Consider the following 111,065-nt stretch of genomic DNA (forward strand, 5'->3'; position numbering starts at 1 on the left):
TGAGTGTATTACAATCATTGAATTTTGCTAATTCTGCAACCGCTGTTTCATACCTTCCGACTCCAACGAGTGTTACGCACGCATATGAGTGTATTACAATCATTGAATTTTGCTAATTCTGCAACCGCTGTTTCATACCTTCCGACTCCAACGAGTGTTACGTGCGATCATGTGAGTGTATGACAGTCATTGAATTTTGCTAATTCTGCAACCGCTGTTTCATACCTTCCGACTCCAACGAGTGTTACGCACTATCATGTGAGCGTATTACAATCATTGAATTTTGCTAATTCTGCAACCACTGTTTCATACCTTCCGACTGCAACGAGTGATAAACACGATCATGTGAGTGTATTACAATCATTGAATTTTGCTAATTCTGCAACCGTTGTTTCATGCCTTCCAACTCCAACGAGTGTTACGCACGATCATGGGAGTGTATTACAATAATTGAATTGTTATTTGTTTTGTATTGTATTAATCTATGTACATATCAAATTTCATTAAAATTGGTCCAGCAGTTTTGGAGATAATAGACTAAGTCTGCAAATTTTCTTAATTTCTCACACCAGTTAAATATTCTTCATATAACTCCTGTCAATCATTTAAATAAACTGCTATTTTAAATATGCTATAGAAGTGTGAATACTTTATTATCATTCATTATATTTGATAAAAGTCAGTTCTGATGAATATTTTGGTAATTTTGAAATGATGCTTTAATTAATAGCATAAAAAAAATTTATTTGTTTAAATCTACTGCTAAAATTTTGTATTTGTTTCTACATGATAATAAGAATTATAATTTTTAAAAACCAAATTTCCTTTAAGCTGTTATGAATGCTTTACTAAATAAACGGTTTAAATACCGTATATTTTTGTTTAATTACCAAAATTATGGTTTTTTGTTGGCAGAACTGTTTTTACAGTAGAAGTATGTTAATTTTAATTGACAGATTTTTTTCTCCTTAAAAAAAGTCGGAAAGATTTGAATAAGGAAGCAAGAATTCAAATTGAAGTAGTGCAAATGAAAATGTTCATCTTTAGGACAGTTCTCGTCAATGATTTCTAAAATCCATGGGATCCTTTTCGCAAAATTTTGAAAAGATGTTATAATGTTTAATTATAACTTTTCTTTGGAAGCTGAATTTCTTCTTTGATATCTCAAGGATTTAAATTTAATATTTCAAATGGCATTTTGCAATGCGATTATCGAAAAATAAAATTGTTTTATAAAATAACTTGTAAGCAAATAGAGAAATGGAAAGATGATGTCTATCGAGAATCGTAGTTTTCTGTTTTTTTAGCGATTACATATCGTGAACGAAAAACGGAATTGATTTTGTTTTATGTTTCTAGGAGATACTATTCAAACATTAAAATCAAAAGAACATTAATTTGGAGAACTATAATACGAGGAAAAAGTATATGTTTATATAATCTTTCTTTTATTTACTTTGAGCAAGAACTATTACAAAAAAAATCATTTCTTAGAAATTTATAATTTTTTTAGGATTTTATAAAAAACCTTTTTTTTCATATTTTTAGAATTGAAAATAAAGCTTTTTTCTTTCATGGAATGATATAAGAAGTATCTTAACAGGATTTAAAAGAAATTCTTTTCGAAATAAACTACACCAGTTTTCCTCTAATTTTGAAATATATATTTCTTATTTTACTATATGGCAAATACAAAATATGGCTGTCAAACTTCAGATTACCTAAATATATTTAAAAAAAAATTGCGTTGTTAATTGATGACTTATGTGATTTATTTATTCAAAAGTAGTGAAACCTTAAATTAGGTAGAAAAAAATACTGTAATTGATGTATTAGTAAATCACTTTATAAAACCGCCACATTTTGCAATCATTTTTTTAAAACACCCTCTTCATCTTTTTCAATAAATTAAAATTCACCAATATATAAGAGTTATTAATTGCTGTGAAACATTATAATGCTTGAAGAATGACTCATAATACAGAAAAAGTACTTTTTTTTATAGGGTATAAAAAGTACAGTTCTTACCAGTGAAGGAACGCTTAAGCTGCGTATGTCTTTTAAAAATTCATAATAATTTCAAAATTCGTAATTTCAGTTAAATGACAGTGTCAACATATTTGTTACTAATTGAAAATTACGTAAAAAATAGTAGAGAACTTACGTAATATTGTTTTAAAGTTTTGGAGGTTCAAATAATAAGCAGTAAGAAGATCAAGTGAAGGAACAGTTCTTACCAGTGAATGAACACAAAATTTCCCTGTAAAGGAACACTTAGTTTTGGTTATATTTTAGTGCTCTTTATGAATTTATAAGTCATATGAATATCTAAAAACAAGCCTATTGCTGAAATTATAACATACAAATACTTCGAAAATGTTAACTTTTTTTTGTAATCATGAATTGAAAAGTAAAGTGTCAACATATTAACATATACTGTTCATTCACTGGGAAATCTATGCCCAGTAAAGGAACATGCCTGTTCCCGCACTGTTTAGAAGTTGTTTTTTGTATTTTTAGCATACTTTTGATGCATAACATCACTAAGGGTACAAGAAAATTAAAGTTTTTCTTTTATTTTCATTAACTTCGAAAAAACCCAGTAAAGCAGCACTTGTTCCTTCACTGGTGTTTCATCGTTTGGTAATCCAGTAAATAAACACCCCTTATCTCAGTACTTGCTTATGCTATGATGCTTAAAATAAATGAAACGTAAATTCAATAACTATATTTTGAGTTATCTTTTTCACAGTGAGAAAAATAAAACTACTGCATACAATTAATGCCACTTAAAACAGATAAGCACAAGCACTCACCTTATAATTTTATCAAAGAAACAAGGTGTTGCACAGATAAAAACAAATTCAATTTTTTTCTTCCAGAGAGCACTATGTGACCAGGTAATCCAGTACATTGTTAAATGACTTCCGATTGTTTGGTAGTAAGCTATTGTTACTAATCAATCTAAAGAAAAACTTTCATAATCGTATTTTTAAGTAATATATATGAAACGTTCCTTCACTGGGTCGTGTTCCTTCACTGGTTGGCTTTCTCTATTAAGGAGAATAAAATTTTGATGATGAGATTAAGAAGTAAAAGAAAGATTAGCGTAAAATAAATCAAACATATAAAATAAATCCTGATTAATTTTCGGGACTGATCCAATAACCGATAAAACTGTTTTGTGAATCACAAAACTATTTCTGATATTTCGAAATAAGCTTCACCTGACCAAAAGTACTTTTGTACTCAGATGTGAAAGTTTACGAATCAACTCTTCAAGTCCTTTTTCTCAGTGTTCTTTAATCGTGATGTTGATATTTTTAAACGGCTGTGAGGTCCTTAAATATTGTTTGTTTATAGCAAATAATTTTAGTTCCGGAGCTTATGAAGAGGAATCATTCACCATATTTTTCGGACAACCCTTTCGGACTTTCGCTCAACTGAAAAATTGAAAAAGGAACACAATTAATGAAGTTGGAGACATTGAACATAAACTATCCAGAGGATGAATAACAGGAAATATGTCCCAAAGTTCGGACTATTCCAGGATCCAATTTCTTGCGTTTATGGTAACCCGTGCGGAGATCACAATAAGACTTTGAAAAATAATAAACAGATAAACATTTCTTTTTGATATTTTTCAATTTCCATATAAAACTAGCAACTTACCGTTCTAATATTAAATTAGATAATTTGGAAAATCTTAATTTATTTTTCTTCCACGCTGTTCATCAGAAACTCTATCAGCATAAATAACTCTTTTCGAAACATAAAATGCTATTATTATAGCAGTTTTGAGTAGTAAAGATAGAATTCCGTAAGCTAATTTCAGATATAGCATAAACTGTCATTGAGGAGAAAAGCATACTTTTTAAAAAATAAAAATCGTGGCATTTTTTTTTAATGTTTGAAAACTACTTCTGCACCACCATGCTTGGACTCATATATCTGTGCAAAAACTGAGATTTGTTTTCGGTTCTATTAATTTTTTTCTATCTGGAAAAGTGGGAAAAATCTTGCCAAACATGCTATTTTCTAAAAGTTAATTTTTCTTTATATTTTACATTATTTGTCGGTTTTTAAAGGCAGGAAATTATTGTCAAACGTATACACATCATATCCAGTAGAGGACTGAATCAAAGTTGAATTACTCCGAAAGTAGGGCAATAAATAAATAAATGAAACAGTGTGTTTATTGCAAAAGCTGTAAAAACCTCATACAGAAATTTCTTTGCAAAAATTGTAAGCAGATAGTACTGCAAATTTAAGTTTATATAAGTTCAAGCTTTAAAACGTGAAAAGAAGTTAAACAACTTCTTTTCACGTTTTAAAGCGTAGTTTATGGGGCGTATAAACGTAGTTTATGGGGAGGAAACAACACAGGTTAGATTACAACTATACGGCTTTTATATTCTTTTCAAGAATTTTGCATCTAGTATAGCTCCATCTTTTTGCATTTTTTGTAACTATATTTCAAAATTCCTCCATAGAAAAATTTACAGCTTTCACACTCGACATACCTTGTGTTTCATTCCTCTATCACGTTTGCTTCCGAAATTTTTTATTTTGAAATCAGTCAGTCCTCAGTCGGTATAATTTAAAATTAAAACACGTGAGCTGTGCTTATCTTATTCTCCTTCACAAAAAGTTCTGAAGAACATATTTAAACCTGGACAATCTAACCTACTTCACTCCTCTTTCAATGCACCTATCAAGAAATGTGGGTATAGACATTGTTATTGTGTTTCTTGCACCACAAAAGACATGGACAAAAGTTGGAGTTTTAAAAAAATTGTAGAAGTATTACATTGCAAAAAGGAATGCTTAGCAAAAAGATTAAACTATTCATGCGTGATTTCATCAGTAGACAAAGTGTAAAGTAGTAGATTTTATATTTTTTCCTGCATCATTTTTATACTTTACCCTGATGAATATGATCCAGAGTAGCGTCGATACTCAGAACGTATTTTAATACAAATTATGAATATCAATTTTCAAATCCGATCTATTAATTTCTGAATGTATTTTAAGGCATACCTATTCGATATGCTTCGAAGAAATCTCCACTTGATGCAATCAATACCAGTACTCTACTATAAAAGTTTCAGAAACTACTTTTCAGGTCCTTTTTCGGAATGTTTTTTTGTAAAAATCCGGACTACTTTAATGATTTATCAGGAGGATTGCTCTTTTAGAAGGTGTTGTTTTTACCAAAGAAAAAAACTATTTTCAGAGCACTTTTTGTATTCTGTTTGAAGAAAGCATATAAAAGTGCTTTAGACGTATTAACTGTTTTTTACGAGACAGAAATTCACTCATTACGGAATATGTAAGTGCAAAATTTGTTAGTTTAAATTTTGAGAGAAACAATATCAAGAATGCAAGTTTGAGATTGAGGTAAATTTGACATTAATATAGCAACATAATACGTTAAGGTTTGCGTAGTGCTGTATCAATATCATCTGATGAAACACTTCAAACACTTCCATTGAGTTTATATGAACATTTTTCGTGTTTATGATAGTGCTTACTAGCAATATGCACATACATACACCGAAAAGCCATTACATTATGACCACCCTTCATCTATAACAATGGGCTCGCCCAGGTTTTCGTGGTTTCTAGCCCAGGAACAATGTTTTCATGGGGCACATTAGGACCCATAGTCCTCATAGAACAATCCCTGACGTCAGTAAGCTTTTTGAACATAGTTGCAGACCAGGTTCACCCATTCATGGCAAACAGTTTTTCCTCCGAGTGATGGTGTTTGCCAACAGGATAATGCACCATGTCATAAGGGTCGAATCGTTATGGATTGCTTCGAGGAACATTTCAGTGACTTTCATGTCATATCTTGGCCCCCAAATACAGCTGACCTTAATCCAAGAGAGCATTTGTGGTCCTACTTGGAAAACCAAATTCGTGCTGCCACGCTACCCCCTCACAATGTGAGGGAATTGCAGGACCAGTTGGTGAGCGCTTGGTACCAGATACCTCAGACAACCTATCAGCACCTTGTGGAATCAATGCCATGGCGGGTGCTAACAGTTTTGAGGGCAGAAGGTGGTCCTACATGTTATTAGCAGGGTGGTCATAATGTAATGGCTCTTCAGTGTATATCTCATAAATTTTAATAAGGCTAAACACCTAATAAGATTTATATTTAATTCAGAAAATTTGAAATTTTTTTCAAATAAAACTAGCTAAGAGCAAGAAAATACATATTTTATTACGCAAGCATAATTCTTGAAAGCATAATAATTGAAATCATCAAATTGAGAAATTAAAACACTTTGTCATTTTTATTTCTAAATTAAAACTTTAAAGTCGCATCAAAATAAATTAAAGTGATGTCTTAAACAATGAGCACACAACATAAAAGTAAGTAATAAATTCCAAACAATACAATTCTTAATTATTCATACAAATAGGAATGTAATTTATTTACAAAAATTAATATTCAAATGAATTCTATTTAAATGGGTTTTAAGCATTTTTATATCACAGTCAAAACATAGTTTTGCATATTAGTTTAGCTTTTTGACTATTTCAACCAATAATTAGTTATCTATAAATTTGTTCCAAAAGAACAAATTTAGAACAGCACTTATTAACAATAATTAATAGTAAAAATATTCTAAATTAGTAATCTAAAACTTTGAAAGTAATAAGTACATAAATATTAATAGTTTTATTAATAGTTTTGTCATTCCAATTCACGCACATAAATACATACCTAGTTACATTTGATGGTTAAAGCCATCAGTAATGTTGTTAATATAAATTAATGCTTTTTAGAAAGATTTTAATTGTATTTTACGTCTTCGCTAAATAATTTTAATACTTTACGTTATTAGAAAAAAATTAGTTTAGCGAAAATGCAATGAGTTTTATTTAAAACGCATGCACACATACAAGCATATTGTCATACACATTGAAACTCTGTTAAATTTATGTAATAAAATACAATAATTAATAGTTTATTGTTAACTTTGAAATATTTAGCATATTTTAAATCACAAAAAAGTTAATGTTCGTAAATATTTAAAAATAATCTCATGCAGCAGTGTAAATAATGGAATATTATTTTTAAATTCGATCAAATTTCTGAATTCTAAATTTTTATGTGAATGCAAAACAACAAGATTGGCATCAGATTTTCAAAAGTAGTTAGCAAGCCTATTAAAGTTGTGCCATATAAGTAAGAAAAATCAGCAAGCTTATGAAGCATGAATAGATAGTTTGCAATAATTTAAATAAAAAGAAAATACTTGAGTATAAAAAAAATAAGTTAAGTAAAAAAAATGCCGGATCACCTCTTAATGATAATTTTATTTGACTTTTAAAATAATACGACTTATACATTTGATGTTTAAGTATTAGGTATATAAAAATTATTTCCATGCATTGTGGTGAATAAAAATGAGTTATGATAATGAAGTTTACAAGGAAAAAATATGACACTAAATTTTTTATATAAAGTAGAAAATGTGCATTGGTGCTATTTCTTAGTTTTTAGTGCAATCAGTTAAAAAGAACTGTTTACTATTTCTCTAGTTTTTTCACTTGCCTGTCAGAAGACTAACTATTTTTCATGTAGCAAACGCGTTTTTATAATTAGAAAATAATTAAAATGAAACATCACTATATAAACTATTAATGCATTATAATAAAAATATTCATCTTTTTAAACTACGATTATGACTCTCTTAATTTGAATTTTTTTATATTTTAACTCTCAAAATAAATAAAAATTGGTTACGGTACAAGCAAATACCTTTATGTTGTATAATGAGACATTAATAGAATAAAATAAGCAATTTTCAACATTCTAAACTAAGGCAAAGATGAAATGCTTGTTTTTAATTTGAATTTTACTTATATATTAATATTCAAATTATGTAAAAAATAATCATTATTTAAGTAATTGCATTCGAATAGTATAAAAATATCAATTATTAATGGAATTTAAACTATATTTTGCTCTTTAAACTAAGGCTACGATGAAATGTTTGTTTATATTTCGGATAGAACGTGTATGTTAACAATCAAAACAAATAAAAAAGTAGGCAAATACATTCAAATGGCATAATAAAATATAAATCATGAATTTAACGTACCAAACACTTCTTGGCTTTTCAAACTATGACTGCTATGAAATGCTTGCTTTTAGTTTGAATCTTATTTTTAATATAAATAAGATTCATATTACGTATTATGTTAAAATTATAACATAATATGCAATAACATATAACATATTAGAATTATTACGTATTATGTTAAAATTCAAATTAAAAACAATTATTATGCAGGCAAATATTATCCACTTGTGTATTTAAATACAATTTAACTCGTCAATTTCGTCAAACTTGACTTTCTGAATTATGGTTACTTCTGTGATTTAGAAATTCACCCCCAGAGGAGCGAATTTGAGTGTTCTGTTGTGCTCTCAAGTTATCTGTCAAGGAACTTCTGTTCGATACCAAAGCAGAGCTAACTTTAGCTATCATACATCCCATTCGTACCATTTCACGTCGAATGTTACTGTTTAACCATCCATAAAGTATGGGATTGGTTATTGATGACGTCATTGCTGTCATGTGACAAATTGCAAACGATAAATACAAATCTTTTGGCTCCAATATATTTGGATGGAATTCCACCAGCAAGTTTAACCCGTTCCATGGAAGCCAGCTAACAGTAAACACAACTGAAATTAACAGTAGCACCATTGTAGCTCGAGTATTTCGCCTCAGATCTCTTTGGAATCTCTCATTGTGCACGCTAGCGTTATCAATACTCGATGCATCACTATCCGTTTTAATAATCTTTTTATTCAAATGAGTCCGTATGTGGACATGCGTTATCAAAAGAGCTATTGACGGAATAACGAATTGGAAAACTAACGTCAAAAGAGTATACACTCCTTTAAAAGTTGAACTTGGCCATAATTCAACGCACTTATAATACAGATGCAATCCCGGAAGTCCGACAGGCACAGTATTCTGAAATATGCAAATAGGTATCGAGAGAAGCAAAGCTGTAATCCATATAAGAGAAGCACTCATAAACATTTCACGTTTATTGCCTTTCGGAAATTGTTGGTTTAAATTAATTATTGTGTTATACCGGTCAACAGCTATTGCTAATACTGTTGCTGCAGATACAAATATGGTGGACGCTTGTACGAACGGAACCATCTTACAAAGAAAAGCTCCCAAGATCCAGCTTCTTCTTATTATCACCATCAGTGTGAAAGGCATGCAGAATACGCATAAAATGATGTCTGATATATTGAGATTAATAACCAATATATTACGAGATGACCTGAAAAAAAAAGCAAAGCATTATTTTTTCTTTAAAAAAGGATTATTTAAGAAGTTAAAAAAAAGGATATAATAAACAAAAGAGATTTAAGAGCCAACAAAAAATATCATAGGAACTGCTTTTAAAAATTCATTTCGAATTGAAGCTCCATGCTTTTCTCATGAAATTCTGAACTACTGTAGTCAAGGTACGTCTGAATTGTGGGATTCTCTTTAAACATAAGTATTAAAATCGCTCGAAACATACACGCTATGAAAAAATTGATATATAAATATTTCTTTCAAAATTACATTTTGATTTACGTACTTTGTATTTCAATTATAATTATAAAAAGATCATTCGAATAGAATATCAAATTGCTGCATATAGAAATAATAATAAAAACACAAGGAGGATACAAATACTTAGATTAAATCTATGATCAACGTCCGTTATTGTAAGTAGCACAAAAGTGGGCTACTTTGATAACTTATAGATTTCACATTTGCAAATTTAGGAATTATTAGACATGATAGTAATAGAATTTAAGCACGTCGTCTTAGAAAAAATGATCAGGGTTTGTATGGTGCGTAGAAATTTTTGGAAATGGTTGTTATTTTCTAATAAAAAAGATTCAATTTCTTATTAGCTTTCGCTTTTAAATTAAAACTGTAATGCGTATAATTTTGTAATTAGATATATTTATTTGGAAATAGTGGTGAATATAAATTTATTTCCTTAATTGTTCTGTTGGTTTTTAAATTTTAAGGACCATATGAGCCCTAACCAGACTCTCTGCTTTTTGTTGCCAACGAAAGGAACATTTTCATTGGTATGAACATACAAGGACATATCAGCGTTTTTCTATTATATTGATAAGAAGCACTCGTATTATAACTAATATGATGGCATTTATAACCAAGTAATGAGAAGATCATTTGATAAAATTTTATTTATCAGTACCATATTTCATGCTCTTTTTATTATCTTCCTTTTCTGCTTCGCTTAAAAACATCTATGTAGTCTTACAAAAACATTTTTATTTATATATGAGTTTACTTGAGCTACTTTAAGAATATACAGTTAGAACTTTAAAAAAGATTATAAAAGTTTAAAGAAAGTACATTTCTCTAATCTAATATGTTTCGCCTTTTTCTTTCTTTTTTCCTGAAATATTTTAAGGCGACAAGATGTATTGATATTGGTTTTTTAAGAACTTGGATTTTTATCTTTCATAACTTTTTACATCTTTGAAAGTGTTGTCTTTTTTTCCGTTCTTTTTCTTCTGTATGTCAAATAATGTAAGTCTGAGCTTTTGTTTGGTTGGGTGGTGAAATAAATTTAAAAGAACCATGATATTAGAAATTCATTAAATTTTCTTTAACAATCATTGATTATGTATATATTTTTATAGGGCATAATTTATAGTTTGATGAGCTGAGTAGGTGAATTTTTTGAGGAAATTTTAATACCTTTTCGCAAATTAGCTTTAAATTTACGTGGTGACAAAAAGAAGTGCATAGCAATTGTAAACAAATGGCAGATGGGAACTGGTGACGTCAGTTCGAGAATGATCACACGAATCTTCGTTTTAATGGAAAACGAAAGAAAACTATTTTTTTTATTCAGACTAACTTAGTAGTTGGCACTCTTAAAAAGTAATAAAATTTTATCTTGAGTTTTTGAATGCTTTTGAATACATTAAGAATTTAAAAAAAATTATCTGTACTTGTCCATTTTCCATGAACTGGTAATGAAAATGTATTTATGCGAGATTTCATTGCTTTATTTGCCTTTACTTCCTGTCTGAAAGATTCCAATTTTAATTTTCTCCTATAACTGTCATTGAAAAGCCGACACAATTTTGGGCATACTACTACTGTTGCTCAACTCCATAAAGCCTTGTAATTTTGAACCCAATCCAGAAGACAAGGGAACTTCTGAATCAAGTATTGGGAGAAATTTGTCTACACGGTGGACATTTTTTGTTGTTGATAAAACTAACCCGCATTTGAGTTACATGGAGAGGAAAACGACGAAAACTTCCCACGCTTAACCTGATGGCAAGTAGACTCAAACCCATGATCCGTCTACCACTGAGGATATTTTTACGTCTGCACTGTGGTCGGTGCGAGCCGGGTGCACTATTCTCATCGACCGGCTATATCTGGGATTCGACCTCGGTTCACCCCATTGAAAGGCGAACGCTCTATCCCCCTTTGAGCCACTGCATCTCTGCAAGCTCCCAATTTTATTTTATTTTATCACTATCATTGACTAGCCGACCCAATTTTTTCGGTTTATGACTGCTTATGTTCAACTCCGCAGCCTTGTAATTTGAACCAAATTCAGAAGACAAAGGAACTCCAGGATCAAGTATTGCGAGAAAGTATGCTTTTGTGGAGGACATTTTGATAGAACTAACACCCTTTTGCGTTACATGGAGAGAAAAATTACGAAAACCTCCCATGGTTAGCACGACGGCAAGGGGCCTCCACCCCATGATCCATCTACCACTGAAGATATTTTGCGTTAGCATCGGTGCGAGCCGGGTGCGGAGTTTGTATCGACCTGTCAGATTATTGGAAAGCGAACTCTCTATCCCTTGAGCCATCACGGTTCGCAATTTTCCAATTGAGAAAATTCTTTAAATTGCTATAATTCCAACTGTTCGTGTCATAACGGTTGTGAAGAGTGGCTAATTTAAATTTGTCCGCTAACTTGTTCGTTACAAATGCACTTGAAACCTTCTTCCGTTCCTACATTACTAGTTCAAAGATGGACACTGAGTGCTTTAATTCCAATGAGATCTTTAAAACTTAAATACTTGTTAAAATAAATTAGGGTTAAATGAGACAAAAATAAATGTTTTCTCTGAGAAATTTCATTTTTTTTTCTCAAAGATTTCGCTTTTCCAAAAAAATGTAAAAATCGTGACAAATTTCTAAACATAATATTAAAGTTTTTTTTTAAGAACTACGTAACATTCATTGTGTAAATAGTGATAAAGTTAATAATTTTACGGGTTACACTAATAGGGTACGATTTCAAAGTAAATATTTGATATGTGGTTAATAGTTCCTATATTTTAAAAAGCTGATTATTTTCAGGATGCAGCATTAAAGTGCTTCATCCTAACCATGCACGAGAATCATTCTCACCAACTTCACAATTTTTTCAGGAGAAGCTGTTTTTCCAACTATGATTGCAACGACTAACAACTCCAAACTTCTGAAAGAAATACAAAAGGACTTTTTTATATAAATGCAGAAAACAGTAATGGTTTTTGCAAGGTCAAGAAGTCAGACTGGGGAGAAATCTTCTTTTATATATATATATATATATATATATATATATATATATATATATATATATATATATATATATATATATATATATATATATATATAATATATAGAATATTGGTTAATTCTTCGCAGAAGATAAAATTTAGAAAACCCCATACGTCTTCTCAGCAAAAATGCTCTTAAGAATGAAATCATTTTTAAGTAATAAGCAAATTAAATTTCGATTTACAAATCAATCTCAATCTTAAAAACATAACGTAACTAGAAAACCCTATTAAGAGCTAAAACATCGTAGGGTCATATTGTTTTAAGTTTATGATTCTAATGAAGCAAAATTATTTAATACAGACTTAAAGTAAAATACATGGAGATTATTTAGGGTTTTACACATTAAAAGAATCGAACATTTTCAAGATGACAATATCAAATTGTTACAATATGATCCAATTTTTCGGATTTATGTTATTCGATACATGATTATTCGATACAGTTTAAAATTAAAATATGGGACGACTAAGCATGAGTTGATATCTTTGGAAGAATGTAATATTTTAAGGACATAGCATAAAAGTAATTCATACTAAAACACTGTAAGAATATATTGTTTCAGTTTCATGAATTTATGGAGTAAAAATACTCGGTTGAGTGTAAAAGTTGATGTTTGATTATTAGTTTGAAGTTTAGGCTTATCTTTATGCAATTACTTGCACTTAAAAGGTTTTTTGTACTATAACGACTAGCAACATTTTATTTAGATAACAGAATGTAAACTACGATGTATCAAAACCTTCCGGAACTAGCTCATTTAAAATTATACTTCAATTAAAAAATAATATTTTTTTTTACGTATTAAGTAAAGGGACGACATAAATTCTTCTAACATAAATGTATTTGCACTTAAGCCAAATTGTTATTTCGATAGTAGGTATCATAAGGTAGCAGGAGTTAATGATCTGTTAGTTTAAACTACCCACGCCAAATAGAGTGGGATATGCGAGTAGATAATAACGGGAGTCATTAGCCGCTCTCATAGGTAGGCGTATATAACTAGCGTATAGTGAAATATTGAGTATAGCGAAATATTGAGTATAGTTAGCGCTATTAGCTCGTGAAATGAAACTAACGAACTCTTGCATCAGCCACAATGACACCTCAAATTAAGATATTATTGAAAAATGTAACTTCCAAAAATTTACTTTGTTAATACTTAAGATAAGTTTAACTGAGACCAGACAACTTACCGTTTTTTTTTGTACTAGCCAGAATGACATTATGAACAAAAATATAATTAAAGAAATTAACTTCTAAAATGTTAGCTTGTTAAAACTTGAAGTCATGTCAACTAAACCAGTCTACTTACAGTATTTTAGTATTAGCCAGAATGACATTTTAAACTAAGTATCATTAAACTAAAATATTATTAAAAAAATTAACTTCTGAAATTCTAGCTTGCTAAAAATTAGGTCAACTAAAACCAGGCAACTTACCGTATTTTAGTATTAGTCAGAATGATACTAACAAACTAAAATATTTTTGAAAATATTAACTTCCGAAATGTTAGTTTGTTAAAACTTAAAATTTGTTCAACTAAAACCAGGCATTTTACAGAATTTTTGTATTAGCCGGAATGACATTACAAACTAAAATATTATTAAAAAATCAACTTTTAAAATGTTAGTTTGTTAATACTCGCGATTACGTCAACTGAGACCAGTCGATTTATCGTATTTTTGTATTAGCCAAAATGACTCTACAAATTAAAATATAATTGAAAAAATTAGCTTCTAGAATGTTAGCGTATTAAAACTTAAATTAGGTCAACGAAAACCAGGCAACTTACCGTATTTTAGCATTAGTCAGGATGATACTACGAACTAAAATATAACTGCAAAAATTAACTTTTAAAATGTTAATTTGTTAATACTTGCAATTACGTCAACTGAGACCAGTCGACTTATCGTATTTTCGTATTAGCCAGAATGACTCTAGTACAAACTAAAATATTCTTGAACAAATTAACTTCTGAAATGTTAGCTTGTTAAGATCTAGAATTGCTTCAACTGAGACCAGGCAACTTACCTTATTTTTGTATTAGCCAGAATGACACAACAAACTAAAACATTGCTGAAAAGTCCGATTGCCATGAGTGTTGTATAGCTAGCTATGATGGCTGTTTCAATATTATATCCAAAAATTTTGTCATTTGAAAAATGCTCTTCCAGAACATCCAAGGCTTGAAGCAAACTGAAGTTGAAAGATAAATTATAGTTTGCATCTGTATTATTTATTGGAAAATGAACTGGCATGTTGTGCGTAGATGACTAGCAGCAGGACTTAAAAAATGCCTTGGAAACATGTAGATCCATGTTACTAGAGGAAATAAACCTACAAGAAATAAGCAAACATTGAGAAAATTTGGTGATTCAAGTGTTATTGGGAAAGCCTAAATGGTTAGTATCAAAAGCTCAAATAAAAATACTGAAATTAAAATCCAATAAAACGTAATTTTATTGGATGATTTTACTACATTAGGGAGAGCAGCAGGCCCTTTATCGCCTATAATTCAGGGTTACAGTATCCGGTGTATTTTAAGGCTATTTAACTCAACGAGTTCATTGAATTAAATAGTAAAAAGACATTACATGTAGTTACAAAATAATAAACATATGTGGTTGGAAGATAGATAGTAAACATATAGTTTGAGACATAAGAATAAAAAATGTTAACATTAGAGTAAAAGTCGTTATAAGACGCTTATTACTTTGTCGACATTATACTAACTTAATTTAAATCTAAATAAGTTGTAAAATAAACTTCATCTCGCAGTTTTAATTAAATGCTGACACTAACGTATGCGCAGTGCATGAACAAATAGTAACAAGTCAAACGAAGTCAAGTCAGGACCGCAAAAAAAAAAAGAGTTCTTTCGAAATATAACAACTATAACGACTTTTTTTAAACAATATATCTATAAATAACTAAAACAAATTTAAACTTCAAACTCACCAGGATTATTTAATCAGATTATAAAATCAATCCAATTTACTTAGTCAATTTTGATGCATAGGAGGTAAATAAACCCATTGAAACATTAAATAATTAAATCAAATTGGAAAAGCGCACAAGCCAGCTGAAACCAAATTTGCTTTACATAAAATGGAAATGAGACATTAAAATCTTTATAATTAAAATAAAAATGAAAATGTAAATGCGTGTTTGCAGAACCGTACTTCATCAGGGGACACACTGCCCATAAACACACGGGAGCCTTTCTGTTGCTAGTAGATTTAACCAGTGCCCCGAGGCCCCTTAATGAAAAAACAAAACAAAAAATAAAAAAATAACTTTCACCACAATTGAAAAACACTATTAAATTGAAAAGGAATCACACCTAAAAAGTACAAAATTTAAACCATCAAATGAAACGCCTCCTTCAAATCACAATATAAATAAATGCAAGTAACGTAACAGTCACAGTTAATTTAAGTAATAATATAAAAATATTCCGAATCAGTAAAGGAAAAAATCAAGTGCTGACACCTGTGTTGGAATTCCTAAACATCTAAACATCAAAACACCTAAACATCAGGATTATTTAATATCACTAATATTTTATTAAATGCAGCAAATTTGAGCTCAGACAGAAGTTATGTTACTTGCTATTTTTTTTTATTGGAAACAAAATTATCCATTTGGAAAGATCTCCTTGCACAATAAGCTGTAGTAAACAATTTTAAACTTTCTAACCGAAAGTAAGAAAGAACTCGAGATTTGCTACTGTTTACATTTGTATTGAAAACACCATCCATAGAATGTTTCAAGCAGAGCTTAATTATGGCATGGACAGAAAATACACTTCTCCATGGCTCGACAGCATAAGGGTTAGCAAACTTTTATGCGTAAAATTTTAAACTGTAATTTCTTAGTTTGAAATTTAATTAGTTAATTTGTTTATAGTCAGTGTGCCATCATTTAAGCGGTTGCTTTCTGAAATTAGTACTTTACCTGGTCGTGGAAGTTAAATTAATCATGATTTATTAAAGTAATTCTTTTATAAAAAGAAGATAAATTTATTTATTTATTTATTTATCATCAGTGTGCCATCATTTAAGCGGTTGCTTTCTGAAATTAGTACCTTATCTGGTCGTGGAAGTTAAATTAATCATGATTTATTAAAGTAATTCTTTTATAAAAAGAATATAAATATTTTTTATTAATAAACGTTTTATTAATAAAATATTAACTTATATTAAAAACAATTAACTTTTATTGTTATTTTTTTATTAATATAATAATTAATTATAATAATTATACAGTTTATAAAAAAATATTTTTTTGTTGTAACTTTTAAAGGGTGAAAACCTTGATAATTGAAAAGCAACAACGGGGGTTGGTTAGTAAGAAGCGGGATTTTACAATATTACCGAAAAATTATTTGATAATAATAAATTTTTATAATTCGAATTAACATTTTCAACTTACATTGAAATAAATAATATACAAATAATCATTAAATAGCATTAAAGAATTTAAAACTGCTTATGAAAAAAATTCCATTAAACTGCATATAATTAAGAGTGACGTGAATGAATTCGTTTAAAAATTCATAAATAAAAGTCGTAGTAAAAGTGAAAGTCTTTTCCATGATTCTTACATAACACTAATTAGCACATCGCAGACGGAAACCTTCCAACTTAGCGATCGAATTTTGTTTACTTAATTAAACACCCTTTTATTAAAACTACATGCCATTGTGTAAAATAAACTGACATTCTGAGACAGGCAATACAAGAGTTAGGAAAATAAAAGAAATTTACATAAGTTAATTTAAATAACAAAGTCTTATAACAACGTAATTAACGTAATCATTCTTTTCAACTTCAAACATGATTAAGCTAAGCCAGATAAATTTTACGATATAAGAGTTCATATTGAGTATATATATATATATATATATATATATATATATATATATATATATATATATACTATATATATATATATATATATATATATATATATATATATATATATATATATACTATATATATATATATATATATATATATATATATATATATATATATATATATATATATATATATATATATATATATATATATATATATATATATATATATATATATATATATATATATATATATATATATATATATATATATATATATATATATATATATATATATATATATATATATATATATATATATATATATATATATATATATATATATATATATATATATATATATATATATATATATATATATATATATATATATATATATATATATATATATATATATATATATATATATATATATATATACTGTTTCTTAAGATAGAGAAATCCAAAGATCAAGAAAAAATTATCGCAGAGTAATGAAGTTTCGGCAATGCGTTTGTTTATCTGAGTAATATATTTAATTGATTAAAGTTTTAAGATCACTGGTTAAAGCAATTAAGAGAAAAAACATTTCAAATGTGAAATCCTGGTGTATTAATAACCGTTATAACCAGCAGAACTTTGAATACAAGAATGCAAACGCTCATGCATTGTGTCTTACAGATGCCGTATGTCATTTTTAGGGATTGAGATCCATGCCTGTTGCACTTAGTCAGTTAATACGGGGATAGTTAATGCTGGTTGTAGATGACTCTGAAGTTGTAGTGCAATGATGTCTCATACGTGCTTGATAGTGGAAAAATCTAGTGATTTATCAGGCCAAGACAATAAGTCGACATTCTGTAGAGTATGTTGCGTTCCAACAGTAGTATAAGGGTGAGCATTATCCTGGTAGAAAATACCCATTTGAATGCTGCTCATGAATGGCTACAAAACAGGTTGAATCACCAGGGTGACGTGCAAATTGACCAGGGTGACGTTGTCCCCACACCACAACTCCAGCTGTAGGTCCAGTGTGTCTAGGCCGGAGACTGGTCAGTAGCAAGTCCTCACCTCACCTCCTTTTTATCAATATACGGCTATCACTGGTTCCTAGGCAGAACCAACTTTCAACGAAAAACACTATAGTCTCTGTTCTCCATAAAACACTCTGTCCTCCAATGAGCTCTAACTTGACGTCACTCACGTAGTAAATGACAGTGGTTTAGAGTGAAAGGAATGCAAGCAAGAGAGCATCTCACTGGAAGTCTAACTTGAGTAGCTGGTTGAGCCTAACTTGAAGTAGCTGGTTTGTAACAGTTCGTTCTGTCACTGCAGTGCCAGCAGCAATTCGAATATCTGATGCAGACGCAGCACAGGACGTCACAGCCATAGTCCGTACACGGCGTATGGTTGAAGTGCCACGTAGCCACACAGAGCTTGGTCTTCTTGAAGCAGTACCTTCCATTGACCACTGGTGTCAACAATCATGCATAGTGGATGCATTTCTTCCCAGTCTTTCTGCAATACCACAGATAAAAAATACACCTTCTCGCAGCCCTATTACACGACCACTTTCGAAGTCAGTGAACTGTTGATAATGGTTTCTTCGTCTAGTTAAAGACATTCTTTACGTAGAAGCAACTCACTATGTCAAAATTTAACGAAAAATATCGCTTACGAACTGTAAAAAGCGTATTTAAAGCAACTCTGATTTGTATGTTCACTGTGGTGCTGCTAGCATCAAACTTACACGCCAAGCACGACACTTGAACAGACGTCATCTTTTAGATGTATAAACTGGCCTACCAAATTTAGTTTAATTAGCACAACTCCTTCTTGGCGACGGGATTTTTTTCCATCAGTGTATATTAAGAGGAATTCGCCATTAAAGAGAATGTTTAACATTATTTGTTGTACGACTTCAGTCAGTATGTGCGAATGAGAATTTATCTTTTTTTTAATTTGAGGAATAAATAAAAAATTTTTTTGATTTGCTGTTTTATTTAGTACTAGTCTGATTTAAATGAATACATAAAAGATTTGTTCATTTTTTCATATTTAGCCTTGATTTATCTGAAAATTATCAAAGATTTTATTTAAAATTTCATGGCATTTATTGCCTGGCAAAACAAATATATCAAAGTGATAAATTTTGCAACCGAGAAATTTGCTTAATGAACATCAGACGTTTCATTTCATCAGAAACATTTTTAAAATACTTTCTGTCACAGGCTCTTCCCCAGATACAATATTTTATTCGAATGAGTTTCATCATAATGAAATGAAAGGCATCAGAAAAAAATTATCTGTAATTAGGCCTTTTCTTTAATGTCAAATAATTCCTAGTTTATGGATGCGACACATGATAAAGCGTAGTTCACCGTACAAAAGAATTAATTAATTCTATCTCAACGAAATAAAATGCATTAAAAATGTCAAACTGAGGCAGTCTCTTTAATCTCAAATTATTAGTTTAATATAAAGAGTAGAACGATAGTGGTGTTAGTTTCGCTAATTCAGTTGCATAGTTTTTTAATCGTAAAAAGAAAATTTCCTATTTATATTAGCTTAGTTTTCTCAGTTTTATTAACTTCATCACGTTGGGTTTTTAAATCTCAATTGATTCTTTTATATCGATTTAATTCTTAACTGCAACTGAGACGAATTTTCCTCACTTCAGCATTTCTTTTTGGCAACACTTGATGGAACGGAAACTTGACTTTTCGTTTCTAATTTTTTAAGCTGTAAGACTTCCATCTCCTCGCTGTGTGTCTGGAATTTCACTTTATTTTATTAACAATTAATTGTAATAACAAGAATGTAAAGTCCTATTTTTATCTTCATCTTTTATTTTTCGATTAGAAAAGCCTAATGATTATTGGAGACAGCAATTTGTTCTTTTTTGGCGAAGATTCATAGCCAAAGAAGCACGTGCAAAGATAACCGTAGTCATTTTACGCTTGAACATTAATTCCTATCTTGGTGAAGTGTATAAAAGTGAAAAAACGCATATATGGAATCAAATTTTTAAAGCTGGCTGACTGGAAAAGACACGAGAAACTTTATCCTATCATCTCGCTCGTGATTTAGTGGCATGCACGCAGGAATTCCTAGCATCCTCCATATCTAATCAACGAACTTTCATTAACAGGTAAACAAAAACAAAATAAAGCTTTAGATTATTTTGTTTAATTCTGTGAAGGCGTAATAGTCTTTCTTTAACATTAGTACGGATCTTGCATCTTTTATGAAACGAAAGATAGTCGTAAAATGTTTATTTAACCGTAAATGTTTATTTAACCGTAAAATGCTTATATAACCGTAAATCTTTATTTAACCGTAAAATGTTTATTTAACTATAAATGCTTATTTAACCGTAAAATGTTTATTCAGTCATAAAATGTTTATTTAAAATCATCACCCTTTTTGTGAGATGAATCTATAAAAATTTATCTTTTTCTTCAAAATATATGAAAACCACTATCGTATACATAATATATTCATACAGTTTTATTTTAATGATTTTACTTCATTAATTATTCCCTCGAATCTTTATTTTTTAAAATTTCAATATGGATTCGGTGAATTATAGCCCTCATTTAAGATTTTAAAGAAGCAATAGAATTCTATCATAAGCAAATGAAAAGCAAGGTTAAAAATGTCCATAATTTTTTTTCATATCAAATACTTTGCAGTGTTTAAAAAAGATAAAAAGTAATTCAAATTTAAGAAATAATGGAAAACTCTGGTAGCAAAATATAACGTATTAGTAAAGAAAGTCTGTATTAGAGAAATTTTTTTTCGCCTCAAATACTTTACGGTGCATGAAATAAATAAGAAAGTTCAATTTAGAATTAAAACAATAAACGGAAATCTATCGGAACTAAAGGAAAAGTAGTAAAAAGCATAATTTTTATCTGTTTATTTATTTTTTGTAACCGTCATTGAACTGCCGACCAAACATTTAGTTTACGACTACTGATGTTTTACTCCGTCTCCTTGTAATTTTGAATCCAAAACAGAAGACAAGAGAACTTCTGCATCAAGTATTGGGAGAAATTTCCCTTCATGGAGGACTTTTTGATAGAACTAATCCTCATTTGCGTTACATGGAGAGGGAAACCACTAAAACCTCACTCTGTTAGTCTGACGCAACGTTACTCCAACCCATGATCCGTCTATCACATTTGAAGATAAACACTATATCTCCCGAGTCATCATGTCTCAAAAAACATAGTTTATAATAAAACGTTTTTTTTTTCTTCTTTTAAATACTTTACAGAAGAATTCAAATCTAAAAGAATTAATAGTGTTCAAAGGCAACTGTATTGAGTGAAGTTAAATATATCTGATGCCTCTCCTGTTATCCAAAATACTAAATAGAGTATAAGAAATATAAAAAAGCTTTACTTCAGATTGAAAAGAAGTAATTTTAAATATTCAAAGCATACTGTTCTTTAAATTGTTTTTTTAAGCATACTCTTTTTACTTTGGTAAAACTCACCTAAAATGACCAATGAATATTAACTTATAATCATGCACTTCAAATTAATATTATCATATATTCCTGAACCGATAGATATTAAGGTTTGTTACAGAATGCATGCATTGGCCAAATAAATAGTTGTGTCCAGGCAACAATTGGTAAATTGCTTAACTAAGCTTTTAAAGAATTCAAACAATCCAGGATTTAATGTTTGTCATAATATCCATTTGTATTTAAAAAATCAGTTTTGGGATAAAACATAATATTACTAGAATAATTAAATTACAAATGCATATAGCATACTAAATTAAACATAACAAGCATTTCTTACATATAAAATTCGTTATGCAGACAGCAAAAATATATAAGGTTATATTATTTATGTGAAAAGTAAATGCCATTATAACGACTATGAAATATAAATTGGAATTTTTTCTGCATTCATTTCGGATTACTTAGTCCATCTTAAATTGAGGACATTTTGATTTCACTTTTTATTTATTTCTAATTTGGCTTTAGATGGCTTGCAACAATACTTTAACTAACCACAGGTGACAGTTTTTCATCGAGCTGCTACTTGATTATTGTTTTCAGATTGGTACTTTTTCCATTAGATGACAGCACAATACACGTAAATATGTATTGCTTAAATGGTTGCTTGACCAATTATGGATTCTTAAATAATTTGAAAATTAAACTTATATTATTTTGAAACCAACCCTTCATATATTAATCATATTTTTATTATACTCTACCAGTCATTGTTAATTGCTTAAGCCATATAAAATGCAACATAACCGAATGTCATAGAATGGTAGATTTTGTCTCCCAACTTCTACAGAACATAAATATTAGGAAGTCTTTCAACATAATAAATCGTATATTTGGGCAATTGTATCATTGTCAATTTCTTGAGCCTTGTCTTATTTTTAAGAGTGAACCTAGTCAATTTAAAGAAAACAAAACTTTCAGACTGCTTGGACAAAAATTTAGGGACGAACAAGAATTTAACCGATAGCACTGCCGAAAATGTCAATTGTTATTTTAGACACCATACAATTGTTTCAGAGGCATTGCCCAAGATTTTCTATAATTTTACTGTTTGTAAAATTTTATAGATATTTTCGATTTGATTTTAATTAATTTCATGATACCAGATGAGATAAGATGTCTTTATCTAATGGATTAAATTCCAATGAAGCCATACGTACAGTCCGCAAAAAAAAAAACGAATCACCCTGAATAACTTTCGTTCTAATGATCGGATTTTCACGAACTAAGTGTCAATCTTAATGGTTCCTGGGGGTGACCTCAAATATGTTAATTAATTAGTGCTAACTATTAATTAAGTTACGAAATCAGACACAAAAGCGTACTTTCTCTGAATAAACATATAATTTTTTTTACATATTTGGAATCTAGACACTTGAATTAGGGGGGGTAGACAAAATTTTAAAAAAATTGGGTGGTAAATTGGGCCGCAATAAAGGTTTATATATTTGGCGATAGTCCAGAAAACCGCCAAAAAAAGTCGCCTGCTCAAATAAATATTTTAAGATAACCCATTGACTAATTCAAAAGAGGAGTGCTTAATTTTACTAGGTTGCTACGCAACCACGCTCTGATAGTAAAAAAATTGAAATAATGTTCAGTGATTGCTCGGAGAGGTTTAATTTATTGTTAATAGAAAATATCTCGAAGTTTCTAGGCAATAAACAATTTTTTAGGGGATTTCTGCCCAAAAACCAAAAAAAATTTATTTTAATCTCCTTTGAAAAGTAAATTTGAATCGATTAATAAATTATTTATGATAGTTTTTAGAATTTAAATACATGAACTTTTCATCTGATTTTATTTAGATTACACTGTTTCTACTATATTTATTTTTTATTACGAGGATTTTATACTAAACTCAAATGAACATAACTTATTATAGCTATATACAAAATTTTAGGGATAATCATTTTTACAGCTTTAATCGAGTCTTCTAGGCAAGAAAGTTTGAAGGAAAAAAAAGTACTTGAAAAATAAAATGTAGATTGTATAATGATTCTAATGCACATTCACAAGGTTTTCTATAATTTACAATATTTTTTTCTCTATAACTCAAGGAATTGCTGAATGTTTAGTGGCATTTTAAAAAGATTGAAATATGTTATGTTTAGGAATAAGATATTGAAATAATATGTTGCATATTGTAGGATTCATTGTTTAAAAAATCGCTTCATTCTACTAGATATTTTGGTTACATCGTTTTCTTTGGATAAAGATGATTAGCAAATAGCATCCTCATGTTTCGATACATTCTGAAACTTATACGTTCGCAAATTCATCATAAAATGTCGCACAGCATATTCTTCAATTACGATAAGCTACATTTACCACCAAATACTGCTACTAAGGTTATTTTTGTTTTCTTATATATATATACTGATGCTCTCTTTTTAAACAGAGCTCGTAAGATCTATAAGATACTGAAATGGGGGCACAAAAATTTAAAAGATAAAATATTTAATTTCATTAACTCAAAATTTCTGGTGTCAAAATGTTAATTTTTAAGTTAAATATAATTTTTACAATATTGATGTTCTTACGTTTTTAAAGACCACATGAATCCTGATAAAATATTAAAATGCATATGTTTACTTTAACGAGTGTAAAATCCTTATCAAAATAATGATCAAGACCCAAATGTAAAACAGTATAATTGACGATAAAAACTCAACTGGCTTCAAGACATATGAAGAGGGAAGTAAAAGTCGACATGCTTCGAGCGCTCAAATATAATCGCCCATTCTCAAGACTTGTCAGACTTGGATAACTTGTGACTTTTATTGTTGGACGCTCAAAACATGTCTATTTTTATTATCATCTATTATTTTTTTAAATCAATGAAGTTTTTATATTTTCGATTCAGTTTCTTGGGATTATCCATTTAGTTACACAACATATTAAATTATTTCACTCGATATTAAAATACGTTTTACATATGTTACAGGCACAGGTTCTTAGATTGAAAAAATAATAATTCAATTTGTAAAAAAATCAATGCAGTAAAAAAAATTTTTTTTTTTTTTTTTTTTTTTGCTGCAAGCCTTAACATTTTAATTTAAGGTCATAAAAAAATTCCGTTTACAATTGAAATTTCAAAAGTCGAATGGGAAAATGGAATATCCCCTAGTACCAGGAATCGAAATTAAATAGTTACAAGGACAACTTTTTTAAACAAGTTAGCGTTTCCGTCCTACTAGAAGTTGTTTGAAAAGGTATTTTTTATATATCGATTCCAAAGTTTATTCTACATATATTTCAGGATAACTTTCGGAGTATTTCGATCGAGTTTATTTTTACACCCTTATTTGCTTAAAATTATTAAATACTTTACTTAAAATAAATTATTCAAGCTACATTATTTAATGCATTTATAGTATAATAATAAACGGAGCTTCCAACGCATATCCTTAACCTTAATACCGCTATCATTAAATAAATGGAATAAGCTTAGATAAATAATAAAAGTTAATTTTTCCCTTGTTTTCCTTTTCAAGGAATAATATGCTTCGATCAAACAGATTTCATTCTGGAAATAGCGAAATTATAGAGTAGGTCCCTTGGTGCAATATTATTCTTATCCTCTTTTGACGAAAGATAGGAAAAATTAGTTTTCACAGTTTCTGTAAAAAGTATGTAAGCCTACTTGCCACGTTTTTTTAAAAATTTTTTTTATTAAAATAAGTTTGGAAATTGTGTATTTTTTATAGCATTTTTTTTTTAAAAATCAGATGACTCTAAAATTGGCACAGCTTCGGAATCAATTTTCAATTTTTCAATTTTTGGTATTTCCTGCTTAACAAAATAAGGCATTTTCCTGATGACAAATTATACTAAAATAATATCTTGGAAATCATGCTAAAGTAAAAAATTAAACAAAATAGTTTAGTATATTATCAGAAAAAAAATCTACTTGGTATCATAAAGAGTAAAAGATATAATGAAATAATTAGTGAATCACACGTGGTCAGATAATTAAAAATTTAATTATTATTTATTAAACTAAGATAGTAGGACGACATTTAAGATACTGAGATATTTTAAGACACTAAAAAAATTGGCCACGTATTCCACAGCTTTTTATGTTCGGTATCTTTATCCTCTTTGACTTATAAAACATCAACACTATTTTAGATAATCTAAGTTGAAGTCACAATAAACAAAAAAAAAAAAAAAGACAATCAATAATTTATATTCTTTTTTCAAAAAAAATAGTATGCTAAGTAAATAATCAGCTGTTTTGCATTAAATAATTTTAAACAGCTGAATGTTTTTAATTTCTTAACAAGGTTTTTTTCTTAGCTAGCAGACAATAATTCTTTAAAAAAAAACTTGACTATAATTTAAAAAGGAAACCTAAATTAAAGAAAATCTAAATTAAAGTTCTAAAAAAATTTATTAGTATATTAATGAAGAAATAATAAACGTAAAATGGTAAAGAATAAGATTTTTAAAATGTTAAAATTTAATTAAATAGTTGGCAAAATAGTTCTGCGTCACACTTCCGGAAATTTCTTTTAAGATTAGGATGATATAGGGTAAACCAACAAATGAAGGAGCATTTCATAGATATTTCTTGGAAATAAGATTTTGAACGTTTTAATTTAGATTGATTGGTAACAGTAGCTTACTACCTAACAATAGGAAGTCATCTAACAATGCATTTAGTTACCTGGTCTTTGAGTTTTCTGGAAAAAGTTTTGAATTTGTTAGTATCTGTTCAACGCCTTGTTTCTTTGACAAAATTATAAGGTCAGTGTTTGTTGTTATCCGTTTAAACTACAATTAATTGCATATAATAATGCTTTTTTTCTCATTGTGAAAAAAAGAATTCAAAATATGGTCATTGAAGTTACGTTTTATTTATTTTAAGCATCATAACATAAGCAAGTACTGCGATTAGGGGGTGTTTATTAACTGGATAACCGAACGATGAAAAACCAATGAATAAACAAGTGTTCCTTTACTGGGATTTTTTCAAGTTGATGAAAATAAAAGAAAAATTTTAATTTTCTTGTACCTTTTGTCATATTATAAATCAAAATTATGTTAAAAATAAAAAAACAACAACTTCTAACCAGTGAAGGAACAGGCATGTTCCTTCACTGAGAATAGATTTCCCAGTGAATGAATAGTATGTGTGAAATATGATTTTACATGGATAATTAGTAGTTCAGCGACATAGAGGACTCCTAAAATTCAGTTAAATGCTGTGTGAATAGTTACTATAACAATTTCATTTAAATATGCAAATTTAATTGCTAAATTTATTTAAAGAATTATAATAATAATTAATTTATTATTTATCTTTATAAATGTAGTGATTAGTTATTACATCATACCTTAGACACCTTAATAAACTACTATGTTTATTAACTAAATATAATAATAAAAGCTTGAATGGAAAATTTCTTTGCAGGATTTTGTGCCAATAATTAGCTAAATTATTATCTTATTGCCGTTCTTAATGTCCTAACTGGAACTGGTAGGAAAAATCCATTTAAAGACAATTATCTAGGTGAAAAATGGGTGAAGTTTTTTTAAGGTGACATCCACCGATAACTCAGTGCAATGCGAAGATAATTTCAAAAGGCAAAACTTCCCTTAGAGAATAATATTCGAAATACTGGTTTCAAGAACTTCAGAAGAATCTTTAGGAGGGAAGTAGCCCTATCATCCTTTTATAAAGTAATTGCATTTACAATGCGAATGAAACAAGAGTTGAATACTGCCCTTAAACGGGAAAAATCTTCGGCCTTAAAAATTATAAGGATTTATATTCTAAAGTACCTAGGAAAGAAAAAGTACCTCCATTGGTAGATTTTCCTTACAGAAGAATTCGTTGAGATATTACAGAATCAGTCCCTGCTACATATTTCATTGGAAAAAGCTATTCATGAAATGAAACGATGACCGCAGCAACATTTTACAAATATATTGCAAATGTTTCTACCCATGGCTAATTAAAAATGCAATCAAATTGCTTTTGCAAATGGATTTTGCTTCTTCTGGATAGGTATAAATCTCATATCAATTTGAAACTGAGCAAGTTTTGTTCCTCAAAACAAATTTTCTGGTCTAGTTTTCTACCTAATTCATGGAAATCTCTCGTTAGATCTTGAAAACAAAAGAATTGTAAAACAATATGTCTAGAAAATTTTACATCCATTTTTAAATAAGATTTGAGGCATCAACTGATGAAGTTAAAATGCTTTTATGAAATGCGATATTTTTCCATTCGATGTGGAAAACGTTGACTGTAACAAATGCATGCAAAACAGACACAAAGAGTTAATGAGCAAGACAAGTTATCAACAAAACACATGCTTCGAGAGTAACGATGCGCTATTTCTTCAGAAGCTTGAGAAGGAAATCTCGCAAGTTATGTTGCAAATTTTTAAAGGAACATTGACAGAAAAGTTTAATCTCCCAAATATCCAATAGCCTGTGCTTTTCTCAATATTGAAGAATTTATTTCAAAAAGAACAATTGCATAATCAAATTTTGGCTCTGAAGCTGAGACAACTAACATTAATAATGAAAGTATCTTGAAAACTGATTTTGAGATAAGTCCTCTTGAGGCATTGTTAGTTGCAAAAACAATTGGTTTCATAAGTAACTACTAGATATAAGTCAATGAGAGATGGGTTTTACTCAAACTTCGAAACTCCTTTTTCTCATTTATTATCCAGTGAGGAATTCTGGAAATGGAACAGGAAAATCAAAAGAAATTTCGAAGATACATTTACATTGGCCAAAAATTTGGAAAAAAGAGGAAGGTTAAATCAAAAGAAAAAGAAATAAATTACTCATGACGAAGAGAAAAAAAATACTTAAAAAGATTAAAAAAAAGGCTTAAAAAATATGGGGAAAAGAGTAAACGAAAAAATGATCGAATTATAATAATAATAAAAACATCATCGGATTACACAATGATAAACATTCATAATTTAGAACGGACTATTAAACTGTGAGAAAAAAATGAATTTTTTTTTTTTAAATTATGTATTCAAACATATTTTACTTTCCATTCCATGACTGAAAAAAAAGTAATATTTTCCACATTAACTATGGTTATATGTCGTAATTCCAAGAAAAATCTTGTTTTTAGACATTTGTGTGGCCTATGGATTCCTAACGAGCATCAAACATTCTCAAAATTAAGTGTTCATTCACTGGAAAATTTAGTGTTTATTCACTGGTAAGAACTGTTCCTTCACTTGGTCATCTTACTACTTATTTTTTAACCCACCAAAAGCTTAAAGCACTATTATGTAAGTTATCTAACTTTTTTTTACATAATTTGCATTTAATAACAAATATGTCGGCACCATCATTTAGCTAAAATTAAAAATTTTGAAATTTTTATGAATTTTTTTTTAAAGGCAAGCTAAACTTAAGTGTTCCTTCATTGTTTAGTTCACCCTATAAGATGTTGAGAAATTTGCGATGTTGTGAGAGATGTTTAAAAATGTTGACTACGTATTTTTATTAATATTTATAAAATATATATTCAAGAAATTGATAAATATATTATTCCAAATCTATGCATACGTATGTATATTATTGAAATTGTATCAGTTATTGAAAAAGAAAATAAAAAAAATAAAAAATAATCGCATTAAATAAGCACAATCTGGTGTATTCTATCAGAAGCACGCTTTTTTAAAACTAGACATTTGTTGAATAAAGTGTTTTTTATTCAAAGTTCTTTACTAAATTGCAAATAAATTACTAAATGACTAAAAAAGAAACATCGTATTTTATAGTGTGAAAGAAATAAAAATAAAAAGATTAGCAAACGATTATTAGCGAAAAAAATATGAATGAAATTTTACGCTACGCGCGCGAAGTCAAGTTCCTCCCAAGTTTATCACATTTTAATATTAATCGCCCCAATTAGTTATTTCTTTATTGTCGCCAAATTATTTTTTTAAAAATAATTAATTTTAATTTTTCTCAGCTTCTAATAAATAAAAATAGTTGAAACTTTAGATTTTTCAATTGAAAAATATGTAGATTAATATGGTATAAAAAAATTCATACCTTATAATTCAATATTTTTTCATCCTCACTTTAATTAAATAATAAAAAATAATAAATAATTATTAAAAATTATTTTTTGCATGAAATTATCTTTGGGTAAATGAGTTTTATGAGTGGGTGCAAATTGTTTTTGAATTGCTTCATTAGTTTTGAAAATATGACTGAAAACGCAAAAAGCGAAATTAACATTACGGGGTCCGAACTTTGAATCGCTCTCCTGACCAAACTACGGGGACCACATTTCCCAGATTGCGGCTACCCCCTATATTTTGAAGATAAGAAATCCAAATATGTAAAAAAAAATACATGTTTATTCAGAGAAAGTACGTTTTTGTGTCTGATTTCGTAACTTAATTAATAGTTAGCACTAATTAATTAGCATATTTGAGGTCACCCCCAGGAACCATTAAAATTGACACTTAGTTCGTAAAAATCCGATCATTAGAACGAAAGTTATTCAGGGTGATTCGTTTTTTTTTTTGCGGACTGTACATACGAATGCACGAGCCATAATATTGCGCGGAATTCATTTTTGTTAAATGCTTTTGATATGTCTCCTACATAAATAATTTAAAAACTCTATTGCTTTAACACTCAGTTCTCCCGAGTTCAGACCACTGGCAATCGGTTTGTAATAGCTCGGATATGGTGGACAAGGTAATGCATACATTAAAAAACACATAACATTTTAAAATATATAAGTGTAGAGTTTCTGCAATATTTAAAGAGACATTATATTAAGGAGAAATAGGGTTCAGAACACAAATAGCGGGATACTACGGTAAAAAAAAAGACATTGTGAAAAGAAATTGAAATGTTACAGAAAAAAATGGCGCGAAAAAATTTTAATTCTGTTTTGATTTAATTTTATCAACAAATTTAAACTTTTTGCCTTGATTTGCTTATTATGTAAATATTAAGTATCTACAAACAATAAATAAATGTTTGTAATGATAATTTACTTTTACTTAGAAAATTGTAGAGATCAAAAGCACCGAAAAATAGCATCGAGAATCACAAACTATTTTATCCAGAAAATTATTAGTAATTACTACACTGAAATATCATTAGACTATATAATTATTTGAATTAAATGCAATATAAATGGAACATCATTGTAAAGAAAATGTACATCACTGAATAATATTATTTAATCTATCTCCATGCCTGATTTGTTTCAGACATTTGGAAATCATTGCATCTTTTTGTTTTTGGATTAACAATTTCCTAACCGCTTCTAAACTATCTAAACTTCTCTATTTTAGCGTAATTAATGCTAAAAGACAGTCTAAAAATAAGTTGATTATTGATGGAAACTGCGGCATTAATCGAGTGAATATAATCATCATCTATGCCATAAGTCTATTATCAGATAATGGCTTAGAGTCGATTGAAGATAAGCTGTATAATAGTAAACATGATCCATCATTATATGCTGAGTCTGTAACTTTTATATAAGATAAGATAATGACTGATTAAGGTTTCATATATTGAAAGGAAGAGTAATCTCTTAGTTCTGTAAGAAGGCACTATCCAAAACAAGCTACACATTTCTGTATTTGACATTTAATTTTAAATGATAGAAATAATGCATGAATGATTTTGTAAATGACAAACTATGAAAAAAGTTAACAAAATAAATGATTTTTCTGAGGAACAAAAGATTTTTTAAAATCTTTTTAAAAAAGACACTTAAATCTTCCATTACGCAGACATAATTTAATGAGTGTTTTGTTGTTGAATATTTGCAGCATATATTGCGTGATATGTAAGGTTATTTATAGGTTTTCAGGTTTTTATTATATGTTTTAAACTTGAAGGCCTTAGAATAATTATGCTACAAAATTTTTTTTTTTAAATTCAAAAAAGTGAGATATGGAAAAAAAAGCTAGACAAGACTTTTTGTTTCACAAATATAAATTCTTACACAGGCTATTTTTAATTTTGCAGATAAAACTTTCATTTAACACTGTAAGCTCCGTTGGGGTTTTTTGATCATTTTTTGAGATTTCATATATTATTTTTGAAGATACACTTGAGTTCCAAAGATCTTTTTTTCTTTACTTTTCCCAAATTGCTTCAACGTTTACTTTATCAAAATTTCATGCCTTTCTGTTGATTAGTAAAATAAACAGTTATGGAAGTACCTAAAACAACCAAAAGGGATCATTTTGATCCTCATAAGAATAGCATTCATTTTTGAAATGTTTGTTTTTGATATTGTAGAACAGAAAATATTATGAAGATGAATTGTAAAACAGAAATTAGGGTTCACCGTGTTGAAAAATGTCACGCGCAACAGTTCTTGTGAAATTATGTTGCATCTTAGATTCAATTACCGAAGTAGCTTAGTTTACTAAGCTGATTCGTTCCTATTGAATTATAATTTCGCTTTTACGCCGGAAGGAAACAATGTAAATGCTGATTATAAGTGATTATATTTGTTATAATCCTGGAAAAGATTGTATTGCACTTGGGAACAGTTATTGTCATGTAAATAATAATAAAATTTATGGTTGGTTGGTTCTAATACCACTTCCCACACGGGCAAGCCTGCTTGATGAAACCGAGCAAATTTTAAGGCAGAGTGTGCGATTCTTGTTTTTCAATGGCGCCATCTTTGGCCAAGAATTCGACTTCTGCCACATCATACGTCACACCTGTTTATAATGCGGACCCATTCATACATCTATTCATTCATCCACAGATCGTAATTTTGACCTAAATCAGAGAACGATCGATACCCAATCCAGTACCCCCAGGGGTATTGATTTGTTATGGGAACATGGAGGACTTAGCGACTCGACAGAATTTTAACGTGCATCAGTTACCAACTACACGGAGAGTCTTCGGCCGGCGAGGCTAGAATCCATGAACTCTCGGGCATGGGCCCAGCTCCCTACCAACCAGGCTATCCGGGCTCGGAAATTTATTGTAAGACGTTTGAACCACATAACTTTGAAATAAACTGATATAAAGTAAAAAAAAATATTTTTTTTTCTGAATTGCTATTTTTATTTGCATTAGTAGAAGAACTGGCAAATGAATTACGACCTTGGAAAAGTATAGTGCCATAATCATGTAACCACTCTTAAACTCTCGGTGCCGTAAAATTAGTGTCTTTTGCCTCAGAAAAACTTGTGGAATGACTTTTTTGCAAAAAAAAAAACCTTACATTGCAGGGATACTAAGTTTGAAAAAAGGAAAATGTCCGCCGAATTTCAACGTCACTTCTTCGTCATGGCATTCATCTTATGAGCTACAAAATGAATACTAATTACTTACTATGTAGGTGCAGAAGAAAAAGAATACTTTAATTCTAAATAGTATTCACGCGGAAGTGTTTACAAACGATAGCACAGATTAAAAACCAAGCAATGTCCCTTGCTACAATTGTACGATATGCGACGTAGGGATACAGGACTAGATGCTAAGGAATTATGCTACAATAGGGGAAACTTCAGGTGTCATTTCTTTACAATGTTTCTGATATTTCGGTCCTCATTGTTTGAATCATTGCGAATCTTTTCCTGTGCTTGTTGAAGAACTACAAGTTAGTTCTTTGCGCATCAGATTGCTCCTAATTAATAAAATTTTGCAGCACAACCCCCTTTTTACACCCTTTTAACATCACAAGGCATAGAATGAAACGAATGCTGTCTGTGAGAAATGCTGGAAAATAGTTTGTCGATGTTTTGTTGTAACGTCACGCGGATATACTGTATACGATTACTCTAACTAGTTATGGAACTTAACATTTTAAAACATGTTTGGTGCTAATGTATATTATTTATATCCCTTTTATTTGCTTATTTTATTTATTTGTTTATTACTTATGCTCAGGTGAAATAATGATCTGCAATACAATATTACATTATAATGTAATATTGCCATTCCGTTATAAAAAATTTAGATGTCTAAAAACACTTACACATCTTTTTTTCCTCTATATTCATCATTATAAAATCATTTAATTTGAAAAAAACATCCAATTCTTATGGGGGTCAAATTGATCCCAAATGGCGGTTTCAGGTAAGTCCGAAATCCTGCTGTTCTTGCTTTAATTAACTTCTAATGTACCAAATTTATTATAATATGCCTTTCTTCCTAGAATTTATAGCCTTCAAATTCTGATACATAATTATCGTGCCTGTTGAAACTATTAGCTTCATTATTTTGTCAGGATAAAGCCCCTTAAACATTATATCATAGCTAAAGAAATTTTTTGTGAGATAAAGTTTTAAAAGAATGACATCAGACAGACAAATAACTTTATAATGATGCAAAATTGCTTTAAGTACCTTAATTCTGACTAACAAGTGTATTTTTAGAAAACACAGAAAAAAAATGAATATAAACGGAACAAAATAGCGGCAACATAATTTGTTGAGATTTTTTTAAAGAACATAGCATTTCGTTTAAAAAAAAACTAATATTGGATAAATTCACATTAAAAAAAAAAAAAGGTCTTAGATTTTTTGTTAATTACACTTATGAGAACGAAATTTAATCTCTTCTTTGTCAAATAAAACAATGAAAGGGTATTTTTCTGTTCTTTCAGTTATTTGTTTAAATGTGTTGAACCCCGAAGCATTCTGAAATATTTCTCATTCCATTTTGACTTAGAATTCACACAATATTTAAGTTATAGAAATGAATTTTATCAGATTCTATTAAGTAAATGTTGCTTTCAATTTGAAATAGAATGAGGTAAGTACTTAAATTGAAAAGATTTATGTAGTACAAAATAAATATAAATTAAGAATTTAGAAGGCATATATGGACTAATTATTAAAATGAAATTAGTTTCTAATTTTACCATGCATCTAACGCAAAAAGGATCGTAAGACGAATGCGAACTATGCTTAACAGACCGAAAATGAATGAAAACGATACGTTATAAAATCAATTAGTACATCAATTAGTAGCTTAATTCTGACTTTTAAGGAATTTTATAGAATTAAAAGCTTACCTACATACTTTAATGGCAAATTTTTGGTTCTGTTGATGAATATCAGCTTAGAAAACAAAAGCAAACGTTCGTCAGTTTATTTTGGATTAGAAACAAACACGCGCCAAAGAAACACGAAAGCATAGGTGTTTTAAAGAGTGGAAATAATTCTTACTGTTAGCAGGAAAACATTTAAACATTATATTATAAGTTTTTTTGCATTTTACGAAACTTATTAATAGTTATGTCTATCAATCGTTTTATTTTACTATAGGTATTTGAAGCACAAAATGAAATGTTTTATTTATTTTATTTTACAACAGGTGTTGTGCAAGCGACCCAAGTCTACGTTTACGACTATCAAGACTCAACTCCGTAATGTTGTAAATTGAAACCCAGCCCTGAATACAATGGAACACCTGCATCAAGCATAGGAGAAAACTAGCTTTCCTGGAGGAACCTTTGAGGGATCTAACCCCTATTTGCATTAGGTGTAGAGAAAAACCACTAAAAGCTCTGACGGTTGGCCCTATGGAAAGGGGATTTCAAGCCCTAAATTATCTACAGCTGATGATATTTTACGTTAGCGCTAAGATCGGTGCGAGCCGGGAGCAGAATTCGTATCAACCACCCACGGCTGAGATTCGAACCTGGTTCACCACTGTTTACTGCAAAAAACATTTTTTACATTTACGGTTTTGAAACAATTTACAACTAGTATGTTTAAATAACCATGAATACGAAATTTTACGGTGTTTAAAGTATTTACAACTAGCATGGAAATACCAGACTTAACTGCCAGACTTGCGTTAAATCGCTTTATGGTTCTGCCATGAATGATAGAGCAGAATTCGTGTCAACCACCCACGGCTGAGATTCGAACCTGGTTCACCACTGTTTCCTGCAAAGAAAATTTTTTACATTTACGGTTTTGAAACAATTTACAACTAGTATGTTTTAATAGCCATGAATACAAAATTTCACCGTTTTTTAAGTATTTACAACTAGCATGGAAATACCAGACTTAACTGCCAGACTTGTGTTAAATCACTTTATGGTTCTGCCATGAATGATAGTGTCGTATTCTAATAATCCAGGGAAATTTACAGAAATTGGAGAGTGCAGATGCTTCAGGAGTGGAGAAAATATTGTGGTGTCAACGATAGGACTTGTACCCTCGATCTGTCGGTCATGAGAATTGACAGATTAGCTGTCTCGGCTATAATATGTACCTAGGTGCAATGAACTAAGTGGCTTCATAAGCTGGTGCCGTAAAATTCTAGTTGTTTAACCGCATTAGGTGAAAGCAGTTAATAAATAGTTTTTCTCGAAATTAACAGTTTGAACACCATCTTATTTGGCTGTTTTAATTGACATGGTGAAAAGCAATAGATTAAGATGGCTTGGCTATATCTGGAGAGATCCAGAAAACAATGCAGTGCGAATCGCCACCTTTAAAAATCCTTCTGGATTTTGAGCCAGAGGAAGACCTCCAACTAGATGGCTGGATGACACTACTAGAGATCTCAAAGTAATAAAGATTAACAACTGGAAAAAAGTCGCCATGGATAGGAGGCGTTGGAGGCTACGCGTGGTTGAGGCGGCCAAGGCCTGTAAGGGGCAGTCGTGTTGAAGAAGAAGAAGAAAATAAAAATTACATGAATTGTTGAATAATAATTCTTTTTTTCGAAAAATTTCTAACAGTGTAACGTTATTCTGAACATCCAAACTCTAGATTTTTTAATAAAGACAGAAATTACAATAAAAAAAAAATAGCGTTCAACTATAATACTAAGCAAACGACTCACTCTGTCGAAGCTCTTAGAAGGAACAATTTAAATTTATTATCGAAAAAGAGTTTCTTTAAAAAATAAAAAAAATAAAATCAGTTCTATCAATAAATGTCATCCGGGATGCTTCCTCTTAATGAAAGAGCTTGTTCATTTTTTAGTAGTCTATGCCATTTAATTAAAATGTAACTTTCGCTTAAGCTATTATCATAATATCTTTTGTTTATTTTTTAAATGGAGCAATGACGTCAAATTAACTCTAAATTAAAAAATATGACCTTCAAAAGTTAGAAACATAAGAAAATTCTTTGACTTTTATCTCTTACTTGTTTTTATACGAGTAAAATTTAATTTTCCCAATCCAAGAAGATTGTTATTGCGTTAGTAAAGATTTATGAAAATATGTTTAGATATTCATGTGTTTTTTTATTTATTTGCTCTCAATATTGATGTTTAGGGACATAAAAAGAATTTTTTTAAAACTAAAACTCTTCAATGATGGAATCATGTAATAAAAAGATTGAATATTTCATGAACTGCATAAATTTGTTTTTGTTTGATTTATTTGCACTGAATATTGGTGTTTAGGGACATAAAATATTACTTTCTTAACTAAAATTCATCAACGAGGGAATCATATGATAAAAAGATCGAATATTTTATGAATTGCACTTTTAGAATTTCCATTCGAAAATTAAGGTAAAATAACGGGTAGCAGTCCGTCCCTTCAATTATTCGTAAAAATTCCAAAAAAAAGAAAATTACCTTTAAGGTTTTTAAACCGTTTACAACTAGCGTAATGAGAAAACCATGAATTCAAAACTATATTGTTTTTAAACCATTTACTACTAGAATAGTTTCAAAACCATGAAAAGAAAATTGAACTGGACATTGGAGCTAGTTGCTGGATGAGTTGCGTTTCATCAAATGAACAGACGAATGTTGTTGAATCGTTTTATCTGGTTGTTTAACCTATATATGGGAAATACTAGTTTTTTTTATGTAAAGCAGCTCTATGGTGCTGCTATTTGTGCGTGAATGAATGCATCGTATTATAATAATCCAAAGTCACAAATAGGGGGGGGGGGTGCAGCAGAACACTGGAAACTCTTCACGCTTTGATTGTTATGGAGGAAATATTATGGTGTCAACGATAGGATTCTTACCCCAGTTCTGTCGATTGACAGATTGGCCCTCTCGGGTATAATATATACGCAGCTGCCAGGAAATAGGTGGCTTTATTAGGTGCGCCAAATCCGTGAGATAGCATTCTGTTTTTTTTTTTTAACCCTATTAGGTGAAATCAATTAATAAACGGCTTTTCTCGCAATTAACAGTTGGAATATACAATCTTATTTACGGGTATTTGACTGTTTTGTTTTAATATGGTAAAATCATAGTTAAAGAAAATTGTAATTTAACCATTTTTCGGAGAAATTTTTGAAAGTGCGAATTTTAAATAATGACATCATGAAATTTTTAATGAGATTAGAGAAAGAATAAATGATACGGTACAAGAAAAATAAATTATACGGTATTTAAACATGACTATTTAATCATGAACATGATTTGTTATAGTCTCATTTACTGCTAGCATGAGTGATAAGCACAAAACCAAAATTGGGCGCTAACAATCATAGTGCAACATTTTTGGTTAGGTCCGATTACTTAACAGAATTATATGAACGTTTTTGTCTGTAAATATTACGTTTATTACATAATGAAATTATATATTAACAAACTTCTGCTACAACAATTCTGCATATGTGATTGATTCTTATAAGAAATTCAAGAGCATCAGCGAAAGAAAGACGATCAAATGACGTTTTTTTCTCTGTAAACAAACAAGGGAAAGCAATCACAGAAATGAAAGCTGTTTCGCAATCTAATTCTTCTCTTGAGACTGGAAAAATATTCTCGAATTGTTGCCAAATGACATTTATATTCAAAAAAATGCGCGCTTCTCTAATTTCATCCCATTTAAGGGCATTTCAAAAAGAGCTGAAATAAAATATTTTACTCTCTTCAACAGCGAATGTAAAAATCTTTATGATTTTTTATTCCTATGAATTACAATGGGTTTTAAAACAAAAAATAAAAATTTTGAATAGACAGTTTGCAAGTAATAAAATATTATTATTCCCTCCATTAAGGAATATGCACAATTTAAAATAGATTTCAATGATAAATGACATCGCAGCCATAGATTTTATTTTATAATAAAATATTGCCTACATTTTTGCGAAGCCTATTGGGTGATTGTAACTAGTCTTTTGATGAAACGGAATATTAATAGTTATCTTAAACATTGGAACATGACTATTTTTTAAATAAATAAATATTCTCTCGAGTTAAAACGTAACAGACTGATAAAACTCAATTTAATTGTTTCTGCTACATTGAATTTTGTTCGAGTCTTTGTTTTTCATCGAATATATATGTAATAAATGGTAGATTATTTTTCTAAAAAGCATAGTTTTTTTCTTCTAAAAGAATTCAAGTTATGTAACATTTATGATCTTGTTTACAATACAGTTATTCATTTTGCATGTATTTTATTTTGGGGCTGTCAATTAAAGATGTCACACTTTTTTTTCAATATTTTTTTACATTCCTTCCTTCTGTCGCACTTCACCTTACCCAATGGTAGGATAAACTACATTATTGTTGTAGTTACCTACAACTATTTTATTACAAATGTAGTAAACTACAACAACTACTATTTTTTTCAAATGTAGTAAACTGCAACTATTATTACTTGTTATAAATGTTGTAAACTACATTTACTAATACTTATTAATACATTTACTAATGTTTATTAATACAAATACAGTTATTCATTTTGCATATATTTTATTTTGGGGGTGTCAATTAAAGATGTCACACTTTTTTTTTTCAATATTTTTTTACATTCCTTCCTTCTGTCGCACTTCACCTTACCCAATGGTAGGATAAACTACATTATTTTTGTAGTTACCTACAACTATTTTATTACAAATGTAGTGTCAGGGTCACGTGATATAATAACACGCATTTTCTGATGTTGCGAGCTAAAAGCTTGATATTATAGATATGATCATTTTTTTTTTGTTTTGGTTTTTGGACGATGGATGAAAAAGAATAATAAAATGGTGAATTAGTTTTTGTAGAATTTTGCGTTATTTCTTTTGTAAAAGGTTACGACTGACAAATGTGCGGGGAAACCCCAATGGATTTCGAAATAAAAGATTGGTAGTTGTTTGTTCTATGAATTTCAAGTTGTTTGATGGAAGATAGTGAGTTATTTAGATTGTCTTGAAATTGGTTTAGGAAGTGGCATTTTTTTTTGTAAGAAGGTGCAGTTTAGAAAGTAGTAGGTGAAAAATGGCATTTTTAGGAAGAGCTTTAAAAGTAGATTTGAAGTGTTTGGCGGAAGAGTTAGGAGAAACGGCAACGGAAGACATGAGAGTTACCGAATTAAAGAAGATTATATTGGCAAGTACGGAGTACGAAGAGGAGTTTGTGAAGGAATTATTAAAAAGAATAGTTAGTGGAAGAGAAGAAATAAAGCGCCAACAAAAAGAAGATGAAATTAGGCGACAAGAATATGAAATTAAGCAACAGGAAAGGGAAGACGAATTAAAGCGGCGAGAACAGGAAAGGGAAGATGAATTAAAGAGGCGAGAACAGGAAAGGGAAGGTGAATTAAAGCGGCGAGAACAGGAAAGGGAAGATGAATTAAAGCGGCAAGAAAAGGAATATGAATTGGAGAGGTTGAAGATAGAAGCTTCATTGGTACATACTGGTACTATAGGAGAGACGAGCAGCTCTCGAAATGAAGAAACAAGAGAACATGTACCTGGTGGATTGCAAAAATTAATGCGTACTTTTGATCCAAAAGAAGGTGATATAAGTTTTTATCTAATATTGTTTGAAAGACAAGCACGAAGAGTCCATATAAAAGAAGAAGATTGGGTAACGCATCTTGTTGGATTATTGCCTCTAGAAATGGCGAATTTAATTGCAAGGGAGCCTGAAGAAAAAGCAAATGATTATAAACATGTAAAATGTATGTTATTGAAAAGGTTTAAATTGAGCCCAGAAGCATTTAAAATAAAGTTTAAGAGACATTGTAAAGCGGCTGAGAGCACTTGGCGAGATTTTGGATTTGAATTGGCGAACTATTTTAACGAATGGGTTTCGGGACTAAAAATTAATGATTTCGACAGCCTGAAACAACTTGTCATTGTCGAACAGATAAAAGAACGAGTACCTGGAGACATACAAAATCATTTTATTGATGAGTGGAGTAGAATTTGCTCAGTTGACACACTTGCTGAGAAGCTAGATGAGTACGAGAATGCAAGGAAATATAACCAAACTACTAAATTCATTGCTTCTCAACCATATAGGAACTTATACCGGGAAAAACCAAACATGGTTAGTAGAAGATATCATACATTTGGTGAAGGATATAAACATGAGCATAACAACCATGGCAGAATTGATAAGCGGAGTTCTTCCCAAAATCCAGTCACATGTTTTAATTGTGGACGAGTAGGACACTTGGCACGATTTTGTCGAGATAATAAAGAGAGGAGAAGAAACATTGAAGGCAAAGTGGCCGAGGTTCAAGTATCGGAAGGGCAAGTATCCGAAGTTAAGGTACTCAGAAATGGAAATATCGAAAGCAAAGTAGTCACTGCAAGATTTAACGGTGAAGTCATGATAGGAAACAAAAAATGTAAAGGCGTTCAACCAAAAATAGCTGCCCTTAAGAAAGTTAGAATTTCATATAATGGAAATGAATACGAAGCTGTAGTAGATTCTGGTGCACAAATAAGTGTATTTAAAAACGATATAGTGGGTAAGGAAGTGGATTACAAAGGGCATATAATATTACAACCTGCGTTTGGCGAAAGTCTAAAAGCTGAATTAAAAGAAGTGGAAATCGCTTTGGTAACGGAAGGATATATTACGCCTATAATTAAAACGATGATAGCAGCCGTCAATGGGTTAAATGCTGACATTTTGTTGGATGCTGAAACTTATGAGGCATTATTAGAACAAAAAAGAGTATACAATCCCAGTTTTACTGCTGCTATGAAGCTAAGATCAGATTCCCGAAAGGAGCAGTTATATATGAGTGCAAGTGACGGAGAAGAGCCGCAGGAGCCAACAGTAGGTGAATGCGGTGATAAAAAGAATGGAAATGAAACCGAACGATTCAAGATACAACAACAAAGTTGCGATACTCTCCAAGAAGCATGGAAATTGGGGAAGCAAAATAAAGGAGGGTATGTGATACAAAATAATATACTATGCCATGAAGAGCTGTTGGACGGGAATAGAATACAACAATTAGTAATTCCCGAAATTAGAAAAGGTAAAATACTAGAAATTGCCCACGAGTCAGTATTCGGAGCACATCTAGGAGCTCGTAAAACAATTCAAAGAATTAAATTTTCCTTTTATTGGCCAGGGATGGTCAAGGAAATTAAAGCTTATTGTAGCTCATGTCATGGGTGCCAAGGTAGAAGAGTTGTTCGTTCAGTAGACAAAATTCCGATAACACCTGTGTCACGTCCTGAACTTCCATTCCAAGTGGTGAACGTAGATCTAATTGGTCCTCTAGATCCAGTATCAGCACAAGGACATAAATATATCCTTTGTTTGATGGACCAACATTCAAGATGGCCTGAAGCAGTCCCGCTCAAATCGTTAACGGCAAGGAATACATGTGAAGCACTGCTCGAAATATTCTGTAGGACAGGAATTCCAGAAGTAATCGTGGTGGATAATGCGACAAATTTTACGGCAAGTTTAACGCAAGAGTTTTTGAAGGTTTTAGGAGCTTGTCCGCGATTTTCAACGCCATACCATCCGGAAGGGAACGGATTGATTGAAAGATGGAACCAAACTTTCAAAAATATGCTACATCACATTATTAGAGAAGTAGGAAGAAATTGGCATCGACACATACCATTTGTACTATGGGCTTATCGAGAAGTTCCAAATGCAACTACAGGAGTACCACCTTTTCTGCTAATGTACGGGAGAGAACCGAAAGGCCCGTTATCTATATTGAAGTCAATTTGGGCCGGAGATATGTTTTTACCTTTGAATATGAAAGGATCAGCGGAGGAATATTTAAAAGAGTTAAAAGGAAAATTAGAAATAGCAACCGAAAAGGCAAGGTTAACAAGTGATGTGCAACAAAGTAATTATGCCAAATATTACAATAGAAGGAAAAAATACCGGGAATTTGCGCCAGGAGATCAAGTACTTGTGCTAATGCATGATTCATCCAATTCATTATATGCCAGATGGATAGGTCCAGTAAAGGTAATTAGAAGAGTGAAACCGAATTCGTATTATTTGCAAATGCCTGAAGGAAATTTAAGATTATTGCATGTTAACAAAATGAGAGAATACAAAGCGAGAATTCAAACAGTTGGAGTTGTCTATGATATTGATGATGAATTTGGTGAAATATACGAAACACCAACTCTTCCTACAGATGTGGAAAGCTATGAAGCATTGAAAGGATTAAATTTGGATTACTTACCCAAAATGCAACAAAATCAATTGAAAGATCTTTTACATAGACGCAAAACGTTGTTTTCGGGGAAGATAAGGATAGCTAAAGTTGGGAAACATGCGATAAAGCTGAAAGCTGAGGAGGATACGATGAAACCAAAAACGTATAAGATACCAGAAAACTTAAAGGGGAAAGTGGATGCACAGATCAATGAATTGCTAGCGTTAGGACTGATTGAACCGGTGGTAAGTGAGATAGCACACCCGGTAGTATGTGTTCATAAGAAAGACGGAACAATCAGGTTATGCATTGATTTCAGAAGTTTGAATGCTCTTACCGTTCCGGATGCATATCCAATGCAAAATATGATGGAGTTGAATTTCTTAGTAGGAAAGAAGAAATTCATTACTGTGCTAGATATGTTGAAGGGATATTGGGCTATACCGATGGAGAACGGCAGCAAACACCTCACAGCATTCCGAACTCACCAAGGCCAGTACCAATGGAATGTATTACCCTTTGGATTAAGAAATGCTGCTGCAACCTACCAAAGAGCTATGTCTAAAGTGGTTCAGTCCATGTCTGATTTCACTTGTGCTTATATCGATGATTTAGCAGTATTTTCTGATACGTGGGAGGAACATTTGATTCAACTTGAAGAAGTTTTTAAGAGATTGGAATATTTTAATTTCTCCGTGAACTTGAGAAAGTGCGAATTTGCTAGACAAAAGGTTAAATACTTAGGACATATTATTGGTTCAGGTAAACATGCTCCTGACAAAGAACGAATAAGAGTAATACAGAAATTAGAGGCACCCAAAACCAAAAAACAACTGAGAAGTGCTTTGGGATTATGCAACTTTTACAGGCAGTATATTCCAAACTTCGCAAAGATTGCTCTTCCACTAACAGAGCTTACTAAAAAGAAAGTTCCTAATGAGATTCCTTGGAGCGAAGAAGCTGAGAAGGCATTCAAGGAATTGAAGACGTCGCTATGTAAGATCGCAGAGTTACAAGTCCCAGACATAGAGAAACCATACTACTTGCATACGGATGCATCTCAAAATGCGGTCGGATGTTGTTTAGGTCAGTTAGATGAAGAAGGAAATATTCGTCCCATAGCTTTCGGTAGCCAGAAGCTGAATTCAACTCAACAGAAATGGTCTACAATTGAAAGGGAAGCTTATGCTATTATTTGGGCTTTGCAGAGATTTGAAACCTTACTCTGTGGTGCTAAGATTATTTTATTAACTGATCATAACCCCCTAGTATTTCTGACGAGTGCGACACCCCAAAGCCCGAGGTTGCAGAGATGGGCGTTAGCCATTCAACGCCATGATATTGAGGCAAGTCACATCAAAGGATCGAAACTTAGTAATGCAGATGCATTGTCCAGACTGTAAATATAAACTAAAATAAGACTCTGAACATTTTTTCCTATTATTATTATTAGGTGATTAAAGTAAATACCTAGTGTTAAGTTAAACCTAAGATTCAGTGAATATTTGGGTGAATGTGAAACATAGTTTGTTTATGTGTAAAGTGTGACCCTTAAATTATTTGCCATATTCGATCTTTGGATCTAATATGACTCTGGGGGGAAGGTGTCAGGGTCACGTGATGTAATAACACGCATTTTCTGATGTTGCGAGCTAAAAGCTTGATATTATAGATATGATCATTTTTTTTTTGTTTTGGTTTTTGGACGATGGATGAAAAAGAATAATAAAATGGTGAATTAGTTTTTGTAGAATTTTGCGTTATTTCTTTTGTAAAAGGTTACGACTGACATGTAGTAAACTACAACAACTACTATTTTTTTTCAAATGTAGTAAACTGCAACTATTATTACTTGTTATAAATGTAGTAAACTACATTTACTAATACTTATTAATACATTTACTAATGCTTATTAATACAAATACAGTTATTCATTTTGCATATATTTTATTTTGGGGGTGTCAATTAAAGATGTCACACTTTTTTTTTTCAATATTTTTTTACATTCCTTCCTTCTGTCGCACTTCACCTTACCCAATGGTAGGATAAACTACATTATTGTTGTAGTTACCTACAACTATTTTATTACAAATGTAGTAAACTACAACAACTACTATTTTTTTTCAAATGTAGTAAACTGCAACTATTATTACTTGTTATAAATGTAGTAAACTACATTTACTAATACTTATTAATACATTTACTAATGCTTATTAATACAAATACACTTATTCATTTTCCATACATTTTATTTTGGGGGTGTCAATTAAAGATGTCACACTTTTTTTCAATGATTTTTTACCTTCCCTCCTTCTGTCACACTTTACCTTACCCACTACTACTTTTAAGAGATAAACTTTCCCGAAGAACTTAATTTACACTCACGTTCAAAGTGGGTTTGAATAACATTTGGCTTATATAAACATGATGAATTGTAAGGAAATATTTATTCATGTTAACATGATCCAATTTGTTTTTCTGAACCATTTATCTAGAATTTCTTCATTTAACCATCTCCTTTTTATGTCTTTTTCGACAGCGATTATTTAATTCAGGAAATGTTAAGAAATTATTAAATATTAGAAATTTTGCTGAGTGCTCAATGCTCTTATATTTCCTCTAAAATATAAAAACAACGAAAATTGCGGAGAAAATATGCTATTGAAATTCTATTGAAATTACACAAATGTATTATTAGCGTACAGTGCACAAAAAGCAAATTAAATAATCAGGCCACTCTAGATAACTTTTGATCTAATGATCGGATCTTCACATTCTATCACCCAATTTCAATGGTTCAAGGAGTTGACCTCAAAATACTAATTAAGTAGAGCACACAATAATTTAAAATACGAAATCAGACAGAAAAACGTATTTGCTTTGAATAAACATTTTTTTTTTCAATTGATTCAGATCTTTAAATCTAAAATGGGGAGGGAAGAGCGTAGTCTGAGAAATATGGTCCCAATAGTATGAACTTCTTAGTGGTACTTTCACTTTTTGCATATTTCACAATAAAAAGCTTTACAAGCAAATTAAAAAACATTTTGAGCAAAATTATAAAATTTGTTAGTCTAAAGAAAATTCCAAGCAAAATGCAACTTTTAGTAAATATTTATTATTTTATTTAATAATGGTAGAAATTTTTTTTAAATTGCAAGCTATGCAAATTTTTACATTAATTTTAAGGGAATTTTAAATGGCAAAATAAAAAAAAATTAGCGAAATTGATCGACTAGTTCCTGAAAAATCGAATTTTAAAAATGCGACTTTTTCAAATTCCGATAGGATATTCGATTGCTGTAGGTCATATTCGATTGTTATAAGTCATGTTTTAAATTTCATTTTTAAACTTTGGCAATGAGTTTTAATTATATTTGTGGGCATAACCACATTAATGACACATTATTTTTGTAAACAAACAAGGGAGAGCAATCACAGAAATGAAAACTGTTTCGCAATCTAATTTTCCTCTTGAGACTGGAAAAATATTCTCGAATTGTTGCCAGATGACATTTATATTCACAAAGTGCGCGCTTCTCTAATTTCATCACATTTAACGTTGCAATATAGAAGTTCATTTTAAAAAAGAGCTAAAATAAAATATTCTACTCTCTTCAACAGCTAATGTAAAAATCTAAATGATTTTTTACTCATCTGAAACACAATAGGCTTTAAAACAAAAATAAATATTTTGAATAGATAGTTTGCAAATAATAAAATATTATTATTAATTCCATTAAGGAAAATGCACAATTCAAAATAGATTTCAATGATAAATGACATCGCAGCCATAGATTTCATTTTATAATAAAATATTGCCTACATTTTTGCGAAGCCTATTGGGTGATTGTAACTAGGCTTTTGATGAAACGGAATATTAATAGTTATCTTAAACATTGGAACATGACTATTTTTTAAATAAATAAATATTCTCTTGAATTAAAATGTAACAGACTGATAAAACTCAATTTAATTGTTCCTGTTACATTGAATTTTGTTCGAACCTTTGTTTTTCATCGAATATATATGTAATAAATGGTAGATTATTTTTCTGAAAAGCATAGTTTTTTTCTTCTAAAAGAATTCAAGTTATGTAACATTTATGATTTTGTTTACAGTACAGTTATTCATTTTGCATGTATTTTACTTGGGGCTGTCAATTAAAGATGTCACACTTTTTCAATATTTTTTCACATTCCTTCCTTCTGTCGCACTTCACCTTATCCAATGGTATTAAAAACTACATTATTGTTGTAGTTACCTACAACTATTTTATTACAAATGTAGTAAACTGCAACTACTATTACTTGTTACAAATGCAGACATTTACTAATACTTTCTAAAAAACGTAGTAACTACAAACTACCTTCCAAAGTTACTCCCTACTGCACTACTTTTAAGTGACAAACTTTGCTGAAGAACTTAATTTACACTCACATTCAAAGTGGTTTTGAATAAAAAATGGCTTATATAAACGTGATGAGTTGTTAAGAAATATTTATTAATGTTTACATGAGCAAATTTGTTTTTCTAAAGCATTTTTCAAGAATTTCTTCTTTTAACCATCTCTTTTTCGGCGATTATTTAATTTAGGAAATGCTAAAAAATTACGAAATATTAGAAATTTTGCTGAGTGTTCAATGCTCTTTTATTTCCTCCAAAATATAAAGAAAAACGAAAATTACCGAGAAATTATGCTCCCTTCTATTGAAATCCCATGAATGTATTATGAGCCTACAGTGCACAAAAAATAAATAAATAAACGGACCACTCTAAATAACATCCTGTAATTCTGGATGATGACGGAAGCTACGGAAATATCGTAATGCTTTCATTGATTGAAAATTTTCAAAAATTTTCAAAAACATGTGAGATGATATTAATTTATTTTTTTTAAATTACAGATACATTAGCTGCGAAAAATTTTTGAATTAAGACCAGGAATCAGGGATTAAAAAATTGTACCCAGATTCATAAATTTTTCGTAAACTTTATTTCGTTTTGCCCTTGACTTTTTTTTCTATTATAATTTTCTTTAAATTGCAGTCTAATTCAGGACATCTTTTAAATTGTTATTAAAAATGTTGAATATATTTAAAGTAAACAATTATTAAGTTGTGAGAAAAATAAAGATTCTTCCCTAATTAAAAATAATATATCTTCTTTCTGTTAATGTTTTTAATCCATAACATTATGCATATAATTCCTCTCATTAAATAAGCATTTGTTCCAGTCTCTAATGAAGAAAATATGCAACAAGTAGCAAACATTAATACAGATTTATGCATATTTAAGCCTTTAAAAAGGACCACATACCGCCAGAAAAGGATTCGGAAACTCTGGGATACAAGGACAATGGATGTTACGTAATAAAGAAAAGGTAACATACGCTATATTTAAGCTTTTATTATCTTTTTAATTAGGGCTCAGAATTTCATACAAGCTGACTTAAAATAGCTCAGTAATGCGTGTTTTAATTATTTCAGAAATATAAACTAAATAATGTACAGTCATAATTGTTTTAAAGGGAACACATTTGAAGACAATACTTGACTAAAAATCTAAATGAACATTTTAATTATTTAGTCTGTTCTATCAAATTAAAAAAAACTCTGAAAATGGATTAATAATAAGTGTCTTTAAACTGGGATCTCTTATGACAAAAGGGCACATCAGTAAATCGGAGAACCCGATGTGCTACACTACTGCTGGATGAAAGAGTCAAAGAGATTCATTAGCCGCAAGGAGATAATAGCTAAATTTAAATGTACAGTATAATATTGTGATCAGCTCTATCAAAAATCTTACAACAAAAATTATTGATAACATATATTTCTTTAAAACTAACATATATTTCTTTAGAATTGGATTCTTAACCTTTTGCACCAAATTGCCCCCATTGCTTACACAACTGCTGGACGGTATTGTCGAATAATTTCTTTAACAGGAGAAAGATAACAGCTAATTTTAACGTAATTTATAAAGTATATTATTTTATAATATGATGGTACATTTCATTTTTAAGTCTTACTCTGTGTACTTTTAAGTTGTGTTTGCTGGTTCATTATTTTCCTGTGCTTTTCAATTCTTGTAATGATTTTCTCTTATTTGTCTATCCATTATGGAGCCTCGGGGCACTGTCAGTTTTGGTTCTTCCACTGAAAACAGAAAGGCTCATGTTTGTTGACTGGCGTGTCCCCTGATGAAGTGCTGTCTTGCCAACACACGTATCTTTTATTTTTATTGCTTTTTATTGCCTTTTCCTGTCTTAATTGTTTTTTTTTTAATATGAAAATTAAAATAAAGCAAATTTCGTTTTTGTTGCTCTTGAGGCTTTTCCTTTTTGATTTAATGTTTTAATTGTTAATTTACCTTTTTGTCTTTTTCTGTATTTGCAAATTAGATTAATTTTCTGATTAGATTTCAGACTTTATGTCATAATTGAGATTATATTGGCTAAAAAAAAGCATCAATATCATTAAAAGTATTTAAAGTTACAGATATCCATTCAAAGTATCCGTCATATGCTGATTTGCTAACCGCGAATTAGTACCCTTAGGAAAATTTGCCATAGGTTTGCCATAAAAAATGCCATAGGATATTCCTATGGGGTTTTGCCTATGGCAAAATTTTGCCATACACTTTTGCCATACATATATGGCAAAATTTTGCCATACGTATATGGCAAAAGTGAATGGCAAAATTTTACCATAGGCAAAACACCATAGGAATATTCTATGGCAAATTTTTGCCATACATGTATGACAAAATTTTGCCATAGGCAAAACCCCATAGGAATATCCTATGGCATTTTTTATATGGCAAAATTTTGCCATATACGTATGGCAAAATTTTGCCATACGCATATGGCAAAAGTGTAATCGTGTGTGGCACTTTTGCCATGCGTATATGGCAAAAGTGTTCATAGGCAAAACCCCATAGGAATATCTATGGCATTTTTTTGTATGGCAAAGTTTTGCCATAAGTGTATGGCAAAAGGGTATGGCGAAATTTTGCCATAGGCAAAACCCCATAGGAATATCCTATGGCATTTTTTTACATGGCAAATTTTTGCCATAAAACTAAGATGTGCTACAGTTTATGAGGAAATATTTTTCCATAGGTTATGGTACACCTTTGCCATACAATGGCAACATTTCTCGTTGATATTTTACCATACGTCAAAAAATAATTACTTACAAGAATCTTTCACAATGGATATTAAAAATGCAAAACTTAATAATTGTAGAATAAATATATATCCAGAAAGCCTTTTTTTTTAATTTCTTTGATAAACTTCCCCTGTTTTACTTGCAGAATCCTTTTTGTATGCGGTTCTTATTCAAATAAATTTCAAACAGTTAGTACTAACCACTAGAAAATGGGTCCGGTGGTCGGAGCGAGTGGGGAAAATATTGGATATGTTGATTAGGAACAAAATATATTGAGTACAGGCAACTGATATTTGTTAAAGCTGTAAAAACAAGAAAATAGAAAGTGGGTCCGGAGGTCGGAACGAGTATAAAAAACGTTAATTTGATTGATTGGTATCATAATTAGTTAGATAAGCGTCAGATATTAGAGGAACCTAAAAGAACGCGAAGCAAAATAACGGTCCGATGGTCGGGGCGAGTATGAAAATTCTTTAAATTTGGATATGTGATACTAAACTAAAAATTAAACAGACTTCTAAAACAATAAAATACTATTAAAACTCAAAAGTTAAAGAGTGGGGCCGGTGGTCGAAGCGTTTAAAATAGATCAAACGGGACAAAAGCTGAATATGTTACGGTGCAACCAGCGGTGGCATGTGAACAAAATTTTATCTATAAAAAAGATGGCATTAGACTATGAAAAACTAAGAATAGAAAACAGGCTAAATAGTTGATCCCCTAATAGTGAGAGATATAAAACTCAGAAATTTATGTTGAGTTGTGTTTAGCATAGTTAGAAAAGAGAACGCAATATAGAAACATTGGTAAATACAAAACATGTTTAAGACATGATTAAAATTGGTGAAATTAATAATTGTTATTGACAAATTTACACTTGGTCAGGGATAGTAAATAAGAATTAATTGGGTATAGGGCATCGCTATGACGAAAAAGTTGTAAACTTAAGGAAAGATTAAATTGTTAAAAGCATTTTTGGTTACAGCAGCAGATGATATGGCCAGGGACTGTCCAGTTGATGATATTGAAGCAAAACAATTGTCAACCAGTAATCCAGCAAATCTAGTTAAGTGATGACCCTAAGCTATGTATAAACATGTAACAGAACATTGTACAAATATATGTGGATACTTAAGAAATATTACTTGTAAAATTGTAAAACACAGAGACATGATAAAAAACAATTTAATGGCAAGCAAAAATTAAACACAAAATATAAATATAAAGCCCTAGCATATGTAAGATAATGTAAAAAAGCATTGCAAGAACCTAAGTGGAATTAAAATAAAAAACTAATGAGAATGTAAACACTGATAAAAGTACCAGACAGCCGGAAATTAAAAAACTTAATAAAGTCAGATAGATAATTGCATAGGCGTTTGCAATAAAATGTTTTTGACCAAAAATAAGATCGAAAAAATATAAAAATAAGTAGCCAAAGTTAGCGAAAGATTCCACTTGTAGTGGATGACACGTTAATATGGCGGTCTGATACTCTAAGTCTAAATCAATGGAACATCGGATTTTAAACACTCAAAAATGGAAAAATTGGCCAACCGAAGGCCGGAAAAGACTCACCAGGAATGCCTTGTGGGTTTACATGTTGAATTTAATTAACTTCGGGGTGAAATAATGGATATTTATCTCTTTTAGAAGATGTTTTTGAGGACTCCATAGAAGTTGTTGTTTCGTAGGTGGAGATCTAGATCAGCTTTTCTCTATGGTATACTGCCATACAAATCTTTAAGGTTACCATTGGCCTATGGTATACTGCCATACAAATTTCTGTGGTTGCCATAGGCCAATGGTGACGTGCCATACAAATCCTTATGGTTACCATTAGTCTATGATATACTGCCATGCAAATCTTTATGGTAACCATAGGCTTTTAGGGTTTTGCCATACAAATCTCTATGGTAACCATAGGCGTATGGTATCTTGCCATATAAATTTCTATGGTAGCCATAGGCTTATGGGGTTGTGTCATACAAATCTCTATGGTAGCCATACGCTTATGGTGTTGTGCCATACAAATCTCTATGGTAACCATAGGCGTATGGTATCTTGCCATACAAATTTCTATGGTAGCCATAGGTTGCCATAGATTACCATAGGCTTCTCTATGGCAAATTTTCCTAAGGGTATATTTAGTAACTTATTGTCTGTGTTTTAATAAATTAATAACAGACTAATTCACCTATCTTTTCAACGAGTTCTTAGTTTTTCTATTAAATATGCTTGTTAGTTTAAAATTCAAATAAATTAGAAATTTTTCTTTAAATTTTTTAAACTATGGAAGACGAAATTTAGTCTTATTACAGTTTTTTTCAAGAAATCTTTTCAGTTGATATCTTGATCTATTTACTTTTGTTTTTCTATTTCAATTGCCATAAGAACTATTCCATCATTCTAAGTACTCCTAAGGACCAGATTTTCTTTATCAGGGTCTTAGCGTTTGTCCATTCGGGTCGTAGTTTAGCTAGCAGTTACATCATGAAAAAGCTATTCAATTTCGACGCCCGCTCTTTAACTAGGGATTCTGAAAGGGAATTGGTAACAAGAAAATCCTTAACTTAACCATCACTCATTCAAACTGGAATATTTAGAGATTTTGACATTCTCCAAAACTTGACGCCGTTCAAACGATAGGGAATTTTCGAGATTTTCTTAGCTTATTGTAGTATATTGTATACTTAGCTATATTGCATACTTAGCTATTGTATACTTAGTTGTAGTTTATTTTAGTCACACTAGAGCTGCACATTGGCTATTGGCGACTGTCTGGGAAACATCCCCAAGGATGATCTGAAGACATACCATCACAATTTTGATCCTCTGCAGAGGGGGTGGCACCCCCGCTTCAGTAGGCCAACTACCTGCTCGCGAAGTTGAGTACTTTACGGTAGAACAGTTTAACGAGGACCAATACCGCACATCGTAGACTGATCCAAGTGAACACCCTGCCGCACACTGACCGCAGTCAGTGTTGCTTGACTTCGGTGTTCTACTAGGAACCGCGTCTTAGCCATCGGTCCGCGGCGGGAACGGGATATTCTTAATGAGTATTTTTCTTAGAATTATTACCCAATAATTTCAGAAAATAATCTTTTAATTGGCATCTTGACTTTTTATGGCACTTTGTGCAAAGGGATTTCTGCGCATTAAAATTAATAAGAGCTTATTTTAAGCTTATGATTTAATACGGAAATAATCGTATGAGACATTCTATATTACATCCCACCACTTCAAAAAACAATTTTTTAAAAAAAATTTAAGTTGAAACTTCGCAAAATGTCTTATTAAATTTTATAAATTATTTGAATTTTATCTTATTCAAATTAGCTTTAAAATTCGGAAATAATATTTAATTTCTCTAGATTGCAGAAATTTAAACTTAATAGACTTTTTCCTTCTCTTCGATACACAAGATAACGAAATTTTTTTTTATCATTTCCAAAACGGATTTTTGAATTTTAGGATTAAATTCTTATTTTTACAGTATTCTACTTTTCTTCCCAAACAAAACCATTAGGCAAGGGATTCCGGACTCGATATTTTTCTTACCTTAACTTGCTATATTTTTTTTTATTTCCGCGTAAGCCGATTTCCTTTCTTAGAAAGAACTGACTCTTTAATTGGGAATGAGAAGCATTTCTGGTTAAATAATGCAATAAAGTAAGTTCCTCACGGAATTTTAGATAGTAATAATTTATTATAAATCTTTTCATGGTTTATATTTTGAATACTTTTGAATGAAACGACGCTGTGGGAAATAGCTTGTTTAAATTTTTTTTCTTACTTCATATCATATGCGAAACAGAAAAATTCAAATTTAGGTTTTAAAACAAAATTCGAATTGAAAAACTGAATTATTTTCAAAAAGAATTGCAAGTTCCATAAACAGTATTATCAATTTTTCAGAATGTCAAAACATCTGGGATTTTTTTCTCAATCATATTCTAATTTCAGTCAATATTATTTCAATCACATAAACTTTAATTGCAATGTAAATATATTTTTACAACTATACAGAGATGTTTGGTAGCGTCGATCGCCATTATTAATATTTTAGTGGTAGTTGAAGAATCATCATTGACTTTTAGGCCGCTAAATATAAATTTTAATTTGGATGTAATAAAATGATAATTGTCTCAGAGAAATAAATTAAATCGTTTAAGAAAAGTTTATTTATTAAATATTGAAAATGAGGATAACTCAAAAATATAAAAATAATGAAGAAAAGAAATCCCTTAAAGGGATCAAGATAAGACATTCCCTTACATCGAGATTTTAGTTAGCATGAATTTTTTTAGTTGAGATTTGTATTCAACGGTTGGGACTGGGAGGCTCGACAGGGCACCCCCAGTCGTCACATAAATTGAAAGTGAATTAGTTTGTTCCCAACGGACAGTTACGAGCACGGAGAAGAGATCCAAGGTTGGCGAATTATCGAAAGATAGCATAGCCAAAATAAAGCCAACCCCCCATAATCAATATTAAGTTTGAAAATACTTTGGTGATCATGAATCGCCAATAAGACTGTGAGAATTATTATAACCATGTAACTGAAACATATTTGCGGTAAGAAATTAATAATAAAGAGTTATAAATAGATTTTTGCTTTCGATTAGGGGAGGCAGTGAATTAATGAGTCTACATTAGTATTGAAAGTTAACCGTTACATTTATCGATAAGAAAAGAATAAAATACTTTACGTTAGCTTTTTATAAATTTTAATAAAAATTAGCTATTTGATTTAATTTAAATATAATTCGATTAATAATGATTAAAAAAAGTTTAAGTAATTAAAGAAATTTTAAAAGCAAGGAAATATGTAATGCCTATTGTGGCATCACAAAATATGTCAAAAGGAAGAAGAAAAGCTACAAATATCAACAACTTGTAATACTCTTTTTAAATAAGCTTTTGACAAGTATTGAAGTTGACTTACTTCTAAAGATTATTCTGCAATTAAAATAAAAATTGAATGAATAATTGGATGAAAGTTGAATGCAATTAGAACGAAAATTGAAAATGGAAAAAAAATCACAAATTTCTTGTCCTGGATATTTTTATTTTTAAATTTGAATACCAAATAAATACTATTCATTCCCCTAAAAATTATTAAAATATTATCCCGAATTATATGTAGTGATGCATAAATAGAATTTAAAATAATCTATGCAGAGGAAGCACGAAAAAATAAAGAGTAGTCGTTGCCATAGTAGGAACTGACGACTACTGGGTTTAGTATGGGTTTAAATACGGAAATTTTTTGTTTTAAAACGTTTAAGATACTCGTTGATGATAATTTAGTGGAACATTCTTTCTTTTTCCGAATGATTATTTAAATGAAAAGTCAACCATGCGGATATAACTGAGATTCATAGTTTGAACTCTGATGCATTTAACTAAATCTAAACTATCTAGCCTTATGGAATTGATAACAATATTTTGTTCAAACGTTAATTACATTTTACTTCAAACGGTAAAGCATATTATTCTTAATCACTTCTTAGTGAAATATTTAGTTTGGCGTTAAGTTTAAGATATATTTTTTAACCCATATTGACCAAGCATGCCGTATACAACCATGACGTCAACCATGGGGATATAACTGAGATTCGTAGTTTGAACTCTGATGCACCTAACTAAATCTAAACTACCAAGCCTTATGGAATTGATAACAATATTTTATTCAAACGTTAATTACATTTTACGTCGAACGGTAAAGCATATTATTCTTAATAATTTCTTAGTTAAATATTTAGTTTGACGTTAGGTTTAAGATATATTTTTTTACCCATATTGACCTAGCATGGAATATACATCACTCGAATTACGATACTTCTACAATACTCTGCTTCAAGTTGAAAAAATCATTGTCCCTATGGAGAGAGCCTGTTTGCATCTAAGTGCACACTAAATAGATGCCTAACTCCAAACGCGAACGAATATCAACATCGATAACTCTTCAAAAGGACGTAGAACTTCCTTTTTTCTTTTTTTTTGCTTGTAAAAAGTTTCACAAAGTAAATTTCTGCCCGACGAGTTTAACTTTTAAGAACTTTTATATCGTTTCTAAAGCATAATTATATAATTTGATAGCTAAATAAAATGGAATTATATGCTGTCGCAGATGATTACCTAATTTCTATATCGCAATGTCATTTTCTTATCTTGCACCAAGGTATAGAATTCTTCTTGTAGAATTCTCGTATTATTGTATTTTAAATACCTGAAACAGAACTATTTTCTTTCCAGGCAAATGTTTTTCATTCTATTCAAACATAAAGTTGTAGCTAACAGAAAAAAATATTCATTTAGATCAAGAAAATAATCTTTTTTTTGAGTCGCGGTTAATAAAAAATTCTGGCGCTAACGAGTTTTAATATAGCCTAAAATTAAAGGATTCGATTCCAAAAAATTAAAATAAAAACAATATATTTTTTTTTATTTTTAGAAATTCTTAATGTAGAATCTTAAATGATTGGGTTGAATAATTTTAATAAAATATTTGTGAAAAGCTTGGAAAATCTATGAGTAACTGTTCTTAGATAAAGATTTTGAAGGAAATATTTCTAAAATTGTCTTCTTTTTTGTATTTTAGTACAAATAAATAAATAAAAAAATGTCTGATAAACAAGCATCGCTTTTTTTAAATAATAAGTGTTAAAAACATGCAGATAAAGACAGAAACTGTAAGGAATTTATAAGGAAAATAAATGTCATCTAAAAGACCAGAAATTGATTATTTTTTATATTTTTTTGTGAATTCATTTCCACCCACAGTGGGCCACCATCCAAGGTTTCGTGGCCAAAATTAGTATTTCGATAAAATTTGTTTCAAAATTTGGGGTTTTCTATTTAGGGTTTTCATGTGCAGGTAAAGTGAATTCATAGTTGAAATTTTGAAATACGCTAAAAATACCAAAAAAAAAAAAAAAAACAAGATGGCGGCTGAAATAGGGCGAGCAAAAATATATATATATATAGTACCTTTAAATAATTTTTAAAAAAAAAATGGTAATATTTTTTTTCAAAAGTATATTAGTCTCGCATTCTTAAATTTTAAATGAATTCAAATTTTCAAAAAAAAATTTTATTCACGAAAATATTTTACAAAGTTAACAAATATAAAGAATTTAGCAGCTGAAATATAAGATAAAATTACCCTAATATCTGTCAATATGTCTAAATGCATAAGTATGCGGCCCTTCATTAGTCAATGTTGCTGCAAATGGCTCTTCACTCAGATTGGTTGCGTAATACAAAATACATACTAATTTACTGAAAGGATTATACACCGTATTTAAATGAAGGGAGAAGAACAAGATATGATCATTACTACAGCTGAAAAAAGAGCCTTGTTAGTGTAGTAGTTAACTAGATGTCTTTTACACAGGCTAATTGACAAGTATGATCAACACAGTCGCTCTCTTGAAGTAATGAATACTAAAGTATTTCTTCGTAATTACGAAAAAATAATTGCAAAATCTTTTTTTTCTAAGATCTATGAATTTAAAAATATGGTTGGTAATTCTGTTGACAACTACACTAAAATAATTATATGTAATAATCCACATTGTTTTTGCACAAGCTGAAAGTTTTACAACATTTCAGATTGGCAGTTTTTTTAAAATATTATAAAAATAGTCGCAGTTTCAGTTCAGTTAAATCCTTAGCACCCTTTTTTCTCATTGCTTTTAAGTTATAGTATTAAGTTTAAAAAAAGTGACAATTAAAAGAAACTGTATGAAAATCAAAACTTAAATGACTGCATTTATCCTAGATGAACCTCGTTTGTTTAAATCATGCAAAAATTGCAAAATAAAATTTCGTCAGATTCTGTTTTGTTCAAAGCTTTACAATATTTATTGTCTTTCGTTGTTTTTAACTTCTTAGTATTTATGAAAAAGGGAGTAAAAAGTTTCTATTTGTAATGTGTAACTTGCAGTATCATAACTGATTGAGTAGATTTAAAACTTGACGGTGAACTTTTAGTTTAGAACTTAGACCACATTATGTGTGCAAGAAAATGGATTATCATAACAAAAAAACTTGCGTTATCATAACTGATTGGTAAAATTTTAAAAACTTGACAGCGAACTCTTAATTTAGGACTTACATGACGTTATGCCTGCAAGAAAATGGATACAGTTCCGATAACAAATGAACAAACTGCAGTTTGAAGAAAACCGACTCAGTTGGAAAAAAATAATGCGTGTAAAAAAATAATAAACTTTGCTACTTCTCGAAATGTGGGTTAAAGAAAATTTACTCATCTGTCAAAGAAAATGAACAACGCAGAAAAAGAACTTCTTTGTTTCCAATTTTTAAAACTACTGTAATTTGATGGAACATACAAGCGAATAATGACTATGTTTTCTGTGTTTGAAAAACAACTGAGAGAATTTCAGCATTGTTTTGCTATGTGATTATTTTACGAAATTGCATAGTTAAAGGAAATAGTAGTAAAGTAACATAAAAAAAACATTATTTAACATAAAAAACGCATTTTTTGTTACGTTAAATTTTATTAAAAGGCATTTTGAGCTATATTATTTTTCAAAAAAGCATTTTAAACTATGTACGTTTCCTTAAATACGCATTTTGAGCATTCTTCATTTATCAAACGCACATATCCAGCTATGTTAATTTTCTTAAATGCACCGTTTGTAAAAAAATAATTCTTCAAATGCGTATTCAAAGCAATATCCATATTCTGAAACTTGCGTTTTGAGTTATGTTCAAGCTAAAAAGGTCAACGTCGAATGGCAAGCATCAAATTGAAATAACTAGAACTGGGTTTGAACGTGAATATCATTGTAAAATATTTCAACGATGATTTTTTAAATCTGGACACAGTTCGAAATAAGTGATTACAAAAGTAGACACAGCTCGAAAATGCGTTTACGAAAATAGACATATTTCAAAATGCGTTTTTTATGAAAATAGACACAGCTCGAAATGGCCGTTTACGAAAGTGGACATAACAAAAAATGCAACTTATCCGTCTTCAAATGTAACTATTAAACGAAGAACCAAGTGCTTACTTTTGCTTACTTATATAAACGCTGAGAATAGTTAACGTAAAATCCTGGACTTCGAGATCGGGGTGGCTAGGTATATTACAGATATAACTTACAGGCAGTGACGTCGCAATTAGAACTCTTAACAACAAAGTGACTTTTGAGATCTTATCCTGCAACGCAAATTTACTACTAATATTATAAATTTAGAAGTGACAAACTTGTAAAAACAACAGTTGACTTGTCAATTGTGAGTTGCCACGTCTGTTGCCTTACTCATTTCAAACTGCGTCCATTTACGTAAATACGCATTTTTAAACACTTTTCTTGATATGTGTTTATTTCTGTAAACACGTGTTTTGATATACGTTCATTTTCTTAAACACGCTTTTCAATTTTCAAGCACACATCGATGGTTTATAAAGATACCGGCACAAGTGCAAAAAATGACTTTTTGAGTATTTGGTATTAAAATATTTGTAATTTTATGCTCTATTTTACTAGGATAACGACAGTTTTGTAACTTCAAAAATGTACCTCCTGGAGGCACTAGTGTCTTTAGTGTTTTTAATTTTACGCGCGATTTTGAGCCTATACCAGCAGCCGATAGTGACGCTTTGTCCGTTGTGTCAGTCGTTCGTAAAACATTGATGGGAGAAGTCACGCAGCTGGTGAGTAAATTTAACTAATGGTTGTTGTGTTATTATCTTTTTAAAGTCTCTCTGTATATTGATATTGTTTTTATGCTATACCGACACTTCTACTTAAATAACATGGAATACATCGGTACTAGATAAAACTTGCCTCACTTACAGGGCAAAACTTTAAATCTTATAATGACACATCTGCAAATATTTTCAAAATTTAAAGGTTTATATGAAATTTGTTTCATTTTCCTCGTAGATAATGTAGAAATATAGGTAAGTGCAAAAAATTATACAGATTGAATGAAAACTGAATGAATAGGAGCATTTTTACTAGGAGAGTTTTCATTAATAACTTTAAATGAATCAAATCTCAAAACTATAAATTTGCAGATGCGCCGGTATCTTTATAAACCATCGACATGTCGAGTTATGTACATTTTTATTAACACGTATTTCGAGAGTCTGTTTTCTTAACGCATTTTGAGTTTTTTCTATTTTCTAAGCACGTATGTCGAGTTGTGTCTATTTCTTTAACACGCAATTCGAGCTGTGCCCATTTTCTTGAACACGCATTTCGAGCTCTGTCCGTTTTCTTAAACACGAACTAAGAACTGTGCTTATTTTTTAATCACACATTTTGAGCTTTGTTCATTTTCTTAAACACGCATTTAGAGCTGTGTCTATTTTCGTAAACACGCATTTTGACTGTGTTGCATTTCAAGCTATATCCATTTTCGTTCGCATTTTCATCTGTTTTCATATTCTGAAATACGCATTTCGAGCTGTGTCAATTTTTTTAATACGAATATCGAGTTGTGTACATTTTCTCAGACACGCATTTTGACCTCAGTCAATTTTCTTGAACGCATATTTTCAGTCGCGTTCATTTTCTTAAAAACGCATTTTCAGCCGAGTCTATTTTTGTAAACACGCATTTTGAACTGTGTTCATTTTTGTAAGAACACATTTTAAGCTCTGCCAATTTTCACAAACACTATTTCAAAATTAGACCATTTTCTTAAACACATATTTCGAGCTCTATTCATTTCCGCAAACGCGCGCTTCAAGCTGAGTTCAGATTCATAATATCTTCTTTTCCTAATTATTTCGAGAGTATAAGCATACGAAAATAAATTTAAAAAAAATATAAGCTTAAATTAATTTTCATTTACGTGTATCTTATTGCATGTATACATTGATGCATACTCAGTATATTGCAAATGTATAGGACTGAACTGAAAAGGGTGATATAGATCACACAATTTTTACCACAAAATGTGTTACCACGCAAGTGAAGGACCTGCTTCAAAAAGACTCCAACTGTGAAGAAAATCACGTAGTAGAAAATTGAACAATTTTTCTCGAAGAAAATGAAATTCAATTATTAACAGTTTTATGGGAACTAATAAAAGATTTAATATAAAACACTTAGCACAATTATGCCTCTCTTAATTGCAATGCAAGCATTGGATGATTCCTATCATTTTACTTCTACAACTGTGGCTCCAATTTAATCGCTCCTGTTAAGTTTCAATACTTCTGTAGCATCGTCGTTTACTGTGCCTATACCGAATGTAATTTTTTAACAAATAAAAAATAGGCATTATAAGCCGCCTCTAGGCTTGCTGTGAGAATAATCATATCAACACAGAAGATGCATACTTGCCAGAGGATATTTTATTTTATTTATAACCGTCGCTTAACAACCAACCCAAATTTCGGGTTTACGATTACTAATGTTCAACTCCGTAGCCTTGTAATTATGAACCTAATCCAGAAGACAAGGAAACTCCTGGATCAAGTATTGGGAGAAATTTTGCCTTCGTGGAGGTTTGTTTTGATGTAACTAACCCGCATATGCTTTACATAGAGAGGGAGACCACGATAACCTCCAGTGCTTAGCCTGATGGCCAGGGGACTCTAGCCCATGATCCGTCTACCACTGAGGATATTTCATGTCAGCACTGTGGTTGGTGTAAGACGGATGCGGAATTCATATCGACCAGCCATCGCCAGAATTCGAACCCAGTTCGCTCATTGGAAGTTGAATGATCTATTCCCTGAGCCATCGTTGCTCTACCAACAAATAAATTTCTTTTGTACTTTTATTTTATGACCGTCGTTGAACAGCCGACCCAATTTTTGGGTTTACGTCTACTAATGTTCAACTCCATAGTCTTGTAATTATGAACCCAATCCAGAAGACAAGGAAACTCCTGGATCAAGTATTGGGAGAAATTTTGCCTTCGTGGAGGTTTGTTTTGATGTAACTAACCCGCATATGCTTTACATAGAGAGGGAGACCACGATAACCTCCAGTGCTTAGCCTGATGGCCAGGGGACTCTAGCCCATGATCCGTCTACCACTGAGGATATTTCATGTCAGCACTGTGGTTGGTGTAAGACGGATGCGGAATTCATATCGACCAGCCATCGCCAGAATTCGAACCCAGTTCGCTCATTGGAAGTTGAATGATCTATTCCCTGAGCCATCGTTGCTCTACCAACAAATAAATTTCTTTTGTACTTTTATTTTATGACCGTCGTTGAACAGCCGACCCAATTTTTGGGTTTACGTCTACTAATGTTCAACTCCATAGTCTTGTAATTATGAACCCAATCCAGAAGACAAGGAAACTCCTGGATCAAGTATTGGGAGAAATTTTGCCTTCGTGGAGGTTTGTTTTGATGTAACTAACCCGCATATGCTTTACATAGAGAGGGAGACCTCGATAACCTCCAGTGCTTAGCCTGATGGCCAGGGGACTCTAGCCCATGATCCGTCTACCACTGAGGATATTTCATGTCAGCACTGTGGTTGGTGTAAGACGGATGCGGAATTCATATCGACCAGCCATCGCCAGAATTCGAACCCAGTTCGCTCATTGGAAGTTGAATGATCTATTCCCTGAGCCATCGTTGTTCTACCAACAAATAAATTTCTTTTGTACTTTTATTTTATGACCGTCGTTGAACAGCCGACCCAATTTTTGGGTTTACGTCTACTAATGTTCAACTCCATAGTCTTGTAATTATGAACCCAATCCAGAAGACAAGGAAACTCCTGGATCAAGTATTGGGAGAAATTTTGCCTTCGTGGAGGTTTGTTTTGATGTAACTAACCCGCATATGCTTTACATAGAGAGGGAGACCACGATAACCTCCAGTGCTTAGCCTGATGGCCAGGGGACTCTAGCCCATGATCCGTCTACCACTGAGGATATTTCATGTCAGCACTGTGGTTGGTGTAAGACGGATGCGGAATTCATATCGACCAGCCATCGCCAGAATTCGAACCCAGTTCGCTCATTGGAAGTTGAATGATCTATTCCCTGAGCCATCGTTGCTCTACCAACAAATAAATTTCTTTTGTACTTTTATTTTATGACCGTCGTTGAACAGCCGACCCAATTTTTGGGTTTACGTCTACTAATGTTCAACTCCATAGTCTTGTAATTATGAACCCAATCCAGAAGACAAGGAAACTCCTGGATCAAGTATTGGGAGAAATTTTGCCTTCGTGGAGGTTTGTTTTGATGTAACTAACCCGCATATGCTTTACATAGAGAGGGAGACCACGATAACCTCCAGTGCTTAGCCTGATGGCCAGGGGACTCTAGCCCATGATCCGTCTACCACTGAGGATATTTCATGTCAGCACTGTGGTTGGTGTAAGACGGATGCGGAATTCATATCGACCAGCCATCGCCAGAATTCGAACCCAGTTCGCTCATTGGAAGTTGAATGATCTATTCCCTGAGCCATCGTTGTTCTACCAACAAATAAATTTCTTTTGTACTTTTATTTTATGACCGTCGTTGAACAGCCGACCCAATTTTTGGGTTTACGTCTACTAATGTTCAACTCCATAGTCTTGTAATTATGAACCCAATCCAGAAGACAAGGAAACTCCTGGATCAAGTATTGGGAGAAATTTTGCCTTCGTGGAGGTTTGTTTTGATGTAACTAACCCGCATATGCTTTACATAGAGAGGGAGACCACGATAACCTCCAGTGCTTAGCCTGATGGCCAGGGGACTCTAGCCCATGATCCGTCTACCACTGAGGATATTTCATGTCAGCACTGTGGTTGGTGTAAGACGGATGCGGAATTCATATCGACCAGCCATCGCCAGAATTCGAACCCAGTTCGCTCATTGGAAGTTGAATGATCTATTCCCTGAGCCATCGTTGCTCTACCAACAAATAAATTTCTTTTGTATTTTTATTTTATGACCGTCGTTGAACAGCCGACCCAATTTTTGGGTTTACGTCTACTAATGTTCAACTCCATAGTCTTGTAATTATGAACCCAATCCAGAAGACAAGGAAACTCCTGGATCAAGTATTGGGAGAAATTTTGCCTTCGTGGAGGTTTGTTTTGATGTAACTAACCCGCATATGCTTTACATAGAGAGGGAGACCACGATAACCTCCAGTGCTTAGCCTGATGGCCAGGGGACTCTAGCCCATGATCCGTCTACCACTGAGGATATTTCATGTCAGCACTGTGGTTGGTGTAAGACGGATGCGGAATTCATATCGACCAGCCATCGCCAGAATTCGAACCCAGTTCGCTCATTGGAAGTTGAATGATCTATTCCCTGAGCCATCGTTGCTCTACCAACAAATAAATTTCTTTTGTACTTTTATTTTATGACCGTCGTTGAACAGCCGACCCAATTTTTGGGTTTACGTCTACTAATGTTCAACTCCATAGCCTTGTAATTTTGAACCCAATCCAGAAGACAAGGAAACTCCTGGATCAAGTATTGGGAGAAATTTGCCTTCGTGGAGGACTTTTTGAGGGAGCTAACCCGCATTTGCGTTACTTAAAAGGAAGACCACTGGAATCTCCCACGGTTAGCCTGACGGTAAAGGGACTCTAACCCATGATCCTTCTACCACTGAGGATATTTCACGTCAGCACTGTGGACGGTGCAAGCCGGAAGCGAAATTCGTATCGACCCGCCATCACTGGGATTCGAACCCAGTTCACTCATTGGAAGGTGAATGCGTTATCCCCTGCACCATCACGCCTTTAATAAAGGTGCATCGGCCACCGTTGACAACTAGCATCATACTCCCCATTACAGTTGTTACTTTTAGTTTTCGAACTTTCTGGATGAACTAATTGTGAAACTTGAAAAAACGCGAAATCATATTTTATCAGAGTAAGTAATGTTTTATATTCTCGCAAATAATTTTACTTTTGAAATTTTTACACAATTTTCATACGTATTCAGCTTAGCTGTGTATCGATTTAGTATCGTATGTGTAACCTGGGCAATTTTGTGTTATGTGGGGGTATTTTTAGTTTAATACAATGTATTTTTTCCTAATAAAAAAAAAACGGAGTTGACTCCTTAAACAGACGCTTATAATTTAAGGTGTACATTCAGTAAAGCTTCCAACTGAGAAACCAAAAACTACTTCATTGCAGTTGATGTGTGAACTACATCCCAACTTTTAAAAAGCTGAGAACTGGCATAGGTTTCTTTAAAGTCTTTATACCTACTTAAGAGTACTCTGCCGTTTTACAAATCCGTGTGACTCGAATTATTAATCAAATGTCAGTGTTAAATGAATTTTAATTTATTCGTTAATCTACATTTCGAAATAAGGCAAACATGCCATAAGTAATCCGTTTGTTGAAACTAAGCGTTTCGAATTACTACGTGACTGGAAATACCACCCACAGAATATGAGATACTCACTAATGCCATTTGATTATTTACCAATTGTGTTTGCGAGGAAAAGCCTTTAAGTTCCCCAATGCATGATGACACAAAAGGCTTAACCTAAATCCTGTTGATGGAATTGACATGAAATCACTCCATTCTCAATTTTACCGGTGGACATATATTTTGTTTTATGATTAGTTTATAATACCCGGTTTGCTCTCCATTTACGATATTTATCACTTCCATACGAAACCGAGGAAAAGAAAAAAGTTTATCATTATTATTATCTCAATTTATATAAAGTTTTAATTTTTATAAAGTTTTATTATATCAAGTTTCAATTTATATCAAGTTAGGTCACAAGAGGATAAGTCACTATTATTATATCAATTTATATCAACTTTTAATTTATATAAAGTTTTATTATATCAAGTTTTAATTTATATAAAGTTTTATTATATCAAGTTTTAATTTATGTAAAGTTTTATTATATCAAGTTTTAATTTATATAAAGTTTTATTATATCAAGTTTTAATTTATATTAAGTTAAGATTCAAAAGGCTTAACTAATTCCTGTTGCTGTAAATGACATGAAATCACTCCATTCTCAATTTTACATGTGGACAAATATTTTGTTTTATGATTAATTTATAATACCCGATTTGCTCTCGATATACCATATTTATCATTTCCATACAAAAACGAAGAAAATAAAAAAAAATATAAAAGGTTTATCATTATTATTATCACAATTTATATCAAGTTTTAATTTATATAAAGTTTTATTATATAAAGTTTTTATTTATATAAAATTTTATTATATCAAGTTTTAATTTATATCGAGTTAAGTTACAAAAGGCTTAATCTAAATCCTGTTGCTGTAAATGACATTAAATAACTCCATTTACTATTTTACTGGTGGACAAATATTTTGTTTTGTGATTAGTTTATTATACCCGGTTTGCTCTCTATATACGATATTTATCATTTCCATACAAAAACGAAGAAAAGAAAAAAGGTTTATCATTATTATTATCTCAATTTATATCAAGTTTTAATTTTTATTAAATTTTATTATATCAAGTTTTAATTTATATCGAGTTAAGTCACAAAAGGCTTAACCTAAATCCTGTTGCTGTAAATGACATGAAATAACTCCATTTACTATTTTACCGGTGGACAAATATTTTGTTTTATGATTAGTTTATAATACCCGGTTTGCTCTCGATATACGATATTTATCATTTCCATACAAAAACGAAGAAAGGAAAAAAGGTTTATCATTATTATTATCTCAATTTATATCAAGTTTTAATTTTTATAAAATTTTATTATATCAAGTTTTAATTTATATCGAGTTATGTCACAAAAGGCTTAACCTAAATCCTGTTGCTGTAAATGACATTAAATAACTCCATTTACTATTTTACTGGTGGACAAATATTTTGTTTTGTGATTAGTTTATTATACCCGGTTTGCTCTCTATATACGATATTTATCATTTCCATACAAAAACGAAGAAAAGAAAAAAGGTTTATCATTATTATTATCTCAATTTATATCAAGTTTTAATTTTTATAAAATTTTATTATATCAAGTTTTAATTTATATCGAGTTGAGTCACAAAAGGCTTAACCTAAATCCTGTTGCTGTAAATGACATGAAATAACTCCATTTACTATTTTACCGGTGGACATTATTTTGTTTTATGATTAGTTTATAATACCCGGTTTGCTCTCGATATACGATATTTATCATTTCCATACAAAAATGATGAAAAAACGAACAAATGGAGTATCATTATTATTATCACAATTTATGTAAGGTTTTAATATTTTAATATATTTTTTGATAATTTTAAATTTTTTTTAGCTTTGTGAGGAGTTTCAAACAAATGTAAGTGCTCTTAAGCCTCTTAATCGCACACGAAGAGAGATGCTTATAAAGAGTTTTTAAATTAAGGCTATAGGATCGACATCTGCATGGGAAAATATTTCTACGTAACAATAAATAATAAACTATTTAATAACAAAAATTCAAAATTGAGAAACAGCTAAACTAATTTGTAAGTACCTAATATAAAAATATTTGAGACGGAGAGGTTTTTGCGTTTTTTTTTAATAAAAATTGTGACTGAAAATTTAATTATGTATGCTAATTAAATATTTGTAAATAATAGTAAATATTTTCGAGGAAATATGACGCCTAGATCAATAAAAAACAAACCTGATAAAGCTTGTTTAATTTGCTTGCATCTGCTTTTCTCATCTATCTCGACTTACGAAATTTTTATATTTTAATTATACTTTTTAAATATTACAAATAAAACGGATTCCAAAATCTTAACTGTTATTACTAGGATCATTGATATACTTCAAAATGAGCTGTTTAGTTGATGGATAATAAAATGAGGAATCATAAAAGCGTATTAAAACGATTACTTTAATAAGCAATTACACAAATTGCATGGAAGTTTTATATAGAATTGAAATAGTTCATTGTTATCGTAGAAGGAAAACTGGCATTTAAAGTGATTGATTTTTAAGCAATTTTTTGTTCACTTTTGTAACTAAGTAAGTTTTATATTTTCTTGAAATATCTGGCTTAGACCACTGTAAAATATAAAGCATCTAACATCAATAAAATGTTTCAGGAATGTCTTAACGCACATTTAATCATCAATTAGTGAACAATCATTTCCTTTAATTATTCAAGCTCAAAGTATCGTGCAAGATTAAAAGACCTTAAACTCAAAATCAAAACAATTTGTATAAATTAACACAGATTACACTTATGCATATATGGCAACGTTACTTTTAAAAAGTAACGAGTAAAAGTACAAGTATTTTTAAGAAAAGTAACGAGTAAAAAGTAAAAAGTTCTTATTTTAAAAAGTAACGAGTAAAAAGTACAAGTAAAAGTACAAGTACTAAACAAAAAAAGTAACGATTTAAAAGTACATTTCTAGGAAATCGGAAATTCAAAGTAACCTAAAATTTTATTGAATAATATTCTTATGCTCTTTAAAGTTTTTGCCAAATTGTTGTCATTTATTTAATTATTTTTAATTTTGAAAGTTATGGATTTAAATTTATTTTTAAATTCGAAAGAATATTATAATATAATTTTATAATATAATCGTATAATATAATTTTAAAATCAAATATAGTTTTAATTTCAAACTTTTTATGGATTTGCACGAAAAAGAAATTTTATCTATTGATTTTAATTTTTAGCTTATTATTTTTATTTATTTAAATTACCATTGATTTAAGATTGTTTTACTCTTTAGAGACGCGTTTTAAAAGCACAAACATAAACAAAGCAAACACAGGGTTTCAGATAGCTTTGTGATCTTTGAGCTAGTAAAAAATAATTGAATGTGCAAGTTGAAACAGAAGGTATTTAAACACGAAGTTAGCTGTGAATGCATGTATATTACACATTAATTTTATAAATTAAAAAAAACCTAAGCATTTTTTTTCAATTTAATATTTTTTTTTTAGAAAGCTTACCGAGTTTTAGAAAAAAAGTAACGATTTCGTTCGATATTTTCGTTACAAATACTTGTACTTTTTCCCTAAAAAAGTAACTAAAGTACAAGTAAAAGTACTAAATTTAAAAAGTAACGAAGTACAAGTAAAAGTACGTACTTTTTACTTGTACCGGCGGTACAAGTAACGAAAGTAAAAGTACTGCCATATATGCACTTATGGCAATGATGTTTTCATTCTCTCTACAGTGCGCAAAATGAAAAAAAGAAAAATTTCGTATGCATAAAAGTTTGATTTCTCAAGTATTAGTCGACCAGTTTCGCACAAATTTTGTATTTTGTCATTTAACATTTCATGCTATAAAATGGCAAAAAAATTGTTATGTATTACAGATAAAAATTATTGACTATTATTAAATAAGATAATAAAAATTAATAGTAAACTATAAAAAAAAATTATATATGGATTTAAGTTTCGATAAATTACTTGTACTATTTTGTTAAAGAGTTTCTCGAGACTTAACAAGTTCTTCTGATATAGTGAAATTCAAAAATGTGAAACTATCACTGCTACCAACTTTCCAAACTTTTCTTAAAACTATTAACCGCTCTCCTAACTAAACTCTTGAAACCATATCGTACTACATTGCAACTATACTTCCTTATTTTGAAGGTCTAGTAACCCAAAACGGTTAAAAGAATGTTGTTGGAAATTCCAATTAAAATCATTAATCTATCACTTAATTTCATCTAGTGAGCGCGTGATAATCACGTGCTCAAGGCTAATCCGACTCCTCCCACACACACTGACATTCTGGTTCGAGGGAGAACTGTTTTAGAACTGCGATGCGAAGCACGTTTTTTTTTTGTTGTGTGTGTCCGTAAATATTTTGTGTCCATATGTTTGTGATTGTGAATAAAATTTAATATTGAATGTTTCACTCTCAACTGCAATTATTTATATGATTTATAGAAGTCTATGGATTAATACGAAGTGTTCCCGGCCTTTTGGTGGAGGTAAGCTATCTCCTTTTCGATATCTTTTGGTAATACCCAAAATCTGGCATCCCTGCTCGGGATCAGAATAGACATACATAGACTTAAGAAATTAGAAAGACTAGAATAGAACTTTATTAGACTTTATGAAACTTTATACGAATTAGATATGTCAGTTGAGAGTGTTAAAAAATTACGAACGCCAGCGAGAAGTAATTTCTCAAAGGCATTGAATAAGGCGTTAGATTTATTGAAAGAAAATGAAAATGATCCCGATATTTTGGCCACACAAATTGTTCTTTTAGAACAGAAATACAAAGAATTGAAAGAATTGGATTTTAAACTTTTATCCATTTTAAGTGATGATCAAACATGCTCGCAAGATAATTTTGATTTAGAGTATGACGCTATAACTGTGTACGAAGATAGATTTCTAGAAACCAGTACTAAATTAAAGAGACGATTGAATATTATAGAAAAACCGAAAATAGAAGAACCCGTGTTAAAAAATTCTACTGAAAATATTAATTCGCCGCGCAAATTCAAACTTCCTGAATTAGAATTGAAACAATTTAATGGAAACATTAAAGAATGGCTTCAGTGGTGGGGGCAATTCAAAAAAATACACGAAGATTCGGACATTGAGGATGACGATAAGCTACAGTATTTAATTCAATCAACTGTAAAAAATTCGGCAGCGAGACAATTAGTAGAATCATTTCCCCCCTCAGGAAAAAATTATGAAGAAATTATTAAATGTTTAAAACAGCGTTTTGGGAGGGATGATTTGTTGATTGAAGTTTATATTCGAGAACTTCTTGCTTTAGTAATAAATAATTCGAATCCTCAAGGTCAAAAGTATTCCTTAGTCAGATTGTACGATACACTAGAAGGGCAATTGAGATCTCTTAAATCTTTGGGCGTAGCGAAAGATAATTTCTCCGCTATTTTGTTATATCCCTTGATTGAGTCATGTTTGCCAAGCGATTTATTGAAGATATATGAACGGGCGCAAAGTGAATTAAGAACAGAGATTTCTGGAAATGATAGATTAGCTAATCTCTTAAATTTTTTGAAAAAGGAAATAGAATCAGAACAAAAATTATTGATAGCTCGTTCTCCTTTCGGATTAGAAAATCATAACAGAAAACCGATGACTCACCACTTCCAGAGGAATAAGATATCTGCCGCTGATTTAATTAATAGCTCAAAACAAAACGTTTCACATCTGGCAAATTCGAAAGTGGATGAGTGCGTATTTTGTAATAAATCCCATTTAAGTCAAGATTGTAATTATGCTATGAATTTACCATTTGAAAAAAAGAAAAAAATGCTTATGGAAAAGGGTATCTGTTTTCAATGCTTAAGTTATAAACCTAGACATATTGGGCGCTTTTGTAAAAATAAAGTTAATTGTTTGAAATGTAATGGGCAACATTTGTTAATTATGTGTAAAATGAATGAAGAATTTCATGGCAATAAAATTAATGAAAAGGGGTCGGAAGAAAAAGTCGTTACGGAAAGCTCTTTAACTAATCAGAGTTGGCCGTTGATTACAGTAATCGATTACAACTGTAATTGATTACAGATAATTACAGCTATGTAATCAATTACTTGTAATCACGATTACAAGTAATCAATTACTTGTAATCGTGATTACAACTTTCAAAAAATTTTGATTACAGCTGTAATCACGATTACAATTTTGATTACAGTAATCAATTACTTGTAATCACGATTACAAGTAATCAATTACTTGTAATCGTGATTACAACTTTCAAAAAATTTTGATTACAGCTGTAATCATGATTACAATTTTGATTACAGTAATCAATTACTTGTAATCATGATTACAAGTAATTGCGATTACAAGTAATCACAACAAAAACGATTACAAGTAATTATGATTACAAGTAATCAAAATATATGATTACATGTAATCATGATTACATGTAATTTGATTACATGTAATTGTGATTACTTGTAATCAAACTATACGATTACAAGTTATTACGATTGTATACTATAGTCAAATTTTTTATGTAAGTATTCATGTGTTTACATATTTTTATGTACATAGAATGTACGCACGCATGAACGTACAATTTGCGAGTCCTATACATACAATGTATGCACAAACGTTGTTTGTACGTACAATATTCATAATTATATTGTAATATACTTAATGCAATGCGCATATGCTTAGTACATATAATTATGCATTTATGATACATGTACGCATGTATGTTAGTTTGTACAGAAAGGCAATGTTTTGTATCTTTGTATACATAGACAATGTATGTATGAACGTATATGAAAATAATGTTTATGCGTTTGCATGCTTTTATGCACTTAAGTGCATATATTGTATAAATTTACGATAATAGCACGTATATACAATGTACGTTTGTATATAAAATTGTACGTATTTGCGTACAATATGTAAAAATGTTATTTAAAGGTACAATATATGCACATAGTTGCGTAAATAAAATGCGTGCATGTATACATGCATATTTATATGTACATCGATATATGTGCACGCAAAGTATGTACTTATGTACAACTTACGTATGTACTTGTATAACTACATACTTTGTTAATACTTATGCGCATGTAATGCATGGATGTACAAAAAAATAGTTATATGCACAATGTATGCATGTGCATACAACGTATACATGTACATAATTACAAGTAATGTACAAATACGTGCGTACATTTAAATATATGTAATTACAATATACACATACATTGTGCATACATTAAAAAAATTTATATGAGTAAAGTTATTAAAATTTGTTTTAAAATTATTCTAAGGTATATGAAACTCGACCTCATATTTTTTAGAAAGCAAACGATAATTTTATTTGGAATTTCTAAACATTAATTCCACACATAAAATTTACCGTTTTTCTTACCATTTAAAAAATTTCTATGAATCATGCATTATGTTATAAAAAAAATAAATCTGTATTGTCAAACATTTCATGAAAATACCTGAAAATAATTTTTTATTCAGAGAATTTCAGAATGATATAGAACAATTAAAGCTGAAAACTAAATTTAAATATCGTTTGATTTTGTCATTTAACTTGCTTGAGTCATTAAAAGTTAACTTACATGCATTTTATTTATTGCATTGTACACATATTTAGACATAAATGTAATGTACATATGTATACGTGTAATGTATGCACGCATGTACAATGTATGTACATACATTCATGTATTGTACGTGCATATATAGTACATATGGATATGCATACATAAAACATACGTATATTGTACATGTGTGGATACATTCATTGTACATATATACATTGCACCATATGCATAGATAGGGATAGCATGCATGTACACATGTAAAATTTGTACGAAAGAATTATGCCCAATATATTTATGCACATACGTACTGTATATGTACACACATATGTACATTATATGAACATTATATGTCCATTTCATCATATGTACATTATATGAATATATATCTGTACGCTATATGTATATACATCTGTAAGCTATATGTATATACATCTGTACAATATATGCATCTCAAATGTGTGTACGTACGTTATGCATGTCGAATGCATGTATGAATATATGTGAAGTATAAATACGCCCAATGTACGTACAATAGTTCACAAATGTATTATGCATATTTGGATACTTACATTGAGCATGAACATATTATGTACATGTACATAAATTCACTGGACATGCATATCATGTACATGTATACATACATATATTGTACATCCTACAGATATACCTATATTGTACATGCATATATATATTGTACTGTTCATAAATAAATTGCACATACATGCATGGGACATGCATTGTACAGACAATGTATGTATGTTCGTACAAACACAAGTACTTGTATATACATGCGTACATGAACATAGATATACATTTTACATACACAAATATTTGCATAAAATGCATATATTCATTGTGTATAAATGTACATGTATACATGTACAGTGTATGTACATGTGTGTGATACTAAAATGTCTGAACATATGCACTAGATAAAATCATATGTACATACATTTCAGTTACATTCATTTGTACGTATACAAATACGTACAAAATGCAGTACATGTTAATACGTGCAAAATGTATCATTATAAAATGCATTCTACTATCTACTGTAAAATATAATCATTTATAAGAATACAATAGTCTTGTAATCGTGTAATTAGATTACATGTAATCATGATTACATGTAATCAAATTACATGTAATCAAATTACATGTAATCATATATTTTGATTACTTGTAATCATAATTACTTGTAATCATTTTTGTTGCGATTACTTGTAATCGCAATTACTTGGAATCATGATTACAAGTAATTGATTACTGTAATCAAAATTGTAATCATGATTACAGCTGTAATCAAAATTTTTTGAAAATTGTAATCATGATTACAAGTAATTGATTATTGTAATCGACTATGTAATCATGATTACAGCTGTAATCAAACTTTGTAATCACGATTACAAGTAATTGATTACTGTAATCAATATTGTAATCATGATTACAGCTGTAATCAAAATTTTTGAAAATTGTAATCATGATTACAAGTAATTGATTACTGTAATCGAAAAATGCAATCGATTACATTTTTGGCCAACTCTGTAACTAATACTACATGCATGCGACCATACGAGGGGATAATAAAACCAAATTTATTCGGATTCTCATTGATACGGGTTCGCAGCGATCGTACATATCGAAATACGCTGCAACGTGTATGGAATATGATGTTATCGGTGAAGAATCTATTTTGCATTCTCTTTTTGGGGGTGTTGAAAAGGCAGAAAATCATAGAAGATATTTAGTTCATATAAGTAATGTAGATAATAGTTTTCATTGTAATTTTGAGGTATTGGATCAGGAAGTAATTTGTTCTAATATTTCTAGAATAAATTTATTTCCTCATATAAAAGAACTTAAATCTCGTAGCATATTTTTAACTGATACTACACAGGGTTATAATGATCAGTTGTTGTATCAATCTTCTCCCTTAGAAATTCATTTGTTAATTGGGGCTGACATCGCTGGCAAACTGCTCAGTGGGGGAATAGAGGAACTTAGTTCAGGATTGGTTTGCGTAGGAACTAAATTAGGTTGGACTCTAATGGGAAAGAATAATAAGGCAGAAGAACAAGATAGTACAAATACCGTCCTATCTTGTCATGTAAATGATGCGAATATTTCAGATTTATGGCGGTTAGACACACTTGGTATTGCTGACCCCAGTGAGAAAAAAACTAGGGTAGAATTAGAACAATCGGCGAAAGAGCATTTTTTCGAACTGTAACTAGAGACTCTGAGGGGAGGTATCAAGTTCGATTGCCCTGGATTGATGGACATCCCCCCTTAAAAAATTGTAAGGGTATTTCTGAGAAAAGACTCGAAAATTGTGTAAAATCCCTTAAGAAATTAGGCAAAATTACTGAATACGAAACAATTTTTGATGAATGGTTAGATCAGGGTATAATAGAGGAGGCGCATTGTTCTGAACCAGAACACTATTTACCTCACCGCCCTGTTTTTAAAGAAAATTCGACAACGAAGGTTAGACCCGTCTTTGATGGCTCCGCTCGAGATAAAGAGTCACCTTCTATCAATGACTGTTTAGAAAAGGGCCCCAACTTAGTAGAACTTATACCTTCTGTCATAAACAGGTTTAGAATAGGAAAATATGGAGTTGTGTCAGATATTGAAAAGGCATTTTTGCAAATCGGACTCCATGAACAAGATAGGCCTTACTTAAAATTTTTATGGTGGCAGAACGGTAAAAAAGAACATTCGAGAATTTTTCTGCATAAAAGGGTTGTTTTTGGAGTATCCTCGAGTCCTTTCTTATTAGGAGCTACTCTTGAATTCCATTTGAATAATGTTCCTTCTGAATATAAAGAAACATCTCAAAAACTTTTGAAATCCTTTTATGTAGACAATTGTGTACACAGTGTTGAAAATAAAGAAGAATTAGTTAAGTTTATTCATGAATCACAAGAAATTCCCGCTTCCGCAAAATTTAATTTACGTGGGTGGGAGCATACTCTTTTTGAGGAATTTGAATCTGAATTGATCGAAACCAAAACAGTTCCTGTATTGGGTTTAAAATGGGATAGTAAAAAGGACGTTTTATCCATTGATTTAAGAGATTCAGATCCCATTGCAAATAATCAATCAGTAACTAAAAGAAATATTTTGTCAACCGTACACAAAATCTTTGATCCTATTGGATTTACCTGTCCTGTAACCTTAATACCAAAATTAATATTACAAGAATGCTGGAAATTGAAATTGTCTTGGGATTCTGAGTTGCCATCTTGGATGGCTAAGAAATTTATTAAGTGGAGAGATCAACTCAAAATTTTAAATGATATTTCTATCCCCAGGTGTTTAGATAAAAATGAGGGAGTTAGAGAAATAACATTGCACGTATTTTGTGATGCTTCCGAAAAAGCATATGCTGCTTGCGTATTTTTAAGGAGTGAAGCTTCAGACACAATTACTTGTCAATTAATACAAGCTAGGTCAAGGGTCGCCCCACTGAAGCCAATATCAGTATCTACGCTAGAACTTTTAGCATGTAACATTGGAGCAAGACTTTTCCAATCTGTGAAGGAAAGTTTACGAATGGAAAAAGTTGACACACGATACTGGTCTGATTCCAGCAATGCGCTTTACTGGATTAAGAAGAATGAAAACTGGGCTACTTTTGTGTTTAATCGTGTGAAAGAAATTCGAACTTTGACCGACCCAGATGATTGGAATCACATCTCCGGTCAATCAAATCCTGCCGATTTGCCTTCCCGAGGATGCAGTATTGAAACTTTAGCAAAGTCTAACTGGTTTCAAGGACCCTCCTGGTTGCAAAACCATCCTGACTATTGGCCTAAATCCAATATTTTTCCTGATGAAGAAATTATAAATGTAGAAAAAAGAAAAACAGTTGTAAGCGTCACAAATACAGAAAATGAAGACAAAATTTATGATCTTTTCTCCGATTACTCTAAACTACTAATAGTTATTTCTTGGGCTTACAGATTTTTGGATAATTGTAAGAAGAAGAAAGATGCTAGAAAATTTGGAAACATAACTGCGGAAGAAAGGAACAGAACTGAAATTTCGTTGCTAAAAATAGCACAGCGAGAATCTTTCACGGGATCTCATGATAAACGACTACAGAATCTCCAGGTTCTTGAGGATGATAATGGACTTTTTCGAATTAAGACTAGACTCTCGTTAAAAGACGACTTGGAGAATTTCAAATTTCCTATTGTGTTACCAAGTGATCATCCAATAGTTGAAAAGCTTGTTCACTGGAAACATTGTTCTCTTGGTCATGCAGGTGTTCAGATTGTAATGACCCAACTTAGAGAAGAGTTCTGGATTCTGAAGTTCAGAAAGACTGTTCGCAAAGTTATCAGAAAGTGCATAATTTGCAAACGATTTGATTCACGACCAATCGCAACTCCAACAGCTCCATTACCTGTTGACCGTCTAAGAGCAGCTTCTGTATTTGAAATTACAGGAATAGATTTTACAGGGCCTCTCTATCTGAAAGAAAATCAGAAGTCGTGGATTGTCATTTATACCTGTGCTGTGTTTAGAGCAATACATCTGGAACTGACTACTTCACTGTCCACTGAAAGTTTTCTACAGACTTTTCGAAGATATGTGGCTCGTAGAGGAAGACCAGCTATTGTTTACTCTGATAACGGAACAAACTTGGTTGGAGCGAACAATCTTCTTAAAAAGATTAATTGGGATGCAGTAGTTAAAAACAGCGCAGTGAATAAGATTAACTGGAAGTTTATCCCCCCATCTGCACCTTGGTGGGGTGGCTTTTGGGAACGTTTGATTGGAATTCTCAAGCGAATACTTCGCAAAGTCTTAGGTCGAACGTCTCTCAACTTCGAAGAATTAAATACTGTCTTATGTGATTGTGAAAGTATCATCAATGGACGACCTCTCACGTACGTCAGTGAAGATATAAGTGATCTAGTGCCTCTTACTCCTAGCATGTTCCTTCAAGAGGTCAGAGAAGTTGGACTACCAGACCTGGATCTCTTGGACAGCAAATCTTTGAATAAAAGGTTTGCCTACCGTCAAAGATTGAGACAAGATCTGACGAAACGTTTTCGTTCGGAATATTTGGGACAGCTGAGACAATTCGATAGAAAAATGCGAAGTTCTTCACCTATCAAAATAGGCGATGTTGTGCTGATATCCAGTGACAACACAAAGAGACTGGATTGGCCTCTAGGGAAAGTTATCGAGGTGTTCACGTCACGAGATGGAAACATCAGACTCGTAAAGTTAAAGACAAAAAAGGTGGTGAAGTTCTACGATCAACATCGAGGCTGTTTCCCCTTGAAGTTGGGGAAAACGAAAAGGATGTTTTGGAAAAGCGTATTTGAGTTTCTTGGTGTAAAAACTCAAAGGTGGGAGGATGTTGGAAATTCCAATTAAAATCATTAATCTATCACTTAATTTCATCTAGTGAGCGCGTGATAATCACGTGCTCAAGGCTAATCCGACTCCTCCCACACACACTGACACTCTGGTTCGAGGGAGAACTGTTTTAGAACTGCGATGCGAAGCACGTTTTTTTTTGTTGTGTGGGTCCGTAAATATTTTGTGTCCATATGTTTGTGATTGTGAATAAAATTTTATATTGACTGTTTCACTCTCAACTTCAATTATTTATATGATTTATAGAAGTCTATGGATTAATACGAAGTGTTCCCGGCCTTTTGGTGGAGGTAAGCTATCTCCTTTTCGATATCTTTTGATAATACCCAAAAAATGTATATTTATTCCGACAAAGTACGTTTTTGTGTCTGATTTCGTTACTTAAAATATCGTATTCACTAATTACTTTAGGCTCTTGAGCCCTTAAGATCCAGTTCTAATACGTGAAAATTCAATAGTTAGATCAAAAGTTATTCTGTTGTTTACTTATAATCAATAGAGCTTTAAGTAAAATTTTTGCCCGTTTTATGTATCGCATATATATAAAGTTAAGAATAACAAAATGTAATCGTTACTCAGAAATATACATTTGATTATACAGCAAGGAATATATTCGATTGTAATTTTGAAAGATGTAAGATATTCCTTGGAGTCAGAAATGCGATGCAAATAGTTATAAATGAATGCGAAGTTTCAAAAAAGTGGTACTTTTGGAAAATTAAAGTTTTTTTTTTTTGTAACTAAAATGATTTCTGCACATTATTTTAAAATAATGTTGATTTTTTATTTTAGTTATTATCATCTATAATTTCATACTTAAGGTAACATTCGAAACATTTTGTCAATATTTGCTTAGAGACGTTTAAATTGCATGGCAAGGTTTATAGAGAGAACACTGTTTTCATGTCTTATAGTTTATATTGAGTATGGTTATTTGCTGCATACGAAATACCAAAGTCTTGAATATAGTAAAAATTGAGTTCGAAATCAAAATAATAAGTATAATGAAGTTGATTTACTGAGATAAACAATATTCTCAAATGATATTTATAAATTTTCGTACGTTTTGTCAATTCTTTTTCATCTAATATATTAGTTTACTTTTCAATAAACAGATCTAACCTCGTTAAAGATTCCCCACTACTGCACACTGTTTGCATTTTCTTTCTAAAATTCAGGTAAAATATCGGGCAGCAATCAATTGGTCCAATTAACCGTAAAGTTAACGGTAGAGAACATTTTCTACGTTTACGGTTTTTAAAGCATTGAAAGGCTAAAATTTATCATTAGAAGGCTAAATATTATCATTAAAAAGCTAAGTATTATCATTAAAGGCTAAAATTTATCATTGAAAGGCTTTATTATTAATTAGGTAATTCATTAAAAGGCTAAAATTTATCTCAACATGTTTATAAAATTTTAATTCAAATATTTGCATTAGTTTGGGAAATAAATTAACGAATTAGAATATTGACTTTACCTTAGTTTCTAAAATCAATTTAATGTCTAGAAAGATTATGTTCACTGATTTAAATATGAAATTGTATGAATAACGATTTCAAATTTTAAAATATAGATTGCTCTTAACAATTTGGGGGGCGGGGCAGCGAGAAATATTTATAATTTTATAACTTCTCTGTAAATCAAAACAATAGGCAACTCTATAATAGGCAACTCTTCAAAAAAAAGTTCGATTTTTAAAAGAATTACTTAAATTTAGTTGTTTTAAGAATTTTTTTAAATCTTCTCTTTGCATTTATTTTACAAGTTTCAATCTCACTAATGGAATTTTATCTAGAATTAAATCTAATGTAGTTAGTCTTATAATAAACTTTGTGATTCAGAATCTTGTTCCAAACAATCTAATATTTTATCAATAGTAATCTTAATTTAAAAATGTAATACACATAATTTACATACTCTAAGCTTGATTCCCGAATGCAGTTTGTTTTGTAAAACCTAAATTTCTAGATATATTTTTGTCTAAAATATATTGCTTATTTTGATTCTGTTTTAGAGACATTTCTACTTATTTGTTCTTAATGTGTCTTATAAATATTAATAATCTTAATAAATCTTAAGTGATACACATGCATTTCATTTCTGCTACTGAAAGGTCAAATTAACATTGTAAATATATTCCAAAGAGCTATTATTTTTTAAAGCCAATGGAATATTGCGCAGTTAAATATTTATGAGCTACGAAAATATAAAAAAGAAATGTAAGTAAGTGAAGCAAAGGAATAATTACGATAAAGCTAGTTCCACTTAACTCTTCGCAACAAATAAATAAGTAAAGGTAAGCATACATTGTAAAAAAAAGTAGCTCGTTTAACTATTAGAGATAAATTAATAAGTAAATGTAACTCTAAATCATGAGAAAAAATTGAGCTACTAAAGATTTAGAGATAAGGGAATAAATAAATGCAGCGATAAATTATGAAAAAAATTGTTCAACTTAAGATTAAAATGAATGTGGATAATTAAAACTATCGATAAATTAAAGAGCTTAGTGGATGAAACGGGTAAGTGACATTTTCAGGGGTATTTATTATTCAGGGAAAACATAAAGTGGTTGCATCAAATATGGGTATGCTAAATGGAACAGGTTTTTTTTTGTTTTCAATTGAATTTTTACCTAGCCAATCCACAGTAGTTTTGAGTACGCTTACATGATTGTTATTTCAAATTATGGAACAATAAATAAGATAAGCAAAGAGTAATTTTTTTTTCGTCTCTTAATAAATTTATAAAATAATAGATACCACTTTTGTTTAGTACCCTGATCTCTCTAAAAACGTCACTGACCTAACTCATTCACTAAGCTCCTCAATTATGAAACATTTTGCTTCTATTAACTATTACATAAATTACTGAGTGAAGCTAAAAAAAGATTGGGAAAATAATTCTTCAACTAACTATTTAAGCTAAATAACTGAGCAAAATTATTGAAAACTATTTTATGTTCCAAATAACTATTAGAAGTGAAAAAAACTGACGAGGAAATATTTTACTTAACTATTACAGATAGTTGACTAAGATAAGCCAAAGATAAAGTACAAAAAACTTAGCAATTAGATATAAGTGAAGAGAGTACTCATTGTAAATAAGTTTAAAATAAGCTTAAATTATAAACTTTTAAGTTTAAATATAATAAATAAGTTTAAAAATCGAAACTATTATTTTTTATAATACATTATTTTGCGTCAGTTATAATTAAGTAATAACAAAATTGTAATCATAACAAGTTTACAAGGCTTAAATAACCCCAACAAACTTCCTTTATACTGAAAGGAAATTTAAAAAAAAAAGTAATAACTTTTTAGTAGAAAATAAAACTTGTAATACGTTTTCAAGAGATTAAAAAAGTTTTCAATGACCAAATGGGGACATTTTGAACAACTTGAAAAAATTTGAAGGGTTGTTTTTATTTTTTATTTTAGAAGCATTCCTTAAAGTTTTGGTAAGAATTTTTTTTTATCAAAGTTTTTACTGGCTTCTATTGGAACAGACGCAAGAGAAGTAAGACCAAAGAAAAATTTATTTTCCATATTTTCTATTTCTATATTGTATTTTCTATACTATACTTTCAATAGTCAGCAAACTTTGTAGCAATAGTAAATCAGCGTGAAAATTTTGACTAATGTGTGAGCCAGCATCGTTTTATCCATATTTGCTTGAGTTCAAAAAATGATGTAGAAAAGGTGGTTAAAGAAAAAAGTGGTACATATTTTCTTGAGGTGACAAATATTTTAACATTCAAATGATTTCTTGATATTTTGATTTCATATCCAAATAAGAATATTCATATGATTAATATGTTTTGTTAGACAGAATAATTATATTTCCGAAGAAAAATATTTCGGAGAAGGATGCTAGAGCTACCATATTTCATTCCTTTTTTTCTCATTTTTATTTGAAAAAAAAAGAATATATGAAAATTATTATAAATCAGCTTATCAAAATTCTATAAGTATTATACTATTAGCATAATATGCATTAAGCGTATGAAGTTATAACAATACGTATTTTGCATATAGACATTATACTATACTTATTTTACTATACGTATTATATGTATAATATAATATTCTAATGTACGTATACTATTCACATAATAACCTAAATTTGTGGATAAATTTAAAAGAAAGAAAGTTAAAAGAACTTAAAACATATAAATCAAATGGTAATTTACTTTATATGATATGGAAAAATATAGCTTGCCGCATTTTTTTTCCTTAAAAGAAGACATCAAAGGATTCTATGTCATTAAAATTAAACAAATATCCGAACAATTAAAAAAAAATCATAAATTCAATCGATGAATTTCAATTCAATAAATTCAATTTGATCTAGATTTTTTATAGCAATTCGAGTTCCTGTGTGTTTATCTTATACTAAGTTTAAATATTCCCTTGATTCCTCGAATATTTCCCTGAGTAAGCAAATACTTTTGCATTAAAAAGAATCTATTTTTTTGATTTCATATCCAAATAAAAACATTTATGTAAATATTTTTCGTTACACAGAAAAATTATGTTTCCGGAGAAATATTAATAATAAAACACCAGTGCTATTACATTTCTTTCTTCCTTTCTTCCTTTATTATTTGGGAAAAAAATAGAGAATCCATGAAAATAACGTCAAAATAGTATGGCAATAAGTTCGCGTGAATCATTAAAATACGTATTATGCTAATTCTTTTCAGACTTAAACGTATTATACTAGTAGCATAGTAGATATAAGGTTATGGATAAAGTTTTAAAAAAATCAGATATGAAGGAGGAAGAGGAAGTTTTTGGAAAGTTTTTGTCTCCGTGTTTAAAAACAATTTTTATTTTTTGAGCAATATATCTGGGAATTAGATTACTATTTTCTTTCCTCCTTGGGGTCATAAACTTCGGAATATGACATTACATTTACATTCATTACAAAAAATTTATAGTGTAAATTTTGTATTTCGTTATTGTTTTTGTGAAAGTAAATAGTTTATAGATTGAAAAGTGAGCCTCTTCGTTAATGGCACTGGAAGAGGGGATGAATCTCGGAATTTTACTGGACAGGCAAGGGGCAAAACGGATGAAATTATAGTAATGCGTATTTTACGTACAAGTATTATACTCTACGTCAGGGGTGTCAAACTCAAAAGCAAACTTGGGCTAAATAAACAATGCTTAACTTTAGGTGGGCCGCAAAAAATAAATAAATAAATAAATGTTCATAGAAACAAATATTTTTATTTTGAATAATACATTGTAATAAGCATATGTAAAGTTAAGTTATTGTATGATACTTGACATCTCTTCTCTGCTACTATCTTGCCTATTTCGGGAGAAATTTTATTGGCCGAGACTACTTTCAAAATTGACCCAACGTGAGCGTTATTAATACAGTTTCGAACGGGAGATTTATTTCCATTCATAACAGAAAATAATTGCTCGCACTGATAAGTACTTCCAAACATTGAATTAATTTCACATGCGAATTTTCGAGTATTTTCAAACCTTGCCGGTAAATATTTGCAAAATTCAGGCATACCCACTTCAATGAATTTTGCCTTCAAATTTGAGTCGCATTGAATCTCAATCACTTCCATTTGCATATTACTGGACACTGAGTCTATATTTATTGAGAAAATCGACTAAAACAAACAAAATTTGTCTTCCAAAGAATTAAAATCTTTAAACCTTGTTTCAAATTCTGTTCTAAGATTTGAATTTTTTTCTGCGTATTTCTGATACAATCCCTGGAATGGCAGGTGCCGCAAGCCAATTACAATTTTACATTTTCACGCGTACAATTTAAAATGATCCGCATAGTTTATAAATAAAGTATATTATAATTTCATATGCTAGTTTTCTTTCTAATTCTCATTTCTATTTTATTTTCACTTATTGACTGGGCCGCAAAAATGTTCATGTCGGGCCGCATGTGGCCCGCGGGCCGCGAGTTTGACACCCCTGCTCTACGTATTATTCTTACTATCCTAAATTTACAGATAAACTTCCAAAAAAGAAAGCTAAAAAAACTGAAAACATATAAATCAAATGGTAATTTATTTTAAAAGAAGCGAAAAATATAGCTTGACTAGTTTTTTCTTAAAAAAAATATCCAAGTATGTTATGCAATAAAGATTAAACAAACACCCAAACAAATAAAAGAAATCAGAAATTCTATGAAAATTTCGATCTATATTTTTATATAACAATACGAATCCTCGTTTACCTTATACTACGTTTAAATTATTAGAGGATATTTCCGCTAGTTGAAAAATACTTTAGCATTAAAATGAATCTATTTTTCGACTTCCAAGTAACTTTTTCGACATCCAAGTAAAAATATTTGTAATAATATATTTCGTTTTGAGGAATGGTTATGTTTCTGAAAAAAATATTAATAATGAAATACCAGAGCTATTACATTTCTTTCTTTCCTTTTTTGCTATTTGAAAAAAGGGAGAAAATAATACCAAAATAGTATGATACCGTGAAATACTGTGAAAATAATACCAAATTAGAATGACAATAATTTTAATCTACACTAGGCATTAAAATACACATTATACTTATACGTATCATATACGCGTATCATATATACGTATCATCACTTATACGCATTACAGTTATGCGTATTATACCTGGACAAATTTAAAAACAAGAGAGTAAAAAGAACTTAAAAATATAAATTAAATCGTATTTTACTCTGGGTGACACAGAAAAGCATAGCTTACCTCATTAAATTTTCAAAAAAAAAAGACTTCCAAGGATTTTATTCAATTAAAATATAACGAATACAAAAAAAAAACAATCATAAATTAAAGACGTGGATATTTTCTTTAATACCAAATGCTTTAGCAGTAAAAATGATCTACAATTTGATTTCATATCCAAATAAAAATATTTTCATATCAAAAATACATTTCATTAGATAGAGCAATTATCGTAATTTACTATTAGTATAATACGTATTAAATGACCGTAACTATACTAATACGAATTGTAAGTTTAAGCTTTATATTGTGCGTATTATACGTACTGTACTAAATTCCTAGATAAAGTTGAAAACAAAAAAGGTTAAAGAATTAAAAATATATAAATCCAATCGTAATTTATTTTAGATGAAGGGGGAAAACCGAACTTGCCTCAGTTACTTCTTAAAAAAAGACATTCAAGCAGTTATACATTTAAAATAAAATAAACACCCAAACAATTAAATAATTCATGAAATCACTAAAAATGTCAATCTATATGGCTTTTGATAACTTTATTATTTTGTTTTTCTTTATTGTATAAGTTTTGTATTATATCAGTAAAATGTTTATCCATCCCTTATCAAGATTTCATTTATGTTTATGAGCTAATTGATAATCGGCAATCGATAATGAGTAAAAAATCGATAATCGTCAATCATCTATAAAGTTATGCAAAAAAAATATGCTTACGCCAGTATATATTTTTACTCTTGGGGAACAGGAGAAATTTACATCTACTTTGGATAAATAAAATTAAGTTGTTTAAACAAACAGCATAGCATCATCAAAGTTAATTTTATTAACTTTATGACTTCCTCTAAAATGTTTTAAAAAGCTTTCTAAAAGCAGATTTTTAAAAGCTTTTTCACTACTGGTATAATTTATTAACCAACTAAATTGATTATTATTACCTTAAATTTCACCGCAAGACTTATTTGAATTTTAATATAATTAAAATTATTTGAAAAATACTTTTTTTCTTCGTATTGGAGTGCAGTATACAGTAAATATGAAGCACTCGTGTTGTTTAGTTATTTCACTGAAAATATTATTTATTATTAGTTTATTTTCTGCAATACCTTTCATTTATTCAATAATATTTAATAAACTTGTAAAAATTGAAATCAAACAAAGCTTTTTGTTCAAGAGTAAATTAATATTCTTGACGTTTATATTTTAGCTTTCTTTCGTAGCTTATTGAGTTTTTTCAATAAAATTTTAACAAGCACATTGCTTATTTGTACACTGAGAAGAAAAGTATGGTCAAAACTGACAGAAAATGGTAAAATATATCATGTTTCTGGCATTATGAAATCCCCAAAAAGCTCGGTAATTTTTACTGAGGCGTTTTGGTAATGATTTTGGTAAAATTAACCATTAAACATACTGCTATAATGAGTGATAAAATTTCCTTAATGATGCAAAATTTGGTAATTTTATCTTAGAGAAGGTTAAAAAAGGATTGTTAGATCAAAAATCAATGGGGATTTCCATCACCAATTATCAGAAAGGGTGAAAACCAAAATGTGGAGAGATCTTCGTCAGAACACCATTCCAGACTGGCCGCGCCGCGAAGCGATGGCTCACTTTCGACTATATACCGGACATAACTGCCTAGCCGCGCACCTGTTTCGTTTAGGGCTGGCACCCGATCCCCATTGTTCTCCGTGCATGAGCCAAGCTGTTTTGGATGGCGGCCACATTCTGCGCTGCAGGGCCCTCCGCGGGACGTTGTCTACCGAGCGATATTGGGAAGCAAGAGCGCTCCTGAGGAAATGACTTTTTACTTTCTTGTTTTGTTCCTGTGTTTTTACCTTTTAACATGCCAATTCACCTCTGCCATTAGAAATAAATAAATAAATCTTAGAAAAGGACATTAAAATCCTTTTTTCGTTAAAATTTGCTTATCAGTTTTGCATTTTTTACTAAATATTTATTAATAAAAGCTACAATTCTAAAAACCAATATTTCTAATAAACTGTTGTCATGTGAATGTAAAAACGTTGCCATATGAAAGCAATACCATATATTTTGTTTTATTGCCGGAATTATGCTATTTTCTTTTACTAGGAAAGTCTTTAAATGCGTAAATATTATCTGACGGGAGGGGGGCGGAAGGCTAGTTTGGGTAGAAGTTTCCTTAAGTATAAATAGATATTAAATTTTTTTAATGAAACAAATTACATTCTCTTTAAATTTTTAACAGTTTTGTTTAAGAAAATGACTATTTTAATTAAATTAAGTTTGCTTTATGAGTAAGATTTAACCCTTTGACGGTTATGAACGAGTTCAGCTCGCAATCGAATCGTGCCTCATAATGCGCACAAACGAGTTCTGCTCGGGAGCAAGATTTGGACCGTAATGGTTAGTAACGAGCACTACTCGCGTAGTGAAATTTTTCCCCAATGCGCGCTGACGAGCGGAGCTCGTTCACCTTTATTATTCTGCCTTGACTATGTTAAAAACGAAAAGTACGTAAAAACTGTTATTTATGTACTAAGAATACTTTAAGAAATTTTTCAAGCGCGTGAGGCGAGCTATCTACCGCATCCAGAGATGCCAACTTGCTCCAACTTGTCAAGTTACTTTCAGTTTAGTATTTCTCCTTTTAAGTAATTTTTCACCACTATATATCAAAAACTATAAGTAAGATATAAAATGCTACGTTAAAGCAACAATCTACTGATTACTCTATTAAAAAGTAGGCGAAACTGTCCTTCTCCAACAAAATTTACTACATAATTTGCTACCACTTTATTATAACAATTCCAGAAGACGGAACAGTTGGCATCGCCAGAGAAGGGTGACATTTTCGGAAGAACGGAGGTGCAAAACAGATGCCACTTTCGACTACTGTTTGCACGTAATACTGCGCGAATTAATGAAACGAAAACTGCTCATTTCCCTGGCCGTCAAAGAGTTAATAAAACTGTTCGTAGCTATTTCAAACGCAGACAAAACTTTTAAAACAAGTTTGGATAGAGATTTCTGAGAAACATCCAAATGATCCCGGTCCTAATTACAAAATTGTGTTTTATTTTTGCCAGTAAGCAAAATATAATAGGTCAAAAATGTGTTTTACATTTCATTAAAATGACATTTTACTAAATAATCTTGGCATTCCCTTAGGTGTTAATCGAACATATCTACATTTAATTATGATTTTGTAATTCTGTTTTCAAACTAATTTCTAGGAGCATGCAATTCTATTTCATTTTAGATGAATGTTAAGACGAAACTTATAAAACAAATTTGGATTGAGATTTCTGAGAAACACCCAAATGATCCCGGTCCTATTACATAATTGTGTTCTATTTTTGTCAGTAAGCAAAATACAATACGTCAAAAGTGTGTTTTGTATTTCATTAAAATGACATCTTGCCAAATAATATTGACATTCCCTTAGGTGTTAATCGAACATATCTACATTTAATTATGTTTTCGTAATTCTGTTTTCAAACCAAGTTCTAGGAACATGCAATTCTATTTCATTTCAGATAAATGTTAAGGATATCAAAACAAAGTTTAATTAGTTTTTATTTCTCATAAAATTTTACTTTATTAAAGTACGTTTTCTAAAAAAAAAGATTTTCTAGGGAAGATAAAACAACTTAATTCCTTAAATAATTTAACACAAGATGAAAATCAAGGAAAAAAAATGAGAATAAATATCTTCAAATAATAATAGCATTTTTCTATTTTTAGAACATTCTACGTATACTCCTTACATTCCCTTTGTATTATCATAATCCAAAGATAACGTTCATTTAAAAAATTCAAGAATATATTTTTCGCTATATTTTGAAGAAATTTAGAGTGAACAAGTCCAACATAATTCGCTCTTTATTCAAAAAAAAAAAAAAAAAAAAAACAATGTTCTCAGACTTTTTTGAATCAAAATACTTTTTCAATTTACATAAATTTTAAAAAACCTTTTCTAATGAAAACAATTTTAAAATAGACAGGCTTCAGCTCTTTGCCAAATTTTCATAAATTAGTTTTTTTTCATTGCTTTTGTAATTTTCTTGAAAAAGGAATAGAGTTGATTGCATAATGTTTATTTATCAAGGAAAATCCAAGTTTCTCCTTGTCAGTTTTTTTTATTCCATTAATGATATTTTTTTTATTCTTCACTGATTTTTAAATTTGTTAATGTGGAATCTTAATATTTTAGATAACAACTGAGGAAAGACATACATCTTTGAAAAAGTACAAAAAATATGTATTAAAATAAAGGAAGAAAGCCTGTCTTTTCCAGTCTTATAAAAGATAATAGCATGTGTAGTAAATAAATAACGAATCAGAGACTACTACATGAAAATTTTCAAAGCACTAGTCAAACAACTGGTTTATTTAAGAGAAAAAATCATTAACTCTTTTTAAAACCAGTTGCTGTTTTATGGTCTCCATCCTTAAAAATTTAAATTAAAAAATGAAATGCAATTAATGTGGAAAATCTAGTCTAGAAAATAGCGTTAAATAGTTTAATATTTATAAGTTGGTTCAAAATTTAAAGTTTCATTTCCTTCTTCATTATAAAAATTTTTAAAAATTTTATAGCCTTTACTTTTGAAACATAAGTGTCAGTAAAACGTCTGGAAGTATTAAATATTGAAAATTTAAAGCACATAAAGTGTCTCATAATTTATTTTTTGCTTAATTGTAAGCCAAATTAATAATTAAATATGAACTAAAATTGACTTTTTTAAAGGAAGAATGAAAAAGAATATGTCAGCAACACTTTAATGTTTTTCCAGTTCAAATGAAAACATTCATTTTAAAGTTTATTCTTAATAGTTTCCCAGAATAGAAAAAAAAATCTAACAAGAATGCATCAGAAAAACACGAAAGTTTACAAAAAGTTTTAGAGAAATAAGAAAGCAGACTAAATTTCTAAGGAATATAATGAAGATGAAGGAAAAAAATAATAACTACTGTGTTTAAAATGGAAAAAAAAACGATCCTTACGTTTTAATATTTATAAAATTTCACGTACTTCCCTTAATGTGAAGGAACATTTCATCTTTTATTTTTGATGTACATTAATAATACATTATGTTCGTTTTTTAAAGTATTCATACAAAAGTTTTTTTTGTACTAAAATTCTCACACCGAATGACTCTGTAATTTCTCTTGTTAATAATTTCTCTAAGGTTTTAATAATTAAATAAAATAACAATTCTCTAATAAAATAATAATTCTTGTTAATAATTTCTCTAAGTTTTTAAAATTAAATTTAATAAGACCTTTTTAATAATTAAACCTTATAATTAAATTTGAACCTTATTTATTTTATTTTATTTTATTACCGTTGTTGAACAGCTGACCGAATTTTGAGTTTACGATAACAAATGTGCAACTCCGTAGCCTTGTAATTTTGAACCCAATCTAGAAGCAAGGACACTCCAGTTTCAGGTATTAATAGAAAATTGATTTCATTTAAGTCATTTTGATGGAACTAACCAGCATTTGCGTTTGGAGAGGAAAAATCACGAAAAGCTCCCATGGTTAGCCTGACGGCCAGCGAACTCTAACCCATGATCCGTCCATCACTGAGGATATTTTATGTTAGCACTGTGGTTGGTTCGAGTCAGGGGCGGAATTCGTATCCACCAGTCATGGCTGCGATTCGAACCCGGTTCATCTAATTAGAACGCAAACCGTCTATCTCCTGAGGCACCAACCCTTCATATTTATTAATTATAAACTTTGAATCTTCTAGTATAATATTATTATCTTATGCACATCCAGATTGACGCCCGGTGGCTGAGCGGTAGCGCTTCGCGCTGTCGTGCCACAGGCCCCTGGTTCGATCCTCGGGCCGGGCAAGGTTGACTCAGCCTTTCCTCCCTTCAGTGGGTCGATAAATGAGTACCAAGCATGCTTGGGAACTAAACATTGGGGGTTTCGCGTTCGGCTGACCACCTGACCGGAACATCTGCTCCTGTACCTCAGAGCCCAAGGTCAAGAAAAGTGAGATGGACACAGTAGGCCTTGGCCCTCTATGGGCTGTCGAGCAACTGAGTTTAGTTTAGTTTACATCTAGATTTGGGCCAATCCAAGGTTACGAACAAATAAAACGGGCCTTTGTACTTCAGTAAAAATGCTCGTGCCGCCAAAAAATGTAGATTTTGTAGTCAGTCTAACTTGTAACAAAAATATTCTAAATTGTTTTTAAAAGATGCCGGTAAGTGTGAGTAGTATATCAAATACATTATACATTTAAAAAAACGGCCTCTAAAATTGTTTAATTCTAAGTACAATTCATAAATATATTATTTTTTGACGAAATTTCTTAACAAACATATTTAAGAAACTTTTAATTTTAGTGTATCATTTTGACAAAATTGACAAAATTGTAGACTCAAATAAATTATAAAACGAAACATAACTCAGTAGTGCGACAGCCTATGGAGGGCCAAGGTCTACTATGGCCATCCCAGTTTTCTTGACATTGATCTATGTGGTGCCAGTTATGTGGTCAGCCAAACTCAAAACCCGTCGTGTTTAGTACCCAATCATGCTTGGTACTAATTTTATCGACTTACTGAAGGGATGACAGGCTTAGTCGAGCTTACCCCTCTTCGGCGATAAGCGGATTCAATTACAATAAAAAGTATCAGCCCGCAAGGTGCTCGTACTTTTTACGGTAAGTTCATTTTCACCAGCACGTAATTCAGAACCAAAAATCTGAGGCCCCGTAATTTTTAAAGTAAGAATTAACTTCAAATCACTCTAATTAAATAAATATAATTGTAAAAACTGCGGTATAATATCTCATGTAAAAATGGATTTTACTTAATATCACCCTAAGTGCCGATACTTTACACTTTAATTTGATCCGGAATTTTTTACAGTGTGACAAAGGAGTACTTTCATTTCGCCATCAGGCTTCAGCATTTAATGAAAATAATTTAAAAATATCTAGTTATTGTAGTGTGACGATTTTGGTTTTCCGTTATGAATTGAACTTAATATGCAAATAAATAAATAAAAAAATTGGTTCAAGTTTTTTACCTTTTTCTGCATCGCAAAAATATATTATATTAACAACCTGATAAAAATGAGCTAAAGTATGTGTAATAATATCTATTATAATTTCTTTAACTTCCCTTATTGTTCATAAAATTTTTACAAAAGTATATTGTTTACTATTATTAAGTAAGACGATGTGCTTTTTTCATAAAAATTCATTTAGGAAATTTTAAGTATATTGGTATTTAAATTGAATGAAAAGAAAAAAAAAAACAATTATTTTTCGTTCATTTCCACTCAAATTTCAGATCTATACGTTTGGTCTAGACTGCATAAAATATTCAATAAAATAAATACAATTTGTGTTAAAAACTCTTTAAAATATTTATAATGTATTTTGAAAAATATAATTTCAAAACTAAATATAAAATAACGAATATAAATGTAAAATATTAAAAAAAAATCTTAATTAATTTCACAAAAAAAATTTAGGATTTCATATTGATTAGTTAAAATTTAATTCTAGATATGAAATACTTATAAGAGCAAAATAATCCCTAATTAATCTTTAATTATATATTTACAGACTTAATTACTTATTTATCACAAAATTAATTTAATTACTTAATGTAATTACTTATTTATTACAAGCTGAAAATTTTTAAAATATTTTCTTTACTTAGATTTCCATAAATTTTGTATCGGAACATTGAAAGATCGGAAGTCAAAGCATTACTACATAAATAGTCTGTGAAAGTCATAAGATTATTTAAAGGTAACTGAGTAAATTTTCATTAAATGTTTAATGTTATTCTTAATTTTAGCATTTTATTTTTGAAGTTATACTTCTTATGCGACTTCCAACAAGGTTGCATTTTTATTGGCCGGGAAATCACGTGGTAGGATCCAGTTTTCCCTCATTCATTTCCATATTGTTTTGGTTCTCACAAGCATAAAAATAATAAAAGCCATAAAAGTATTATTTTTCTATAAATATTTTTCTTAGTTTGACTTGATACACATATAATTTAATAGGGTAGTATTTTTTATTTTCAAATTTAGTGGATAACAATTGTAAAAAAATGAGTGAAAACAATCCCACGAACAATGCGACGGATTTAAGGTTATGTCAAGGTACGTCTCTTGTGAATATCAATTGATTGTTAGGTTTTCTCTTCAGAAATTACATTATGACGCATTCACATATATTATTAATGCAAATACATTTTCCAGGACGAGACGATGAGGCAATCACAAGCACTTCCACCGGTTCAAGAGGGAAAAATGCACAATATTACCGTGATTGCAGAGCACGAAAGCGAGCGGAGCAGGAAAAAGAGTCGTTGAATAGAACGAGTGATCCTTCCACGACTGCTGATTCTTCTACAATTAACGTCGCAGGTTGCGAAGTTTAACTTCTTCCGCGCGATAGGACTCCACGCACTATTTTTTAAGTAACATGCTCTTAACATTTAACATAAAATTAATTTTTTAATTCTCTTTTTTCGTTCTTATGCGTATTTTTAATGCACAGTGAGACATAAAAATAAAAGGACCACCCTGAGAACTTTCAATCTATTGATCCAATTCACGCGTTCAAGGGCGGACTAAAAACTCCGGAAACTTCATGAAGTTTGCAGATCACACAGATCGCTACGTAAGTACTTATTTTGGTATTATAATATTATATTGCAACAAAGTAATTTTGTTTAAACAAATAAAAATTATTAACCGAATATGTAAGTGGATACCTTAATTAACATTTCAAGAAAAAGATTAGTTTTGTTATTTAACTAGCATTGTTTTTTACAAATGAAGCTGAAATGGCGTCTTGGGGTCGATTGGAACAATAAGTAAAGGAACGATTGTAACAGCTGAAAATAAATAATCTTATGTTTACAAACTATTACTTAACTCTTTAAGAACCACCAATAGTTTCCGATATCATTTATATTATGTTGCATGTGCATTATTTTATTTGTCACCTTTCAAAGCATAAATTAAAATTTTTAACCCCTTAAAGTTAAAAGTTTAACCCTTTATGTCTCTGCTCATAATTATTTTTACTCCTAAAATATCACTACTATTTTGATCAATAAAAAAATATATCACAACTAAGATAATATGTATAATTAACTATCTTTTGTTGAATTTATGAATTGTTACAGTGGGGACAATTGTAACAAGTGCACGACTGTCAAAAATTGTTAATAACTAATATAATAACATTTAAAATAAGGTATTAATTTTTTTTCTAGTGGAGGATAGTCTACTTTACTCGTCTGTCAATTAATACTAATAATATAATGGATTTTTGTTAGTTAAAAATAGTTAAGTAAAAAATGCTACAATTGGCCCCTCTCTTCCCTACTTAAAAAAGTAATTAACTGGTGGACATTAAGCACCGAGTTTTTTAAAGTGCATTTATGTACGAACGGTGTGAAAATAAATGTGAATTTAACAAGTGAAGTTGAAATTACATTTATAAAATTATGTTATTTATTTATTTTTCAAATAACATTATTTTATCTTTAAATGAAAATTAATAGCCATGTTTTAAATTTTATATAATATTCTGCAATTTTAATCTTTCAGAATGATTCAATAATATTATATACTAGCCACCTTTGGTGACCAACTTGCTCACGTTTCAGAATTATTTTGTACCCATATAAATTTTAATGGAAGCCAAACCATCTCACAACTGTATTCTAATTCGCATTTCCCTCCTTCAATCATTACATATTAAATAGTTTTAAACAACATACTACCAAATCAAATTTTTCACCGTCTAGCTGTTCAACGTGACTTTGTCCACGCGGAAGTACTTTGATTTCAATTTTAACTACTTTCGAAAGATGTCAGCGATATTGTCGAAGTTCATCGTGTATTAAATTTTAGCTATAATTTAAAAACTGTCAGACAGCTATCAAATCACTCAAATCGATTTCGGGGGCATTTTAGCGTAGTGGCCAGCAGAAGTATTAAAATTATTTCTATCTATGCAGTGAGATAAGACAGCACACTTATAACAATGCTTAATTGCGTACAGTACTGCTTCCTCACTCACCTCTCGAACCATAAACTGAGTATCGTAACTATAATGCACAAAGGCAAGCTCCAAAACCAATAATTCTTATGACAGTATTAGGACTGGGCGATATTAGAAATTATATATCGTGATTCATCGTCAGTTTTGCATCGCGATATAGCGATGTATCGCGATATAGTATTTTTGAATATCATTTACTTGTAATAAGGCACAGAAAGTCAGATTTCTATCAGAACTCCATACTCAGATTGATTTAAATCAATTTATAAATTTGAAGATATATATGTTTTGCTTAAGAAAGATATTAAATAAATTGACTACAATGTACAAATCTTACTTAAAATATTTATTGAAATGCTTGTTTAGAAATTCATAATACGCTTGAAACAAAGTGTCAAAGACTTTTTTTTGAAGCGTTTTTTACAAAATTAATATTTTCTTGTACTATTATGCATAAATAATTAGATAATTATTAAATTTATCGTAATGTTCAATTTATAAATGAAAAAGTAAATGCAAGTTCTGTCACATTTCTAAAAGAGATCACGCGAATAATCGAAAGATTTCTTAACTTAGAAATAAATAATAAAAAAACAAATAAAATTGAAATTTATCAATATATTTACCTAACAGTATAGAAAGAAAATTTGAAAAATAAGTTCGTTAAAAATTATTTGTATGTTTAAAACAAAGTGCTAAATAAATTTTAGAAGAAAAAAAAACGCTTTTAAAACACTATTTATTATTATTATTATTTCAGATAAATAATTCAATTAAATTGAATAATGACCGAATTATGAACGAAAAACAAAGTAAGGTTTAATTTCTTAAAAATAAAAACAAAAGAATTGTGATATTCGATAATATATTTAGCTAATTAACAAATAATATGAAAAGAATATTTTAAAAAAAAATTATTATGCTCTCTAATAAAACGAAGTGCTATATGATTTAAAAAAATGAATAAAATACGCAAACCTTTCAAACTTTATTGAATAAACAAAGTTGATTGACTTATGTCCAAATCCAAATGACAAAAAATAAGTTTTATTTTAACTTTATTTCTAAAAATAAAAGCAACAAGATTTATAAATTTAAAATCAGTAATAAAAACCCATTAAATTATTAGAAGTTTTAGCCAAAAAGTTTTTAATAAATTAAAAGAAAGTAAAAAAATAACCTAACAAATATAATTCTTTATGGGTGCCTTAAATTAGATTTCCGATAATTTTCACATTTAAAAATAAAAAAAACCTTATCTAATTAATAAAGAAACTTTATATATTCTTTTCCATAATAGATTGCCTTCAGAACAAGGTAACATCGGCGATCACGAAGTTAGTGCCACTGAAAATAATCTACAAGAAACGATATCAAGTCGCGACAAAGCAAAAACTAAGAGGTGCGAAAACGAACATGCGAAATTACGATATATGTTCTCAAAACTCTGATTTTACAGCTCACCAATCAAGGTCATCTCAACATAACGAAACGAACATCGTCTTCCACAGCGCGAGCCGACATCGGAACTAAAGAGAAGAGTCTTATATCGCTATATCGTTATCTTATATCCTTGCGTGTCTTATATCGCTATATCGTTTTGCGCTCGTTGTCTTTACTCGACGGCTTAAATCAGATTTCTGATGCATCGCTGGAATGAAAGTCGCTGTATCGTCTTGCCGATATATGTGTTAAATCGATATGTCTCGATACATCGATTTATAGCCCAGTCCTAGACAGTATACAACACTATAGCACCATTTATTTTAAAAATTATTTCAGCTATTTTTGAATGGATTAAAAAAAAAAAAAAAATATATATATATATATATATATATATATATATATATATATATATATATATATATATATATATATATATATATATATATATATATATATATATATATATATATATATATATATATATATATGAGTTCAAATTGAAGATAAAACAAAGGAAAATTACAGATTAATGAAAAAAGGGGGGAAAAGAAAATTAATAATAAAAATAGCAAAAACTGGGAGGAAAAAAAAGCGAAAAAAAGGATAGAATTCCTTTAAAAAATCCGGAAAATAAAAGATATAATATTTTCATCAGCATCAAGAATGCTTTCTAATATTGTATCAACATAGCCAAAGCAAAATATATTGTATTGATATATTAATATAAAAATGGATTTTTCAGTAAAAAGCACCGCCACCCTGAGTGCCGGTTCCTTTACCGTATGTTTTGCTGAGGTTTGCTCCGGAATTTTTAACAGTGTTCATTTTAAAAATAAACGAGGAATTTTGCGACTTTAGGTTCAAATTCTTCTAAGATAAATTTAGATTGCTTTATGTTATTTTATATGTAATATTAATACATATTTATATAATTATAAATACTCCAGCAGTGTTGCAAATTGAAATTTATGCAATTCATTTTATATCACTCAATACATTTTTATTTTGAAACCAACAACTTTTAGCTGATATAGCTATTCAAATTATCAATTTAAAAATGACTTTGTCAAATATAAATGAACATACTCGTGAGTAATTCATTTGACAAAAAACTGTAATAAGCAAAGAGTAAATTTGTATCCGAATTGAACATAGTTATTTAAATTAAATATAAACTTAGTCAAATATATATTATTTTTCTCTGGAGTAATTCATTCAAGAAAAAAAAAAAAACTATAATAAGAACAGAGCGAACGATGATAAGTTTATGCACTAAGAATATATGTGTGGTCAAAACTAATAGAAAAAGATAAAATTACCGTATTTCTAGCTCTATGAGTAACACTTCTTGCTTTGTAATGCGTTTGTAAATGTGGAAAAATTTGGCAATTTTATTGTGATGATAATAAATTTATATCTAATTTGAATATAGTTTTTTAAATTAGACATAAGCTGGCCAAATATATATTAATATTCTCTGGAGCAATTCTTTTAAGTAAAAATCTATTGTAAGCAAAGAATATGCATAAATTTTAATTTACTAAGCACACGTTTTCATGCATATTAATTATTGTTTAAATAAGCAATTTTATGACTTTAAACTAAATTTCACTCAAAACAATTAAGTTATTCCATTTTGACTTTAGGAAAAATATTAATGCATCTCTAAGTAATTATGAACATCACGTTTTAAAAAGATTATTTCAAAATCGGAACTCTCACAATTTATTTCATATGATTTAATATTATTATGTTTTAAAATAAAAAGAAATGTTTAAATTCGATATAAACTTAGTTAAATGTAAATATTAACTTACCGTGAAGAAACTTTAGTCAAACCATTCGACTAGAGCCCACATTTCAAAGCACTTTAACTGACTTCTTATATCTCTCGAAAGTGTTTCATTGAAGTGATGAGAGAGCATCTTGTTCCCTCCTTTATTTTTCTACCAATAAGTAAGGGGACCAATCTGTTGCACTTTTAGAAGATCGAAGGGACAGGGTAAAGGGGGGGGCGCATGCGCTTTGAAAATGTATACTTGGTGAACGAATTGGGACAAATTCCATCATCCTAATCCGAATAGTCTGAAGCTGATTCATAGTTTCCTTTCTCATCATTTTGGAGTATTGCATATATTTGCATTTATTTTTCATGGTTTAATAAATCCTATCTATTTGGATCGATCTATAAATTGATTTCTATCTGACGCCGTTATATACAGTCTCAGAAAAGTTGGTTAAAAGTTGAACCATACTACGGATAACATGAGCCATAACAATGTGTAAATTCGAGTCGTTAAATTGAACCATGTTGCCGACTATGTTGCAACAGTAGTATTATGAAAACCAGTTAAGAAGCACAATAAGATGTTTAAACTTAGCAAAAAAAGAAAAGATTGTTAAAATTTTTTTTTGATTATTTATTACTAAAGAATTATTTTTTACAATTATTTTAGCATTTTTGAACATTTATGCTTTATTTTAGGCATAAATTTAGAGCATGTTTTGTAGCTTGGAGTTACTTTTCCCTTTTTAAGCGATTTTTAAGGTTTCTGAAATTTTTTAAGACATTTATAGAAATCTTTAGAAGTTCCAGCAACTTCTTAAATGCATTTTTCTCAAATATACCCTGTCTGGGCAGCAATGATTTTTCTAGTTTTGTATTTTCACATTTATTTATTTTTCATTTTGTGTTTCACTCCCGGCAACTGTTTCTTTCCAGTTTTGTCTTTCACCTTTATTTTCAACTTTTCTATGGCAACTTTTTGTTTTCTGTTTCAAAAAATTTTTTTTCATCATTCACGTCTGACGAGTCTTGAGAATGGGCGTCTATTTTTGAGTGCTTGAAACATGTCGACTTTTATTACAATCTGCAAATCTGCTTACAATCTGATTCTTTGAAGTTTAAAAAAGTTTTTAATCAAGCTTATCTTTCCTCTTTAGTTTTTTTAAGATTATTTATTTAATTTTATTTTATTACTATTTTATTCTTTTTCATTATTTATTTTATACTTTTTCATTTAATACATTTTCTGAAAAGTGACTGCCCATTTCCTTCATTAAAAGGAGCAAATTGGTGATAATGGAATACAGAAATGACCTTAGAGGAATTCATGGGCAGGTAAGACAGTAACTAAATGTATTGGAATTCAAGATACTCTAGATACATCTTCAATCTTTTTTCTTTAGTCTCTTATTATTTTCATTTATTACGTTAATTTCAAGCTTTAACGTATGTTACGAAACCATTTCTCTTAATATGCATGTTTTAATCAGTTATGTATCTTATGAAATTTTATGAAAGAAATTTTTATGAATAAAATTCTATTTTTCCAAAGGATTTCTTTTTATTTTAAGAGAATCTTTCGGTGTTTTTACTTTACTATTTGCTATTTGTTAAAGGTACTTTTTGCTATTTTTTCGTTTTTTTAGGGATATTTCAGATAAATAAAATCTGAGCTCTATTAATTATTAAACAAACTTTAAAAATATTTTTGCAAGGCAAAATAACTTACTTTTTAATGATTATAAAAAAATGCAATGTGCATTCATTTTCATTAAAAACCAAATCAAAATTTATTTAAATTATTTTCCTTATTCTACATTCAAATTGTTAAAAAGAAACTGTTGTCATAGGTAACTGAAAATAGGTATTGTTTTCATTTTCTCAAGTACACATTTTGAGCCAGGTAAATTTTCATCGATACCTTTTTGAATTGCATCAATTTTATTAAAAACTCATTACTCAAGTATGTTAATTTTTTAAGTGCGCTATTTCTCTTTCAACTACTTTTTTTTAGTTATGTCTATTTTCCCATCTACGCATTTTAAGCTTTATGTTCATTTTCTTAATCAATCATTTCCGAGTTTTGATAAGAATAAATAGCTCACAGATAAATTAGTTATATGTTGCACGACCTTGCACATTCGGGTGGTTTCCGTGATTTTCTCCTCCGTGTAACGCAAATGCGGGTTAGTTTAATCAAAAAGTCCTCCTTGAAAGCAATTTTCTCCCAATACTAGATCCAAGAAATCCCTTGTCTTCTGAATTGAACTCAAAATAACAAGGCTACGGAGTTAGTAGTCGTAAACGCGAAAAATTAGATCAACTGCCCAACGACAGTTATAAAAAAATAATATAATAAAGATTTGAATGTGGGAGATTTCATCAGACAAATAGCAGCATACTATTGCAGTGATGCATCATATTCCCGACATCATAGCGCATATACATAATATCATATACATAATATCATTTTCATCATATCAGCTTAGCTAAACTTCATACTTTTGCAATATAGTCTTATCATCCTACTACATATAATTAGACAGTCAGAACCTCAATGATCATTTATCCACATGAATACTCCTTTACTTCAATGCATCCCACAACCTCATCGATCCACTATAAAGATCAAGCTAAAGATGAATGGGAAAAGAGCAGAAATCGGCATCAGGTGCCCTGATGTTTTATACAGTTTAAGTGGGAGATTTCAAATCGGAAATTAGTTTTGCTCTTAAAGCTGCAGATTTTTTCAAGTGACATTTTTCATCTTCAATTCGCTATTTTCAAGAACGTTACATATCGCAGAGGTTCAGATAAGTGTTGCGACTATTTTCAAGGGCTATTAGGGCACTTAATCGGAATTAAAATTGCATAACAACTTATTCCTGGAAATTTTGTCGGGCATTCTTTACTATTACGAGCTGATCAGAAGCCCAAAAGGAAACAGTTCATAATAAGGAAATGCTTCTAGTGGTGTATGTCGACATTTCTGGCCATGGGTTCCTGCTCAATTTTAGTCCTTAACTCTCCAAAAATATTTTAGCAACATTTGTGCCATCCGTTGTTATATATTGCTCTTAAACTTGTGCAATTAGACAAAAAATAGACAAATAATGTCAGTTTAAAATAAATGGATTGGAAAGAGATATTGTTTGAAGATCCGAAATCAGCGATACGAAAGTATCAAAGATCTAGAAAAATCTTAGGCAACAGATAACAAAAAAAATTGCTTCTAATTGGTAGCGAATGAGTTGAAATGATACGTTTCTCAATTTATTCAATTCGGTGTTTCAATTAATTTAATTTAAAGTCTTCTATGGATGAAAAAAAGTATTTGGTTGGTACCTAAATATGTATCTGGCTTTGCTATCTAGACTGGAAAAATAATTGTCAATGTTACAGGTGAAGAAAAAGCTTTCCTCATTGGTTGCGAATTAGTTAAAATGATACGTTTTTCAATTTATTCAATTCAGTGTTTCAATTAAATCAATTTAATATCTTCTATGGATAAAAAAAAATTATTTGCTTGGTACCTAAATATGCATCTGGCTTTGCTATCTACACTGCAAAAATGATTGTTAATGTTACAGATAAAAAAAAATTTTTTTTTCTTTTACAGAAAAAACTGTTTAAAGAAAATTACAGATATTTCTGATTTTACCTGTTATCCGCGAAAGATAAAGAAATTCTCGTTTTCCCATTCCTCGGCGGTTTAAAGCTGTTTTGCTAACAAAACTGATTTTCTCTTTTCTTCATCCTTTTCACAAACAGAAAAAAATAGTGAGATTGACTTTTTTCTTGCTATTTTATGATAATTTTCTTTACTTATTCTTAACATTCACCAATTCTTTTACGGTGTTAAACAACGTACAAATAAAACTGGGAATCGATTTTTATCGTCAAATTGATACTCTACCGAATTTTTATATTTCTTTACATATTATACACATTGATAAATTAAGTTGACAAGCAATTTCATAAGGGGGAATCACTGTACTTATAAATTATTTTACCTTTACATATTATTTCAATAAAACTTTAAATATAAAAACAATTTGTTTTCTTCTTAATTAAAACTAGAGCTTCGGTAGATCAAGGGACAGAACACTCGAAGCCAAATGACCTGACTCTGGTTCGAATCAGAGAGTTGACTGGAAGTACGAATTTTGCTAATGGCTCTCGACGACTAAAATGCTAACATAGTCTACTTTACTGAGTTTTTCTTTTTTGTTAAAATCACAGACTTTATTAATTAAAAAACAGTATGTGTCCGTTTTTAAATAACAATACTTTTCTGAGAAACAAACAGTTTTATACTATCACACCAGTTGACAGTTTTTTTTTCTGCAAATTTTGCAGATAGTTTCACGATGTAGACAAGGCAAAATTTCTATCTTTCCCACTGAATCATAAGCAATTATATAATTTAGCACATATTTTTCTTACATTTTTGAATTGCTATATGTTGACTATTAGACAAGTGAAGTACTGCTATTCACGTACACTAAAGGATAAATATAGAAGTGATAAAAATTCCATTCAAAAAAATTCTATTTTTTAGTTACCTATTCAACGTAAAGTAAATATTTCTCAAAAATTATCTAAACTCACACACCCATGAAAAAACTGACTTGTAATGTAATAAACTGCTATGTTTTCACCACGAGTAAACAGCGAAAACTTGCACAATTTGAACTATTTGCAAAGTTTGCACGACCATGTACAGTGTGCAAAAAATAAACGGACCAGCTTGAATAACTTTTGATATAATGAGCAGATCTTCACGCTCGAAGATTCAATCTAATTAATTCGAGGGGGTGATCTCAAATATGCAAATTAATTTGTGCAGACGATATTTTAAGTCACGAAATCAGACACAAAAACGCACTCTCTCGAACTAAACATACCTTTCTTTTCGGATTTATGAGCCCCAAAATAAAGGGAGTGGCTGCAATTTGGAAAATACGTATAATGCCAATAATTTGGTCAGGAGAGGGATTTAAAGTTTGGATCCCTTGATGATAATTTTGCTTTTTGCGTATTTAGCCATTTCTGGAGAAATTTAAAAGGGAATTGAAAGCTTTCTACACACAATTATAAACTTCATTTATACAAAGATAAGTCTATGCATAAAATAACTTTTTTATAAATACTTGCCAGTTTTTAATGTTTTTTTAATAGTAGTCAAAAGATTTCGAACTGTAAGGTATACAATTTACTTACGTTATCTTAAAGAACATAATTTTACGTGGCAAAGTGCAAACTTTGAATAAAATTGGTCAAATAGTTCCTGAGAAATCGACTTTTCTGAGGACGTCAAGAAAAAAAAAGCACAAGGAAATACTATTCAAAAATAGAATTTTTCATCCTCCAAAATCTGAACGATTAGTCAGACAAATGTTTGTTTTCTCTTATGCAAAAAATAAAAGTTTTCAAAAAAAAAAAAAAAAATGGGATTATATGAAGTCAAACAATGCAAAAAATAAAAGATTTTACAATACTTAACATTGCTGTTACTAATAAAATTTTAACATCTTAACAGTTATACAGTTATGAATTAGCACCCATCCGATGCAACGAAAAATAAAACGCATCGAGAATAATGCCGAAATTTTTTAGATAGTTATTTAGGTTTTGTCGTTTCTTTTTCTCCCTGAGAAACCCAATGATAGAGGTTAGGTAGCTTTTTTCCGCATACTAAGATGATACTAGTTAGCTGCTTACAGTTAAAACATGCTTTTCATTTTGAAATGTGGGGAAAATTATGGCTTTATTGTAATTGTATGTGATATATATAAATTAATTACGAATTTTTCTTTGTCAAAAAATTCATTTACTTTTAAACACAAAAAAAATTATTTACTTTTATTGGAAATAAAATAGTTAAAAAGATATAATTAAAAGAGAATTTCTTTTAATAAATATGCTTAATATAGTTTGTTTCGTATAAGGCCGCATCGGATATTTTGAGATGTATATACAATATGCAAAATGATATGTTTTATTTTAATTTTATAATTCTACATTAGAAAACGTAGTTTTTTTGAAAAAAGGAAGATTGCAAAAGTTTTGTATAATTTATTCAATAAAAGGAATATTTATAAATGCTTTTTCGACATTATAAAGATATTTTGAGATGTATATAAAATATGCAAAATAATATGTTTGATTTTAATTTCATAGTTCGACAATAGAAGTAGTTTTTTTTTAATTGTAAAAGTTTATATTATTTATTTAATCAAACTAATATTTATAAATGCCTAAGCAGATTCGAGAACTATAAATTTATTTTCCTAGCTTGGATCGCAATAACATTTATTATGGAAGTTTTTGTTAACTAGGTGTATTCTTAAAAGCATTTTCTTTTAATTTGACATAAAAATAATTCGTACACTGTTAAAAATTTTTCGAAAAAAATGTTCAAATAACGATTTATTGAATGGTTATTTTACCATATTTAATCAAAATAGTCAAATAACCGTAAATAAAATGGTAATCAAACTGTTAAGTTTGAGAAAAACTGTTTATTAACTGCTTTCACCTAATACGGTTAAACAACCAGAATTTCATCGCACCAACTAGAACCACCTAACGAAGCTACTCAGTTTTTTTCAAATGCATGCATATCGTAGCCAAGTAGGCTTATCGGTCAATCTCATGAATGGCAGAACTTGAGTTCGAATCTTAGGGTTGACACCACAATATTTCCTCCATTCACTTCAACACATGAAGAATTTTCAATGTCCGGCATTCCCCAATGCCCAGTACCTTACGCAAAGCCGAGCTCCAATGTCTAGTTAAATAATAATTTTTATTTATTTACGTTTTAGAGACATGCTAGTTATAAATGGTTAAAAATTTTGTAGTCATGGTTATAATTTTGTACTCATGGTTTTATTACCATACTCTTATGAATGGTTTCAAAACTATGAAAAAAGCATTCTTTACAGTAAGCTTTACGGTAAATCGGATGGACAGACAGCTGCCAGTTATTTTATCATAATTTAAGAATGAAAATTTTGAAAGTGTATAATTTCTTTGCTTAGTGTATAAGATATTATGTAATACTTTTGGTACTTCTCTGTGCTGATAAGCAAGAGAAGTATTTTTTCTTCACTTACTTAAAGCTCAAAGGAAATTTCCAAATTGTTTCAAAAAGGTTTTAAATGTTAAAATCAAGCAAGAAAAAATATAAAAATCTCGAAAATAAATGTATTATCTCATTTGCCCTAGGTTTACAAATCAATATCTATGGCACTTTAAAAATTAAAATAATAATATTATTTTAGAAAAAACTTAAATATTAAAAATATATTTAGTAACATATAAAAGCAAAATTGTTAAATTTTATATTATTTGTAAAGTTTTTAAAAATGACTTAAAACATTTACATTTTATTCTCTGAATTTTAAATGAAAGTTTTATAGAAATAAAATTTAATTTCGTTCAAAGATAAATTCCATTCTCTTTTGCCTGCAGGAATGCTTATTTTAAAAGCTCTTTCCATTAAAAATTCATTTCCAGCTCCATATCATATCAATCATATTTAATATCAAAATAAAGAATTATATTCGTAAGAATTTTAGCATTTTGTACAATTTTCTTTTTGTGTATTAACATTAGAATTATAGCTTCATTTTTGCAGCCAAGTTTTAAAATATTTGGTTAGGACTTTGATAACGTTGAAGGGTGTAATTGCTTAAAGCATATTTTAAATTAACTTTCAAAGAAAATTACAGTTTCGAGTGTGTTTACTTGAGAATTACAGACACCACATATACTTTCCAAATTAACTACATTCAACATCCATTAGCTAGCTCTTGGAAACTGGATTTTATAAGCAACTTAAAAATTGCTATAATTTAAGCAAATAAACATACTTCCGAAAAATAAACGCAGCAATTATATGCAGAATAAAGCTAGATAGGGAGAAAAATACACGCAAGAGGCCTCATAAACTAACTAAAGTTTCAGTTCCTGATCAAGATCATTGGTACGCCTTCTATTTCGGACACAGCCTTAAATGTCTGTTAAAGAAAATGGACACATTGCGTGTTTAAGAAAATGGGCACAGTTTGAAATGCGTGCTAAAGAAATTGGATACATTTCGAAACACGTGTTTCAGAAAATGGACACGGCCCGAAATGCGTGTTTTAGAAAATAGATCATTCAAAATATGTATTCAAGAAAATAAACAATGCAAAACGTGGGCCTTTTAAATGTTCAATTCAAATAATAACTAAAAGAGAAATGTCATGCTGACTTTCCCTTAATTCTTCTTTAACTAAGCCTAATTAATACATTGTTAGAATTTTCATTCTAAAATTACGATTAAATAAAAGGCAGCAGCAGTCTCTCCAAACGATTATCCACAAAGTGTATGGTTAGGAACATTTCTATATCTTAACGGTTCTGAAACCATTTACAACTGGCAATGTTAAAAATCCGTGAATACAAAACTACACAGTTTTATAAAAAATTACCACTAGCATAGCTTATAAATCACATAAATAAAACTTAAACGGATGTTGGAGCTCTGAGAGTGCTGCATCATGGTATAATAGTTTTATACTCTAATAGTCTAGGGTTAACGAGGTGAGAGTGCAATACACAAGAAACTTTCCATGTATTGATGGAATGGGAGAAATATCGTGGTGTCAACGTTAGGATTCGAACCCCTATTCAGGTGGTCATTGGATTCACCAATTAACCCTCTCAGCTACATTATATATCCATCTGCGCAAAGCAAGATGGCTTCATGTGGAGGGCATAGTTCGCACGATAAAATTCAGATTGTTTGACCGTATTATGTAAATGAAATTAATAAATGGTTTTTCTTACATTTAACAGTTTGACTGTAATATTTTTAATAGTTATTTGACCGTTTTGGTTAAATGAGGTAAAATAACAATAAAAAAAATTGCTTTTAAACCAATTTCACCAAAGAACTTCTACCAGAGTGCGGGTGATTTTGGGGACGAAACGGCTGGGTATATTACGCATGGAGCCTTTCAGATGATCACTTCCTAACGCTGAACAATAAAGTGAGTTTTAAAAATCTAGATTCCTAAAATAACAACCAATATTGTAAAACTAGTTGGCTGCACCCCCTGCTCGCTAACGCTCGCTGACCCCCGAAAATTGCTACGCAATCTTATATGGTTTGCTTGGCAAACCAAGCTCGCTTCGCTCGCTACTAACTTAGGTACATTGCAAAGGCGCAAAATTCTAAGAATTCAAAACAATCATTCAAATCTATATAACAACTTTTTTTTAAAAAAAAAATTACATCTTTTTAGTAAATGCTAAGTCATTAAAATAAATTTGAATTCAAATAAATGACATGTAATTCGTTAAGCCTATTAGAAATGTGCTATAGTATAAAATCTTAAGATAAAATTTCTAAAACTGATATCTCTTTAAAAAGGTAAAAATTTTGGGTATAATACAGCCTACGTCACAGGTTGTGCTGTTCCTACTAAATTTAACCCATGAACGGCATTTTCTGCGAGCCTAACTTCAAACCACAAATAAACAAACGAAGTGTTCGATCGTTTACATAGCTGCTCGCCAGATTTTATTGCATTATAAAGAAAAGTTATTGAAACTAAATACAACTAAATAAACAACAACAACTAAAACAAATAACAACAACTAAAACAAATAACTACAACTACTAATAACAATAACTAAATAAACAACAACTAAATTCCATTCGTTTAGCATTGCGTCATATGTTGTTCCTACTAAATCGAAGTAGTTGTGTTTTTTTCATATTATACCCAATTAAGTCTATTAAAAATTGAAATAAGTGAATTGCAATGGAAAAACCTGCATGATATAAAACTGTGCGTGGACAACCCGTGGCATTATGGTGGGCAGTTCCGATCTTGCCACACACACATTTATTACTATTTGTGATATTGCATCTTCTCAAATATGCAATGAAGGAGCTGTGTTTGGTAAGAAAGAAAATGGCCTCCCTTGTCCAGTTGTGCTGAGATAGTAATTAGTCCACGTACTTCGCTACAGAATCTAAATAACAAATCACATGCCTAAATTTTCTTACACGAAGCTACATTCAATGAATAAACTACTCATCCTAACTTCTCCATATTTCATACCAATTTCAGTAGCTAGATCATGTAATACATTAGAAAATCTAAATAACTAATCACATACAAAAACTTTCTTACACGAAAACAACTTTCAAATGATTAACTTCTATTCATCCTAACTTCAGGAACTAACTCCTCCTAACTTTGCGAAGGAACACTTTATTTTAAGTTAATATCAAATCGAGCGGACAAGTGTACTTTAAAGTGTACCGTGAAAGCTTAACGCCTACAACTTAGAATTAATTCTCACGTGAAACTCACACCATGCATGAATTACTTTAGCTTGAATTTATCAATTCTGGGACTTAGGATACAGTCAAAAGTTTGTTTGCATTCAAAATTTATTAGGCTTGTTTTGTAGGCTGCTGTGCTCTAACGGAAAAAAGTTCGCCGCTACAGAACGTATGTATGCTTTTAGTTGCGTAATGGGAATAGTTATGTTTTAAATCACAGTCAACTGTTTTAGTTTCAAAATATTTAATTTCGATCCTTTTTCTGTTCTTTTGAGACAAAATCGAATTCATATAAATATCTTTTCTGCTCTAAGCGTGTGTTTGATTTGCGAACTAGTTTTAATTTAACAATTTGTGCGTGTATGCATCGTAAATAGATCGTTGACACTTAGGCGCATCTTATATTATTGTTATAACACACTGTAAAATAAAAAGAGTGTATAGGAGTGTATATGATGTATAGAGTGTATAGGAGTGCATATGATGTATAGAGTGTATAGGAGTGTATATGATGTATAGAGTGTATATTGAGTATAGAGTGTATAATCCACTTTCGGTGTTGATATAAACTAAACACTTTTTTATGTATCGAACTGTAGTTAACGTATAGAAAATTTATAAAATTCACAAAATAACAACTGTTTTAAATAATTAGTGTAAATATATTACTAAATGGGAGTTTGTCTTTTAAAGGATTTTTTTTTGCAAAGAATCAGTGAGTTGGTACTGATCAGCATAAAAAATTGTTTTATCAGTTAGCAAACCATAAAGAAATTAATGAAAAATAATTACAACCATGACAGTGAAAAAGTAAATACGAAATGTTAATACATGCCCTGAAAAAAAATTTTGTTTACCTCAGCACTAAAAATGAGGCAACTATACTACAAATTTTTATACAGTGTAAGTTTTAGCTTTACTGAATGCCAAAAATAGTGTTACCTACTTCACATCAAGTAGTGTAGACGAACATTCTTGGTGTTTCATTCATCTTGTTTCATGGTGTATAGTGAAACATCAAGAATCAAGAATTATATGTAATATTTATTACGTTTTAATACCATTTTTTTTTGTAAAAATACACTAAACTTTTTTATTTACAGATTTCTGAATATATAAGTTCTTTTACGTTATGCATCAAAATCTAAAAATCAAATATTAAAAGGATTTAGTAGTATCCGAGAAAATAATTTTTTAAAAATTTTAACCTTTCTCAATAATTCAACAATACAAATTTAACAGATTATATATATATATATATATATATATATATATATATATATATATATATATATATATATATATATATATATATATATATATATATATATATATAAATAATGAGTTCTATTTACTTGCAGCTTAAGCGCAATAAATGAAACTTATTGTTTTTCTTAATTTTCTTCGTGTTTTCCTGTATTTATTTTGTTGTATATACAGGTGTATCTCATCCTATGTAAGCATTTCTGGAATATACGCAGAGGGTATTCTGCGTATATTCCTGCGTATTTGTTTACAAAAACTTCGTTCAAATAATTTTTTCTGTCAATATTTTGTTTGTCCCATGAAAATCTGTCATTTTCCTGGCTACTTTTATTTAGTGACTTATAACCAAAATAGATAGCTCCAGGAATCAATATCTTATGTTAATAGATTGATTAGATACCCTCCTATCTGAACATGTCTTGTTGAATGAATAAAGAACCAATTTTCTGTCACAAAATCTATTTCAAAAATTTTTTCAAAGAGAGTAGGTTTTTATGCTGTCATTTTCCTGGCTTCTTGAAAACATTAATTAC

General features: G+C 30.1%; 2 protein-coding genes across 2 annotated transcripts; one reads left to right on the forward strand and one right to left on the reverse strand.

Moving 5' to 3' along the window:
* Positions 1-6,211: 6,211 nt before the first annotated feature.
* LOC107452774 (neuropeptide F receptor-like) lies at positions 6,212-99,076 on the reverse strand. The gene is made up of 3 exons (XM_071185469.2): positions 98,947-99,076; positions 14,697-15,002; positions 6,212-9,330 (listed from the first exon to the last, which is right to left on the reverse strand). Exons 2-3 carry the CDS (start codon positions 14,921-14,923, stop codon positions 8,367-8,369), a joined length of 1,191 nt encoding a protein of 396 aa, XP_071041570.2. The 5' UTR covers positions 14,924-15,002; positions 98,947-99,076; the 3' UTR covers positions 6,212-8,366.
* LOC107438580 (uncharacterized) lies at positions 70,567-78,902 on the forward strand. The gene is made up of 3 exons (XM_087162803.1): positions 70,567-71,413; positions 75,443-75,690; positions 75,855-78,902. Exons 1-3 carry the CDS (start codon positions 70,567-70,569, stop codon positions 78,900-78,902), a joined length of 4,143 nt encoding a protein of 1,380 aa, XP_087018929.1.
* Positions 99,077-111,065: the final 11,989 nt, after the last annotated feature.

The sequence above is a fragment of the Parasteatoda tepidariorum genome, chromosome 5, assembly GCF_982258835.1.
Source record: "Parasteatoda tepidariorum strain Cologne lab strain chromosome 5, Ptep-v5.0, whole genome shotgun sequence".
NCBI lineage: Eukaryota > Metazoa > Arthropoda > Arachnida > Araneae > Theridiidae > Parasteatoda > Parasteatoda tepidariorum.

Coding starts and splice junctions, on each gene's coding strand:
- LOC107438580 (XM_087162803.1), top strand. CDS start 70,567: ATGTCAGTTGAGAGTGTTAAAAAATTACGAACGCCAGCGAGAAGTAAT. Junction 71,414..75,442: donor GATATATGAACGGGCGCAAA/GTGAATTAAGAA, acceptor CTTCTCCCTTAG/AAATTCATTTGTTAATTGGG. Junction 75,691..75,854: donor CCAGTGAGAAAAAAACTAGG/GTAGAATTAGAA, acceptor AAATCCCTTAAG/AAATTAGGCAAAATTACTGA.
- LOC107452774 (XM_071185469.2), bottom strand. CDS start 14,923: ATGCCAGTTCATTTTCCAATAAATAATACAGATGCAAACTATAATTTA. Junction 9,331..14,696: donor CTGGCTAATACAAAAATAAG/GTAAGTTGCCTG, acceptor TTTTTTTTTCAG/GTCATCTCGTAATATATTGG.